Raw genomic sequence first — 144,179 nt, 5'->3', positions numbered from 1 at the left:
GCCGCAAACCACGCAGTACGGGCGTCTGTTGCGTCGGTTACATGCTGTGCAGTCAGCGCTCTGTGTCAGTGTCACAGTTTCCGCAACACCATCCCAGAATTCATCGCCCTCCTTGCCATTGACTCCAAACACTACATCTTCCTCGGAGACCCTCAGTTTTAACCTTGACAACTTTAACAACATCAACACCACCAGCTCCCTCAAATGTATGAACACCAAAGGCCAAATAGTCATCAACCCCACACACTCAGCAGTACACATGCTTGACCTGCGACAGAGTCAAGTACAGTCATGTCACAAAACTCCCCTGGAGAGGCTACGCCATCTTCCACTTCACCATCACAGGATCCCCCTGCGCTACCACCAAGCTGCCCAACACCTTGCATCCAGCTGAAATGAAGTATCAAAAAGCTAGTTGACTGACACCCTCAACACCTCCTACTTTGATGCCACAACCAACTAAGAACAGGTTGTCAAGAACTTCTGCACCTGGATCACTATCTGCGCTGACAGTCATCCCCTGTCAAGCCCACCAAATCCATGAAACCCACCAAGCAGGTCAGTAGGTACATCTCAGAACTGAGAACCACGAAATGCAACTGCAAGCGACAGGACAAGAAAGGACGTGCCAGCAAAGAGCCCACAGACTGAGCCACCTTCATGTCATCCCTCAACTAATACCACCAACTACTAAAAGTGAGAAAAAGGAGATCCCTAGGTGACTGCATCTAAGCAAGCTTTAACCACAGCAATTAACTCTTCAAAGTTGTCGGAGGGTTCTCCAGCCCCTCAGCCACTGAAAACATCATCACCCCTTTTCAGGAACTCTGCAATACCCTGGTGGGTTTCTTCCATGACAAGATCTCCACCAGCTACAAAAACCTCAAACCCCAACCCATTGCCGCTGACACCCTCAGTCTCCTTGTTCCAACTGGTGCAAACCCCTATGCAAACTCCGACCACACCTGATCACCACCTGGGACCAGCTCACCAGACAAAGAACCACAACCATAATGAACACCACCCACTCGGAGGCACCCACCGACCCCTGTACCCACCACATTTTTTACCTCGGAGGAAGATGACCAGCATTGAGCTCACTGCCATTTGCTATTCATCCATAACCACTGCCACCTTCCCTGAAGAATGAAAACATGCAAAAGTCAAACCTCTCCTCAAGAAACCATTTGCTGTCCCAAGTGAACTCAAAAACTCCCAACCCATCTCTCTGATCCCCTTTTCAGCCAAAGTCCTCGAAAAGGCTAGTAACCACCAACTCATGGAACACCTGAAGAACAACAGTCTTCCGGACTCCTCCCAATCCGGATTCCGCACCAACCATGGCACCGCCACCGAAGACATCAGAACCCTCGTTCATCAGGGAGAAACAGTGTCCTTGATCCTTCTCGACCAATCAGCAGCATTCAACACTTTATCCCACCACACCTTTATCAAGAGGCTTCAAAACATTGGAATCAAAGGAGATGCCATAGAATGGATCAATTCCTTCTTCACTGGAAGAACCCAGAGACTCCACCTAGCACCTTTAACCTTGTAACCCAAGAACATCATGAGCGGCTTGTCTTAAGACTCGTCCCCCAGCCCAACATTGTTTAACATCTACATCACCCCCGTGCCAACATCGTCAGAACCCACAGAATGAACATCATATCCTACACAGTCGACATCCAGTTCATCCTCTCATTATCAGAAGACCTTTCCACCACGAGGGCCAATTTCTGCAGGTGCATGAGGGACATCGCCAACTGGATGAGAAACAACTGCCTAAAACTCAACACAGACAAAACAGAAGTGCCTATTTTTGGGAACACCACCACCCCGTGGAGCAACTCCAGGTGGCCTTCCAAACTAAGAGCCACACTCACTCCGACAGGCCATTTTTGTAACCTTGGCATTATCCTGGACAGCAAGCTCACCATGAAAAAACAGATCAATGCAGTCTCTTACATCTGCTTCCTCACTCTTCACATGCTCCGTAAGATCATCAAATGGCTCCACCATCAACAACAGATGAACCGTCACTCAAGCTCTAATCACCAGCCAATTGGACTATGACAACACACTCTACGTAGGAATCACCATGCACCTCCTTAAGAGACTACAGACCATACAGAATTCAGCAGCAAGATTCATCCCTGATATCCCCAAAAGGATCCACACTGCCCCCTACTCCAAGACGCTCCACTGGCTCCCCATTCAGAGCAGATGTAATTTTAAGGTGCTGATCCACACCTACAAAGCTTTTTACAATCAAGGATGAGGATACATTAACTACTGTCTGACCTTCCACCACTGCTCCACTTCCCTCTCCCTCGTGTGAACCCCCCCATCTGATGTAGCAACAGTGGAGGACATTCCTTCTCCTACCTCACAGAAAAATCCAGGAATGACTCGCTCTTCACCTACACACCTCATCCTTTCTTCTGAAATTCAAGAAAGGACTCAAGACCTGTCTGTTCAGCTGAGTCCCAGAGCAGCAATTTGTCAATGCCTGGATACCCTTACCAATGATTAGCCATGCTCTATAAAACCAGACTGATGACTGCTGATGAGGAAGAAAAGCAGGACACCAGAGGGCCTTTTTGAGCAACACCTAGTGGTCAGATGGTGAAATCCTAACAATAATATTCTAGTCCTCTAATTCCTGCAATTGTTAATTGATAAAAAAAAAAAAAAATACGAGTAAAACAATGACAATCAAACTGCCCTAAATCTAGATTTGGGCCTGGTAAGTGTTTAATAATGTACCAAACCTTGAAAGAAGAAGGTCTGTTGAAAGACAACAAAGTTGATACCTGGCGGTCTCTCTCCTAACAAGGAAGACACACAGCCATATCTAGAATGCATTGGAATTATGTTGTTTGTCTGCCTGTTGGACAGTTGGTTATCATTGGTTGATGGTGATCACTGCCATCCTACACCTTCTTATGACTTTACTTCAGGGCCCATAAATATTGTTGTGGGTGCATGTTGTTTATAGATGTAACATGGAATCACATTGCACAGAAAAAGACACATTCTAAATTATAAGAAAGAAATCTCTGCAATTTACTTTACACAGCGTCTTGCACCTGGGGGTTCAGTGAAGAGAGTTGAAGCAGCGGATGGAACTGTGTTTTGATGAACTGGAGCGAGTCCACCAAAGATAATATCCCCTTCTTGGGTGTAAGCCTGAATGCTGGGTGATGAAAGGTGGCAGCCTGGTGATGGGCTGATGTCAGCAATAGCAGACGAGAAAAGCCACAGGTGAAGCAACAAACCAAGGTGTAAATTCATTTTCCCCCACTGCAGAGCAGTCAATACAGTACCTGCTGAAAGAACAAAGCAAGAGGAGTGTTTCATTGGGTCGAAGCATTAGATTAATGGATGGGTGGATCAATAAGTCTGTGCTTCAAAGGAGAAAATAGTCTCATAAAGCTGAACAGAGAGATAATGTAAAAGCAATGAGTAAAATTGTTCCTTGTATGTTCACTATATAAATTGCTAATAGTTTAATAGGTGTTATATGGCTGTAAGGCCAGCCCACAGGAGAAGAATTAAGCTTTGTTTTCTGAGACACGAAGAACATTCTTTCTAACACTACCAAGAGTGAACATTCATGCTGAGCATGTATTTCTTCTCAACACAATTAATCATAAAAATGAGTTGCTTCTGACCCCACTCACATTTGAGTACATCTTCATAAGTTCTCACTATTTTGTCATTTTCACAAAGTGCATTATAAAATCAAACATTTACACATAAATGTGCATATCTGCATAATTATTTACTCATTTCTTTTACCCAAAAAGACATACCTTGATTAGTCACAAGCGCCACTTCTACTTCAGACCTTCCCATACACACCATAATCTCATGCACACTTCTCACAAAACACCCATATGCCCCCATATTTTCATATTGGCCTAACATAGAGAACATTCTCTTTTTCTTCCACAATAGTTGTATCATGACTGGGGAACCCCAAAGACAGTCAACGCATGTTTTGGTGAAACTATTGCCATCTAACTGCCTTCTTTTAGAACTAGACCAGATTAAGGGCCTAATTATGAACACGGCGGGAAAGACTGGTGGTCTAAACACAAACTGCCAGCCCGTTGAGGACCCCGTTGGACCAATAAACAACATTCCGCTGGGCCGGCCAGTGGAAACAGGGTTTCCACCAGCTGGCCCAGCGGAATGATGGGCCTGGACATTGCTGACGCCTCCACATGGAGCCGTCGTCAATGTAGCAGTGCGGCGGGTGCAGCAGCACCCGTCGCGCATATAACTGCCCATAAATCGGGCAGTGACATGCGCAATGGGGCTGTGCACGGGGACCCCGGGGCCCCCATTCCACCAGCCTTTTCCTGGCAGGGGAAACCACCAGGGAAAGGCTGGTAGACACAGCTTCTTTATTTGGCGGGCAGCGCTGCCCTGTCGGATAAAGAACTCCAGTTACCACAAGAAGGTATGGGGTTCACCGATGATGTAGAGCTCAGTTCACAAGAGATTGTCTGTGGGCTCCTGGACCTCGCTGGGTTTAGAAAATGTGCTGTGTGGGTGCTATGTCGGGTGGGGGAGGGGGAAGGGGGGATTTCCTTTTACGTACTAGGTGGTCTCACACACTATATAGTGTCATGCTTCATCATTTGACCACCTAGCCCCATCCAGGTAGGATAGTACCACCTGGGCGGACTCAACCTCGCAGTTAAAAGAACGGGAGGGAGTGCGTAAATATATTTTATCTGGAGATAATGGGATCCAGCTAAGCTACGGGGATATAAAAGCACCTAGGCAGTTACCTGTGTGTAGTCTACACTTTTAATAGTGGTAATTGCTGGTGCGACTAAAAATGGGGTGGGACACCACGGAGAGAACAAGGACTCACTGGGTCTCACTGGGTCACCTCACTAAAAGAACTCCACCATCGTCAGGCTGCCTGGTGGCAGTACCCTGGCGGAGTTCCGCCTGTGGTGGTCACGCCATGAACATAATATGGCGGTCCAGACTAATATGCCGGTGGAAGTAATTTCCGCCACCGACGGCATGGCGGTCCATACCGCCTATGTTTTATAATGACCGCCTATGTCCTGTTTTCCAACAAAGGAGTGGAGTTTTGAATAGATAATTCAAACATTCCCAAAGTAGGGATCAGAAAAATCAAAACTCACATTTAGATTTCAATTTCCTACCCTTAATACTTGACCACACTACAGATCCTCCAGACGTATCATAGTGTCCCATTATATCACTTATTACCAAATGTATGTGCCTTTAAAAGTCCATCACCACTACATTCCAGTGTTGTGTGCCAGTCCAAAGATTGCAGTGTAAAATCATCACTCTATAATTCACCACAGCTTGTCAGTCTCACCAGTCATAACCTCTACCCAACTGCTTACAACTGTACAAACATGTATGATAAACATTCACCTGTTCAGCATACCTCTTGTAGCTCATTACTGTCTCATCATCAGACTGCAGAGCTCACACAAAAAAAGTTGAAGTTATTGCATTACAAATAAAAGATTCAAGGTTCTAATCTAATAACTAAGCTATTAAGATTCAATGACCAATTATTCAAATATGTATCTCAAACCTAGTACCATAAGAGGTGCTATAATTACCAATAAAAATATTTATCTACACAAAGTAGTCTTCACTCATCTCAGTTTACAGATCCCAATGTATTCTCCCTTGGTATATGAGGGTACGCAATGACAATATTCAGTTTATCCCTTGTGCTAGAACTTTCTTTTGCCTGGCTGTGTCCGTTACTAGAAATGAGTACAACAAATTGAAAAACGTCATACCTTAAAGTGAAAAATCCTTCCACTCACCTTTCAGCATGTGACCCCTCAAATTAAGTCTTATGTCTTACAAGTGGCTAGGAAGACAACTATACCACTTGAGATGCTTTCGTATCTGTATTTTCAAAATGTTATACATTCTAACACACCTGGGTGTACAAAGACATACAAAGCTGCCAGGAACTCAATCGCTTTCAAAGTCACGTGACATTGACATTACACTGACCACCATTTAAAAAATCTACCTGACACTTTCCTATCAATATCTTAAAATTGTTCTGCAGTCTGCTACATCTGGGTGTACAAAGACATACTGAGCTGCACATAACTCGATCACTTTCAGGTGACATTAATCCTAACCTTCAAACATTAAATCGCCATAGAAAGATTGTAATTATAAAAATGAATTGGCAAACTCTGTGGTTACCTTACACAGGAATTAAGATTAATGTAAAATGACCTTCCCAACGTCTTTAAAAACCGCTAACGATCAAATGCGCTCATACTCTGATTCCTTGTATTTATAGTTCTCAATACTGCCTCATAAGCCCTTCACTTGCCTCCATCTTAGTATCATTATGAGCATGAGTTGGTCCACAAAATATGTAATCTTGGTGGGCAAACCCTCCTACTATGTACGAACATATTTAAATGTTTTCCACAATCCCGAATTACAAAACAGGTAGCATTGTTTGGTGTGAGTGCAGCAGAGTCTACGACTGCAAGGTGTGAGGTTCAAGGAGAGGAGGAGGAGGAGGAAGTAAGGAGATGTGAGGTGAGCAAGGAGAGGGAAAATGTGTGAAGTAACAGAGACAAAGAGGCGAGGAGGCTGAGGACCGCGGCTGCAGCCTACCAAGGTTTCATGAAGATAACGGGGGTGAACGCAGCACTGAATGCAGGCGTAATAGAGCAGTAGGAGAGAACTGTGACATCTAGTCTTGCCCCCCTGCCTGTCTGCCCACTGGTCCAGCTTCCTCCCCGCAGGCACCTTTTTGCCTTTGTTCACCCTTCGTAGGTGCTTCAAACTCACTGCCTCACGGGCCTCTCGGTCATACTGAGACATGACCACTCAGTCACTACTCAATCACGGCTCACTTGCTTGACGGCCTGCCCCAAGGTTTTGCGGTCTCATGCTGCCTCTGCCGCACAGGCCCATGTGTTGTTCTTCTTAATCACCATTCATACCCATTGGCCAAGTCCATAGAGGAAGGCCTGGATAGCAGCGAATGCTGAGCGGTCATACAGCAGCAGCAGCAGAGAGGCCACAGTTACCCAGGAGCAGAAACAGCTGCACATCAACAGAGATGTGAGTGGGGGTGTGAGTAGGGGTTCAGAGGAGATAGAGCTTAGGCAAAGGATGGACTCCCATGGCCACGGAGGAAGCCCATCTAGGATTGGGTGTGGCCTGTGGCCTCAAGAAGTCCTGCGACCAATGACATCAGACAGAAATGCAACCCACTAAACTGTCACATAATGGCTGAAGTTTAGGAAGGTTCAATGCAGTCAAAGTATTAGCAGTAATAAACAGCAAAGCAGTAAGGCAGCAATGTAGCAGTAAAGCAGCAAAACTGCAAAAGGGCCCCCACAGACTGGTGTCCTAGGGGGATAGGTGTTTGGTGCTTTGTGCGCAATTAAATGAACCAATGACCAGGACAGAGGACCACACCTGGAAAGTTCAAAAGAAAGCACTGAAGGCTTTAGAAAATAAGTTAAAACCTGTTTTGTGGCAGAATAGATGGAGAGGGCGGGGGGCTGGGCTGGTTGGTGCAGCCCAGCGGCTGCCAGGTTTTTCAGCAAGTTGGAAAGTTGCCCAGAGAATCTTTCTACAAAGAAGAGCAGTAGCCATGGCAAGAGGGGGAGAAGGAAACAGCAGCCAAAATCGCTGGTAAAACACTAAGGCCCACTAGCGCAGTTGTGCGTCATTTTGTTTTAACGCAAGCTAACGCCATTCCTTAAACCTATCTGTGCGCCATCTTTAAAAAAAGACGCACCATGGTGCTGAAGACTGGCTAGCATCTGAACAAAAGATGGTAACCCGTGCAGAATGACGTTAGGGAAAAAAGAGCTAGTGGGCCAAAAATTATGGTAGACTGATTTGCGGCAAAATATCTGCTGCTAGTCAGCCTAGCGTCATTTTTTGAAACACAAGCAGCCAAAAAATGACTCCTGTCTAAGTATAGACAGGAGTCATTACCACAGTCCCATAGCCCACCACAGGGGAACAGTGTCCCCAGGACAACACACATACACTTACCTGGGATGGGCTCGCTCCTCCAGTAGTGCCCCTGTAGTGTGGGTGGTGGTGATGCTGGGCGTTGATGTGGGCATCTATGTGTCCATTCCATGGTGTTTCCCCATGGAAACGGGACTACCAGCACTTTAACGGCTGGTCTGACCAGGCATAACATTTTGACGCTAATCGGCCTTAGCGTCATTGTTTAGGTCCGCCTCCTAGGTGCATGGCATTTTAGCCTCGGGCAGTGAATATGTCACTAGAGGACTAACAACATTTTTAGGAATGGAATGCCTACCTTACATGTCATTGTCGCAATGGGAAGAAAGGTGGGTTGACACACCTAAAAATGATGCTAACTCATATATTTTGACGCTAGACGGGTCTAGCATCAAAATATATATATGGAGTTAAGTTAGCGCCGCTTTAGAGTTCAAAAAAATGAAGCTCAGGTGGTGCTGACTTTTTATAAATATGCGCCTAAGTAAGTTCGACAATCCTGAAAAACATACTCATGCCACCCCAGGGATTCAAGAAGAAGAAAAATCACCTGCCAGGGGAAATGCCCAGAAAGATAGGAACTTAAAGCTGGAAGCTGTGGATGACACCCTATATGGAGAAGAGTTAGTCACACACCTCTGTAAAATAAACCTTACAACGCATAAGACGGCTGCCTCGAGCAAAGCTAGACAGAGCAGCACCAGAATATAGTGTGTCCACCTTAGAAATCAAGGAAGCCAGGAGCTCAGACTTGTGATGGGGGATGTACCCAATGTGATAGAGGTGTCTTCAACCTCATTTGCAATGCTCCATCTGGATGACTTTGAAAAAATCAGGCCACTGGCTCAATATCCGGAGCCTAAGCTGACACAACAACAAACAGGCAAGGGATAACCATAGATGAGAAGTGTACAGGGGGAAGAAGGAGAGGTGTTTGACACACCAATAGCCTATAGGGATAGTGCAGGACCATGGATTGAAGCAAGTCAGGACTGTAAAAGTTGCATAAGCCCAGTTAGCAGGCCATATGCAAGTGCCACTGAGAACAAGGAGATCAACTTAGCCCACTACATCCGGGAGATTAACCTCAAATGAAGCCCAAACTGCCATAAAACATATAAAACCCAAGACACTTTAAAACAATTAACGCCACCCTCGTAGCATTCACTAATGCCCTCACATGGCAGTCACACAAGCTGGAGGTACAAATGGACACAATTCAAACCTGTGCACTTGCAATAGGAAATATAGCTGCTGAAGTGGAAGCAATGGAAGAAAGACTCAGTGTAAATGAATGCCATTGTAAGAACATAATGGACAAGTTATTAATGCTACTGGAGGTCCTTACGACAATGATCAGGGACTTGTGAAGATTAAAGGTCATGGGAGGTTCAAATAACTCCACAGATAAAGAGATAATGACCATGCAGAATAGAGCAGTAGCACTATCAGTTGAAGACATAGAACAGGGGGAAGAGGATCTTGCAGATGTAAAGGCCTAACCTCTTCCTATGAGGTCAACATGACCCAGCCTTATTTGATAAGTGTGCCGGATAAGAAAAGCTTGAAAGACATACAATGGGCTTCTGTAATTCAACTTCCTATCAAAGAGTTGAATCCAGGATGGAAAGATTTACAACAAAGTATCAAATGCCAGCTGTGCGACTTCAGCAAGGAAACCCTGGTTCATCTGCTCTGCTGCTGCCTGGTCTAGCTTTCACAACATAGGCTTCTTTTAAGATCAATGTTCCTGAAGCATGGGATAAGGACATGTGCTGAGGCAGTCTCATGGCTTTTTGCTTACACGGAGCCTTTATGGCTGGCTAGGTTCAGAAGGTACATGAGAGCGGCTCGGGTGGAACTGAATAAAGCATTTGGCTGCACAAATGAAGTGCAGAACATGAAGAAACCAATGGTGCTAATATATTGACTAAAAACCAAGGACATACACCGGTAGTATAGAACGAATACCAGGGATCCTGTCTGGTATGTGAGGAGTAGGATATTTCACTTTAAAAACTGCAAGAGCACTTTAAATGCCATCCCTACATGATGAACGGTGAGAGACCTGTGGGATACAACTGCCCTACTATTCACACATGCACCTCATGTAATCAGAGAGGAGGGGTGGTCCACGGAGACAAAATGGTTGCCTTTTCTCCCTGGCATGTATGTTTCTGGAGGAAAAGCAGGCCGGCAAAACCTGAATCTGTGGGACATAATTGGCAAAAAATTTTTTATAGCATTTTCAGTAAGTGCACTAGTAAGTATGTTTTAGGTGTGCAAGCACTTTAAGTGAAGGGGTTAACTTGTGGGACATAATGAAGCCCAACTTTGCATAAGCACTTTTTTAGGCACAAGTTATGGCTGAGCAATGACTGTAATGATCTTAATCAATATGAGGAAGGGTGTGTGGGTGCAACTTGAAATCTCACAAACATCCTTATGAATGGGGTGAATTAGTGATACTTTATGACCTTCAATTGCAAATAAGCACCTTTTAAGGTAAAGAACTCACCTCGCGTAATGCGTGTAATGATTTAAATTAACTCCACCCTATCTTTGTGCAAGTCTATCTGAAGAAAGATAAATCAGCAGCTTGTGCGGGTCCTGAACAAATTCATACATTTGCAAGTACCCCTCTTAGTTCCGCTAGGAGGAAGGGGGCAGCCCCTTTGGTTTATGATGATTTTTAGATATTAACTGCCCTTATACAATCATTTTTATTTTGACCTGTTAGGGTGGTACTCCTGGGACTCAACTGATTTTTAGGTATTGTATGGACTCTTTTTATCTTTGATAGCAGTGGTTTTATGAATTGTTCGGGTCTCTGCAACGATTGTAATGATGTTATAAAATATTGCAATACATTTTTTTTAAAAGTATTCCTGGGATCATCACGTTTCTCATAATTGCTAATAGTGCCTGCACCATTGTTACATTTTTAAAACAAAATAAAAATGGTATCACCAAGCCAAAATGACTTAATTCTCATATATTTGTCACTAAAATAAGCTATTCAAACCTGCAATAATGAACCAAACAAATTGCACCTCCTACTACAACACTGTATATTCCTCACTTCCTCTGTCAGGAGTTCGAGTCTCTCCTCCACCCACAGGCTTCTGCCTGCACCTTATCCTTGGTGTCTAGTTGGAGAGTTCTGCTTTCCTGCTAGGCTGCCCTCTCCCTATCTCCTCCTTTTTCCTGCTTTGCTCTCTATGTGGATTCTCTTCCGTGTCTGTCCCTTTTGTGCTCCTTTTGTGTGCTTTCTCTTCCGTGTCTGTCCCTTTTGTGCTCCTTTTGCCTTTCACTTCTGTGTTACACTCTTTCCTCGTTTTTCTCTCCCCTCACTCCACTCTCTCTATCTCACTCTCACTCTCCTCCCTCTCTCGCCCCTGTTGCTGCTGCCCCTCCGGCCCTGCCCTCTCCTCTCTCTCACGTTGCACTCTTTTTGCTGTTGCCCAGGTGGCCCGCCTCCTTTTTTTGTACCGTTTTCTGCCCCCGCTTCCGCCTCCCAGATGTTCTCTCCTCCTCCCATCTACTTAATGGCGGCTGCTGCACGGTAGGACGAGCAATACCACTGACCTGGTCAGTGAAATGCTCTGCCTCCCATAGCTCCAACAGTAAGTAGAGCCCTCAATCCTCTGAACTCCTGACCTCTGTCAGGAGTTCGAGGCCATCCTCCACTAGCAGGCTTCTGCCTGTGCCTTATCCCTGGTGTCTAGTGGGAGAGCTCTGCTTTCTTGCTAGGCTGCCCTCTCTCCTCCTTTTTCCTGCTTTGCTCTCTGTGTGCGTTCTCTTCTGTGTCTGTCCCTTTTGTGTTCCTTTTGCATGCCTTCTCTTCCATGTCTGTCTCTTTTGTGCTCCTTTTGCCTTTCGCTTCTGCATTACACTCTTTCCTGGTTTTTCTCTCCCCTCACTCCGCTCTCTCTCTCACTCTCGCTCTCCCCCTCTATGTCTCCCCCGCCACTGCTGCCCCTGCAGCCCCGCCCCCTCCTCTCTTTCACGCTGCACTCCCGCTGCTGCTGCCCCGCAGCCCACCCTCTTTTTTCAAGCTGTTTTCCACCCCGCCTCCCAGCTGTCCTCTCCTCCCCCTCCCCATTTAATGGTGGCCGCTGTGTGCCTAAGGCAAGCCCATCTGCACCCGTCCACACCTGGACCACGCCCAGCGACAGAACCCCTGGTTCTCGTCCCCCCACAGCGACACTCAACTCTGCTACAACGCAACCACCCTTCATGCGCTCAACGCTGGCTGCCCATCCACCTGCCATCAAGCCGCCCTGTAGCTCACCCGCGGACCCTTCTTCTGCCGGAACTGCACCTTCACTAGCCTCCACGCTAGCGACCTACCCGCCAAGGCAGGACGCAACCATCTCAGATGCATCCTACTCAGCACCCGCTCCATCCACAAACACGCCATCGAACTCTGGAACCTACTCGATTTAGCCTTCCCAGACGTCACCTTCCTGACCGAGACCTGGTTTAACCCCTCCTCAGTGCCCGACATTTCCATAGCCATCCCAGCCGGCTACAAGATCACCCGTAGGGACAGCATTAACAGACCAGAAGGAGGCATTGTCCACAGGAATACCCTCACTATCACGACCAGCACTGAAGACACCTTCAGCGCTGCTGAACACCTGCACTTTCTGATCCACACCGATCCAAAACCCACCCTCAGATGGATCCTCATTTACAGACCCCCGGGACCCCAACAGCAGTTCAGCGACTCCATCTTCGACGTCATCAGAATGCACACCCTTGCATCCACAGACTACATACTCTTCGGGTCCTGAACTTCCACCTCGAGAACACCAACGACAACAACTCCACCACCCTGCTCGACAACCTCTCCAACCTCAGCCTCAAGCAGCTCATCACAACACTCTGCAGGTCACACACTTGACCCCATTTTTTCCACCAGCAAACACATCTCCTTCAGCCACACCACCGAACTCCACTGGACCGACCACCGTTGCATCCTCTTCTCCTTCGCGGAACCCACAACACATCATCAACAGCAGCGGATTCCCCACTGCAGATGGAACAAGGTCACTGAAGACCAGCTGATCTTCACTCTCTCCCGGAACCCACTGAACAACACCACCGACACCGACACAGCAGCCCACAAGCCCGGGCAATGGATGGAAGACTGTGCCAACACTCTCGCCCCAATCAAGAAACCTTCTAACAGACTCACAGACAGAAAGGCCTTCTGGTTCACCTCCGACCTACAAGAATCCAAACAAACATGCTGAAGACTTGAGAAAAAGTGGCACCAAGAACAGACACCGGACAACCACACATCCTTCAAGAAGACATCTGCAGACACCACTAACTCATCCGAACTGCCAAAAGAACCACCTTCAAAGAACGCATCAACAACAATGCACACAGAAGGAGCTCTTCAACATAGTGAAGGAACTCTCCAACCCCGGCGCCAACATCAATGACATCCCGCCATCACAAGACATCTGCGACTCCCTATCCAACTTCTTCTACAGCAAGATCGCAGACATCTATTACAGCTTCAATACCCAGACCCCCCCATCAACCACCGTCACCACAGACTCACCGTCCCCCAGCAACACCAGCCTCCTGCTCTCCTGGACCCACGTCAACGACCACAACACCTCAAAATCATGAACACCATCCACTCCGGCTCACCATCCGACCCCTGCCCTCACCGCATCTTCAACAAAGTGAGCTCTGTCATCGCACCCCAACTACAGCAGATCATCAACAGTTCCTTCAAGACCGCTACCTGCCCAGAGAGCTGGAAACACGCAAAGATCAACGCCCTCCAGAAACTCAAGGCGGAATCAAAGGACCTCAAGAACTTCCAGGCCATCTCCCTGCTCCCTTTCCCGGCAAAAGTCAATAAACAACTGACCCGCTTCCTTGAGGAGAACAACACTCTGGACCCATCCCAATTCGCATTCTACAGCAACCACAGCACTGAAACTGCCCTCATCGTCGCCACCGACAATATTAGGACCATACTTGACAACGGCGCGGCCCTCATCCTCCTGGACCTCTCGGTGCCACCACACCCTATGCACACACCTCAATGACGAAGGGATCTGGTACAGTTTGCTGGACTGGATCACCTCCATCCTCACCGGCAGAACCTAGAGAGTCTGCCTCCCCTCATTCTGCTCTGAAGCCACCAAAATCATCTGTGGCGTACCCCAGGGATCGTCCCTCAGCCCGACCCTCTTTAATGTCTACATGGCTCCTCTCGCAAACATTGTCCGATCTCGCAACCTCAACATCGTCTCATAAGCCGATGACACCCAGCTGATCCTCTCCCTCACCAAGGACCCCGCCACCGACAAAACCAACCTCCACGAAGGAATGAAGGCCATCGCTGAATGGATGAAGAACAGCTGACTGAAACTGAATTCTGACAAAACTGAAGTCCTCATTCTCGGCTCCGCCCCCTCTGCCTGGGACGACTCCTGGTGGCCTGCCACACTGGGAACCACACCGACACCCCGTGACCATGCACGCAACCTCTGATCCTTTCTGGACTCATCGCTATCAATGACCCAGCAGGTTAACACCGTCTTCTCCTCTTGCTTCAACACTCTCCGTATGCTTCGGAAGATCTGGAAATGGATCCCCACTGGAATCAGAAGGACGGTCACCCAAGCCCTCAGCAGCAGACTGGACTAGGGCAATACCCTCTTTGCAGGAACCACGGCCAAGCTCCAGAAAAAACTACAACACATACAGAACGCCTCCATATACCTCATCCTGGACATCCCCCGCCACAGCCACATTACAGCCCACCTGAGAAACATGCAATGGCTCCTCGTCAACAAGAGAATCACGTTCAAACTCCTCAATCATGCTCACAAGGCACTGCAGAACACCATACCAGAATACCTCAACAGACGGTTCCCCTTCTACACCCCAACCCGACAGCTTTGCTCCGCTGACCTTGCCCTCGCCACCATCCCATGCATCCACAGAATGACTGCCGGTGGCAGATCTTTCTCCCACCTCACTGACAAGACATGGAACACTCTTCCCACCCCCGTGCCACAGACACAGGACCTACTTACCTTCAGGAGACACCTCAAGACTTTGCTGTTTGAACAGTAGCAGCCCCGCCAGCGCCTTGAGACCCTCACAGGTGAGTAGTGTGCTTTACAAATGCTTTGATTGATTGATTCATTGATTGACTTCCTTCCAATGCAAAGTAAGTTAGTATGGAATTCTGTACTATAGTTAACCATTATTCCACTCTGAAACACCTGTATAATCAAGTCTCCTGATAGTGGTACAGATCAAAATGACTGAATACACCAGAGATCATACACTTCCTATTAAAGCACAGCCATTACCATGTCACATAGTATTCTTATACTGTAAACGTCATCTTGAAATTGTGCATAACCTGAATATATACTAACGTTAATACTTTTAACAACATGCATTTGTCTAACCAAACCTCAGATCAACCAATTTAAATGAGGAAGATGATGGAAGAAATAATAGAAGTTTACCAAATGTCCAGAAATGACCTTCTTATATAAAGGCTGATAAGAAGACAAAGCTTCAACATAATCACATCACCGGATACCTGTACAGAGACATTGAAGATAGTCACATCCAATTTAAACTCATCAACTGTGCTATATTTTGATCAAATGACCATCTATTACTTTATCAAATAGTTTAATTGCGAAACCGCTCCTACTAAAACTTCTAAACATCATATAGGTACAGGGATAAATGTCCTCGTTGCAGGACTGACCAACATGTTTCTTTATTAAATCAATGGTGAATAACGTCAAGTATAAACCTAATCTTCCTTACTTTGTTTATGTCCATTAGCCATAAATATGCCCCTCTGATAATATTCCTCCCACACAACTCATATTGAAATGCATAGGGCAACAGAAACATATCAAGACATATTGGGACAAGAGTGGATGTCCTTCCAGCCCACCAATCATGCTACACAGATTCTCAAATGATTTCTTTGTTAACTCATTTTTCATAGGTATTAAAGAAGCAATCCAAAATGTTTCTCTCTTTGCCTCTTGATGTCCCAGATTTACTTTCCTGGAAACTTGTGAGCTGTGAGACTATGACCCATATTTATACTTTTTGCTGCAAACCTTTGCTAATGCAGTTTTGCGGCAAAAAGATTGGCACCAGCTTGCGCCATTCCACAGCGCCAGCCGGGAGCCATATTTTAAGAATGGTGCAAGCCGGAGCTGGCTTGGGCTAGCGTCAAAGAAAATTACGCTAGCCGAGTTGGGGTGGCGGTATGGGAATAGGAGGTTGTGCGTCTGGAAATTATGCAAGGCTGGTATGCGGCAAAAAAATGCAGCTAACCAGATGTGTGTCATTTCCAGATGCACAACCACCCAAAACATGACTCCTGTCTTAGAAAAGACGTAAGTCATGCCCACCACACCAATGGCCAGCACAGGGCACAAATGTCCCCTGGGCATGGTCATTGTACCCAGTGCCATGCAGGGGACCCCATGTTAGGGCCCCCAATGGCATAAAAAAATAATACTTACCTGGGATGGGATCCCCCATCCTCTGGTGTTCCTCTGGTGTGGGTGGTGGTGTTCCCGGGGCTTGGAGTGGGCACCTGTGGGCACATTCCATGGTGTTTGACCATGGAAATAGGTCCACAGGTCCCCTAACACTTGGTCTGACCCAGACGTTAAGTAATGCAACTAAGCAAGCATGGCGCCATTATTTAGGACTGCATCCTTTTTGCACGCGGGATAAATATTGTGCTATGGGGATAACGCCATTTTCTGGATGGGAACGCCTACCTTGCATCTCATTGACGCAAGGTAGTTTCACGCATCCAAAAAATGGGTCAAACTCCAATATTTTCATGCTAGACATGTTAATTTAAGTTTGCGTCACTTTTGCATAAAGAAATATGATGCAAATGCGGCACAGAGTATAAATATGTCCTTATGTTGTTTCTATTTCACATTTGATAGTAGAGTGGGATAGTAGTAAATAATGACAAGACTGGTTGGGAATAGTGACAAATAAATGAGCATCACAATATCCTTTTCATTTATTTTTATTTTACTGCTTCTGCTTTACCTAGTTGGTACCACTCAAGAAGAAAGCCCAGAAGGTGCCTACTGTGTGCTTGTTATTTAAAATCTCATTACCAGTTAATCAAAAATGGAGTTGTTAAAGACATTTGGATTTGAGGATGAACAATTTAGTATATTAATAGGTAAGTCCTTCTTTTCAGAGAAAACAGTGGTTCTAACTAATGCAAATCCCAGTGATTGGTTGAAATTACTGAATGCCTAGAAAAAGCAAAAAGAACACATACACAATTTATGTTGGAATATTTAAGAGCAGACATGATACCATCAGGCCAGAGTGTGAGACATTTTCTGGCCTTGTTTGTAAAAATAAGAAACGTTTTTGAAAAATGGTCCCAGATGTCCAGTCTCTGTTCATGAGACTGGATGGTGATGCTATTTTAGAATGCACTGTTCCCCACAGCACAGGACATGCCTGGGCATGTGCCTGGGCAAAGACCGGAGCAAGAGCTGGACCACCTGAACACATCTTTCTGTGGCCCTTCAAAGGCAGGCTGGGCTCTCCCTCTTGTCTCCGGACTGTGCAACATTACAAGTTCTACGGTCAAGGTAGGACTATAAGTCATTTAGGGCCATATTTATACTTTTTGACGCACAACTGCGCCAACGCAGTTGTGCGTCAAAAATTTTAACGCCATTCCAAAGTGCCATGGGGCGCCTTATTTATTGAATGACGTTAGCCGGCGCAGCTGACTGGTGTGCATCAAAAAAAATGACTCACACCAGGCAGCGCCGGCGTAGGGGAAAATGGAGCTTGGGCGTCAAAAAATGGGGCAAGTCAGGCTGAGGCAAAATTTTGGCCTCAACCCGATTTGGCCATTCTTTTTTACGCCCAACCCCCATTGAAATGACTCCTGTCTTAGCAAAGACAGGAGTCATGCCCCCTTGCCCAATGGCCATGCCCAGGGGACTTATGTCCCCTGGGCATGGTCATTGGGCATAGTGGCATGTAGGGGGGCACAAATCAGGCCCCCCTATGCCACAAAAAAATTACGAAAAAAATACTTACCTGAACTTACCTTAAGTTCCCTGGGATGGGTCCCTCCATCCTTGGGCGTCCTCCTGGGGTGGGCAAGGGTGGCAGGGGGTGTCCCTGGGGGCATGGGAGGGCACCTCTGGGCTCCTTCCGAGCCCACAGGTCCCTTAACGCCTGCCCTGACCAGGCGTTAAAAAATGACGCAAAAGCGTCTGGACGTCATTTTTTAAGGCCCGCCCACTCCCACTCATTTTTGCACAGGAGTTTAAATAAGGCGCACATGCCTTAGAGTCTTTTTTTAGAAGGGAACGCCTACCTTGCATATAATTAACGCAAGGTAGGTGTCCACGCTAAAAAATTACGCAAACTCCAAGATCTTTGGCGCTAGACGGGTCTAACGCCAAAGTATAAATATGGAGTTAGCTTTGTGTCGGATTTGCATTAAAAAAAACGACTCAAATCCGGCGCAAACACAGTATAAATATGCCCCTTAATTTTCTTTTTGGCCCCTCCACTCTACATATTCAAAAGATGAGGAAAAATAATATCTTCTAATAGAAGAAAGGCGGTGATAAGGAGAGCCTCTCAACATCCCTGGTAACACCCTATTTGTCATCATTCATGAGTACCATCAAACCTGAGTCAAAGCTAGTCGAGGACCATTTAGATACCATTCAAAAAACTGATTAAAGATCCTATTATTCAATCCAGAGAGTTGACTCCTGAAATCTGCAGTAAGCTATAAGCTGGAGAAATTGCTACTGGCTCAAAGGTCTCTCTAATATCTAATAATAAATCATATCCAAAAGCCCCAGCAAAATTAAGTATTCCTTGTATTGAGCATGATCCGCTGGCTGACATCTCTATCACAAGCTCTAACACCCCCATGCCTAGCATGCCGAAACCTCCGCCCTCCAAACAGAAGTGGGGGAAGGAAGATCCAAGAGGGATGTATATGTAGGAAGGAGGCCTAATCCTGATGTTCCTTTGAAAAACTCTGCCTTCTGGGATGGGTTTACTCTCACAAAGGATTTATCTGACATATGTAAACCCTTCTTCAATAATATGGATGCCCTACAGAGGGATTTTTTGATTCAACATTTATGAACAAATTAAAGCACAGGGCGCTGAACTTCAATTTTCATCAGAGATTCAGAATACATTTCTTCACTCCCATTTCCAAGATCAGCACATATTCCTCATGATGCAAATTTCTCCTCAACCTCAGAACTTAGGACCCATCCTCTCACATCCCAGTCTGCTCTTAACTATATCCACTTTAAAAAGATATCATAATAATCCTACGATAGAGCACCTGGTATGTTCGACCTCGTCATTTCCTCAGCACTAAGATTTACAAACCCATGAATGCTAAATGTGAGGAACATCTTCAACTCCCACCCTATGGCACTCCATGTGCTATAGTTCTAGAAGGAGTTCTCCCTGTGTGCAAAGATGCCTGTGACCCTTTCTAGTTTGGTATGGATGGCACTGTGCTAATCCTATGCTTAAAAACGTTGCGAGAAAAGCAGACATTTGAGTTGTAGAGTGTTCCATGCTGAAGCTGCTCCCCACCTAAACTTGAGAACTACCCAGAGTTCTCTCTTCTCTTTTGCATAATTTATGCATCACTTTATCTCTGAAATTGTATTATTTTTACTAATACAGGGTGCTCCCTTGTGTCTAGACAAAGCTAAACCGCTCTTAAGAGCTATTATAATTGCAAAACATGTTGCAGGGTTTGTTTTTGTGCATTCCATGTTGCCTTGGATGGCATTTTACTAATTCAAAGCTTTAACACTGCTCCTAGAGCAGTGAAAGATGTTGTTAAGGACAGTACTGTACTAATCCAATGCTTAAAGACTTTGCTGTATAAAGGGCAAATTACTTTGTGCCTTTCTCACTTGGTGTGGGTGACAATGTGCTAATCCTATGCTTGAAAACTTTGCTAGAAAAGCAGACATTTGAGGTGAGCAAATTTAGAGGGTCGCTGGTGTTGTAGAGTGCTCTGTACTCAAGCTGCTCTCCACCTAAACTTGGGAACTACCCAGAGTTCTCTCTTCTCGTTTGCATAATGAATGCATCACTCTATGCCTGAAAGGGTATTTGTTCTGAAATTTTAAGTATTATATGTTTGTATTTTGCTTTGTTTTATTATTAATATGATGATCTTTTTATGGCAACTGCTGAATAAACGTTTATGACTGACTACCTGACAATCTACCATGTATGACAAAGGCAGATCATGTTTACTGCAGCCCTGCATTCTGCCCAGTTTCATGGGCGATAAGTGATTTACCATAAGCAAAACAGTCCCTTTCTCAGAGACGCAGAGGTGATTCTGTGCTTAGAATGTCACACTCAAGCATCTGTACTAATGATAATGACATAGGGCCTGATTCTAACTTTGGAGGACGGTGTTAAACCGTCCCAAAAGTGGCGGATATACCACCTACCGTATTACGAGTTCCATAGGATATAATGGACTCGTAATACGGTAGGTGGTATATCCGCCACTTTTGGGACGGTTTAACACCGTCCTCCAAAGTTAGAATCAGGCCCATAATGTATGCGACAAAACATGAATTACTGTTACCTGTTACTTATACATGCATTGTGATCTCATGCATATACAGCATATTTATATTATTAGATTTGCCAGGAATGTATGTACAAATATTTCTACAATGTTTCACAGGAATATGTTTCCTAACTCCTACACCATATTTTTAGCAATGCTGCGAGAACATAAAGTGAACTAACTGTGCCTAATAAGAGTATTTGGATCATCCCCCTACTGACCTGCGACACAGCATACCCCTGAGTTAACATACTCACAGCTGGATGAGCAGGATGAGGAGGAGGGAGCTGTCTCTCAGTGGAAATCAGCTGATCTCAGCTTTTATGTGGGTATCCAATCTTAGTCAAAAAAGGGTGCTGCAATAACTAGTCTGCAATCTGACTTCTTTCTGGACACCTCGGGTGCAAAGGCCTCTCTCATCTCAATAGGGAAATCTCAGTGTTTCAATAACAAACTGACCACTGCTTAATCTAGCTGCTTGTGAGTGAAAAACAAGGCAGAAACACCATGCCTGAGTTATGTCTCCTATTCTGGTCATGATCAAACAAGAAGTTGTTATTCAAACTGAAGGTGCCTGCGTGTTGTGAAGTGTGCAGCTTGTTTGAGTCTGGCAATGAAAAATAACCCAGTCAAGCTAATGCTAAGTGTATTTAAAAATGGAGGGGACATCGTACCCACCTTCTCACCTGTGGTGAAGTCATACTGGAAACATGTTAAAGAATATTCTACCAAACCATTTGAAGAAGGTTGAATTTTGTGTAAAAAACGATCATACCATATAAGAACACATAAAAAAAGTTTATCAATAAGCATAATAAAACTATACATATCTTTTACAGCATGGATATATTTCATCATTACTAAAAAGCCTTGATTGTGCACTTCAAAAACAATTGCATTGCATTTGAATTAAATAAACATATTTACTTGAAAAGCCTGGCATGTCTAAAGCTGTTGCATCAAATAAATATTAAATTTTTGATAAAAGTGGTCATATCGGGGCTTAATAAAAGATACATTTTGTTAATCTACGCCAACTAGGAATGGTATTTTAATAAGCCAATTGAAAAAAGTGTCTTGAAAACAACCAAAAATAGGACAAAAATAAAAGATGAAGGAAGAAAAAAATTGAATGTCCCAATGTAATCTCCAAACACATGGATGTCAGGACACCAAAAAACAGTTCCTTTATCTTCAGTCACTGCAACCCTGTAACAGTCAACCAATCAATCAGATATTTGTATAGCGCAACTTATCACACGGGGGTCTCAAGGCACTTGTAGGGGGATGCGGAAGAGCCAGGTCTTGAGGTCCTTCCTGAATGGAGCCAGCGAGGGGGACTGCCTGAGGTAAAGCAGCAGCGTGTTTCAGGTCTGCACAGTGAGGTAGGAGAAGGATCTTCCTCCAGCCATGCTATTCTGGATCCTAGGGGTGGTGGTTAGGGCCACTTGGGCAGAGTGGAGTTGCCTGGGGAGTGCTTAGAAGGAGACGCAGTGGTTGAGGTAGGCAGGTACGATGTTGTGCAGGGCCTTGTTAGCGTGTATTAGGAGTTTGTAAATGATGTGTTTGTTGATGGGGAGCCAGTGCAGGTCTCTCAGGTGGGCGGATATGTGGCTGTGGTGGGGGATGTCCACGGTGAGTCTGGCCATGGTGTTCTGTGTTCTGTGTTCGATGGAGTCTTGTTTGGAGTTTCTTCTTAATGAGAGTGTGTTGCCATAGTCGAGTTTGCTGCTGACGAGTGCATGGGTGAAAGCGTTGACGGAGATCCACTTGAAAATCTTGTGGAGCAGGCGAAGTGTGTGGAAGCACAAGGATGAGATGGCTTTGACTTGGCGGGCCATAGACCACGAGGAGCTGAGAATTATGGCGTGATTGCGTGCGTGGTCAGTCAAAGATGGGGCAGTTTCAAGGGCAGTGGGCCACCAGAAGTCATCTCAGACGGTAGGGATATCACTGACCTATTTAAAGTTTCAAATCATCTGAAGTTGTTTCATAAGGGTTGCTGTATGCTGGGGACTGGCATGCAATGCTCAGATTGCATGTAAAATGGCTCTTATGGCTGCTTAGTTTGGGTGACATATTCACTTGGTGTTTCAGCACATGGCTGAAGTTGTTCATTGGAAGAACCGCCACATGCCTCTTCTTCTCTCTCCATGTATAGAGGACACACCAGTGATGGTGACCGTGCTGCCATGAATGCTAAGTTGTGTTCTAGCCAATAGTCTTGATATAACTCAAAAGGTGATGGTGGTTAATCATATTAGGCATCTTATAGGCTGGTTATCATGACTTCATGGCAAAACCTCTGATAGGACCTCAATAGTCACACCAGATGTTATACATCTATGCAGTCCCTAAGTGGTTGTTCCAGATGCAGTTTGATGCACATTTAGAAGCAAAAGTTAATGCACCAAAGCATTTATCTCACTCATGAAAGGTCACTTTTTAAAATGACAACAGCCATTTTTCACTGATTTCAGCAAGGTGTTTGTCTTCAAGTAGCTTACCGGTCTGTCTCTGCAAAGCTGTTAATGCAGGTACCTCATTTCTATTTCGCTCACTGACATAGCATCCATTGTGAATGAAGAAAATGTTAGCAGCCCCCAGGCCAATGATCAGCAAAATTATTGAAAAACCTAAAAAAATGCTTGAGAACAGTGAACAAAAAATGTGGGTATTAGTCCCAACACAGTGTTAGACCAGAAGATTAGAACTGATGCTCTTCAAAAAATGGACAATGTGAGTTGTAGTGGGGGTGTTACGAATTTGGCACACCAGATTAGCAAAGTGTGTTTGATATTGTATCCTGAGCAATCTCTGTATCTCTTAAGAGGGGCAAACAGTTTGTAAACTAAAAGTCTCTGACACTGAGGTTAAAACCACATCTTGCAGGAGGAGGATTTCAACAAGCTTGCTAGTCTTGACAAAATGCATGCTTTGGGTTCAAACTCTGGGCCAAGGGACACCTTCAGCGATATGTCTAGTTGGGAGATAGAAAGTTATTCCATAGCATTTTATCACTTTTGATACAGTCAACAAATATAGGTGGTCATTCTGACCTCGGCGGTAAAAGGCGCCTACCGCCGGTCAGAAATCCTCCATAATCCCGCCGCGGTCGCGGAAACCCGCCACCGTCATTCTGACCCGCAGAAGGCAAACCTCTGAAAATCCGACCGCCACAACAGACCGCCAGACCAGCGGTCGGCGGAAAGGTGGAGGTGACCAAACCTCCACCGTCACGCCAACAGAAATACGCCCATGCCATTACGACCAACGAATCCACGCGGCGGTCATTCAAACGCGGTATTCCATTGGCGGGACACACCGGCGCGGTCAGAATACACACAAACGAACAAAACTCAGCCACATTGGACGATTTGAATCCCACACACCTGATACACATACACACACCACTCCCACACACACAATACAATATAAAACACACACCCACATCACCCACAAACCCCTACGCTTAAAAATTCGTAAAGAAGACAAGAGCGAGACACCAGCATCCAAAACATAACAGCCACAGCCACTCAACACCATCACCCACACACTATCCACACACAAAACAACACACACCACCACACTCAACTCACTTAAATACACATACTCCACCCCACACATCATACACACCACCCCATGGCACCCCAAAGACAACCCCGCTTCACAGACGAAGAACTCAGGGTCATGGTGGAGGAAATCGTTCGGGTAGAGCCCCAGCTGTTCGGCACACAGATACAATACACCAGCATTGCCCGGAGGACGGAGCTATGGCAGAGGATTGTCGACAGGGTGAACGCAGTGGGACAGCACCCCAGAAATCGGGAAGACATCAGGAAGCGATGGAACGACCTACGGGGGAAGGTGCGTTCCATGGTATCCAGGCACAACATCGCCGTGCAGAAGACTGGCGGAGGACCCCCACCTCAACCCCCACAATTCACATCATGGGAGGAGGAAGTCTTGAACATCCTGCATCCTGACGGCCTCGCAGGAGTCGGCGGAGGAATGGATACTGGTAAGTTGAAGCTTCAATACTGCTTCCCCCCCACCTGCATGCCAAATCAGACCCCAACCCTCACCCCCATCCTCGAACCCCACCCTCACCCCCACCCCCATCCTCACCCCCACCCTCACCCCCACCCCCATCCTCACCCCCACCACCATCCTCACCCCCACCACCATCCTCACCCCCACCCCCAGCACACCTATTCCCCGCCAATGTCTCACCATCACAACCCACACATCCCAAAACCTAGGCCTGCATGCGTCCACTAAGCATGGACACCCATCACCAAAGCATGCCCAATGCATATACACATCCCCCCCACAAGCCACCCTCACCAAAGCCCCCACACACGAATGCCAGCACTTGGGGACACGAGAACCCACAGATACACCCATATGCCACACATTGAAACTATAACCATACCTCTATACCCCTGCAGGACCCGACCGTCAACACACCGCGGCGGAGGGGCCAGAATTATCCACACCCCCCACCCAAGAGGCCGTCAGCGATGACAGCAGCTCTGTCGATCTGGACACCGATGACCAGCCCGGACCATCGGGGACCTCTGGACAGTCGGTTCCCCTCACACAGGCACAGGCCACTACAGACCCTAACCCCTCTGGGAACACCAGCACAGCTCCCACCCAGCGGGCCCATGCCTCTGTCTCCAGGGCGCGTCAATCTGCGGTGTGTCTACCACTACAGGGCACCCAGGATAACCCACCACCCCAACAACAACAGGGACCTGGGGGCAGTGGTAGTGGGCACACCGGCCAGGGGGCAGAGGCCCAGGGAAACAGGGCAACTCGGCGGGCAGCTGTGCGACAGGGGGGGGAGGAGAGGCCCAGGGAACCCACTCTCCACGAGGTCCTCACCACCATCATGGGAGCATACAACCGCTCCCAGGAGACGATGGCGACGGTACTGGCCCGGTTCCAGGAGATCCAGGTGCTGCAGGAGGAACACTATCGGGGGTACAGGGAGGACATCAGAGCCATCAACACCACCCTGGTTACCATGGTAGGGCTGCTGCAGGACCTCGTAAACAGCAGGGCGGACACTGAACAACACCCAAGGGCCCCTGCCACTAGCCTGGACCAAGAACAGCCATCCACCTCCGCCGGCGCTAGTGGACAGGAGGCCCCCGCACAGCAGCAGCCCACCAGACCCCCACCTCCTGCAGGAGAAGAACCACCCCGCAAGAGGGCCCTGAGATCTCGCAAGAAGACAGAGTAGGATGTCAAGACCCCCGCCAGCAAAGGATACCACCTGATGTCATCCCACTGTCCCACATTGTCACCCTGTCCATCCTTGAACTGCCCATGCTCCATCTCTCCACAGGCCTCTGGACAATGCACCTGTGTGACTGTTACTCTGGACTCTGCCATGGACATTCCTTCACCATAGCCCCCACCCACTTGATACCACCCATCCCATTTTGAGCACTTCAATAAACACCTATTTTGCACCAAAATATCAGGAGTCTGGCTGTGATTTCAATAGATTGTAATTGACATGACAGTGCAAATATGTCCTTGTACATGGTGAAGTCAACAAACAGCTGCCACAAAGCTGTAGTCCATGGGGAAACGAAGCACAGGACTCGTAGTGGGGACCCCAGATCTGAAATAGGGAGGGAAAAGCCAAAACTCAGTCATCATACACTGGGGCAAATAGACAGGCAGCAGAGATGCTGCAGAGTAGTTAACATTTACTAAATTATCTTTGAAATGTTACCTGTGTCCTATTGGAAGTACTGTTCAATGATTCTGTCCCTGTTGTCTGTTTCAGCCCCGTCGTCTTCCTCCTCGTCACTCTCCTCAGGTTCCACCGCTGCCACAACACCACCGTCTGGACCATCCTCCTGCAGGAAAGGCACCTGGCGGCGCAAAGCCAGGTTGTGAAGCATGCAGCAGGCCACGATGATGTGACACACCTTCTTAGGTGAGTACATTAGGGATCCACCTGTCATATGCAGGCACCTAAACCTGGCCTTTAGGAGGCCAAAGGTGCGTTCGATCACCCTCCTAGTACGCCCATGGGCCTCATTGTACCGTTCCTCTGCCCTGGTCCGGGGATTCCTTACTGGGGTCAGTAGCCACGACAGGTTGGGGTACCCAGAGTCCCCCACTAGCCATACACGGTGTCTCTGTAGCTGTTCCATCACGTAAGGGATGCTGCTATTCCTGAGGATGTAGGCGTCATGCACTGACCCTGGGAATTTGGCATTTACATGCGAGATGTACTGGTCAGCCAAACACACCACCTGGATGTTCATTGAATGGTAACTTTTTCTGTTCCTGTACACCTGCTCCCTGTCTCTTGGGGGAACCAAAGCCACATGGGTCCCATCAATGGCACCAATTACGTTGGGAATATGTCCAAGGGCGTAGAAATCACCCTTCACTGTAGCCAATTCGCCCACCTCAGGGAAAAGGATGTAGTTCCTCACGGATTTCATCAGGGCAGACAACACTCTGGATAACACCTTCGAAAACATGGGCTGAGACATCCCGGAAGCAATTCCCACGGTTGTCTGAAATGACCCACTTGCCAAGAAATGTAGTACTGACATGACCTGCACCAGAGGGGGAATCCCTGTGGGTTGGCGGATGGGGGACATCAGGTCGGGCTCCAGCTGGGCACACAGTTCATGGATAGTGGCACGGTTAAGACGGTAGGTCAGGATAATGTGGCGTTCTTCCATTGTCGACAGGTCCACCAGCGGTCGGTACACGGGAGGATTCATCCGTCTCCTCGCCCAACCCAGCGGACGGTGCCTAGGAAGGACAACATGGAGCACACAGTCAGGCAACCCACAGGTACGTACTCACAGCTAGCACAGTATACGATTCTCTATGCAGTGAATGGCGTGTCTGAGTGGCTATGCAAGGCCTAGGCCTGTGTGACGCAGTTGAAATTGAGCCATGTGGGCCCTGGAAATGGCGGCTGCCTGACCTGTGAAGTGTGACAATGGGATGTGAGGTCAATGCGCTGGCGTGGCACACCGCGGCGGGCGGCGGGCGAAGACCGCGGCGCGAAGCCGCATTGGTTAACATTGAAGCCTATGGGTTTCAGGAGCCAATGGCGAAGGGCGCCGGTGGTGGCGGGACGCACCGCCGCGGTACGCACCGCCGCGGACGTGACCGCCATTTTCTATCTACTTATCCACTTGCGACTTGAACTTTCACAGGAGAGGACCTATACTGCAAGTGTTGCTGTGACCTCGGTCTGGAAGGGACAATGGCTGCTGCGACTGGGGAAAGGGCCCCTGCCTTCACTGGAGAGGAGTTGGAGAAACTTGTGGATGGGGTCCTCCCCCAGTATGCGCTACTCTACGGTCCTCCAGACCAACAAGTGAGTTTAATTCAATATGGATTTGGGGCCACTGGCTGGCTTGGGGGCCTGGCGGGGATGGGGGGCATGTTGGGGCTGGCGGGGGGCATGGCGGGGGTCCTGGCGGGGATGGGGGGCATGTTGGGCATGGCGGGGATGGGGTGCATGTTGGGCATGGCGGGGGGCATGGCGGGGATGGAGGGCATGTTGGGCATGGCGGGGGGCATGGCGGGGGGCCTGGCGGGGATGGGGGGCATGTTGGGCATGGCGGGGGGCATGGCGGGGGGCCTGGCGGGGATGGGGTGCATGTTGGGCATGGCGGGGGGCCTGGCGGGGATGGGGGGCATGTTGGGCATGGCGGGGGCATGGCAGGGGGCCTGGCGGGGATGGGGGGCATGTTGGGCATGGCGGGGTCCTGGCGGGGATGGGGTGCATGTTGGGCATGGCGGGGGGCCTGGCGGGGATGGGGGGCATGTTGGGCATGGCGGGGGGCATGGCGGGGGGCCTGGCGGGGATGGGGGGCATGTTGGGCATGGCGGGGGGCATGGCGGGGGGCCTGGCGGGGATGGGGGGCATGTTGGGCATGGCGGGGGGCCTGGCGGGGATGGGGGGCATGTTGGGCATGGCGGGGGGCATGGCGGGGGGCCTGGCGGGGATGGGGGGCATGTTGGGCATGGCGGGGGGCATGGCGGGGGGCCTGGCGGGGATGGGGGGCATGTTGGGCATGGCGGGGGGCATGGCGGGGGGCCTGGCGGGGATGGGGGGCATGTTGGGCATGGCGGGGGGCCTGGCGGGGATGGGGGGCGTTGGGCCACTGGAAAGGAAAATGCTGAGAAACTTGAACGTGGTATTTCTCCCTCCCTGTACGTGTCACATAGGTCCGCGCCCATGAGAAGATCGGGATTTGGCGTGCCATCGCCAAGGAAGTCCGGGCCCTGGGGGTCCACCATCGACGGGGCACCCACTGCCGCAAGAGGTGGGAGGACATCCGCCGCGGGACCAAGAAGACCGCCGAGTCTCTGCTGGGGATGGCCTCCCAACGTAGGCGGGGTGCCTGCCGTCAACTGAGCCCCCTGATGTTCCGGATCCTGGCGGTGGCCTACCCTGAATTGGATGGGCGCGTGAGGGCAGCACAGCAGACACAAGGGGGTGAGTACAAGCATTATCTACTCTGTTGTCGCGCAGTGGAGGTGTCTGGGTGGGGAGGAGGGCTGGGGGTCCCCCTAGGCCAGGGCGATATCTGTAGGCTGGGCACCCCCGTAAGCCCCTGTGTCCCCAGCCACCACCCTCAGTAGTTTGTCAGTACAGCCATCCCTGGGCCGTGTCATCCATGGGTGCAGTTGTCAACTCTAGGCGTGTAGGGCATGTTCCACGGAATGCGTAGCGGACCCCAAGTGCGCAACTTAGTGCAGGGGGCATCTGTGTCTGTCATGTCCGCTAACTGTACCGGAGATCCATGTACTCAATATCCCTTTATTTCTCTCTCCCCCCCCCTTTTTGTTTGTCTTTCTGTGCTTGTGTGCATCAGCATCATCAGGCGGAGGAGAAGTGGCATCGGGGCAGGAGGGAGCTGCATCTCACATGGCCCAGGAGGGCCATGCCACAGAGTCAGACTGGACCAGTGAGACGGAGGGCGAGGGGAGCTCCACGACGGGGACGACTGGAGCCTGCAGCGACACGGACACGTCCTCGGAAGGGGGCTCCCTTGCGGGGGTGGCACCATCCGTGCCCCCCGCCATTACAGGTACAGCCGCCACCCAGCGCACCATCTCCGCCCTCCCAGCAGCCCCTCAGCGTTCGCCCCGTGCCCGCTCTGCCAGGAAGCCGGGCATCTCCTTCGCCCCAGGCACCTCAGGCCCTGCCCCTGTTACCCCCGCTGCCCTCAGTGAGGAGGTCATTGACCTCCTCCGAACGCTCATTGTTGGGCAGACTACCCTTTTGAATGCCATCCAGGGGGTGGAGAGGGAGGTTCATCGCAGCAATGCGTACCTGGAGGGCATTCATTCGGGTCAGGCTGCCCATCAGCGATCGTTCCAGGCTCTGGCCTCAGCACTGACGGCAGCCATTGTCCCTGTCTCCTGCCTGCCTCTACTAACTCCCTCCTCCCAGTCTCCTGTTCCTCTGCCTGTCCCACCCACACCATCAGACCAGCCTGCACACACCTCAACACCCAAGAGAAGCTCATCCAAACATAAGCACCACAGATCACGCAGACATTCACACACGCAACATTCCGATGCAGACATGCCAACAGTCACTACCACCTCTGTGACCCCCACCTCCTCGTCTCCCTCCTCCCTCCCTGTGACGTCTACACTCACACCTCCATTCACCTCACCATCAGCCAGTGTTTCCATCACCAGCACACCCTCCACTCCAGTCCGCACACGTGCAGTCACCACCTCCACTGCCATTTACACGTCCCCTGTGTCCTCTCCCACTGTGTCTGTCACCCCCTCTTCCACACCACACAAACGCAGCCACCCACCCACCCAACAGCCATCCACCTCACGACAGCCTATCCCTCCTGCACCTGCACCCAAAGACAGCAAACGTGACTCACCTACAACCACATCCTCTCCCTCCACTCCCATTCCCACTGTACCTACCACTCTCCATTGTCCCAAGAAGCTCTTCCTCGCCACTACTAACTTCTTTCCTGACCCTGAGCCCCCCCCTCCTTCTCGTCGGGGTAAGAAGAGCACCTCAGCCACCACCAGCCCTGCAGCCCCCTTGACAAGGGTGCAGGAGTATTGGAGCCCGCCAGCCCGCATGTCTGGATCTTCGCCCAGCAGCAAGGGGACAGCCAGCCCACCCCCTGGGAAGAGGAGCAGAAGGCGGAAGGGGCGCCGCAGGATCCCGCCTTCTACATCCCCCCCGGACACCACCCAGAGACAGTCACCAGCCACAGCTCCAAAGGGAGGAAAGGGACACAGGCCCACGACTAAGGAGGGCAAGGGCAGCAAGTCGGAGAGGTCAGGCAGCAGGCCTGCTGCCCAGGAGGAGCCCACAACCCCCATAGCCGCTGCCCCGGGAGGAACCGGCACAGCTGCCCCGGGAGAGCCCACCACCCCCATAGCCGCTGCCCAGGGAGGACCCAGCCCAGCTGGCCAGGAGGGCCCCACCACCCACAGCCCAGGTGGGCAGTGAAGGAGCACCATCCCCGCTGCCCAGGAGGGCACCACCAGGCAATTAGCAGTTGGCCATAGACCGTCCGCCGTCTCAAGAACCGCTGAACTGGGCCCCGCCGTCTCAAGAACCGCTGAACTGGGCCCCGCCGTCTCAAGAACCGCTGAACTGGGCTCCGCCGTCTCAAGAACCGCTGAACTGGGCCCTTCAAGGCAAGAACCGCTGAACTGGGCCCCGCCGTCTCAAGAACCGCTGAACTGGGCCCCGCCGTCTCAAGAACCGCTGAACTGGGCCCCGCCGTCTCAAGAACCGCTGAACTGGGCCCCGCCGTCTCAAGAACCGCTGAACTGGGCCCCGCCGTCTCAAGAACCGCTGAACTGGGCCCCGCCGTCTCAAGAACCGCTGAACTGGGCCCTTCAAGGCAAGAACCGCTGAACTGGGCCCCGCCGTCTCAAGAACCGCTGAACTGGGCCCCGCCGTCTCAAGAACCGCTGAACTGGGCCCCGCCGTCTCAAGAACCGCTGAACTGGGCCCCGCCGTCTCAAGAACCGCTGAACTGGGCCCCGCCGTCTCAAGAACCGCTGAACTGGGCCCTTCAAGGCAAGAACCGCTGAACTGGGCCCCGCCGTCTCAAGAACCGCTGAACTGGGCCCCGCCGTCTCAAGAACCGCTGAACTGGGCCCTTCAGGGCAAGGACCGCTGAACTGGGCCCCGCCGTCTCAAGAACCGCTGAACTGGGCCCCGCCGTCTCAAGAACCGCTGAACTGGGCCCTTCAAGGCAAGTAGCGCTGACCTGGGCCCCGCCGTCTCAAGAACCGCTGAACTGGGCCCCGCCGTTTCAAGAACTGCTGAACTGGGCCCTTCAGGGCAAGAACCGCTGGCCCTTTGGCAGACGTGGCAGGGCAGGATCTATCTCGGGCAGGGCTGCAGGATGTCCTCTGGCCAACTTGCCTCCTCCAGTGGCAGTGGGGTCTGTTATGGACTGTATGGACTGTGGCTTTGCTCTCCCAGGATGGCCCAGTGGGCAGGCCACCCACTGTATGGACTGTATGGACTGTGGCTTTGCTCTCCCCAGGATGGGCCAGTGGGCAGGCCACCCACTGTATGGACTGTATGGACTGTGGCTTTGCTCTCCCCAGGATGGCCCAGTGGGCAGGCCACCCACTGTATGGACTGTATGGACTGTGGCTTTGCTCTCCCCAGGATGGCCCAGTGGGCAGGCCACCCACTGTATGGACTGTATGGACTGTGGCTTTGCTCTCCCCAGGATGGCCCAGTGGGCAGGCCACCCACTGTATGGACTGTATGGACTGTGGCTTTGCTCTCCCCAGGATGGCCCAGTGGGCAGGCCACCCACTGTATGGACTGTATGGACTGTGGCTTTGCTCTCCCCAGGATGGCCCAGTGGGCAGGCCACCCACTGTATGGACTGTTTGGACTGTGGCTTTGCTCTCCCCAGGATGGGCCAGTGGTCATGGAGTCCCCTCGTGGATCTGGCGTCGTGTACTCAAGTGGCTGAGGTGCCCCCCCTTCCCTTCCCCCTGAGGTGCCTGTCCTATTTTCTTTCTGATGCCCCTGCAGTGTTCTCTCCGTGGAGTTCTTGTCGTGGGACTGGGCCTTGCCCCTTTGCACAGGACCCCTGTGATCCACGGACAGTGGTTGGACTACATTTAGTAGCTGTATATATTTTGTACATAGTTTATTTATTTATTGGGATTAATGGTGTACATATTTCAATATATCTGCCCGTTTATGATCTCTTCTTTTGGTCTTTGCATTATTTCGGAGGGGGGTGGTTTGTGGGTTGTGACAGTGATCTGTGGGAATGCATTGATGTGTGTGTTGTAGTGGGTGTGGGTGGGTGGGTGTGTGCCGGTAATCTTTTCCCTCCCCTGTGTCGTAGGTGCCGTACTCACCGATGTCTTCCGCGCCGCCGGGCGTGCTCCTGGTATATGAGCAGGAATAGGAGTGCGGGGATGACCTGCAACTCTGGCTCCATACTGCCGGAATCTCGTGTGGAGTGCGTAGAGGTGAGCGTTTTCCCGTTCGTAGTCTGTTTCCGCCGTGTTCTTATCGGCGGTGCTCCCGCCCCGGAAAAGGTGGCAGATTGGTGGGTCGTAATAGGGTGGGCGGTACTTTGTCTGCCGCCGGGCTGTTTGCGGGAACCGCCGCGCTGTTTGTTTGTACCGCTGTGGCGGTCGGAGTGTTAAGTTGGCGGGCTGTGTTGGCGGTTCCCGCCAGGGTCAGAATTGCATATTTTAGACCGCCGGCCTGTTGGCGGCTTGGCCGCCGCTTTATCACCGACCGCCAGGGTCAGAATGAGGGCCATAGTATTCCTTCACTCATCCCACAACATGTAAAATTTGCCAAAGGCCGATATATAACCTATTTAGCAACAAAGTGTCCCACATTCGAATATTCGATGTGGGCATTCCTGAAAGAAAACACAAATCTTGATAGTGATCCAATACAGAGACCATTGAGAAATATCAAATCACACATCAGCAAATGCCCAAGGAGGTTCTTACAGCTGTCCACAATGACAAAAACATCTTTGTTTCCATTCAGACACTTTTACTCAAATGGGAGTGTCGACCTCTATTGTAGAAATTGATGATGATTTTTTTCACCTAGCTTCTCTAGCCTTGAAAGAAAATTTCTTCCAGTTCGAGGACCTCCTTTTTCATCAGACACGCGGAACATCGATGGGTAGCACCTTCGCCCCCAGCTTGGCATGTTTATATATGTTTGACTTTGAATCTAGGTTTATACTTCCTGACATCAACCCCTTTCATACCAATATTAAACTCTGGCGCAGGTATATTGATGACATCTTGATCATATGGCAAGGCGCCCAGTCGGAGGTACAAGCTTTTACTACCTGGATTAATACACTGAATCCATTTCTGAAATTTACATCATCTGTCTCCGAAACAGAGATACCTTTTCTGGACCTCATGATCTGCATCGAGGGTGGGAAATTATATACTCATACTTACCATAAAACTACAGACCGTAACAGTCTCCTTATGTATGAGAGTCACCATCCCAAGACATTGAGAGACAATCTTCCCTACGGTCAGTTCCTCCGACTACGACGGAACTGCAGTACCATACGTATGTTCAATTCCCAAGCTGATGACCTGACCAACAAACTTTGTAACCGCCATTATCCAGATAAGGTGGTTAGGACAGCCTTCAAACGGGCCAAGTTCTGCAATAGAGACACTTTACTATCTACTACCTCACAGGATACAGACCCAAAACGTACGTGTGTATCTACTTTCACTCCTCTTTCTAACGCCATCAAAAGAGCTGTGAATAAGAGATGGTCCATTTTATGTAGTGGTGGTGCACAGATTCCAAAACCTTTATTTGCCTTTAAACGCACCACTAATGTAAAAGATTTACTCGTCCATACTAGACCCAGCCCCATCCAATCACCCCCCTATTCTCAAACATTATGGGGTATTCCACCTGTGGCCGGACATTTTCCTTGTGGTACATGTAATATATGCAGTCTTACCAAACGTTTAAAATCCATCGAATTTGATTCTATAGGTCTCTGGCTTTTAGCCTCACATACGAATTGCAACACAAAGAATTGTGTTTATATGATCACCTGCCCATGTAAACTACAATATATAGGTATGACCACAAGAGCAGTAAAACTGAGAATTAATGAACATCGCAGTAACGTCAGATGTGGCCGTGCCACGACCAAACTGGCTCTACACTTCCTTGATAAGAGACATAGCCCTGACGACATGTGGTGGGTAGTATTACAAATTGACTCACGCAATACATCTAACTCTCTGTTTGAGTTAGAACAACGATGGGTGTTCAAGTTACGCACCCATGTGTATGGCTTGAATGATGACATTCCTTGGAACTGTCTATCCAAATAATTCTTCTTTATACTTTTTTGACTAGAAAAGTCATTACTGCTGATTTCCACTAGCCTGCCATCTTCGACTTTGAACTCACAGTACCCCATGTCCCAACTATCTTTGACTGATAATTGACTTGGAGTTACCCTTGTATTATTATTGACTTTTTAATACTATTAGCCCTGTGACTTCTGATCCAGTGTTGTGATCTGTGCTCTGAGCTATTCTTAGACATTACATGCATTTCCCCCTTTCTGCTTCCCGGGCCGCTTCGTAGTCTTTCTTCACTTTCTAGCTTGTTCAGACCAACGCTCCCGCGTTGCCTGACTGCCTGACCTTGCCTCTTGCCGGAAATACTATTCTCCGGCTTCCGGTGTAAGGCTCATTTCAACGCCCCAGCCCGGTCCCCTCCTATCTTCGGGAACCACGGACCGGGGTAGGTTACGTCCTGGTTACAGCAGCAGACAAAAGTAAGTGCACCGCCGATCTCCTTTTTTACATTTCCGAGGCTAGTTTGCTTTCTCGGGACTCGGCCGGTCACACGTACATTGCGCTCTTTATAAAGAGGCAAGATTCTGCTTATACTCTCCGGCTTTTCTCACCGTTAGACCTATTACCTGGTGGCCTATTTTTATGAACCGGTGCATCGATTAAGGTGATACCTCCACATTTATTGTGATCCACCCCATAGTTGACACTCGTTATTCTACCGGGACATTGACAAATATTTTGTACCATCCCATATACTGTTTGTTGTTTAAACTCTTCTACCAATACGGAACTAATGTTTGTATTGTTGTGTTTTGTTCTGCTTTCCAGAGACACCGTGTCTTTTATTACTGATCATCAGTTATTTGATTAGAATACAGTACTTATGACTTTTACCAGTCACGTTTGAGCTACCATGTTTCCTGTGATGTTTCTAATTTAGAACCTACCATTATTACACATTAGACCTCTATGTTATTGGACATTTGAGACATTTGAGTGGGTAATCTACTTGTCATTTAAACTTTTTGTTCCACATCTTCTCTGTAGACGTCATTTAGCGCTGGACCATTGGTCTGTGTATTCCTAGGATGCGCGTCTTCAAGTTTAGGACGGTAAGCTCGTATTCACAAGCATTTGCATGTTTGCTGTTCACGAGTTAACACTTTCACTGTACTGCACGGTCGCTTTCCTTTCCCATGATACACATAAGTCATATCTCGTGCTTACTGTGGTATAACTTTTGTACTTCTCTCTCTAGGGCACGAGTTAGGAACGACTGGTTCCACGTTCATGTAAGTGATTGTTACTCCCCCCAGCTAATTGCGGGCTGATAGTAACTTGTATACCTTGTTCGGAAATATATGTGGCCCTTAGTACTTAGGAGATACACATAGTCATATAAGGTCCTGATGAAGCATCACTGGATCCGTTTGGACCACCAGGATGCGAAACATGTTGACCCATGAGAGGGTAGATTTTGGAAAATTCCCAGACCCCTCCTTTTGATACATTTTTTCACTATAAGAGTGATTGATCTTAATTTCTCTATTCACTCTTCTGACTATATATTTTTAACCTTGGCCCTGACCGTCCATCTGGTCTAATAAAATCCATTGTCTCAGTGGCGGTTTTGGTAGTCAATTTTAAATCACATTCTTTTTTGATCTCCGTTGACACTTCAATTACCTTTGGGGTCACGGCACCACCACATAAAAAGATCTCCGGCAAAGAGCCCCCCCTCACGGGGTGGTGCCCGTCAGACATTGCAGCGCCGGTCTGACGAGGAGCAGTGCCTATGATGAAGCATGACACCCTATGGGTGTGTGAGGCCTCTTGCTCCTAGAATTTAGGACCCCGGTCACTACTTTCTGTTTTACATGGTTGGAACAGTGTATTACTTATTTTTGATGATTTTTTTCATACCGCCCCAAGGACTGATACTTTTGGAAGTCATGGAAACGCAACCTTGTAATAGTAAGTGAAATTATTCTGTACAAAAGACATGTTATAGGTGGTGTGTCAGAAACTGAGAAAGGTATTTGCTCTAATTACTCAATTTTGAATGAGGTTTATGTGGACTCTTTCTTTGCCACTGTTCTCTTTGTAGGAGTTAAATTGTATGGATCAAAGCTTTCTGAAATATTCAGAAACTGCCAATGAATAGACCCAGTATGCATTGTTTGTAGTGCCCAATTTAACCCAATTATCGCTCTTAATTGATACTGGCCAAGTTGCAACATGCTTATTCATTGTGTAACAGGTCAAGTGCTAAGGACACTATTTTATTAAGTGAATACACACTTCTTAATAATGTATTCATACCATTGTCTACTACTTGGATAGCCTTTTCTTTGTCAATTTGTCTAATCTTTCAGCTGCTTCTTTCTGTGAAATGTTCCACAACTCATTATACATGGCACATATCATGCATTGTGTCTAGAAGCATTTAGTTAAAAAAATAAAGACACTTTTTCCCTTAGTTGTGACAAATGTTGTTTTACAGGGTGCAGATCAAGGTGCTGTAACCAATGTTGACATAATTTGCCAACACTGTAAGTGGTAACTACCTGTAAATCACCTCAATCATAGTGAGGATAAGACAGGTAGGGTTGAAACCAAAAGTACTGGAAAGGAAATTATTTCATGTATGCATTTGTGTTTCAGGCCATCAGGCCCAACCTTCAGGATGGAACAAAATCTTCCTCGTTTAGACTCAATCATAATATACCACAAAATCAGGTTCAATCGGATATTCAAAACCCTCCCTATATAGAGGACGTTATAAGGCTTTGGTCCTATCATATCACAATTTCAGGTTCTATCTGTTGGGATTGTGTAAATGTTAAGGTTCCAAAACTCACGCCCCACTCAATAGAGAATGGGGATTCCTTGGGCAACGAGATAATACTTTGGATAAGAGAGGTTCACCACTGTTACAGTGTGATCCAAACGGATATTGTGAAAACATCTAGACAATCTAGTATCTCAGATGATTAAGATTAAATCTGACTGGTGGTAGAGACAGAATTGTTAGACAATGGGCTTGTGTTCCTGAATGCTCGTTCTCTTCCCCATCACATTCCCAAATCCTGTTTAAATTTAGCTCACCATGTAAAGGAACATCCTACTCTAAGGTAGGGTACCCAACTGCTAGAGGCATTTCTAAGGGATCCGGACTAGGTAGACTTGGTGGAAGTGGCCTGACAGCAGTTGAAGGATGAATTCTATAAAATGGACAGAAGAACAATTTTGAACTTGGATTACACTAAACCACAGTGTCAAACACCTCAGACCGGTGATGGACACCTAACAAAATTCAGTATAGATCCACCACTTCAATTAAGTAGAAACCGTGATAGAATGTAATACAGATTTCCCGCTCCAAGTGGATTCTAATCCATATAATAGGCTGTCATTTTTTAAATAGATTACCTCTGGTATAAAGGCTAAGCTGGCTGGCAAGGACCAGGATTAGTTTATGAACAGCTATGAGTTTTTAATTCTACAAGAAACATGGGCTTTACATATGTCACACAGAGTGGGGCATAAAACCTACCATATCCTGCATTGAACACTTCTTCAGGATGGGCCTCTGGTGGTGATGGTTAAAATTAATCTGAGCTGCTCCATTGAGCAGATCCACACACAGACATCCAAAATAATGGCTTTAACGACTGTATCTAGTCCAAACTTGGAATTTCTTCTAATTGATTCATGCAATAGAAGTAGTATCACTTGCACAGAGTCATGAACACCTCAAATATAAGGATTTGCACATTATTATGTGGGTGACTTCAACACAAAATTTGAACAGTCACTGTTACTTAGGTGTTTGGCTAGGGATAAGGATGCTTACTGTGGTGTTCCAGCTGCACCTAGAAAAGTATGTTACATGAAGTGCTTTGCAACTAGTAGATATTATGTTCTTGAATGGCATACAGTTATGTAATGGTTGTTCCCCTTCATGTATAAAGAGCACGCTCACGTTTAAAAGGAGTTACAGAAATAATATTGACTACATTATTATAGATTTATGGTTGAGGGATATATTGATAGACATGGTTGTGATCCCAAGGAATGAGAGTGACAATGATTCTTTGGCACTAATTCTGAATGGCAGTATTATTAAGGATTTATTAAACCCAGAAATACAAAGGGAACATGACATATCTATATCCAACAATAGAAGGAATGTAAGGTGGAAAAATGTCATTCAGTGTCCATTAACTGCGGAATCAATATATTAAATTACAATCCCAATACTCATCAGTTTTAAATGCAAAGTCCCATTGCTACTCCCTTTCAGCCTGAACTTGGAGAATAAACAGTTTTACTAGAGGTCCATTCCAATTTCTTTGAGGAGTTAAAACAATTATTTCCTCGAGCTCAAACAAGAAAAGTAAGAGGGTCCTGGGGGCAACACATGGTTTAATAACAAGATCAGAGTAGCCAAAAAACAGCTCATCAGAACCATTAAACAAGAATACAAAGTTTAAATACAGAAACTCAGCTCTGACCATTAATCTCTAATGAAGTGGCCACAATGAAATGGGAAACAGGGCCCTGGAAAGACCTGCTGAAAGCAGCCAGATTTGAAAAATTCAAATTATGTTGCCATATAGAAGCACACAGAGGGCAAGATAACAGCATGAAGCCAGAGACCCATATTCCATCACACAATTGGATAACCTATTTCCTGGAACTCCATAAAGCCCCTTTGGAAGGGATTGTTACTAATAACATGATCTCAACAATAGCAAAGACATGCCTTATCAATATACTGCAGATCCTATTGGGCCCCATGCACATATTTCTTTTTTTTCCGGAAGGATACCCATTCTACAATAGGTGCACAGAAATAGGGAGAGGCTTCTGGCTTAAATATTATCCTGGCTGACTAATTTTGTTTAGAGCCTGCTCATTTAGGACTCCTCACATCTATCAATGCCCTATCAAATGCCACAACTGCTGGAGCCCAAGTTCCCTTGTCAAGGAATGTGGCTGAAGTAATCCCTATTTATAAAAAGGCTACCACAGTGTCCCTGCCAACTACTATCCAATCACCCTTTTTTTAAAAACATTTTCTCAGCATTTTATAACCATTAACAGTTGTGGGTACGGAGAAAAGTATGATATCTTTCAATCATAGGAGTTAAAGATATGTCCTCAGCAGTACAAACAACGAGAAGCAGAAACTCCCCCATATCCCTCCCTCTCCCTTTCCCGGGTGTGTCCTGAGCTCTAATAAGTATCGTACATATATGTAAGGGTGGCTCCAATCCTAAATGTCTTGTGGTTTTCCTATGTAGTTGGTTGTGGGCCTTCATTAAGTTCCACAGTTATATACATCTCTACTATCTTTGTGCAATGTGGCATCTACCGAGAAGAATACAAGTGAATCTAGGGGGTGTCAGGTGCTTCCTCTGGTGTTCAGGGGTCAGGATGCATGAACTCATCAGTTAAAGTCTCCCAAGCCCTTGCCATGTCCAGAGAACCTTGTTCCAATCTGGCCTCTTGGAGTAGGAGTATGCTCTCATTTCTGGCCTGTCTCTCAAGTTTCTGTCGCCAAGTCTCTACTACTGGGGTCTTCCAATGTCTAGTTATTTCCCGCCTCACTAGAACAAATGTACAGTCCTGAAATTTGCTTGTAGTTTTAGTTTTGGCTGCATGTGGGAACAAATTTAGTAGGCAATGCCCAGGGCTACAAGAAATCTCCCTATTATTGTCTCAATTAGTACTCTAGCACTGTTTCCCCAAAGGCATCTACTCCCTGCGCAGCTCCAGAACATGTGCAGGAACTCTATTCCAACCTCCACACATCTAGGACGACAGTGAGCCTCCTCTATTGAAAAGTGGTTGTTTATTCTGCCAGGAGTGGCATACACCCTATTCAAGTTGTAGAAATTGATGAGATCACATCCCTCGAGGCCCTGGGGATCCTGTCTACTATATGTATTTACTCTTCCTCTGATATGGGGGTTCCCAAGTCCTTCTCCCAGCAGCTTTGAGGTCACCCATAGGCAGCATAACCTCTCCCCTAATTCACCTGTATAAACAGGTGACCATCTTAAAGTTCCCCAAAGAGGAGACAAGGTATTGGCAACATTTAGAGCTGGGTGGTTCAGAGAGACCTGTCCTCCAGTGGCATTGTTATGCAGAAGTCACTGCTCCATGAAGAAGAGAATGAGTCTGGGGTAGGTCATATGACCCACAGAACTCCTTAAAACAGAGGAGCACCTCAGACTCGTAAATAACCCCCTTTTTGTTGCACCCACTGTTATCCAGTTCGACAGCTCTCTCCAATCCTCTCAATGTGGCAATACCTCTACGAGTGAAAGGGGTATATCAGGAAAGTAGGGTACTGATTTTCGCATCCTCCGCAGGCATCTAGCTCAACACCTGTTCAGTACATGAAATTCCATGGTGTCATTAATGGTAGGGCTCTTGAGCCTGAGAAGGACTCTAGCCAATTGATATAGGTCTGGGACCCAGGGTCCATTCCTTGTCCAGGCATTACTCTGCCCACTGCTCATTGGTCAGCCATTGAAGCTGCACAGCCAGGTAGTAGGCATCAAAGTTAGCGGCTGCCAGTCCACCGGTCTCTATAGAGTGGATATGGCAACCCACTTGATAAAATTAGTGCTAATAGTATTTAGTTCACTAAACCTCTCACAGTGTATCCAAGGCAGTAGCACCCCAAAAAAATATAGCAGGAAAGGGAGAACTATCATTTTCAGCAGAGCTTAATGTCCCACCATGGACAATAGGAGGGCTTTCTAGAAATCTATGCTAGATTTGAGCTTGCGGGTGGCCTTTCCCACATTGCCTTCCAGCAAATCATTAGTATCATGGTAAATCTGCACCCCAAGGTACTGCAGGCATCAGGGTTCCCATTGCAGCTCCATTAGTCCCTTCGTAGGGCTTGGGTCTCTGTTGTAGGGAATATCTGAGATTTTTGCCAGTTACCTCCAAGCCCACAGAGGGAGCCACACCATGCCAGGAGGTCCTGGGCACCCCAAAGTGCTAATGTATCATCATGCAAAAATAGTTGTAGGTCATACGCATACAATGCGATTTCATAGGTTTGAATGCCCACTGCAGTGCCCCTATATAGGGTTCAGGCTGTGGTGTGGCAGGTCAAGGGTTTCATCACCAGCACAAAAAGCAAGGGTGACAGGGGGCATCCCTGTCTGGTCTCTCGACCAAAATTGTAGCAGTCTGAGATGATGCATCCTGTGCGAACGCTGGCTGTACGGTCTGTATATAATAGCTTGGTCCAGGCCACAAAGCCATTTCCCAGTCCGAAGAGGGGAGGACCAGGGTCAGGTTGTCATCCCTGACCTGGTGGAAGAGAGAGTGGTCAAAGGGTGCCAGGCACCTCGGGCTACCGGCCTCCGCTCTCCACAGTCACAGTGGTTGGAGAGGACAGTTGTCAGGGGTCACTGTGGCTTGCTGTCCTGGTGGACAGAGTTGCCCCTGGGGGGGGACGAGAGTCACCCACAGGGGGTGGAGTTGGCAACACCACTGTGTTGGCCCTGGTGGTACTATCTGCCCATTGGGATACATCTGTGAGCAAAGTAAAGTTAGGTGTTGCACAGATGGTGTCTGCAGATGTAGAGAAGGGTTTCCCATGGGTTAGCTCAGTGGGCCCTGAGAGTATGGACAGATGGATCCAACTGGAGTCAGGAAGGCATAGAACTGGAACATGCCCCTACTGTTGTGGGCCTGGGTCCTTGTTCTATCACCCCAATCAGGGAAGCAAATCAAGGTATTGATTGTTCTCCCTGGCTTTAGGCTGGGAGGGGGTTGTGTTAGACTTTTGAGTTTTTTCAGGGTCATCCCCAATCGTTTTGCCTCCTGCCTCCTATTTTTTCTGACCTGTTGCTGTTGGCTTTTGAACTATGAACACTTTACCACTGCTAACCAGTGCTAAAGTGCATATGCTCTCTGTGTAAATTGTATGGTTGATTTGTTTATCCATGATTGGCATATTTGATTTACTAAGTAAGTCCCTAGTACAGTGCACTAGAGGTGCCCAGGGCCTGTAAATCAAATGCTACTAGTGGGCCTGCCGCACTGGTTGTGCCACCGACATAAGTAGCTCGCTCTATAATCATGTTTCAAACCTGCAACTGTAGTGTCTGTGTGTGTAGTTTTAACTGTAAGTTAGACTTGGCAAGTGTACCCACTTGCCAGGCCTAAACCTTCACTTTTCTTACATATAAGACACCCCTAAGGTAGGCCCTAGGTAGCCCCAAGGGCAAGGTGAAGTGTATGGTTAAGGTAGGACATATTGGCCCTCATTACAACCCTGGCGGTCGGTGTTAAAGCAGCAGTAACACCGACTTCAGGCCGGCGGCAAAAAAAATGGGATCATGACCATGGCAGGAACTGCCAACACAGACAGCCACTTTAACGCTCCAACCCCCACGGCGGTAGAAACAGACATCGTGGCGGTAACGGACAATAGCCAGGCGAAGACAATGTACCACCCACTGTATTACATGGCACCAATCCGCCAGCTTTTCCGGGGCCTTACCAATGCCATCAAAAGCACAGTGGAAACAGTACACAAAAGGAAAACCACTCACCTCTGGACACCCATCGAGAAACCAGGACACCATGTAGCCTGAGTTACAGGTGTTACCAATGTTGGTTTACATCCTCTTCTACCAGGAACATCAAAGACAGCGGCGACGACCACGGTAAGTACTGCACCAAGCACACAGGGGAGGGGGGAGGAAAAAGAGAATGACACACACAAGCAACACGCAACACTCCCACCCCCACCCTCACTGACAACACCATACACACAAACACATGCAGCAACATTACATTTACACCCCGTCACCGCCTGGAAGAACGCAAGGACAAAATGAAATGATTGTAACAAGTGTAATCATCGAAAATCCAGATAAGGAAACAGGTCTGTAAAAGATCAAAATACACAAATATGTACTGCAACTACACAAGTTCAGATAGTGTTCAATTCATTGTCCGTGGACCAGTGGTCCCAAAATGCATGGGTGAAGCCTACACATGATTCCTGCCTCAAAACGGAGAGAACACTGCAGGGGCATCAGGTCGAAAATACACAGGCACCTCAGGGGGAAGTGGAGGGGGGCACCTCAGCTGGATGAAGGGACGACGCCACTGCACCACAAGGGGTTTCCATGCCCACAGATTGGTCCTAGGGAGTGCACAGCCACAGTCTCACAAGTCTCTCAAGTGGGTGGATTGCCCACGGATTGGTCCTGGGGAGTGCAAAGCAACAGTCTCACAAGTCTCTCAAATGGGTGGTTTGCCCACTGATTGGTCCTGGGGAGTGCAAGGCCACAGTCTCTATAATGGATGGTTTTCTCCACTGGTTCTAGAGGGGGCTTTGTGCCCAGAGTGCTTCATCCTGCCAAGGACTGGGGTAGTGGATGCTTTTCTCCACTGGTTCTGGAGGGGGCAGATGCCCAGAGTGCTTCATCCTGCCAAGGACTGGGGTAGTAGATGCTTTTCTCCACTGGTTCAGGAGGGGGCATGGTGCCCAGAGTGCTGCACATGGTGTGAGGCAGTTCCTATTCCCTCACCCAGGTGTGTGTGCCACAAGATTTTCTGGGAACAGGTAGCATGATACTCCATGGAGGCAGAGAGACACACTCCACCCTGCGGCGACTTTGCCTGCCAACTGCTGTTACTAACAGTGCTGGTTGTGGTGCCTCATGTAGTCATTGCAGGGTCCAGGACGTCTCCTGCAGCCTGGGACAGCTGCCCACTGGGAATGTTTTTCATATCGGCTGTGGTGGCACTGTCTGTGCACATCGCAGGGCAGGTGGCAGTGGTTGCAGCGGTGTCTGTGGCGGAAATGCTGCCGGTGGTGCATGTGTCAGCACCTGTGGAGGGAGACAGTAGGACGTCTCCTGCAGCCTCAGACGGCTGCCCACTGGGGATGATGCTGGGAACTGTTGCAGAGGCAGCAGACGTGCAGGTGGCAGTGAAGGTGGCGGTGTAGGTGACGATTGTAGAGGCGTTGGCCACCGCTGTACAGGTTGCTGCTCTGTTTGGCAGAAGGGGTGACACCAGTCCCTCACCCAGAGGCTCCGTGCCCTGAGCTGGCTTCCCTTTAGCATTGTGTCCCTTCCCCACCTTGGAAGTCGCTGCTGGGACCTTGGCACTGTCCTCTTTTGTCTTGGATGAGGCCTTGCTGGGTGGTTGGTGCGGCTTTTCCTTACGGCATGAGGCCCCTTCTTCACCTTGGCAGGTGGCGAAATAGGGTAATCCTTGGCCTCACTAGGTGGCACAATGGCAGCCCTGATGGGTGCTGCCCGCGATGGTACTGGACTTGCAGGGACCACAGTGCTAGAGGATTTTTTGGCTGAGGTGCTGGGCTGGGATCTGGGCATCCTGGCCCTAGGGGAAGGACAGGGGGGGAAGGTGTAGGGAAGAGGTCAGTATTATCCAGGAAAAGTTCTTTCGACACACTGGGACGAGAAGATGGAGGGGATTTGAGAGTGGAGAAAGAGGTAGTGGTTGTAGGAGGTGTACGTCTGCTGAGTTTGAGCAAGGGTGCATGGGCTGAAGGCTGTTGTGAGGTGGATGGCTGTTGAGTGGGTGTGTGCCTGTGTTTGTGTAGTTTGGGATGAGGGCTCACAGACACACTGGGAGAGGACACAGGGGACGTGTGAATGGTAGTGGGGTGATGATTGCAGGTGAGCAGTGTGTGGTGATAGGTGTGCTGGTGATGGAGGTAGTGGCTGAGGATGTAGTGCATGCAGGTGAGAGTGGAGACGGGACTGGGAGAGAGGAGGGAGACATGGAGGAGGGGGACACAGTGGAGGCATTGGATGTTGGCGTGTCTGCATGGGGATGGTGCTTGTGTGAGTGCCTGTGGGATGTGTGGTGCTTATGTTTGCCATGTCCACTCTTGTGTGTTGATGAGTGTGCATGCTGGTTTGATGGTGTGCTTGGGATAGGCTGAGGTAGAGGGTATTGGCTCTGGGTAGTGGAAGTTGGAGGGGGGAGGCTGGACACAGGGACAATGGCTGCCATCAGTGCTGAGGCCAGAGCCTGAAATACTCTCTGTGGGCTGCCACACCAGAATGAATGCCCTCCAGGTATGCATTTGTTTGCTGCAAATGCCTCTCAACACCCTGGATGGCATTCAAAATGGTTGATTGCCCAACAGTGAGGGATCTCAGGAGGTCAATAGCCTCCTCACTGAGGGCAGCAGGGCTGACTGGGGCAGGGCCTGAGGAGCCTGGGGCGAAGGAGATGCCCACCCTCCTTGGTGAGCGGGCACGGGAACCACGCTGAGGGGCTGCTGGGAGGGCGGTGCTGGTAGGGGGGGTGGTGGCTGTACCTGTTGATGCGGTGGGCACAGAGGTGCCCACCACTGCAAGGGAGCTCCCATCAGAGGAGGAGTCACTGGTGTCTCCTCCTGTCCCCGTCGTGGAGCACCCCTTCGACCTCCATCTCACTGGTGCCTTCAGACTCCGTACATTCACCCTCCTGGGCCATGTGGGTTGCAGCTCCCTCCTGCTCCGGTGCCAATGCTCCTCCGCCAGATGATGCTAATGCACACAAGGACAGGGTGACAAAACAAAAAGGGGAGGAAAGACAGAAGAGAATCATGATCAATGCCTGCAACAACACCACCGTTGGAGGACATAACACACAGGGAGCAGCCCTATGCACTAGGCCATGCACTAACAGTTCAGGGGAAAATCACATGTCCTAGGGGGACTATGCCTAGACCCATTTGATGCACCTGGAACCCACAGGAGCCTGACTAGGTGTAGAGGGCAACTAACACTTTTGGGCTTGGAGTGCCACTGAGCCTGCCTAACAATGGATCTACCCTGGCACATTTGCACTGGCCTAAGGGAACCTACAGCCCTCTTCCCCCACCCAGAAACCTCATAAAGCGCACAGAGTCAGCTGAATGAGACTGTACTCACCCCCTTGTGGCTGCTGTGATGTCCTCAAGTGCCCATCCAACTCAGGATATGCCACCAGCAAGATCCGGTACATCAGGGGGGTCATGGTGCGACGGGCACCCCTTCCACGTTGAGAGGCCACCCCCAGCTGAGCTTCTGTTGTCTTCTTGCTCCAGCGGTGCAGGTCCTCCCATCTTTTGCCGCAGGGGGTGCTCCGCCTATGATAGACCCCCAGGGTCCACACTTCCTTGGCGATGGCACGCCAAATACCCTTCTTCTGGTGGGCGCTGACCTAGAGGAAAAATGAAGCAAGAATGGATTTTACTCCCCCGTCCGGTTCTTCTTACATTGGCCACAAACCTCCCACCTTGGCCAAAAAACACATACACTGACCATCCTCACATGCTGGCCTTGGCCCCCTACACCTGTATCTTCCATCCACGCTACTCCATACATTCATGTCCCATCCATCATGCTCACAGTGTACTCACCTGTTTGTCTGGAGGACTGTAGAGTAGCGTGTTCTGGGGGAGGACCCCAGCCACCAGGTTGTCCAACTCCTCCGCGGTGAAGGCAGGGGCCCTTTCCCCAGACACTGTAGCCAATTTCGCTTCCAGACTCAGGTCACAGCAGCACTTGCAGTGTAGGTCCTCTCCTGTTGAAGGTCAGGTATCAAGTGAGTAAACAGATAGAAAATGGTGGTCACATCCGTGGCGGTGCGTACTGACACTGCCGTCAAACTTCGTCATTGGCTCCTGGAACCCATAGGGCCCAATGATAACCAATGCTGATTTGCGCTGTGGTCTTCAACCGCCTACCGTGACGCAGCACAACGCCAACACAGTTACCTCATTTCCCCTTGTCCATCCTTACAGGTCAGGCAGCCGTCATTTCAGGGGGGCCCATGGCAGGGCAACTAAATGTGTCACAATGCTTTTGGCCAGGAATACGGACAGACAGCGCAACACACCAATTACATCACAATTGTTCTAAACACCCTTGTGAAACCTATGTGGTGTATGACCCTTTGCTCACCCTTCTCCTCCGTAGGGCACGTCCGCTGGGGCAGATGATGAGATGGTGTCATCCTCCGGTATACAGACCCCTGGTGGACCTGTCGACAATGGAAGACAGACACATCATTATCACCTACAGACTTGATCGTGCCACAATCCATGAACTGTGTTCCCAGTTGGAGCCAGACCTGATGTCAGCTATCCGCCATCCCACAGGAATCCCCCCTCTAGTGCAGGTCCTGTCAGTACTCCATTTCCTGGCCAGTGGGTCTTTTCAAACAACAGTGGCCATGGCATCAGGGATGTAACAGCCAATGTTCTCTAACGTGTTGTCCCGAGTCTTGTCTGCCCTGCTGAAACACATGTGCAGCTACATCGTTTTCCCTCAGGTGGAGGATTTGCCCACAGTGAAAGGTGAATTCTATGCCCTGGGACATATCCCCATGGTACACATGTGGCATTTGTCCCACCCCTGAAGGAATGAACAGGTGTACAGAAACCGCAAAAGCTACCATTCCATGAATGTGCAGATGGTGTGTTTGGCAGACCAGTACATCTCCCATGTGAATGCCAAGTTGCCTGGCTCAGTGCATGACGCTTACATTTTAAGGAATAGCAGCATACCTTATGTGATGGGGCAACTCCAGAGGCGCCTTGTGTGGTTAATAGGTGAGCCCAAGGTCCCAACACAGATGACATAGGTGTCTGGGTATGGGAGAGTCCCTAAAGGTTGGTGTACATCTAACAGTTGTCCCTCGATTTTTGCAGGTAACTCTGGTTACCCCAACCTGTCATGGCTACTGACCCCAGTGAGGAATCCCAGGATAAGGGCAGAGGAACGCTACAATGAGGTACATGGGTGAACTAGGAGGATAATTGAGCGGACATTCAGCCCCCTGAAGGCCAGGTTCCGGTGCCTCCATCTGGCAGGTGGCTCCCTATGCTACTCACCCAAGAAGGTGTGCCAGATCATTGTGGCATGCTCTATGTTGCACAACCTAGCTTTGCGACGCCAGGTGCCTTTTCTGCAGCAGGATGGGCCTGATGATGGTCTTGTGGCAGCTGTGGAGCCTGTGGACAGTGAAAAAGAGGAGGCAGAAGAAGAAGATATAGACAACTGAAACAACTTCATCATTCAATACTTCCAGTGAGACACAGGTAAGAGACTGGCACTGCTCCTCTCATATCATACTACTGTTGGACATTGCATGAATCTGCCTTTTTACCTCTTTGTATGGTCCCTGACAGTTCACTTTGGCTTTCCATTTCACAGATCTGGTTCCCACTTTCTGCCTTCTGCTATGTTTACTGATGCCCAGCAACTGTCGAACATTGGTATGTGAACATGAACATTGACATTGCTATTTTTCTGAGAGGTTGCAATTACACATTTGTGAAAGTACAGACTGAATCCAGATTGATTTGTGATTCAAGGGTGTTTATTTCTGTGCTAATAAGTGGAGGGGGCTGTGCAATGGGCTGGGGTGATCATGGAGGAATGTCCATGATAGAGTCCAGTCTCTTGGTATCACAGGTGCATTGTCCAAGGGGGCATAGGAAGTGGAGTAATGGCAGTTCACAGTTGTCAGGGTGACATAGTGGGACAAAAGGGTGACAATCAGGAGAGTGTTATTTCCTGGCGGGGGTCTTGGCAATGTTCTCTGTCTTGTTCCTGGATCACAGGGACCGTTTGCGGGGTGGTTCTCCTTCTGCGGGGGGTGGGGTGCTGGTGGCCTGTTGGTCCTGTTGCGGGACCTCCTGTCCCCTAGCGCCGGCGGAGGTGGAGGGCTGTTCATCGTTCAGGCTAGTGGCAGGGGCCCGTTGGTGTGCCACTGTGTCCCACATGGTGTTGGCCATGTCTGCCAGCACCCCTGCAATGGTGACCAGGGTGGTGTTAATGGACTTCAAGTCCTCCGTGATCCCCAGGTACAGTTCCTCCTGCAGCCTCTGGGTCTCCTGAAACTTAGCCAGTACCGTCTCCTGGGAATGATGGCATGCTCCCAGGATGTTGGAGAGTGACTCATGGAGAGTGGGTTCCCTGGGCCTTTCCTCCCCCTGTCGCACAGCAGTCCTCCCAGTTTCCCTGTTATCCTGTGCCTCCGTCCCCTGAACGATGTGCCCACTGCCACCGAGCCCAGTTCCCTTATTGTCTTGGGTTGGTGGGTTTGCCTGGGGTCCCTGTAGTGGTGGACACACTGCTGATTGACGTGTCCTGGAGACAGAGGGATGGGCCTGCTGGGTGGGTGCTGTGGTTGTGTTTCCTGAGGGGGGAGGTTCAGTGGTGGTTTGTGACTGTGGCAAGGGAACCAACTCTCCAGAGGTCCCTGATGGGCCGGGCTGGTCATCTTGATCCAGGCGTGAAGAGCTGCTGTCTCACTGTGGTCCTCTTCTGTGGGGGGTCTGGATATGTCTGGCACCGCCTGTCCGGTGACGTTGGGTATGGGTCCTGTTGGGGTGTAAATGCATAGTTATTGTATCTGTGTGTGTCATCTTGTGCAATGGGTGAGTTACCCTCTACTCTTGTGCTTGCATTATTGTCTTTGCCCTTGTGTGATTAGTGATTTTGGGGCCTGGGTGAGTATCTGTACTGGACATGCTTTGGTGATGGGTGTCCATGCATTGATGTGACATGCAGGCCTTGGTTTTAGGCTGTGTGGATTGTGATAGTGGGTATCTTTGGGGTGTTGGGGTGATGGGTGTGAGAGTTGGACTAGGAGTTCGTGATAGCATGCAGGTAGTGTGAGGCGGATATAGTAGTAAAGATATGACTTACCAGAGTCCAGTCCTCCTGCTACTCCTGTGAGGCCCTCAGGATGCATGATTGCCAAGACTTGCGCCTCCCGTGTTGTTAGTTGTGGGGGAGGAGGTGGGGGTCCACTGCCAGTCCTCTGTACTGCTACCTGGTGTCTGGATACCAAGGAACACACCTTCCCCTGAAGGTCGTTCCACCTCTTCCTGATGTCATCCTGTGTTCTGGGGTGCTCTCCCACTGCGTTGACCCTGTTGACAATGCTCCGCTATAGCTCCATCTTCCTTGAATGGAAGTCTGCTGCACCTGTGATCCGAAAAGCTGTGGCTCCACCCAGATGATTTCCTCCACCATGACCATGAGCTCATCCTCAGAAAACCTGGGGAGTCTTTGAGGTGCCATAATGTGGTGTGGGTAATGTGTGAGGTGCTGTTTTTTTGTGCTGTGTGATGTGTTGTGTTGGTGTGTGTTCCTTGAGGTGCGTGGATGTTGTATGAGTGATGGTGCTGTGTGCCTGTGGATGCTAGTGTTGTGTTTGCTATTCTTTCTCTCTGTGCGTCTTCAAATAAATTCATTGTAAGGGGTTATGGGTAATGTGGGTGTGTGTTTTATAGTGGTGTGAGTGTGTGGGTGTGGTGTGTGTATGTGTATCAGGTGTGTGTATTTTGAAATGTCCAATGTAGTTGTGTTTTGTAAATGTGTGTGTATTTTGAGCGCAGGTGTGTACCGCCAATGCATTACCGTGGTTGAAAGACCGCTGTGTTGATTCGTGGGTCATGGTAGTGTGGGCGTCTTCCTGTTGGCGTGACGGTGTAGGCTTTGGTATTGCCAGTTTATCACTGACCTTTGGTATGGCAGACTTGTGTGGGTGTCTGAGAATGTGGCGGATTGTGAAATATGGGTCGGAATACGTGTAGTGGATTTCCGCCGCAGCCACGGTATCTTGACAGCCGCCAACACAGCGGTAAGCGGGATTTACCGCCAGGGTTGTAATGAGGCCCATAGTAATGTGTTTTATATGTCCTGACAGTGAAATATTGCTAAATGTGTTTTTCACTGTTGCAAGGCCTGTCCCTCTCATAGGTTAGCATTGGGGCTACCTTTAAATCTGATTAAAGTGTAGATTTCCTTTGGGAGAGGATGGACATGTGAAGTTTGGGGTTTCAGAGCTCACAATTTAAAAATACATCTTTTAGTAAAGTTGATTCTAAGATTGTGTGTTTGAAAATGCCACCAGGGGGTTGGAGACTGCTTTGTGTGAGGGCAGGCACAGCCTTTTCACGTGTGAGTGACCACTCCTCCCCTCCCTCCTAGCACAGATGGCTCATCAGGAAATGCAGACTACACCCCAGCTCCCTTTGCGTCACTTTCTAGTGTGAGGTGCAACCAGCCCAACTGTCAAACTGACCCAGACAGGAATCCACAAACAGGCAGAGTCACAGAAATGGTATAAGCAAGAAAATGCTCACTTTCTAAAAGTGGCGTTTTCAAACACACAATCTTAAATCAACTTTACTAAAAGATGTATTTTACAATTGTGAGCTCAGAGACCGCAAACTCCACATGTCCATCCGCTCCCAAAGGGAATCTATACTTTACTCAGATTTAAAGGTAGCCCCCATGTTAACCTGTGAGAGGGATAGGCCTTGAAACAGTGAAAAAATAATTTAGCAATGGTTCACTGTCAGGACATATAAAATACATTACTATGGGGGTCATTCTAACTTTGGCGGGCGGCAGAGCAGACAGTGAAAATCCTAATGGGGCCCTGTTAGGGGGCCCCTGCACTGCCCATGCCGGTGGCATGGGCAGTGCAGGGGCCCCCAGGGGCCCCACGACACCCGTTCCCGCCAGCCTGGTTCTGGCGGTGTAAACCACGAGAAACAGGCTGGCGGAAAGGGGGTCGGAATCCCCATGGCGGCGCTGCAAGCAGCGCCGCCATGGAGGATTCTCCGGGCCAGGGGAAATCCGGCGGGAAACCGTTGGATCCCCTTTTCTGACTGCGGCTTTACCGCCGCGGTCAGAATGGCCCTGGAAGCACCGCCAGCCTGTTGGCGGTGCTTCCGTTGCCCTCCACCCTGGCGGTCATAGACGGCCAGGGTTGGAATGAGGGCCTATATGTCCTTCCTTAACCATACACTGCACCCTGCCCTTGGGGCCACATAGGGCCTACGGTAGGGGTGCCTTACATGTAAGAAAAAGGAAGGTTTAGGCCTGGCAAGTGGGTGCACCTGCCAAGTCGAATTTACAGTTAAAACTGCACACGCAGACACTGCAGTGGCAGGTCTGAGACATGATTACAGAGCTACTTATGTGGGTGGCACAACCAGTGTTGCAAGCCCACTAGAAGCATTTGATTTACAGGCCCTGGGCACGTCTAGTGCACTGTACTAGGGACTTACTAATAAATCAAATATGCCAATCATGGATAAGCCAATTACATACACATTTTGTAAAGGAGCACTTGCACTTTAGCACTGGTTAGCAGTGGTAAAGTACCCAGAGTAACAAAAACAGTCCAGCACACATCAACAACCTTGGAAACAGAGGCAAAAAGTTAAGGGAGACCACAACAAGGATGAAAAGTCTAACAACTACTAATAGGACGAGGAGTCTCCGGATGTTAAATGCTGTAGTGCGGCTAGAGATGAAACCTGCTTGATCCGGATGGATAAGTGTGGGCATATGATTGAGTAGGCAGGAGGCCAATATCTTACTGAGAATTTTAAAGGCTGTATTCAGCTTTGACAGAGGCCTGTGAGCCTTAACATCTCAAGCTGATTTTTCAGGATTCAGGAGGGGCACGACCAAAGCATCCTGCATAGTGGGGGCTAAAATACCCACATCCCTTGATCCCTTATAGAGGTCAACTAGTCTAGAGGCCAAATCTTCCACATATGCAGAGTAAAATCCTACTGGAAGTCCATCTGTTCTCAGCATCTTATTGCCAGCCATAGATTTTATAGCCACTTGACTCTCAGGAAGTGTAATGTTACCCCCGAGAGTTTTGCCCACATCAGCAGAGATTGTTGGAAGAGAAACGGGTGCTGGAACGGCATAAATATGAGCATAAAAGGCCTAAAATTCTCGAATAAAATCCACCTGATGGCACACAATAGAGCCTTGGGGGAATTAAAGCGCCATTGCCACAAAGCCCCATTTTGGCAGGTTTGGGTGCCATGCTGGTAACGAGCCGTTTGGTCCCTCTCCGTGTGCAACCACACCATATCATTTTTATAATCAAAGCAGGGCAGCCTTTCCACTTGTACAGCAACCATTTCCTTAGCTTCCAAGAGGTCAGGCTACAACTCCTGGTGATGAGTGCAAGCCTTCCAATTGTTCTCAAAAATTCTTGAGAAGACTGGACTTCCACCAGCAAGGTCCAGTTGACTCCTGTTGATGTAGCAATGCATTTGCCCAATATGACAACCTTAAAGGCATCCCATTCCAGCTATAGAGAGAACACCATTCCAGTATTGTCCTCTATATGTTGTTTTATGGCTGTCCCTCAGTATCTCAGAAGAGGGGGTCCTCCAAGGACTCTGATTTCAATCACCACAATGGAATAGTGGCACGTGTCTCTCCACAGCCAAGCTGCGGTAGCAGCGGTTATTGTCTGATATAGTTCAAGCAAGGTATTCCGTGTTGCACACTGCCCCATGCACATCAGGCATGCTAAGGAACGCATCCAGGCATACATGCAGGTCGTGTAGAGCTGAAAAAAGGTATAATCCCTTTCCCCTGATGTTACAATTGCCAGGAATCTACAAGACTCCATTTACTCTGTCAATCAGTGAACCCACAGACTATTCTAATGGTCAGGAATCCCTCAGTCTGGGATGCAAGAAATCCAACAAGAGGTCTGCTACAAAACTGAAATCTCCCCCTACTAGAACAGAACTCATCAGATGAGGAGCAAGAGTCCTTGGCAGGTCCACAAGGAAAGACGTTTGGTCTATATTGGGGCCATAGATACTGCCTAAAGCAACATCTCAGCCATTTAACTGGCCATTGGCTATGAAAAACCTGTACCCTGGGTCTACTTATTGGCTGGTGTGTTGGAAGGGGACACCCAGACATATCCAATTCATAGTCCCCCTTGCCTAGGCTAAGTAAGTCGTGTAGAAGTCCTCCCCTCCCCCTCTGTGCTGAAAGCTGCACCCTTTGTAGCAGTAAGATATGTTTCCTGCAGAAACACAATTTCAACCCCTCTTTTGTTAAGAAGAGAAAACGGCTTGCACCTTTTAGTCAAGGTATGCATCCACCTGTCATTCCAAGTTAGAACTTGATATATCACGGAGGACACCATTATGTGAAGAGGAGACAAGACAGTGTACCCTGTCCAGCTACCACATCCCTAGCAACAAGAGCCATCCAGCTCATAGTAAGGGCAGAGCTGCTTAATGGACATCACCCAAAGTTTCCCTCAACACAGACAACCAATCAACACCCCTACTCCCACTCCTCATGACAAGCTGGTGAAAGCCTCCCATTCAAATGAGCATTGAGCCAACATAGAGTTGTGGGTGTACCCACTGTAACTGTAAATATAATAATGAAGAAGTTAGTGACATATGGGAACCTCCCACACCCGGTCACCCCACCCAAAAGAAAGAAAGCAAAAGTGTAGTCTCAAGGCCCCTAAGCAAATTAAGAAATCAACAAATTGTAGTAATCAAAGTTCCCCTTCTGATATCACCCAAGAAACATATTTCTCACTTGTTAAGTGATAGAATCTCATCAGCAGTCCTGGATTTATTCTAGGAAGCTTGTCATCAGTGCACTCATGAGAGCTAGTGTCTAAGTCAGGCTGCGATCCCACTGCTTCATTGTCATCCAGTGAGGTGAGTGGGCTCATCCCACCTTCGCTCATGGCTACCACCTCCGTCACTGCTTGTTGTTGCTTTTGGTGGGCCTCCAACCCCAAAGGAACCGCCCCCACTGTGTCCCCACTCCTCCGCCTCTGTCGCCTGGACTTGTGGGTATGCCACGGGGACCTCCGATTGGGACCAGAATGTGGGTGGGATTCAATCCATTTCCAAACTTGGTGTAGGGTGCAGAAAAACTGCACACCCCCCAGTGTCACAACCCATAGTCTAGCGGGAAAGAGCACTGCATATTTTAACCCCAGTTGGCGGAGCCTGCATTTCGACTCCAAAAATGAAAGGTGCTACTGTAGGAGGCTGGCCTGGCTTGTAGTGGGTACCCAGGGGTACTTACACTCGGTACCAGGTCCAGTTATCCTTTATTAGTGTAGAAGAGGTGTTTCTAGCAGTTTAGGCTGATAGAAGGTAGCTATAGCAGAGCAGCTTAGGCTGAACTAGGAGACATGCAAAGCTCCTACTATACCACTGGTGTCATATGCACAATATCATAAGAAAACACAATACACATATATATTAAAAATAAAGGTACTTTATTTTTATGACAATATACCAAAAGTATCTCAGTGAGTACCCTCAGTATGAGGATGCCAAATATACACAAGATATATGTACACAATACCAAAAATATGCAGTAATAGCAAAAGGAAGTAATGCAAGCAATGTAGAATTACAGTAGATTGCAATAGGAGCACATAGGTAAAGGGGCAACACAAACCATATACTCCAAAAGTGGAATGCGAACCACGAATGGACCCCAAACCTATGTGAGCTTTTAGAGGGTCGCTGGGACTGTAAGAAAACAGTGAGGGTTAGAAAAATAGCCCACCCCAAGACCCTGAAAAGTAGGTGTAAAGTGCACCTATATTCCCCAGAGAGCACAGAAGTCGTGAACGGGGAATTCTGCAAGGAAGACCAACACCAGCAATGCAACCAAAGTGGATTTCCGGATGAGAGTACCTGGGAAACAAGAGGACCAAGTCCAAGAGTAGCGACAAAGTCGAGAGTGGGCAGATGCCCAGGAAATGCAAGCTGAGGGTCCAAGGAAGCTGCCACCGGATGGTAGAAGCAGTGGATTCTGCAAGAACGAAGAGGGCTAGAAACTTCCCCTTTGGAGGATGGATGTCCCACGTCGTGAAGAAGCTTGCAGAGGTGTTCATATGCAGAAAGACCGCAAACAAGCCTTGCTAGCTGCAAGGGTCGTGGTTAGGGTTTTTGGATGTTGCTGTGGCCCAGGAGGGACCAGGATGTTGCCACTTGGATGAGGAGACAGAGGGCGCACCCAGCAAGTCAGGGAGCCCTCACAGAAGCAGGCAGCACCTGCAGAAGTACCGGAACAGGCACTTGGAAGTGGAGCGAACCGAAGACACAAAAGGGAGTCCTACGACGCCGGAGGATAACTCAGGAGGTTGTGCACTGCAGGTTAGAGTGTAAGGCTTGGCTGTGCACGAAGGAAATCACGGAAGAGTGCACAGGAGCCGGAGCAGCTGCAAATCACGCGGTACCTAGCAATGCAGTCTAGCGTGGGGAGGCAAGGAGTTACCTCCATCAAACTTGGACTGAAGAGTCACTGGACTGTGGGAGTCACTTGGACAGAGTTGCTGAGTTCCACGGACCACGCTAGTCATGCTGAGAGGGGACCCAGAGGACCGGTGAAGTAGTCTTTTGTTGCCTGCGGTTGCAGGGGGAAGATTCCGTCGACCCACAGGAGATTTCTTCAGAGCTTCTGGTACAAGAAGGAGGCAGGCTACCCCCAGAGCATGCACCACCAGGAAACAGGCGAGAAAGCGGCAGGATCAGCGATACAAGGTTGCAGTAGTCGTCTTTGCTACTTTGTTGCGGTTTTGCAGGCATCCTGAGCAGTCAGCGGTCGATCCTTTGGTAGAAGGTGAAGAGAGAGATGCAGAGGAACTCTGATGAGCTCTTGCATTCGTTATCTAAAGAATTCCCCAAAGCAGAGACCCTAAATAGCCAGAAAAGGAGGTTTGGCTACCTAGGAAGGAGGATAGGCTAGCAACACAGGTAAGAGCCTATTAGAAGGAGTCTCTGACGTCACCTGCTGGCACTGGCCATTCAGAGCAGTCCAGTGTGCCAGCAGCACCTCTGTTTCCAAGATGGCAGAGGTCTGGAGCACACTGGAGGAGCTCTGGGCACCTCCCCTGGGAGGTGCAGGTCAGGGGAGTGGTCACTCCCCTTTCCTTTGTCCAGTTTCGCACCAGAGCAGGGCTGGGGGATCCCTGAACCGGTGTAGACTGGCTTATGCAGAGATGGGCACCATCTGTGCCCATCAAAGCATTTCCAGAGGCTACTCCTCCCCAGCCCTGACACCTTTTTCCAAAGGGAGAGGGTGTAACACCCTCTCTCTGAGGAAGTCCTTTGTTCTGCCTTCCTGGGCCAAGCCTGGCTGGACCCCAGGAGGGCAGAAACCTGTCTGAGGGGTTGGCAGCAGCAGCAGCTGCAGTGAAACCCCGGGAAAGGTAGTTTGGCAGTACCCAGGTCTGTGCTAGAGACTCGGGGGATCATGGAATTGTCTCCCCAATTCCAGAATGGCATTGGGGTGACAATTCCATGATCTTAGACATGTTACATGGCCATGTTCGCAGTTACCATTGTGACGCTATACATAGGTAGTGACCTATGTATAGTGCACGCGTGAAATGGTGTCCCCGCACTCACAAAGTCCGGGGAATTTGCCCTGAACTATGTGGGGGCACCTTGGCTAGTGCCAGGGTGCCCACACACTAAGTAACTTAGCACCCAACCTTTACTAGGTAAAGGTTAGACATATAGGTGACTTATAAGTTACTTAAGTGCAGTGGTAAATGGCTGTGAAATAACGTGGACGTTATTTCACTCAGGCTGCAGTGGCAGGCCTGTGTAAGAATTGTCAGAGCTCCCTATGGGTGGCAAAAAAAATGCTGCAGCCCATAGGGATCTCCTGGAACCCCAATACCCTGGGTACCTCAGTACCATATACTAGGGAATTATAAGGGTGTCCCAGTATGCCAATGTGAATTGGTGGAATTGGTCACTAGCCTGTTAGTGACAATTTGGAAAGTAAAGAGAGAGCATAACTACTGAGGTTCTGGTTGGCAGAGCCTCAGTGAGACAGTCATCACACAGGGAACACATACAGGGCACACTTATGAGCACTGGGGCCCTTGCTGGCAGGGTCCCAGTGACACATCCACTTAAACAACATATATACAGTGAAATATGGGGGTAACATGCCAGGCAAGATGGTACTTTCCTACAGCTACTTTTCAACATCTTTTGTAAAATCTGGAAAGATCATTATTTTGCACTTGTTCACTCTGAGTTCCCCTTTTGTCTGAGCCTGTGCCAATAGGTGGTTGCGGTCTTCGTAGTAGAGGAGCCTAATCAACAGCGGCCACCAGAGCACACCCAGCAAGGGAGGATGTGCCAGCACCCTGTGCACCCTCTCTAGGGCATGGAACAATGAAAGGCCCTCTAGGGCCACCTCCTTTCATAGCTATTGTTTCAGGTATAGCAACATGTTTGAATCTTCTATGCATTCCGAGACACCAATCACCCAAATGTTGTTCCTTCATGATCAGTTTTCAGTGTCCTCTGTCCTAATCCCAAATGTACCTTACTCTTCATGAGTGTAAGCCGTCACCCCATCGCCGACACATCTGAGCGGCTATCCATCATCATCAGCTGTGTTCCCACATCCAGGTCTCTTTTTATGGCTTTGCCCATAATGCAAACAGGTAATGGACTACTTTGGAAAACATAGAGTGGGGGGGCCTTTCCCTCCTGAACACAGGTCAGATAAACTCACAGAGAAGATGCATATGAGGCAAAGTCTGCCCCCCCCAAATCACTCACTAGGAAAAGAGGAACAGAAGAAATCTGACTCCATCAGTGCTACTCAATTGTAAGTCCAGGCCACTGCTCATGACCCACAGTATGAAGCCATCAAGCAGGACCCAGTAAGAAAGTCTCAAATCAATGTCTCAGATTGCATGAATGTATTGTCATTGCCGTGATTCTGGGCCTTCCAGGCAATGCCCCTCATACAATGACACTCTCCCCCTCAAGTTCCCATTGAATGCAGGTGCCCCCCATCGCAGTTCTCAAGTTGCAGCCCCCACTCCATAGAGACCACTGGTTCCATTGAGGCACCACTCCATTCTGGGGGCCAAAATCATGTGCATCTTCACTCCCAAGTCCCTTTGAGTTAATAGTATGCCAAGTCAGGTGGGTCGTACATGTTGGTGGGAGAGGTCTGACCGCCAACAGGCTGGCAGAGCGGACTACCATATTATGAGCTTGGCAGTGGAGGCAACAGAAGACCACCAGCCTTACTCCGCCACCACCAGGCAGCACAGACCACGGCGGTCTGCTGAGCCTCATATAGGCATGCGGATACCATGTTTCTGCCAGACCTATTAGGAGGTTGCACACCGCCAATGTGACTGCAGCGGTCCAACCACCACGTGTCAGGAGGCAGAAACAAACAGCATAAATGGAGACACTCACCTGCAGACAGCCATACATGTCCGGAGCCGCCATGGAGCCCTTCCTCAATGTCATGTCATTGCTCCTGCTCCCCCCCCCAAAATTAAATCAAAGCCAACGTGGACAACACCAGCCGTAAGTACACACACCTACCTGTAACAATATACTTTTAAAAACAGCACGCTGCGCCAGCAAACACACCATGGGGGGGAGGCAGCAGCTACACCTATCATTTTAGACACACACACTCACATACTGCAACAAGGACACCCACACATTCACATTATGCACAATTCAGCAGCACACACACACATCACACAAAAAATACTAAACATATACATACGACTACACGGCACAGGCTCAGAGACACTGAAGGCCACAAAACATACACACACACAGAGCAACCACAACACAACTACTGCACACATACAAATACATTCCACACACTCACACCCAACACTGGCCAGGGACTACCAACACATACAATACACATATACAGCAGTGTGCCATGGTACACAAAACGCCACCATCAAACAACCCTGCAATCAACACACACATCACATACACACATCGCATAATGGAAGCACAATAACACATGACACATAGACAAATGACACAAAGCACACCAACCACAATAAGATGTGCACAGCTGTGATGGGAGTTGCAGTGACATACATGGAAGGAGGCTGCACTGAGATGCATATCATGTTGAACAAGGCCTCACAAAACGTGTGCACAGGAATTGTCCACAGTTGGATCCCAGGGACAAGCAATACCAACATATTGTCATGCACAGTCACACAATGGGCAAGGCAACAAAGCACATACAACTCACACTCCATGGGGAATACCCCTACACCAACCGGCTCAGAGGGACAAACACCTAAATAGACACAGGCACACACAAATGCAAAGAAAACTACCACAACTCAACACACTCTATGTCTGCACTGACAACACTCAAGAACACACACCACATGTAGACAATAGCAATATCAGGAGACACCATACATGCCCACATCGCACATCACAAAAAGAAACACATGCCACTACAAACATAACACAATGCCATGCCACCAACATTTCAGCTACATTAACATACCCATGACACAACACACCCTATCCTTGGGGGACAAAAGTATTGCACACAAACTCACAAATGGCAAAAACAACAACATGGAGTAACAAACACACACAACTACAGGCATACAACCAATGTAAGCCTGGATTAACAGAAACCTAGGGAAGGAAATGTAGGACAAAGGTGTAACCATAAAACCAACAACTGGTTGGCTTTAATAATAAATACGTCAATTAAAAGAGTTTTTGTCCAAGGCCATAGGCCAGTTCAAAGTCTTTAGCCCAAAAGGAGCAATATTAGGCCCAACTCAACTCCAGACAGGCAGACTCCACAGGTAGGGGCATCAAGGGAGAAGGCAGGCACCTCAGGGATTATCTGGGGGAGCTGGGCAGGGGGGGGTTACTTTTAACTTGGGATGGGTGGGTTTGGGTTTTGGCTCGGGGGAACCTTCTTGGGAGGGGTAGCTTTCTTCTTGGTGGGGAGGGGAATGGGTGCTTGCAAAGGGGGCAGGGGGTGCCAAGGAGGTGGAAGGGATGGCCTTTTGGAGGGTAACGGTCCTTCTGGAGGTGTCATGGGGTGGGGTGAACAGGGGTAAGGTCAAGCTCACAAAGGAATTTTTTTTAGACACACAGGGACAGGAATATATAGGGTGTGGGGATTTGGAGGTTGACGGAGTATTTGTCTGACGTGCAGGTGTGTATGTCTTGGGCACATGCTTGTGGGAGGTGTGCTTGTGTGTGGTGGTATATGTCTTGGGCTGAGGGGGTGTGAGGGGGTGTTGGTGGTTGCCGTGGTTGTCTGTTGGGGTGGTAACTGCACTTATGGTAGATGTACTGCATCTAGGTGTGTCTGTGGTTATGGTGTCTGGGGTGTGGTGCCTGGGGTGGATGTCTGAGGATCTGCTGGAGTGGTGTCTGTGGGTGTGGTGGCTGCATCAGTGGTGCTGGATGTGGTGTCTCTAGGTGAGCCAGATGTTGTGTGTGTGATGCTGGGGTGGAGGGGTGTCAGACGTAACTGTTGCTGTGTCTGCAGGTGGATGTTGGTTATGTGCGTGCCCGTGGTGTGTCTTGTGCTGCTTTTGTTTATCTGCATTTCCCTTGTCTGCTTGGGTAGATGCATGCGAGCCTGCCTGTGTGCTTTGGCTGGGTCAGTGAAGGGGAGATTTGGACTGTGAAGAGGAAAGTGGAGGGGGAATGGTAGACAAGGGGTAACTGGCTGCCATCAGTATGGAGGCCAGAGGCTGAAAAGATCTCTGTAGGCCAACCATTGTACTGTGAGTGCCCTCCAGGAATGCGTTTATCTGCTGGAGTTGTGTCGCCAGTCCCTGGATGGCTTTCACAATGGCAGACTGACCCACAAGGTTGGTTCTCAAGAGGTCAATAGACATCTCACTGAGGGCAACAGGGCTAACAGGTGTTGGGACAGAGGTGATTGCAACAAAGGAGATGCCAACCCTCTTGGGTGAGCGGGCACAGCCAACTGGGTAGAGAGCAACAGGGAGAGCAGTGATAGAATGGGGGTGGCAGACAGAGATGGTACTGGGGTAGACCCTGCTGCTTCTGCTACCACTAGGGTGTGGCCACTGGAGGAGGAATCTGAGGATGTAGAGACTGATCCGGTCTCCCCCCATGGCACTCCCCTCACCCTCCAAGCCACTGGGTCCTCCTGTTTTGGTGGTGTCCCCTGGCCAGATGCTTCCCCACTTGGCTCAGCCCCAGTCTCCTTTGCCTGCTAGTGCTAATGCTGCCAAAAGAAAGTGAAGTAAGGTCATAATATGTACATGATAACACATCAATCACAACTCTGAGACAAAACATTCCATCATGTCAAGTGACTCCCCATATAAATTGACAGCAAAGTGGCACCATCATGTTCCAACACAAAAACATGCATGCCACCTTGAATTACAAAGGTAACACATGAGCAATTCTTGGTCACAGATGACTACATTAGCAGGGAAGAAGTCTAACTACCACACTAACCATACCACAACTAGGTGACCACTCTACCCCAAACCTGTGCCACATGCAGCACAACACAGTGAACCAGTAGCCAGCAATTGCATACCATTGTAAGGTACTGTGCCGGGCCAACCATCGGAGATCCCGCCCAGCAATGCCCCGGGGGCATCATCGGGCCCGGAGTGGGTGACCCGGATGGAAACCTCCTACCAGCCAATGAGGTGACAACTGCATCCCAAGAAGGGGTTTTTAAACACACGTTGTTCTTCACCAGGGAGTCAACGGATCCCGGCAGTGACGGCACCGGTGGGCGGACCCCACAAAGGAGCGGAGCAGAGAAGGTAGTGGATGTTTCTGTGCATTGTTAGTTGTGTGTGCCCCTTAAACCCCCCAGATAAGGCCTTGCACTTACCAGGTAGGAATACAGTGTCTATTGTGGGAAATCAGCTAAGCACATGACAATGACCTGGAACAATTCACAGAAAGTGGCAAGTGACAGGTACACCACACAACTAACAAGGCACAGAAACATCCACTACCTCTTATTGTCACCCATCTCCATACAGTCCTTACAGGTCACAGCCAGCTTACAGACAGACCCATTGTGCTTGGACCACATTGAAGGGAGTGGCATGTAGAGCACACAAATAGGCAAGCCTGTCCATGTGTAGATATGTGCAGATACAGATGCAGGGACCTGCTACTTCAGGTGGTGGGGTCTGAGTGACACATCAGCATTGATATACATACTTCCACACATGTGTACACAAAACCCATAGCACTGTAAGAGAAACATGCATGAATTGTACATGTTCCACTTCATGGCCAAACCACAAAGTCCAATATCATGGCACTTCAGTGAACAACACACAGTTTGCCGTTCTGCCCTGTCCAAAATGCAAGGAACCTGCACAGGACCCATCAGAGCTGGATAAAAGAGACAACAGGATATGTGGCATACATTGTCAGAGTTGATATGAGCAGATCTGTCACAGATCAACACCATGCCCCCAGTGGAACTTCCATATTAATCAGTGGACATAGGCTAAAGAAGCTGCATATTGGCATGATTTGGCAACATCACATGCTGCCCAGTAAGACAGGGTGTGGGCACAGTGTCACACTTGCAGTGCAAAAGGAAATCTATATCAGCCCAGGTTTAAAGTTTTGCAATAAGTAACAATTGACAACGCCCGTTCTCTGCAGGCTGAGCAGACAGACCCTCACAATACACCATGTCCAATAAATCACATGCATCACAGAACATCATATAGCCCACCGCCAATTACCAATGGGTGACTATGTGCAGATCTGAGGGGAATAGTGAGTCATTGCCTGGCTTCAGAACAACAGTCCGTCAGGGCCAGCTGTGGCCAGAAATCAATGTGCAAACAGAGTGAGGATTCAAATAGCGAGCAATCAACCAATACAACATGTATTCACCCCTCCTGCCGTCATGCAACCACATGTGACCACACATTTTTTACATTGTCTGGCAAGATTAGCCGGGGGATAGCTGTCCTAATACCTCACAATTGTTTTTTCTGTATTATGTGGTATATGTAATAGGGACAGTTCGTCTTATTGTTGATTCTCTTTGTGCTATATAAGTAACAAATTCATTTTCATAGGGAAATAATTGAGCCAAGAGAATATTGAGTATTTTTCTTGTTGAAAATTAGTTGAATCTATCCCAGCCATATGACCAATGTTGAATGTACACTTTTACTTACCCAGGTCAGGTAGGGTTTTTGGGTAAATCTCTTTTTTGTTTGTGCTTTCGGTACACCTGTTGAGGTGTGAGGTGTTGGTTATTTAGTAATAGGACAGGTCTGTTTTCCAATACTTGATTGGAAAGACTCAATCAAATATAGTTCTGTTTTGGGACAAAGAGAGACCATAGTTTTAGTGATAAAATTGGCACAATATTTTATTTTTTTTGTCCAAATTTTTGTCTTATCTATAGAAGTAGAAGGTCTGCTCAACCACGTTGTAAAATTTGTGGTAGATCTAAAAGGATGTCAGAGCCTCACACAGTGTGTTACACGGAAGACCAGTTCACGAAATTGCTAGAACTCCACTCTTTACTAAGTGGGAAGCATCTTCCTAGTGAAACGCCAAGACTTGATAAAATAGAAATACTAAAACAACTAAAAAATAAAAATATACAGACTCAATTACATGCTCAGGTCTTACTAGAACATCTAAAAAACAATATAATTCCGGTTGGTTTACAGGTAAAAATTATACCAGTTATCTTTATAGGCGATATCTTACCCAATTCAGTGGGGTAGGGACTAAGTGCTCAAGAGATTGGCTAGCACTCTCTGTTGAAACAGCCCTCAGGATAAGTGAATCAGAATTAAAGGAAATAGCTGATCTAGAACCTGAGATTTCTACAGACAATACGATTCAGAATGCTAAACAGCTTCTAGATAATGTGAACAAAATAATAGCAGAATTTAAAACTAACACCTTTAACCAGAAAACTTCAAATCTGGCAAGAGACATACAAATTTCAACATTTTGACAACATATCCATATTTGAGAGAAGACTTTTATAAGAGTAACAATCTCAATTCTTTAAATTTGCAATATCAGACAAGATCCCGTAAGAAATGTATCACCTTCTCTGACACATCTTCAGATTCGGATCCAGAAACACAGGGATCATATCCTCCGACCCAACCTTTTTTAAGCAGAGGTGGACAGAGAGGAGGAAGAGGGGGCGGGACATCGAGAGGTCAGTTCCACGACCAAGGAGTCTTTCGCACTCGGAGAAGAGCATACAGGAGATAGGAAACATAAAAGATCCAATCCCCATATATAATCTATCAACACACACATTGAATTCGGTAGAAAAACACATTTTGAGTAAAGGTCCATCGTTTGTGCCTCTGAGGAATCAAGACCCTTTAGACAGCAAAATAGAACTCTTAAGGTTTCTGCGTAAGGTAAGATTGAAAGCATGTTTTAACGAGTCATTCACACAAGAATAAATTAATAATAGTGGATTCAGACCCAAATCAAATTTCCTCCCAGATAGGAATGAGATGCCCTTGGAGATCAAGGTCTTCAAGGACATAGTACTCAGAGATTTGGATCTGCTTAATTCTAAGTCAATTAAGTTCAAAGATAATTGTACCCAAAAGGAGAAGACAGCTATTTTGAACTTGGCTAACAGGAAAGACATAATTATAAAACCAGCAAACAAAGGCGGGGCATAGTTTTATGGGATTGTGACCAAAAGGATCAATAAGTGTTAAGGCAACTTAATAATACACTACACTATTGCGAGATAAAATCAGACGTCGTGAAACAAATTGACTCACATATCAAACAGATTACATGTGAAGAAATAGATAATAGTTGGATATGTAAGAAAGAATTTGAGTTTTTGAACCAGAATGATGGAAGAATCCCACGTTTCTACATTTTGCCTAAAATTCATAAAAATTCAGAGAAACCCCCAGGGAGACCCTTTGTATAAGCTTGTGGGTCAATTCTTGAACCCCTGGCTCAGTTTGTAGATGTCTTTTTGAAACCATATGTGACTCTGACTCAATCCTATATTCGTGGCTCCATGGACATCATCAATAAAATCGAGGCTTTCCCATTTAATGAAAACACACAATTGTTGGTCACATTTGAGTTTGAATCCCTTTATACAAACATTCCTCAGGATGAAGCCTTAGAAGTGATCAGGCAGGTAATGAACAATAGAAGCGAGCCGAAGAAAACTCCTACAGAATTTCTAGTGTCTCTAGCTTCACTATGTCTATAAAAAATTTTTTTAAATACAAAGACAAATGGTATAGACAAATTAAAGGTGTAGCGATGGGGTGCAGCTTTGCACCGGAAATAGCCAATTTAGTTATGGATTGTTTCGAACAGAAATGGATTTACTCAGACTTGAACCCCTTTGTGAAAAATATCATTCAATGGTATAGATTCATAGATGATGTGCTTATGATCTGGGGAGGCTGTGAAGATACATTAAATTCATTTCATGGTTGGTTAAACCAGCGTACATTAGATTTCAAATTTACTCTGAACAAAGACAACAAAAGAATCATTTTTTTAGATGTATGGATTCAAACTAGGAATGATCAGTTAGAAGTAAGCTTGTACAAGAAACTCACAGATCGCAACACACTTCTTCATTTTTCAAGTGGACATCCAAGGACACTTAGAGAGAATTTACCATATGGGCAGTTCCTTCGTGTCAGACGCAACTGTAGCGATAAATAAGATTTCTTTAATAATGCTACAGAGCTAACAGAAAAATTGATTAAAAGGGGGTACCCCAAAAAACTAGTGAAAGCAGCAGCAAAAAGAGCTTGGTACACCCCAAGGGAGACATTACTAGTTCCGAAAGAAAAATCTAAAGAAACTCCTCTTACGTGTGTCATCACATTCAGTCCGAAAGCCAACAAGATTAGATCTATTATAGAAAGGAATCGGAAGTTAGTGAAGGAGTTAGGCATAGCGAAACCGTTGTTCACATTTAAGAGAGCGCGTAGCCTCCAAGATCAATGGGTTAAAGCTGACAATACACAAACACAGGAGAGAGGTCTTAGGACCTTTGCTACAGTTACCAGCCATACAAGGACACTAAATGTAGTAAATGGCCGGCATGCAGGTTCACACGTGACTCGAAAGAAGTGACAATAAATGGGAAAGTACATCTACAAAGAGATTTTTCAAATTGTAACACAAAGAATGTTATCTACTGTATTACATGGCCATGTGAAAAGGTATACATTGGCCAAACCTCGCAGGTGGTAAAGACACAGATACTGCAGCACAGATCAAGAATAAAGTGTTCAAGAAAGGAGCACCACTGGTGGAATATTTTATGGAAATGAAACAAACAGCAGAAGATATCCATTGGACAGTGTTGGCCGTAGTCCAAACCATGATAGATGGACAGTCTATAACAAAAAAACTGCTCAGGTTGGAAGCACGGCTGATAAAAAAATATCAAACTGCCCGACAAGGGTTAAATAACATTGATGAAATGTGGACATTGATTTAAAATCATGTTGTAATTGGTTTTTTTTTTTTCTACAATCCTGTTCAAATACATTTATACAACTTTCTAAAGGCTGCTCCAAAACATAGGCTCACGTACATACCACACTAGTGGTGCTCATGACATTTGGAAATAATATGTATGGGATATGAATAGTGAACCTAAGGAGCATATTTTTGAGTAAGCATTTCAGCTTTGTATCAGCTTTAAGTATTTATTCACACACATTAGCAGAGTGCAGTAGTTTATACGTGTTCAACAAGTAAAGAACATCCAAAATTAGGGAAACTTTTTATGGAATATGGCTTCTTACTTAGAACAGATACATAGTGATTGCCATAAGCTTGCTCTCTCTTTTTTAATGATTTAATAATAAGGTATAGAGAACATATCTTCCCTTTTTCCTGAGATGATTACAAATATCAGCGATTCTATTGAAGCAAAAACAATGTTGAAGACTAGGGTTTCTAACCACTTTAAGATGGCCGCCACCAAACCCATTAACCACGCACTGCCGACTCCGTTCCCTTTTCTATTTTTCGGCGAGTAATGGCTTTGCGGGTCTTCATGCGGAAGCAACAAATTGTGAATGCGGATGTAATTGCCGCATGCAAGTTAAAACAGCTGATGCTCCATAAAGGCAGGAGCACGCTAGGACACGTAAAAGCGATTTACACAGAATGTGGAGTGAGCACATACAGACTGCTGGTCTATTTTAAGAAAGGACTCGAACAAGAATAAAGAGGTAAGCAAGGTGGTCTTGGTTGTCCAAGGCAATCAACATAACTAGTCGGGAGATAAGTACCAACAAATGCATTTCCCCTTTTCTCCAGTTAGGATTGGCAGGACTTAGAACTGCACCAATAATGTTACAAGGTAAAATCAGTATTTATCCTTATCAGTTGGCAGTGAAGTTTTCAAGAAAAACACACTTTTTTTAGATCAAATAAGAGCGTAACACTCGAGTTTGCTTCACTTTCACAATGATTTACCAGTCATAAGAATACTGGCTAGATAACAAGAGTGGTTGAGCATGGCTTAACACATGGAAATAGAGGTTTCTGGATATCCGCACCACAGAATGAGCCCTGGGTGATTGGATTACTGGTTCTAACATAAGAATTAGATATGCTTTTTAGAGTATTTATTGTGTCTTTTTCAATTTATTTAGATGTTGTTGTCCCAGTGTAGTCCTGATGAGGCCTCAAATGAAAGGGGCCGAAACGCGTCAACACCATGTGGATTTCAGCAATGTTGGGTAGAAACAATATATTTAATTTCATTGGAGTACACCGGAGAGTGCAAGGAATTCAAGGAAATAACTGGTCTGGACTTAGCACTTGTTCATTGATTTTACCACAACCACTGCTAAGAAGTGGATAACATCTTTATGTTTGTTGTGTACCACTACCTCTGAAGGAGGAGAGTGATTTGGGACAATTTTCAGAATGTACTGGTGATTTTTTTCAGTGTTAATTTGTGTAGTCGATGTAGCCTAATGTGACACAATTGTTTTTTCTTTATTATGTGGTATTTGTAATAGGGACAGTTTGTCCCACTGTTGATTCTCTTTGTCATAAATAAGTAACAAATTCATTTTCATAAAGAAATAATTGAGCCAAGAGAATATTGAGTATTGTTCTTGTTGAAAATTAGTTGAATCTATCCCAGCCATATGACCAATGTTGAATGTACACTTTTACTTACCCAGGTCAGGTAGGGTTTTTGGCTAAACCACTTTTTTGTTTGTGCTAATACCTCACCTAGCCATGTGCATCAAATGCAAGTTAAATCAGGGGACAATCAATGCACACTTATCACATTGCTTGAGGACTCCAAACCTCTAACTTGATATAGTTACATGCCCATTGACTCTACCATTGATGCACACTGACAGCACCTACAGGGCATTTAGGACACAATTTGACAAACGGGGCCTGAGCCTAGCCTAGCTAAAGCTAAGATAAGTAGAGGTACAGAGAAAGGTGTGCACCTGGGGCACTTATCTGCTCCTCTGGAGCTGTTCATACAGGGGAAGGACCTCATCCACCGGATGGCAGTCACTTCTGCCACACACTCGACTGTCAATGCAGAGAGACACTGCCATTGGTCCAAGACTGACACAGGCATCAATGTTATCCAATTGCAGTGTCCACAGTGGTAGTATAGGCCTACCGCAACAATGACTTCCTCCGGCAGTTGCAGGCAGTTCCTAACGTCCAGTGGAGTAGGTTAGCCATTTTAGAGGCATACATTGCTATTAGACGCTAATTTTGGATGCATCATGATTGTGAAAATATTGTCCGGCTGCATCTTGGGTGCTGGCCTTTTTCTTTTCCTGTCATGTAGGTCAATCGTTTCAGTGATCATTTTGAGTTGGAGGTTAGTTGCACATAATGTTGCAGTCAAGATACATGATTTGTACAGTTGTTTTGAAAGGCAGGGGGATGATGTCATACAGATGTGCTATTGTTAGCGTTGGTATGTACTGTGTAGCATGTTTTCACTGACTCATATGACAAGTCAAAATTTGTATATGACATGTATCATGTAAATTGAAAGGGAATGTGTGATGGCCATATCTTCCTTTTGTCCCACACAGTTATCCTGGGAGGGGGAGGATCAGACAACCTTCTGTGTACCGTCCACTAGCAGACTTGCAGTCCATGGAGAACAGACATGTGAATCAGATCTACCGCCTTGGTGGGAAAACAATCATGGATCTCCGTTGTCAGTTGGAGCCAGATCTGATGCCAGCCATCAATCATCCAAATAGTATACCACCCATTGAACAAGTCATGTCAGTATTGAGCTTCCTGGCCACAGGATCCTTCCAAAATGCAGTGGTCTTAACTGCTGGGATGTTCTAGCCTATGTCCGGTCTGGTCTTGAAGGATGTTATCTCTGAAATGCTGAAACACCTAGACAGCTATATCCCCTTTCCTCAAGGTGAGGATTTTGCCCATGTGAAGAAGGAGTTACATGGGTTGGCACACATCCCACATGTTGTGGGAGCCATTGATGGTACCCATCTAGCCTTGGTTCCACCTCATTACAATGAGCAGGTCTATCAAGGTCCAAGTAGTTTGTTTGGCAGATCTCTACATTTCCCAAGCATGTGCTTGGTACCTGGGTACAGTTCATGATTCCTTCATCATGCGAAACAGCGCTATTCCCAAGCTGATGACACAACTGTATCCAGAGAGGGCTTGGCTGGTTGGTAAATAACATATGTCATGTGTGTTTGTATGCTGCCAGCGAGAAGGTGCTCTGGACTCAAGGCTGCACACATGTTGCATTTCCTTACAGGGGACTCTGCACACCAAAACCAACCCTGGTTGTTGATACCAGTGAGAAACCCAACCACGCCAGGGAAAATCCACTTCAACGAGGCACATGGAAGGACACAGCATAATGTGGAGCAGGCTATTGGGCTCCTGAAGGCAAGATTCTGGAGCACAGACAAGACTGGTGGAGCCCTCCTCTACTCACCTGAAAAAGCGTGCAAGATCATTGTGGCCTGCTGCATGCTCCACAACATTGCCCTGAAAAGAAACATCCCATACACCCCTGATGAGGTGAAGCTGACAGTGACACCAGGTCAGAATCCTGAACTGCCAAGTGAGGATGACACTGATGAAGATGAAGATGGAGACATACGGGCTGATCTCATCAATCAGTACTTCACTTGAGGGTAAGTATGTGATGTGCTGAGATTTCTGAGAATGCATTGGATACTGTAGGGGTCAGGATTTGTGGAGAAGGGTATCTCTGTCACCATGAGACAGGACACCTGATGGTATGCATCTTACGGCCAAAGTTTGCTGGCTACATCAGACTTGAAGAAGTGACTCTCTTGAGGTTCTCCTTCATTTGGGGCAGTCATATTACATTATCAGAGAAAGTATAGTACCTTGAGGGAGTTTACTGTCTCAAGTTTGCTGTTATGGCCTGAAGTCCTTGCTTACCACTTTTTCCTTGCAGGTCTCTTCACCATGCCATTTTCATGTGGGTATTTCAGAGTTGTCATTTGCAGGTGGTTCTTTGTGGTCTGTCATGTGAAGTGGACATGGATTGATCCAGGTACTGTTGTTTGCAGATTTGGGGTGTATGAGTCCCATGCCCAAGCTGCCTGGACAGTGGGAGGGCAGATATCTGAGCTACACAATAGACCTGTTTACCCTAGTATGTTGGTCCAATGGTCTCATGTGTGCAATTATGTATCATTGTCACATGTCATCCTGTGCAGACCATTTCCTCTACCTTCACATTGTGTTGACAAGGATCCTCTATGGCCTCTATGTAGCTGTCAATATGTTACCTCATTGCAGGCCACAGTGCCTATGCTACAACGCTGACATAAGTGTGTAACATGTCAACAGATGGCTGGCCATTACAAGAGCATGGACCTTTAAGTAGGGAATGTTGTACTGTCCTCTGTCTGTGTCATAGGGCATGTTAAGCTGGTAGACATGGTTTTGGTATGTGATAAGGATCAAGCTGGTGACAAAATCCACCAGTCTGTTTTGTCATTCTTGACTATGACAGTCCAGACCTTTTGGAAGCCTATATGCAGCACACTGTAAATAAAAGGTTTAGTGTGAGTGTCACTTATGTCATTGTGTTGGTAGTGATACTCAGCATGACACTACCTGCAACATATCCCTCCTTACATTACCATCAAAAATGACTAGTATACAGTGAATGTACATTAGTTGTGTTTATTTACATGTGCACAGGACAGGAGGGAGAAAATGTGAAAAAGAAATTTCAAACAGAGAAAGGGGTAAGTCATGGTGGATGTAATCATTAGAGTAGCTGTCACAACAATTGAAGTCCAAAGTCCAGTGTCCTACTATCATGGAAAATGGAAAGTAGTTGAAGAACAGTCAACAGAGTGAATCTGTGGCACACAAAGGGGTTCCATCAGTAAGAGCTCACTTCCTGGCAGTGGGTGTGGTCCTGCCATCTGTACAAACTGGCTGTTTGGGTGGACGGGGGGGGTCAGCTACAGAGGCAGGGGTGTCTGGGGCAGGTCCTTCCCCTGGCAGATGTAGAAGTAGCTGGTGTTAGTTGGCCAATGGAAGGGGTCTGGTGATGTTGACGATCCCTGCTCAGGGTGGTGCTGATGTTTCTAAGTACTCCTGTTAGGGAGGCCATGTGGGCCTCCCACTGTTGCATAATTTCCTGGTGGTTGTTCATCTGCAGCTTCTGGATCTCCCCAAGTATGGGAGGTAAGTGGCCCATCAACCTTGCAATTGCTGGTAAACTCCTAAGACTTGGGTGATGGTGTCCTAGCCAGAACTATCCCCAGTAGCCTCATGCCACTGGCCCGTAGCATCCCTCCCACACACCCTACCCCGATGTTCCTGTGCCCTTGGCACAGCTTGCCTCCTACCACTGTGTCCTGGTCTTTCATTGTCAGAGGTGCCTTGTTGTGACTCCGGTACCTGGACTGTAGGGCACAAGATGGTTGTAACTGTCCTCAGGATGCAGGTTTGTGGGCAACAGGTTGCAAGCGATGTTGATGCAGATGGGAAGAGTTGATATGGGCAGGGTGAGGCTGACAGGTGTCGTCTGACCAGGTTCCCCAGATAGACCAGAGCCGTCCTCAACAGAGTGATCTCAATGGTCCCAGGGGCAGGTGGACCTCTTGAAGTGACAAACAGAATGCTACAGGTTATATTGTGACATAGCTCCAACAATTTGCAGTGACATTTGTATAGGGCCATGTATACATTGGCTTTGCAGTTTTCCCTAATTTGACAGGCACACCTTTATCAACAGTTTAGAGCTGACATTTGGTGAACAGACAATTTCCATTTAAAGCCAGCTTGCTACAGGATGTCTGTGTATCTTGGCACTTTGAGGTCTGTCCATAGACTCATATCCTTCTAGCAGTGCAGACAAAACAGTGGCTGGGCATGATGCGGCTTAAGTCATCTTAAAACCTAGTTGACTGTTATGCAGGCAGACCAGTAACCTTGTTGTTGTATCTGTTAGTTGTGATCATGTGGTCAGTGCATGGTGGATATGTGTTCTGCCTGAAGCCTTTAGATGATGCATCTTGTGACATCTGATTTGTATTGCATTGAATTGGCACACTGGTTTGGCTGTCCTTTCTGTCCATATTATTTCCCTCTTGGCTTAGCTACTCAGGATGGATCTAGTTGATTAGGCACATCCCAGGATGTATTATCTGTTTCTGGGTACCTCCCAGGTATGTAAACTTAATCTGTGCATTCACAGGCAGCTGTACACTGTTATGCGGACACTGTTCTGGTCATTGGAGTAAGAGGGACTGGTCCTCCTGGGATTTACAGTCATGTTACAGCAACTACTACACACAGCAGACATAAGTCATCCTCTCAGGTGACTACAGTTCCATTGCGAGTTAACTTACAAGGATGTTAGGAAAGATGCACAGTGGGCTGGTTTTGCATTGGGTATACAGTGCCTGCTGGCTTTAGCATTCATGCCATTGCCTGTCCTATACCCACACACTATACGGTTGAGACCCTGTCAGGTGAGTACAGTTCAATAGCTGAGTAGTGGGAGAAGGGTCATAGTAGCAGAGGACATTGTTGTTGCTGAGTAGAGTGTATGTACCAGTGTCTTCTGGTTTTAGCATTCTTAGCATTGCCTCTCCTACCCACAAACAATACAGATTGGACCCTGTCAGGTGAGTCAGTTCACAAGTGATTTGCACAACAGGGTGATTTTGGGTGTGGTACACTGTTGTGGTTTTTGTAATGGTAGAACTATGCCTGCTGGGAGTTGTAGTGCTGTCAGTTCCTGTACTACACACACCATATGCGGATGTTGTGCCCACAGGTGAGTGTACTTCTCATGTGAGATGCCAGACAGGGGTATTTGTTCAGTTGGACACAGGGGTAGTGAGTGGAGTGACAGTTACAGTGAACAAAGGTGATCAATGAGCATGTATGCCAATACATTTTATTGCCATTTACATTGTTGTGACTTACCAGACTCCACTCCCCCAGGTATTCCTGTCAAGCCCTTAGGATGCAGGATGGCCAAGACCTTCTCCTGCCATGATGTGAGCTGTAGGGGAGAAAATGGGGTACCACTGCCAGTCTTGTGGATCGCCAGCTGGTGGCTGGATGCCATGCAACTGACCTTCCACCTGAGGTTGTTCCACCGCTTTCTTATTTTGTCCCTTGTGTGCAGGTAGCTGCCTACAGAATTCACTCTTTTGACTATTCTTTGGCACATTCCCATTTTCCTTGCAATTGTAGTCTGCGGGACTTGAGCTCCAAATAAATGTGGCTCTACTCTAATGATATCATACACCATGACTATTAACTCATCATCTATGAAAAAGGGATGTTTCTGTGATGACATGGTGGTGGGAAACAAGGAACAATATAAGTAATAAAATGTAGGTGCTGTGTAATGAGGGGGTAATGGGGAGCAAATATGGTGTAAAGGTGCTATTATGTGTGGTGGGGATGTTGTGAGGGTGTGGTATGTGTGCTCAGTGAAAGATGGAGTGGTGCTTATTCTATGGTTCTGTATTTTTAAATGTCACTTTGTCTTCTGTGTGGGATGTTGTAGATGCAAAGGATTGTGGTATGTAAAGGGGTGTGTTTATAGTGTAATTTGTAGGTGTGTCAAGTGTGTGAATGTGTGTCAGCTGTGTGGTTTTCAAAGCTCACTAATGTGGTGTGGTGCATTACTGTGCGGACCTCAGACTGCTACAGTTCACACCACCTTTGGAAGACAGCCATGGCATGATTGCCATGCCGATTTTCGACTTGTAATAGGTTTGGTGGTAGGTTGAAGGGCTAGCGGTTCAAGTGATGGGACCGCCTATTTGTCCCCCCTCCCAAATTCAGGCAGTGTCGGTTTTTGGCTGTCTTTTAGCTGGCCTGGCTGTGTGACTCGTAATATGGCAGCATGTGAGACCGGCAACATTGCAGTATTTTGGTGGTCCCCACTATGGCGATTTGGCGGTCTGACCATCAAACTCATAATGAGGCCCTTATTCTTATGAAGTACAAGCATCAGTTCACTTATCTCTGTGATCTGACTAGTGCTGTCACGTAAAGACTGAGGGGGTCATTATGACCCCAGCAGTGAGTGGAAATGTGGCAGTACTACCGCCAACAGGCTGGCGGTACATACTGGCACATTATGAGAATGGCAGGTTGGCTGCAGCCAAGCCGCCACTTCTCCACTCATGCCGCCATGAAGGTATGAGCCGCTGGGCCGGAGATGTCTATCTCCAGCCCGGTGACCGCTATACTACCGCCGGAGGCATTATGAGCCTGCCTACCACCATGGTTTTTGTGGTGTTAGCAACACCACGAAAACCACAGTGGTAGGCCCTACCGGTGACCAGGAATTCCTTCCTGGTCACCAGTAGGTGGCTCCCCCACACCCCAACACCCACCAGATGCCCCCCACCTCCCTCCATCCAAACTCTCCCCACCCCCTCAGATCCTCACTCTCCCCCCACCCCCGTACATGCACACACCCGCAGACACGCACCATGCATACACCTAATCACTCACACTGACATACGCGCATTCATACATGCATACTTCCAGACATGCTCTCACACATTCTTACACACAATCACACTGACATGCAGACTCGCACTCACTTCACCATTCTTACACGCATTCACTCACATGCATACAACACATCACACAGATGCATTCCACATGCACTCATGCACACAACCAGACACACACACACACAACACCCCCCATTCCCCTCCCCTGTCGGAAGCCAGATTTACCTTTGTGGAGCAGGTCTTCCGGCAGAGAACAGAAAGGGGCGTTGCTACTGCCAGCAGTGCCCCTCCAGCAGAACACCGCCAGGCCGAATGACAGGTCATGATACAGTTAGCAGCTTTCTACTGGCGTGGCGGTGCTGGTGGCAGCAGCGCCAGCTTACCACCGTCCGCCAGTTCAAACACTGTCAGATTTCCGCACTTCTTGTGGAGGAAGTCCGGCAGTGTGTCAACATCAGGGCACTGCGTGCTCTATGGACAACTAGAATGCAAAAAACTAATAATTTCAAGCTAACATAATTTATGCATTGTGCTGATATGATGTTGTTTAACCTTTTGCATTGCAGAGTTTAATCCTGAGGACTTATGTTCAGCATGCACATAAATACTGTTCTCATCTAATGTACTGCTGCAGGCTTTCAGACTGTGTCAGGGTGTGGTCCCTTTCCAGGGCCTTCTAGAAGCTTTCCCTGCAGCATGCCTGGGTGTGGTTGGTGGGCTGGGCTAAGACTCTATAAAAGGGAGCCAGCCCAGCTCCACGTGCTCACTTTTCAGAGGTCCCTGTGCAGAGCAGCAGCAACTTCCTGAGCTCCTGTTCCGGCGGCCTACTTTGATCCTCCAGGCCTTGCCCTTTTTTCACTTTCATTGGTAATCCCAGATCAGGGCGGTAAAACGGAGGTCAGGATGGGCCCCTGACCCCTTTATCAAAAATTCTTGAGTTCTTGGGCCTACCATTTTAAGGCATTTACTTGATGGCTTTTGAGTTGGCAAGTCGCGTGATTTATTTCTCGAGTCTAATTTGTGTTATTCATGGTGCACAATCAACCTATGGTATTTTTACTACCTATGTAAAGATCTGCAATGTGCGCAAGTCATGTTCCAGCAGTTTGAGAGAACAAAGAACCAGGTTTCTAGATGTAATGTTGTGTGTTCCTAATATGTTTCTCAAACACGATTCATATGATGGTTTAGAAATCATTCAGATTCTTTCCTGATCCTCATGTAAATGATAATTCTTGAATTTGAAAATTGCATTTAACCTTTCTTGATTCCCTCACAGGTATCCAGTCATCTTGAAGCCTATTCATTTTAAAGCTATGCTTAAGTTGTCCATGTTTTCAGAATGACAATGCTTAGAGTCATAGCCCAGTATTGATATTCATATGATGTAATTTTGATATTGTTTGTTTTAACCTTTTTGCTTCCTACAGGTCTCCTTCCCAGCTGTTCCCTTCCTAATCCCCTTTTCCCCACTTGGACTCTCTTAGACTCTGTGACAATTCTAATCAGAGTATTGGAGCTGTCTTGTGGTGGAAGTGTTGGGAACGTGCACAGACCCTGAGGATCTGGTGACTCTGACACAGTGATCATAATATGGTGGATGGATGGTAGCCTCGGTGATGGTATGTTGGTGTCCATCAATGCGGTCGTAGGTGGTTTTTACTGCCATTGTTATAATGAGGGCCTGAGTATATGTGTCTAGCACTTTCAGGTCGCTAGCTTCAAAAGTTCCAGGCAGTGCAACACAAGCCAGCGGGATGTGCACAGCAATTTGAATGGAAAAGCTCTGTTGTACTTGTGTAAGTAAAACGTTTAGTAGTTGATTATAATGTTAAGGCATTGCTATAAATATTGCTTGCACTATACGAAATAAGCTATGCACTTTTGTATCGAACAGCTTGGAAAGAAGAAACTTTCTGCACTGCAGAATTCTTTGTGGGGGAGTGAAGCTTGTTTCAGGTGTGAAAACGACTCATTGTAAAATATGTGCATGTATCCTACAGGTGCTGAGAGAAAACCATTGCTAAGTTTGATTTGTCTCTGACATGTTTGTTTCCATTCTATTTGAGATAATTGTGCACATTGAGGCCAATGTATTTCGGAAAACGTAAGGAGAGGTCTCAATTAAAAGAAAATGGGCCCTCAAAAAGTGAAGCTGCCTGGAAGAATATAAGAATAAGAATACTTTCTTTCTATATTTGATCTTAAGCTTGCAGAGGGTGGGGAAGCAAGGAAACTGAGGTCATTAAATAAGTCTCAACTGTTGCAGGCACTTACCCTGGCTCAATGCCATATTTTCTAGTGAGATTAAACAAGTTGGTTTTGTTTTAGATAAAGTAGCAACGATGATTTTGAAAGCATGTTTTTTTCCCACGTAGTCAAAAAGCTGGCTCTAAGGTAGGGTCTGAACTATCAGCTCAAGGTTTGAGACTAGTCCTGCAGTGGCGGGGGGAGTTGATGAAGTAAAAGAAGGCACTGTAATGAAAAATTTCCTAGCTATCGTAACGGAAAGTTTCAATTCTCTTAAGGACTTGGAGGCGAGGATTATGCCTTGCTTTCTCCACTTTATTGAATCAGCAGCCAAGAAACAAAACCACAACTACAAGTTCCATGAACACTTGGGAAAAAGGAGTACAGCCCCAACAAATGAACAATAGGCATTTTATCCAATCAACAAAAGGCAGTCCATAACATAGTCCTTCCTTTGTATCTCCTCCTCCTCTTTCAAAGCGCGAGCCCGTCAAGAACGATCATGAAGTATCTTGTTTTGCTGTATCAGATCTTAGAAAGAATTAAACAGATTAAAAGAGAGAGCTATTATGAGAATCTCAGGTTGCTCTTCTTTTTTTTTTTTAAATGCAGTATATTAATAAAACATGACAAGCGTGAAAACATGAGTCAAATTTTATTTACTAAATATTAGGTGGGCTCACTTAAAATTGTAGTATTATAAAGGTGAGCAGGGTGGGATAATCATCGCCTCCAAGTCCTTAATAGAATTGAAACTTTACGTTATGATAGCTAGGACATTTTTCATTCTATGTCACGACAGGAGGCAAGGATTATGCTAGTTTAAAGCTCGTTTACAACCAACTGCGCAATATTCAAGACTGGTTTGAAATAGAACTTCTTAAACGTAGAATCCGATGACCATTCTGCTGCATTCATGATATCCTCTAAACAAGCACTTAAGTGGAATGCTTTAGAGGCCATTGCTACACAAGCAGAATGCGCACTAAAAAGGGAAAGATTAATGCCTGCTTCTTGCATGACCCAACGAACCCAGCAAGCAATGGTAGGAGAAGAAACAGCTCTATGAGGTTTACATAATGAAATAAGGAGTTGATTTTCACCAGGAGGACGCAGTTCAGAGGACATGTCCTCGTATGTCTTAAGGCATCGTACCACCCATAGTTTTGGGGTGTCTGGGAAAGACGGATAAGAGATAATTCTAGTATTTTTCTTTGTACGTCTACCAACTGTTAACAAGACTCCTGAAGGATAAAAGGATTTGTGGGAAATATCTAGAGCACGGACATCTGAAACTCTTCTACAAGACACCAAACAAAGCAGCATGGCTAGCTTAGCTGAAAGTTCCTTTCTGGAAAGATAGTGGTATGTTGCCAAGATAGGAAGAGGTTAAAAAGTTGATTAACATCCCAAAGGGAAGAGTACCAGGGTTCAGGAGGTAAAGAGAGTCTTCTACCCCGGAGAAGACGACACACCAGTTTATGTTCTCCCACAGGAAAACCATCCACCAAAACGTGTCCAGCTGAAATAGCAGATCGGTAAGAATTAATAGAACGATATGCGAGACCTTTGGAAGCAAGGTCAGCAAGGAAATTAAGGACATGAACTATATCTGTTTCCACTGGATTAAAACTCCTTCGCAAACCCCAACGGGTCCATCTTCCCCATGCAGATCTGTAATGCTTACAGGTGCTGGGGGCCCATGCCTTGGATAATAGCTCCTCAGCTTGTTGGGAAAGTCCCGGGACCGACCAACTTCCCCGGAAATCCGCCAGGCCATCAACGACAAGGAACCCTCTAGAACCATTTGATGAGACGTATCCTTCGGATTGAGAAGAAGCGAGGGAAACAGGGGGAGTTGGATTGGAGAATCCCAAGAAAGTTCCAGAAGAACTGGAAACCATACTTGAGACCTCCAGATTGGAGTTATGAGCACAATGGATGCCAGCTGGCGACGCACTTGGGCAGATGTTTGAGTAATCATCGCAAAGGGAGAGAAGGCGTATGCCTTCTCTTGACTCCAGTCCTGTAGAAATGCATCCGTAGCTGTCGACAACGGATCTGGTGTCCAACTGAAGAACCTGGGGATCTGATGGTCCAATCTGGAAGAAAAAAGATCGACTGAAAATGGACCCCAAAGTTGGGACAGAGACGAAAACACTTCTGGATGAAGTTTCCATAGACTGGAGTCTTTCAGATGCCAAGAGTGAAAATCCGCAACTTGATTCTGACTTCCCGGGAGGTATTGTGCTGTTACAGAAACCAGGTGGTCCAGGCAATACTGTCAAAAACTGGATGCCACATTGGAAAGTGTTTTGGACCGAGTGCCACCTAGGTGATTGATATACCGGACTGCAGAAATATTGTCCATCTTCAAAAGGACGCTCGATTGGATAGAATCCTTGGTCCAGCATTTGACTGCAAATGAACCAGCTAGTATTTGGAGACAATTTATATGTAAGCTCTGGTCCTGTGTGGACCATGTTCCCCCGGTAGAGAACCCAGCCTATTCTGCTGGCGTCTGACTCTATAACCAAATCTGGAGCTGAACCGAAAATAGCTCTGCTGTTCCAGGCTTCCATATGTGAAAGCCAACAATGAATTTCCTCTAACACCTCTTGTGAAAGAGTCACTTTTTGAGAGTAAGTTAGGCGTTTGCGTAGGTGAGCTGCTTTGAGACGTTGAAGAGCTCGGTAATGCAGCGGACCCGGGACAAATTGCCTGAATAGAGGAAGAAAGAAGTCCTATGAGGCGGGCTATTTGATGCAGGGAGACTTTTTATTTGACCAGGGTGCGACGTAATTTGTGACATATTTTCAGCATCTTGCGGGAAGGAAGACATAGAGTCGCGGACACCGAATTGATAGTGAAGCCAAAAATGACCAGTTTTTGAGAAGGGGTTAAGAGGGACTTGGCCTCGTTTATGATAAACCCTAGGCCTTGCAACAAGTTGACAGTTACCTGTAGATGGGCAGAAAGTTGTTTGGGACATTGGGCTAGCAGTAAAATATCGTCAAGATAAACAATTAACCGAATTCCCTGAGCTCTGAGATGTTCCACCACCGGTTTGAGAACCTTGGTGAAGCACCACGGAGCTGAGGAAAGTCTGAACGGAAGGGTAGTGAACTCGAATGTTTGATTGCCCCAGAGAAATGGAAGAAAACGTCTGTGGGGTGGAAAGATAGGGATGGTGAGATAGGCGTCTTTTAAATCGAGATGAGCCATCCAATCTAGAGGGCGCAACACATCTCGAAGAAGGTGGATTCCTTCCATTTTAAAGTGGCGATACACAACCCACTCGTTTAACTCTTTTAGATTGATGACTGGTCGACGACGGGCATCTGTTTTGTCCACTAGGAAGATATTGCTTATGAAACCCCGAGGATGTGGAATTGTCGGACAGATAGCTTGTTTGTGCAACAAGGCTGAAATTTCAGTGTCCACCAAAATGGCGTCCTGCGAGGAGAACACTAGGGGTTTTGTAAGGGTAGACTGTTTGGGAGTTCCTACAAATTCTATATGGAAACCTTGACTTGTTTGTAAGACCCATGCATCCTGTGTAATTTGATTCCATTTGTGGATAAAATTTGCCAAACGAACCCCTACTTTTAGAAGGGAAGAAGGGATAACACTTACCGTAAGAGGATGTTGATGAAGATCCTCTGCCACCACGATGTCTGAAGCGTCTGGCCCTTATTGGGTAGAAGTTGGCAAAGCGGATGTGATCTTGTAACTGTGTCTATCTGGAGCCTTGTCCTCTGAAGGAGTTGGTTGATTGTAGATGGCCCGGCCCAAGACATCAAGAAGTTTGTCTTGACATGCTCTCCAAGACCTGTCAATTCCTTTCTTAGGATCCTTTATGAATTTTTGATGAAAGGTAGACATCCTGGGGTCATCCTGGAGTCTAACTTCGGAGTGATGGCCACCTTGAGGTCGAGGACATTCTGCCTGAAGACAATTATGAGAGTCTTTCTCCAGAGGCTTCCTTATGCGTCCCGCTACGTAAGATGCCACCTTGTCAGACGGTGCCCTTGCAGACGACCTAGGAGGGATAATGTCATCTGGATCTAACATGTCTGAGACTTGAGGAGAAGACTGGCATCCGTTTCCTGGTCCCCAGAAGAATCACTGTTAGGGAAGCTTGGTGACAGGGGCCTTGAGGAGTCTAAAGGAAATGGGGGATGAGAAGGGGAAACTAGGGAATTCCTAACTTTATCAAAAAGATCTATGTCAATACCCAATTCATGAGGACACGTAGCTGGAAGTGCGTCTGTGAAAGCATTGATGGAGGCAGGAGGGACGGAAGGAGTAACTGGAGAGGCTGAGAGCTTTGTGCATTCGCGCGCTATCTGTTGAGATAGTCTGTCCTCGAGGGGACCAATTGCTTCAGAGATGGCCCTATAACTGGATGCATCCACTGCATCAAAAAAGTCCTCCTCCTCATTAGGATCCATATTAGAAATATGGAAAAAAGTATAGAATAATTTAAATAATAAAAGATTTAGAGAAGTATTATAAAAAATATATATTATATATATAGTTGGGTGTCAGCTTATAGACTGAAGAGTGTTATAGACTCAAATAAGAGAGGCTGAAGCCAGGGCCAACAAACCCCAGTGCACAGAAAAAAAATATCTAGAGAGGTAAATAGCAATATCTATTGCTTGCCTGGGAGTATGTCCTAAAAAAAAGGCAATATTATAACCAAAGGGTTAGGTATTGTCACTTCAAATACAGAAATACAGACCCCGAAGAAGCAAAAAGGGACGTCAGAGCCTTTTTTTAAGTGTTAAATTATATAAATACAGACCCTGGCAGGGCGTCTCTCTCCAGGCAGGGGAACTTTCGGACTACAAACAAAAAACCGAACGAACGCGCTGAAGAAAAATATTTGCTCCGTTTTGAGGAGAAAAGAGGGAAGAGTGTGTTTACTTCAGCGCGTCTCCCTCAGCGCGTCTGTTGCTAGGGGAAACCTTCCCGATGTGCGCCCTCTGACGGTCGTCGGGAAATTCCTCACAGTGCACCAAGAAAAACACTTGGGAAGAGGCGAAAACGCTCCTGCGGGTCAACAAAGCACTATAAACACCATGAAAACTTATTAGCAGTATAAAATATTACACACATTAAAAAATTATCAAGAGGAAGAATAAAAGATGACTTAACTCGGCTGCGAGAAGTGAAGAAAGAGGAGGAGGAGATACAAAGGAAGGACTATGTTATGGACTGCCTTTTGTTGATTGGATAAAATGCCTGTTGTTCATTTGTTGGGACTGTATTCCTTTTTCCCAACTGTTCATGGGACTTGTAGTAGTTTTGTATCTTGGCTGCTGATTCAATAAAGTGGAGAAAGCAAGGCATAATCCTCGCCTCCGGTCCTGACATAGAATTCTATTTTTAAAGAATCATGCGGACCTGAGTACTAACCAAACAGCTTGACCCTGAGTAACAGTACTTGGAAAGTACAAAAGTGTTCAATTGGTTTCAGTAAGGGGAACATTAAAGTAACATTTCCAAATAAGAGGGACCCTAGGTATAACATTACTCGGCTGTCGGAAAATTGATATGTACGTTTGAGCCATAAAAGTAGAAGAACAGACAGAAGTACTCAATTGTGTGCGGTTCTAGAAGAAATTTGAGTTAATTTCCTTTGTCAGTTTTATAAGGTCACTGGGGAGAAGAGTAAGAAAGACTCAAATGTGGTTGTCAGAACTTCTTGAATACTTGTCTGCAAGCTCCCTGAATAGGATAACGTCAACAATTATTTTAACTTGTGCTGCAGGACCTAATGATCTGACGGCAATATTTATTACAACAACATGGAGTGGTGGACAAGGATATTTGAGATTGCCTTTAAATGGTTTAAAAAACAGGATACTTTCCAGATAGTTCGAAAGGTGCTATCATTTAGCAAATTCTGAAGAAAGATAATGCCACGGACCCAAAAAACTACCAGTTGATTAGTCCTATATACTGTATGTATGATCAAAAATCTATGTGAAAGCATTGCTCTAATATACAAACGATTGGACCTATTTTAACAATTTAATCCCAATAGAGCAGAGGTATTCTAAGAAGACCACTCAGCAACTGGTCATCTGTTTTAGTCTCTGTTCTATGGCACAAAAGGTATTGAAAACAGTGGAAATGTTTATTGTTGCTTCGAGGAGTTTTTTTCTGTGTTTGAACAAGTAAATTACTCAATACTGTGGCAGAAGTTAGAAAGTATGAAGCTATTAAGGGTGTTGCTAATTGTTCTAAATGAGTTACATAGGCACACTGGGCTGGGGTGTAATTAAACAAAGATGGCTCTCTGTCATCTAAAATCCTAAAAGGTAATTGAATCTGACAAGGATGCATTTTAGTACCAATGCTTTTTAACTTTTACCTTGAGGATCTTCCAGTAACACTGTGGAAGGTTCAATTTGAAATATTAGTCCTCCAGCATGGTCAGCTGCAAATGTCATGTGGGGACTGGTGGACGTGGTGCACCCCATTCAAGATGCAATTGGAGCGGGTTGTGATCTGAGAATGTTTTCTCTAAGTAATTAGCATTTATGCCCTGCAGTTGTGTGGCCAGGTGACAGGGGATTTGGTCCAGGTGTACCTGAAGATCATGTGGGGGTGAGTACTAGGAGTATTCTCTGGCATCTGGATTGAGGGTGTGCCAGCTACCTTGCAGCGACCAATGTGTGACCCATTGAGAGAGGCAGGTCGGGACTGGCCACCACTACAGGAGAGGTCGGCAAAGGAGGATTTGAGCGACCCAGTTAAGATTTAAAACACAAATAAAATCTCCCCTAACAATTCAAGGGCTACACACCCATCTGGTATGGATGACAGTAAGGCGGGCCAAAAAGGCTTCCTGTGCTACATTTGTGCATAAATACAAGTAGATAGAAAGGGCCAGCAATCTATTTGTCCCTCCACCAGGACACATTGCTCTGTAGCTTCTATTTCCATGTCTATGGATCAAAAGGGAACCACTGGTCTAACCCATATAAGAGCTCTCCAGACAAAACCTTAATATGTAGTGCCATAGCATTCACCACACCAGTGTTTCTTCTGGCGCCTGTCTTCTTACCTGGCTATGTGGGTTTCTTGGAGGAATACTATCTGGGTATCTAACCTTCTGATGTATTGTTGTATGCTTGTGCGCTGTTCCCATGCCTCGGATATTCTATGTTAAGGTATGCAACCTAGCCATAGTGCCTTGTACAAGGAAGGGGGGAGCAGGGAAGCTAGCTTGGCTGATGAGGTGCAATACCCCAAAACGGGTTCCAGAATGCTTGTTTCTGGTCTCGGGGGAAGTGGATTGGCAGTTCGGGCTAAACTGCTCTCATGGGGAGCACATTCAAGACTGATTTGCAAATGACCGGGTCCACACTGGGGTGATGTGGCAAGCAAAACAGCATTGGATTAAACCAAGATCTGTGACTGGAGGTGAGTGTTTGAAAAGTTTCCATAATTTTTGTTTTGAGGTGTTGCTATGTGCATTCTACGTGGCTAGGGAATGCCCAGACGTGGGTCCCTTGCTGGCTGCACCACTGGATTCAAGCTGGCCTGGCTGATTAGGAGTGATACCCCAAAATCAGTGCCAGGATGCTTGTTTCCGGTCCCGGGAAGACTTGGCTTGGCAGTTTGGGCTTGAATGCTCCTATGGGGAGCAAGGGACAAGACTGATTTGCATATGGTTGGTCCAAACTGGGGTGACGTCGCAAGTAAATAACGATGGATTAAACCCAGATTTGTAACAGGGGGTGAGTATTTGAAAAGTTTCAACACTCCGTCCATCATTTTATTTTGTTCAAAAGTAACGAACTTGTCTCAAGCATTTCTTCACTCCCAGGAAGGAGACTCTGCAGTGTCGCACAGCCAGAGTGTAGTCTTGGAATAAGAATGTATATGTGTTGTCATATTGTATTAGCTCTGCAGCTTCAGCCACGCATAGGATGGGTCCTTATCCCTGTAGTTTATTAGTCTGGCTACCACTGGCCTGGGAGAACCTCCTGGTGGTGGACATCACATTGGCATGCAGTGGACACATTCCACAAGATAATGAGCTGATAATTTCATGGGTGCTACTGCTTGCACCAACCAGGACTCGAAGAATAGCACCAGGTCGGAGCACTCTGCCCCCTTGGGTAAGTCCATGATTCTTAGATTGATGAGGCAGAACTGCTCCTCAGATCCTCCAATGTGTTCTCCAGGTAATGGATCTTGGCCATGAGTGGGCCGAATGTCATCTAGCATGCCCTCTGTGTGACACTGGGAGTACGTTTTCTTTCATCATCACGCCGCAGTAGTCCTACTTCCATCTCCACTGCGTCATTGTTATTCAGTAGATCCTGCTTCGTATCAGCTATTGCAGCAAGAATTCTGTCTAGCTTTGCGTTGTCTAGGGTTCAGGGTGGTTCCTCCAGTGGCATCACCTGCTCAGTCAGTTCAGTGGGACCAGTCTCTCGGGTCCCTAACGGCTTGGAGCCACTTCTTCCCCGCCATCCCCTTGCTGGAGGTGAATTGCCGACTAGCACTCAAGTGGTAACAGTGATGTCTGGCTAACAAACTCCTGGAGGGGGAACCATTTTCTGTTCAATGTATGTCTGCTACTTTGGACCTGCCTGTTCCCTGGCCTCCACCACAAGGCCCAGTGCTGAGAAGCCACATGCAGTCCCAGCGAAGAAAGATCTGCTTCACCAGTGCTCCCCAATGAATGTACTTGGTATGATGTAATAATGTCCTGCATGACCTGTGGCTCACGGGACACCAAATGTTGCACAGAGGAAGTCAGCAGGCCGGTCACAGCTGGCCACTGTTAGTGGCTACCACAGTGGCCTTGAGTCGACTGCAGCTTGTCCGTAACATTGGCACCTGCCTCACCCTGCAAGCCGGACCAAGGCATGGCAAGGAGGGCATGCACAGTCTAGGGTCCGCCGGCCCTTGCAGAGGAACCCAGCAGGACAAGAGCAAAGGCAGAAGATAGGTGCTGGGCGACGATGTCAGACTTTAGCAAGGAGGAATGAATGTATGGTTGCTAGAGGGGATCAAAGTGATTTGTGCTGCACTCTTTCCAATTCACTTGGTAAGAGGCACACTGGTACTCACTGCAACAGTTTTCAGATGGGCTAGCTCTCCCAACAAACCATATATTGAGACCTTCCCAGGTCAATGGTTACATCAGATAGCACAATATTCCAAACAGAGGGTATTTAGTCACTGCTTGTGGGGATCTCTTTTGGAAGCCCAAGGGCACATGGTCGCTCTTTCGGCTCCCTTCAATGCTGGCCACCCCCTCAAGGGGTCTGGGCATCAATGGGCTCATACATTGCCTGGTGTGCATCTGTCCACCTGAGTGCAGTGTATTCTGTGTGCATTAGCTATTGCTCTAGCTCCCCAGGTTCAGGGGTGTGACTGGTGGCATCAGGCACTGAGACAAGCTCCTTAGTCAAGAGTCAATCTCTCAGTTCCCTCGGAGAGCCATGTGTGCAGCATGGGGTTCAGAAGAGTCCTGCCCCACCCCAGCTCACTGGGACCTATGGGAAAATCTGCTTTTGGCTTCACAGGAGCTCAGGGAGGCTCCCTCCAGGGCCTCCTCGGACCACAGAAAAGGCAGAGGACCTTCATTAGGGGTCAACAAAACAGTCACAGAACCCTCCAAACCCCCTTCAGTGGTATTCGGGGCCCCCCACAGGTCATGCAGGTTCCTCTCACACTGCCTGAAGACTTGTGCCCAGACTGCACAGTCAAATCAGGAAAGCCAAATCAATGCAGCCCACCACACGCACTGTGGGCCCCTCCTCGTAGCAGGCTGAGGATGTCAGAGTGAGGGGGCTGGGACGTCCCAATCCACAGAGGAATCCACAAATGCAGTATGAAGGCTGCACAGCCACACAGCATAAGGCGCTGCTGCTGCTCTTCGGAGCCTCTGGTTGTGAAGAAACTTGTAGTTGTATACCACCACGGAAGTCATGCATGCAGTATGAAGGTCACAGTAGCTTTGTGACATAGGGTTCTGCCACAATAAGTCGGGGACCACCAAGGGGGAAGAAACTCATGGTTTTATTGAGGCTCAGGGGTCCATCTCCAAGGCCTCTGAGGCCTTAGGGGGACGGATCACAATACTAATGTTGGTGGGCAGAACCAGTGTCACACTGGTGCCCAGCAAAGTCTTTATGGCCAGCCTGGGTCTTGCAGGCTCAGCCTGCACCACTTAGGGACTTCCAGCCATGCTACATGGGTCAGCTGAGCCTAAGTAATAAGGTTGGCCTCCTAACAGTTTCTATAATCTCAAAAGTAGTACAACTCATGCTGCCAGCTCCCTGGAGCTCAAGCATCCCATTTTAAGCATGTTGGCGACTGATGTACTTTGGATACTGCTGGATCATTGGGGCACTGGCTAGAGCAGTCTCAGAACATGACCCCCATTTTGCCACAGCCAAACCAGATCCTGACACCTTGCTCATTAATCATCCGAAAGTTCTGGCCCTCAATGAATATCCCACCAATCCCTGAGCCGCTGGAACCTCACTTCACACTGGTCCTGCAAAACCCTGTAGAAGTGAGTTATAGCCTTCCTATCATGAATGTGTGACAGTAAAACCTGAAGCGGGGGGACTGATATATTGTGTTTAAGTGTAGGAGTAACTGGCTTATTAGCACCATATACAGAAGAAATTGACTAGCTCCCAAATAGTACATCTTCATCAGATTGTCAAATGATCCTAATACTCCATTTTAAAATAGATTGCCCCACCTTGTGATACTTGCCTCAGACCAGAGGAGCTCATTGTATGACGTCTTCAATTTGAAGACATCAGGCAGCGATAACAAGAGGTGGTCAGGGGCACATGGTGTTTTTATTTTTTACTTTGCACATATTTCCAGCACCATGTAGCCATGTCATGAGCATATTCCACTTTTCACTTTCGACACCTTCCTGCCCATCAGCCATTGGAAACAATCTGACCCTACATCCTCCATTTCTGGTTGGTGCCTTCTCAACAACCACTTAATCTGCAACTGTAGCTCTACAATAGTATAGTACATCTCATAGTAGGGGGCACCCAGTCCGCCATCCTCTAAAGCAGCATACAGCTTTGTTATTACTACTCTGTGCCTACCTGTGGCCCACATCAAGGAAGTGTCTATTATTGCAATTACCTCAAGAAGCTCTTGTTGATTATCACATAAATGGCTGGATAAAAGCACAGAAATATATGCAGCATCAGGGACAATGGAAATGTGTACCAAAACCAAATTGATTGTCATATGGATGGAATTGCTCATCCCATGTTCCCCTCAATCAAATTGTTCTCTGCATCATAAACATTTAACCCCTGGTATCGTATTGTGTGACTTTTCCACTGCAGGGATGGAATAAGGAGCATAACAAGGAACTAGGAAGTCTAGTTGGTCCATGGCCATCACAAAAATAGTAGGTGATAAGAAGCTACCCTGTTTAATGTCTCTCTCAGTCTGGAAAGGTTCCAATACCATTTTAGCAGTCCGAACCCAACCATCACATGAACTCCTGCCCAACTCTAACTTTATTAAGTACCAACATCCGATAGGACCAATTAAAAGTATCAAAAGCAGTTTCTATGCCAAGGGAGGCCACCCGATAGCAACATCCCACTCCTTTGATCCAATGTATAACCCTGAATATTCTATAAGGATTCAGGAAGGTATTGTGACCTGCACAAAAGAACTATTTGTGTCTGGATCAATAATCATCTGTACTATGTGGATCAGTCTGTTTGCTAACACCTTAAAATCCAAGTTTGACCTTGATAAAGGTCTATAAGAGCCAAACTTTAAAGGTTCTCTATGATGTTCCTTGTCAGATCTGCGGCAAGAATCACGCATTGGCTATGTATACATTAGATGCATCAACAAAATGATGCATGAGCTAAAGACGTGACACATCCACCCAGGAAATGATGCAATGGCTGAGACATGCTGCAAACAAGGATGTGAGGAGTTACTTTCACTTTGTCTCTGCTTGGTGGAGGTTGTGTTGGTGCTGATCCTGAGAGTGTGTTGGTGTTTTATCTAAATTGTCATAGTGTGTGCTGTCCCTATACTGTCCCTGTAGTGTCATTTTGTGTACTGTATGTGACTGATAGTTTTGTCTTTTGTATTGTTGGGTGTCTGTCAAGGGTTTAGGTGTAGCTATGGGTAGTTGGGGAATTTGTTGGGGTAGGTAGTTATTTTAGGGTTCAGATTATTGTTGGGAAGGGCAATGTCTGACAAGGGAAGGGGCAGGAACATGGATGTGAAGGAATTTGGAGGTTTCCTGTGGCTACTCACCCATTGCCTTCCAAATATGCTAGCAAGTGGTGATACAGTCATTCAGGGATACCCTACATAGGAGAAGAAGACGTGGAGAGACAAGGTCCAGAAGCACATGTAGTAGATGTTCCAGAGTGAGCAGTCGTTACAACTACAACAAAACTTAGATCCTCATCATGGGACCTTCCTCCTCAGCCTGGGACAGCTCCTGGTGGTCCTCAACTCTCAGTGTGCCCCCCACCCCCACATACCACACACATAACCTCAGCATCATTCTCAACTCATTGCTCACCATGACCAGACAGGTCAACTCTGTTGCCTCCACCTGCTTCCACACCCTCCGACTCCTACAAAAGATCTTCAGATAGATACCAATGGCTGCCGAAAAACCATGACACATGCACTAATCATGAGCCTTGACTACAACTAAACCCTCTTACCTGGAACCGCCAAGAAGAACATGAGCAAGCTGCAACAAATTGAGAACACCACCGCCAAACTCATCGTTAACATTACCTGTCGAGAGCACATCACAGAACACCTGGAAAACCTCCACTGGCTCACTTTTGAGAAGAGGATCAATTTCAAACTACTTGTGCACGCCTACAGAGCCCTCCATGACAGCGTACACAGCTACCTTAACCACGCATCACCTGGTACTCCCCTTCCAGACATCACCATTCATCTCAGCAATTACTTGCCAACATATACCACATAAAGAAGCAATCGGCTGGAGGAAGATCTTTCACATACTTGGCAGCCAAAGGTTAGAACACATTACCCCTTCATCTCAGACAGTCACCATTGCTGTCTCAGTTCAGGAAGGAACTCAAGACTTGTCTCTTCAACTGATCTCTGAGGACACACCCCTCTGCTTCTTGAGACCGTAAGGGTGAGGAGTGATTTATTGATTGAATTAACTTAAGCATAGCTGAGCCAATGTAGTGAGCTATGAATGTGACCTCCTGCACTACCTCGCTATTGAAGTTGGTGGAGAACTGGGTAAGTACACATATTTGGTGCTTACTTTGTTGTGAATTATTTCAAAATAAATGCATTGGGTACATACACAAATTTTTCATGCTGGACAGTGATGCACGCATTCTTGCAGTGCTGCCCTGCATCGAAACAAAAGGGCAGGAATGTGCAGTATTAACGAGATACAGCACATTCCTTTTCTTTTCCCCTTTGCAGGCACACAAATTGCCACCATCAGCCAATGCAGACACCCTTACACCATGGTGCAAGGGTGCTTGCGTTGCGGGGATGATTGTATTTTTACAGGAAGGGACATCTTCCTGCACAAAAACAATTCCAAGAGGAGCTTTCCTCTTCCTATCTGTGGTGCACAATGCAGCACACATAGGAAGAGGAAAAAAGCAGGGCTGTCCTATGAAAGCTGTAGGAAGTTGGCTCTGTTTGTACTATTTCAAAGTAAGAAATAGCATGCACTGAGTCCAAGGGTTCCCCTTATAGGTAAGATAGTGGCAAAAAGAGATGATTCTAATGCTCTATTTTGTGGTAGTGTGGTCGAGCAGTAGGCTTATCAAAGGGTAGTGTTAAGCATTTATTGTACACACACAGGCAATAAATGAGGAACACACACTCAAAGACAATTCCAGGCCAATAGGTTTTTACATCGAAAAATATATTTTCTAAGTTTATTTTAAGAACCACAGGTTCAAGATTTACAACCAATACTTTAAATGAAAGGTAATTCACTGAGGTATCTTAAGAACTTTGAATCATCACAACAACATGTACAGTTTTGGCAAAAATGTCAATAAGCTATTTTAAAACTAGACACACTGCAATTTTCAACAGTTCCTGGGGAGGTAAGTTTTGGTTAGTTTTGCAGGTAAGTAAAACACCTACAGGGTTCAAGGTTGGGTCCAAGGTAGCCCACCGTTAGGAGTTCAGGGCAACCCCAAAGTAACCACACCAGCAGCTCAGCTCATAGAAACTGCAGAGGTCAAAGTGGTGCACAAAACGCATAGGCATCAATGGAGAAGGGGGTGCCCCAGTTCCAGTCTGCCAGCAGGTAAGTACCAGCGACTTCGGAGGTCAGACCAGGGGGGTTTTGTAGGGCATCGGTGGGGACACAAGTCAGCACAGAAAGTACACCTTCAGCAGCACGGGGCGGCCGGGTGCAGTGTGCAAACAGGAGTCAGGTTCGTAATAGGTTTCAATAAGAGACCCCGGGGTCACTTCAGCGATGCACGCAGGCAAGGGGGGGGCTCCTCAGGGTAGCCACCACCTGGACAAGGGAGAAGGCCACCTGGGGGTCGCTCCTGCACTGGAGGTCGGATCCTTCAGGGCCTGCGGGCTGCGGGTGCAGTGTCTTTACCAGGCATCGGGTTCTTGGAAGCAGGCAGTCGCGGTCAGGGGGAGCCTCTGGATTCCCTCTGCAGGCGTCGCTGTGGGGGCTCAGGGGGGTCAATTCTGGCTACTCACGGGCTCGCAGTCGCCGGGGAGTCCTCCCTATAGTGTTGTTTCTCGACAGGTCGAGCCAGGGGCGTCGGGTGCAGAGTGGAAAGTCTCACGCTTCCGGCGGGAAACATGGGGTCCTTTAAAAGTAGTTTCTTTGTTGCAAGTTGTAGTTTCTTTGGAGCAGGGCCGCTGTCCTCGGGAGTTCATGGTCTTTTTAGATGCAGGGTAGTCCTCTGAGGCTTCAGAGGTCACAGGACCCTGGGGGACGCGTCGCTGTTGCAGTTTTTCTCGAAGTGGGGAGACAGGCCGGTAGGGCTGGGGCCAAAGCAGTTGGTGTCTCGGTCTTCTCTGCAGGGCTTCAGGTCAGCAGTCCTTCTTCGTCTTAGGTTGCAGGAATCTAGTTTCCTAGGTTCTGGGGAGCCCCTAAATACTGAATTTAGGGGTGTGTTTAGGTCTGGGAAGGCAGTACTGTCCTAGAGGGTGGCTACACCCTCTTTGTGCCTCCTCCCTGAGGGGAGGGGGGCACATCCCTATCCCTATTGGGGAATCCTCCAAGATCAAGATGGAGGATTTCTAAAGGCAGGGGTCACCTCGGCTCAGGACACCTTAGGGGCTGTCCTGACTGGTGGGTGACTCCTTGTTTTTCTCATTATCTCCCCTGGACTTGCCGCCAAAAGTGGGGGCTGTGTCCAGGGGGCGGGCATCTCCACTAGCTGGAGTGTCCTGGGGCATTGTAACACGAAGCCTGAGCCTTTGAGGCTCACTTCTAGGTGTTACAGTTCCTGCAGGGGGAGGTGTGAAGCACCTCGACCCAGAGCAGGCTTTTGTTTCTGTCCTCAGAGAGCACAAAGGCCCTCACCACATGGGGTCAGAAACTCGTCTTTCAGCAGCAGGCTGGCACAGACCAGTCAGTCCTGCACTGAACAATTGGGTAAAATACAGGGGGCATCTCTAAGATGCCCTCTGTGTGCATTTTTTAATAAATCCAACACTGGCATCAGTGTGGGTTTATTATTCTGAGAAGTTTGATACCAAACTTCCCAGTACTCAGTGTAGCCATTATGGAGCTGTGGAGTTCGTTTTTGACAAACTCCCAGACCATATTCTTAATATGGCCACAACGATACTTACAATGGCTAAGAATAGACTTAGACACTGTAGGGGCATATTGCTCATGCAGCTATGCCCTCACCTGTGGTATAGTGCACCCTGCCTTAGGGCTGTAAGGCCTGCTAGAGGGGTGACTTACCTATGCCACAGGCAGTATTTTGTTTGCATGGCATCCTGAGGGGGATGCCATGCCGACTTTGCCTTTTTCTCCCCACCAACACACACAATCTGCAATGGCAGTGTGTATGGGTTAGGTGAGTGGTCCTTAGGGGTGGCACAACACATGCTACAGCCCTTAGAGACCTTCTCTGGTCACAGGGCCCTTGGTACCACTTGTACCTTTTACAAGGGACTTATCTGTGTGCTGGGGTGTGCCAATTGTGGAAACAATGTTACATTTTAAGTGAAAGAACACTGGTGCTGGGGCCTGGTTAGCAGGGTCCCAGCATACTTCTCAGTCAAGTCAGAATCAGTATCAGGCAAAAAATGGGGGTAACTGCAACAGGGAGCCATCTCCTTACACAATCCCCCACAGCCCACAGGCAAGGAGACTCAGCCAAAGCTGGGAGAGTCTTCCTAGTTTGTCAGGCGAGGAAGAGTAGAGGGAATAGGCTGGTTTTGTTGCAGGGCCTACTCTGCCTTACATCCTCCTGTTCAGGTCATTCCCTCGGGGAACTGACTCACTTCCACAGTGATAGGACCTAGTCTGAATTGCCTCTTGTCTGTGCATTTAATGTCTTCACCCATTCTCTCTATTTTGGGGTTAGAGGTATCCACCTCTGCTAATCTTATCTTAGCCAGGGTCACCCCTAGCTTACCCAAAGAGGTTACCCAGAGCTGGAGTAACCCCACCATGACCAACAGGGTCAGGGGGCCTAACTTGCTATTTGGCATGGGGTCAGGCCACCATGCCAAGGATAGTGCAGCCATAAAGGCTAACACCCAGCAGAGACCACTGACAGCTGTCAGTGCCCAGAACCACACCTTTAGCTCTTCACCTGCAAGGGAAGGAGCTAAGTTACAGGCTTCTTTGGGTTCAGGGTGCCTGTCTGCTGTGTAAGAGTGGGGGGTTACTACGTCCTGTAGTAAACACCCTTCTTCCACTCTTTCTTCTGTTAACTGAGGAGCCACCTACTCAGATTTAACAGTTGCCTGACTAGCCAGGACTTCTTGTGGGTCAGGTTGGAATTTACAAGTGCCACTTTTGGGGTTCTCCCCTACTGGAGCAGAATCTCCTTGGCTTGCTGGAACCTTGGCTAAAGGTTGTCCACCTTTCCTACTCTGTTTTCCTTTCTTTTTCTTTTGGGGCCTACTTGCAGTTACTCTAGGGGTAGCACCTCCAGAATCCTTGGGAGAGTACTGGCACTGGACCAGTTCCTCTCTTGGGCTCTGACTAAACTCTGGGTAGTCATTTCCAAGGAGACAATCAAGGGGGAGGTCTGTTCTGACTACCACCCTTCTCCAGCTAAAAGTCCTACCCACTTCTATGGGCACAAAAGCCACAGGCCTATCAGTGACCCTGTCTGGGCTAACTCTTACTCTGGCAGTCTCACCTGGGATGTACTGGTTTGAGAACACCAGCCTGTCATGCGCAATAGTGTGACTGACACAAGCGTCTCTCAGGGCAGTGGCTGGGATTCCATTCACCAGTAGGTGGTGGAAGTGTCTACTTCCCTCTGGAATCTCCAACTCACCTGTGGGACCCTTTTTCCAGTTGAAGGCTATGAAGACCTCCTCATCCGAGGAGTCATCCCCAATGGCTACACTGGTCACCCCTGGGATTTTGATAGGGGGTTTGTTTTTGGGACAATAAGTGTCCTGGGTGTGGTGCCCTGTCTGTCTACAATTTTGGCACCATGCCTTAGTGGCATCCCAGTTCTTACCCTGGTACCCACCTTTGTTTTGGGTTGTGTCTTGGGGCCCACCCACCTGGTCTGGTTTTTGGGAGCCTACAGAGGACTCTTTTTCTTTGTGTCTAGTGTCACCCACTTTCTCCTGGGGAGGTTTTGTAACCCCTTTCTTTTGGTCACCCCCAGTGGAATTTTTGTTACCCTAGTCTTGACCCAGTTGTCTGCCTTCTTTCCCAATTCTTGGGGAGAAATTGGACCTAAGTCTACCAGATACTGATGCAACTTTTCATTGAAGCAGTCACTTAAAATGTGTTCTTTTATAAACAAATTATAAAGCCCAACATAGTCATGCACTTCATTTCCAGTTACCCAACCATCCAGTGTTTTCACTGAGTAGTCTGCAAAATCAACCCAGGTCTGGCTCGAGGACTTTTGAGCCCCCCTGAACCTAATCCTGTACTCCTCAGTGGAGAATCCAAAGCCCTCAATCAGGGTAGCCTTCGTGAGGTCATAAGATTCTACATCTTTACCAGAGAGTGTGAGGAGTCTATCCCTACACTTTCCAGTGAACATTTCCCAAAGGAGAGCTCCCCAGGGAGATCTGTTTACTTTTCTGGTTGCACAAGCCCTCTCAAAAGCTGTGAACCACTTGGTGATGTCATCACCATCTTCATATTTGGTTACAATCCCTTTGGGGATTTTTAGGATGTCAGTATTCTCTCTGACCCTATTTAAGTTGCTGCCACCATTGATGGGGGCTAAACCCGTCTCTTTTCTTTCCCTTTCTATGGCTAGGAGCTGCTTCTCCAAAGCCAATCTTTTGGCCATCCTGGCTAACAGGAGGTCATCTTCATTGAGGCTGCCCTCAATGCTTCCAGAGCTGTTGGACTCCCCTGTGGGAGAAGCAACATCTCTGACTATCACTTGTGGAGTCAGCGTTGGAGGAACCCTGGTCTCCCTAACTAGGAGTGGAGGGGGACATTTTCCTCCACTTCACTAACTTCATCCTCTGTAAGGGTATCTTCATAGGGGCTGTCTCTAGCAAACTCTGCCAAGAGCTCCTGGAGCTGTTCTTTGGTAAGGTTTGATCCAGTTTTTATTTTTTTGATTCTGCAGAGAGTCCTTAACTCTGGCATACTAAGATGCAGGTAAGATGTGAGGTTGAGCTCCACCACTGTCTATTCTGCAGTAGTCATTATTTCTCTAAAAGTTGGGATACTTTTTAAGAATCTAAAACTATCTCTAGAACTTAAATCCAAACTTTTACAAATTTTTTAACTCTAAAAGAAATGCTATCAGGGACTTACACAAGGCCCTAGCAGGACTTGTAAAAATTTAGAAAAATAGCTAAAATTTCAAAAATCAGTTTCTAATGACAATTTTTGGAATTTAGTCGTGTGATCAGGTATTGGCTGAGTAGACCAGAAAATGCAAAGTATTGTACCCCACCGCTGATCCACCAATGTAGGAAGTTGGCTCTGTATCTACTATTTCAAAGTAGGAAATAGCATGCACAGAGTCCAAGGGTTCCCCTTAGAGGTAAGATAGTGGCAAAAAGAGATAATTCTAATGCTCTATTTTGTGGTAGTGTGGTAGAGCAGTAGGCTTATCAGAGGGTGGTGTTAAGCATTTGTTGTACACACACAGGCAATAAATGAGGAACACACACTCAAAGACAATTCCAGGCCAATAGGTTTTTATATAGAAAAATATATTTTCTTAGTTTATTTTAAGAACCACAGGTTCAAGATTTACAACCAATACTTTAAATGAAAGGTATTTCACTCAGGTATCTTAGGAACTTTGAATCATCACAACAATATGTACAGTTTTGGCAAAAATGGCAATAAGCTATTTTAAAACTAGACACACTGCAATTTTCAACAGTTCCTGGGGGAGGTCAGTTTAGGTTAGTTTTGCAGGCAAGTAAAACACCTCCTGGGTTTAAAGTTGGGTCCAAGGTAGCCCACCATTGGGGGTTCAGGGCAACCCCAAAGTTACCACACCAGCAGCTCAGGGCCGGTCAGGTGCAGAGGTCAAAGTGGTGCCCAAAACGCATAGGCTTCAATGGAGAAGGGGGTGCCCCGGTTCCAGTCTGCCAGCAGGTAAGTACCCTCGACTTCGGAGGGCAGACCAGGGGGGTTTTGTAGGGCACCGGGGGGGACACAAGTCAGCACAGGAAGTACACCCTCATTGGCACGGGGGCGGCCGGGTGCAGTGTGCAAACAGGCGTTGGGTTCGCAATAGGTTTCAATGGGAGACCCAGGGGTCTCTCCAGCGATGCAGGCAGGCAATGGGGGGCTCCTCGGGGTAGCCACCAACTGGGCAAGGGAGAGGGCCACCTGGGGGTCGCTCCTGCATTGGAGGTCGGATCCTTCAGGTCCTGGGGGCTGCGGGTGCAGTGTCTTTACCAGGCGTCGGGTTCTTGGAAGCAGGCAGTCGTGGTCAGGGGGATCCTCTGGATTCCCTCTGCAGGCGTCGCTGTGGGGGCTCAGGGGGGTCAACTCTGGCTACTCACGGGCTCGCAGTCGCCGGGGAGTCCTCCCTGTAGTGTTGTTTCTCCGCAGGTCGAGCCGGGGGCGTCGGGTGCAGAGTGGAAAGTCTCACGCTTCCGTCGGGAAACGTGGGGTCCTTTAAAAGTTCTTTGTTGCAAGTTGTAGTTTCTTTGGAACAGGGCCGCTGTCCTCAGGAGTTCTTGGTCCTTTTAGATGCAGGGTAGTCCTCTGAGGCTCCAGAGGTCGCTGGGCCCTGGGGGACGCGTCGCTGTTGCAGTTTTTCTCGAAGTGGGGAGACAGGCTGGTAGGGTTGGGGCCAAAGCATTTGGTGTCTCCGTCTTCTCTGTAGGGCTTCAGGTCAGCAGTCCTTCTTCGTCTTAGGTTGCAGGAATCTAGTTTCCTAGGTTCTGGGGAGCCCCTAAATACTGAATTTAGGGGTGTGTTTAGGTCTGGGAAGGCAGTAGCCAATGGCTACTGCCCTTGAGGGTGGCTACTCCCTCTTTGTGCCTCATCCCTGAGGGGAGGGGGGCACATCCCTATTCCTATTGGGGAATCCTCCAAAATCAAGATGGAGGATTTCTAAAGGCAGGGGTCACCTCAGCTCAGGACACCTTAGGGGCTGTCCTGACTGGTGGGTGGCTCCTCCTTGTTTTTCTCATTATCTCCCCTGGACGTGCCGCCAAACGTGGGGGCTGTGTCCAGGGGGCGGGCATCTCTACTAGCTGGAGTGCCCTGGGGCATTGTAACACGAACCCTGAGCCTTTGAGGCTCACTGCTAGGTGTTACAGTTCCTCCAGGGGGGAGGTGTGAAGCACCTCCACCCAGAGCAGGCTTTTGTTTCTGTCCTCAGAGAGCACAAAGGCCCTCATCACATGGGGTCAGAAACTCGTCTCTCAGCAGCAGGCTGGCACAGACCAGTCAGTCCTGCACTGAACAATTGGGTAAAATACAGGGGGCATCTCTAAGATGCCCTCTGTGTGCATTTTTTAATAAATCCAACACTGGCATCAGTGTGGGTTTATTATTTTGAGAAGTTTGATACCAAACTTCCCAGTACTCAGTGTAGCCATTATGGAGCTGTGGGGTTCATTTTTGACAAACTCCCAGACCATATACTTAATATGGCCACAACTGTACTTACAATGGCTAAGAATAGACTTAGACACTGTAGGGGCATATTGCTCATGCAGCTATACCCTCACCTGTGGTATAGTGCACCCTGCCTTAGGGCTGTAAGGCCTGCTTCAGGGGTGACTTACCTATGCCACAGGCAGTATTTTGTGTGCATGGCATCCTGAGGGGGATGCCATGTCGACTTTGCCTTTTTCTCCCCACCAACACACACAATCTGCAATGGCAGTGTGTATGGGTTAGGTGAGGGGCCCTTAAGGGTGGCACAACACATGCTGCAGCCCTTAGAGACCTTCCCTGGTCACAGGGCCCTTGGTACCACTGGTACCTTTTACAAGGGACTTATCTGTGTGCTAGGGGTGTGCCAATTGTGGAAACAATGTTACATTTTAGGTGAAAGAACACTGGTGCTGGGGCCTGGTTAGCAGGGTCCCAGCACACTTCTCAGTCAAGTCAGCATCAGTATCAGGCAAAATGTGGGGGGTAACTGCAACAGGGAGCCATTTCCTTACAAAAGCTCTCATGTGCCACACGCAGCTGTGCTGGTCTCACAGGGTACTCTCACTTGTATTGCAACTCAGCGCCTGCTTTTATACCAGTGGAAGCACGTCAGTGTGGCATGCAGGGCACATAACCTACTTTGGAGTATGTACACTCAGAGATTGTGGAAGAAATTAAGCAAACATGGGAGCATCACCATTTTAGACAGTGATAGGCTACCTTGAACAGTGAGTGGGACCGTGCTCCAGAAGGCCATTTGGGGATAGAGGGAGGTGATGGCCCTAGTGAGCTTGCCATCTATGAGCTCTTGTGTGCTGTGATAAATATGAATTCCCAAATACTGGAAGGTACGCACCTCGCAGAGGAGAAGGTGCAAGTCCACCAACAAGTGTTCTGGCAGGCAGTTAGGGCAAATCATGAGCAGGCAAGGTTTAGCCTAGTCCACTCCCAAACTTGAAGTGATTTGGAAATCCAATAAGATGTCCCTGATCTCTGCTATACCGTTTTGGATGTGGCAAACATAGGTCAGTATATCATCTATGTTTAGCATGGTGGCATGTGTCTCTTCTCTTGAGTATGCCCCACGCCTAGCCTTGTTGTTTGAGCCACTTTGCCAGTGGCTCCATTGTTAAGGCAAAGAAGAGGAGGGATGAAGGGCATCGTTGTTACGTTCCTCTTCTCACCAAGATTGTGACAGAAATACATAGCCCAATCTTCACCCGGTCAGTGGGCTCTGTATAAAAGTTTGATGAGTCATTGAAATCTACCCATGATGCTCTTGGATTTCAGTGTTGCAAACATAAACCAGGTTCCAATACCATTTTAGCAGTCTGAACCCACCCATCACATGAAGTCCTGCCCAACTCTAACTTTATTCAAGTACCAACATCAGATAGGACCAATTCAAAGCTGTTTCTATGCAAAGGGAGGCCATCCAATGGCAACACCCCACTCAGTTGATCCCATTTATAACCCTGAATATTCTATGAAGATTCAGAAAGGTATTGTGACCTGCAAAAAAACTATTTGTGTCTGGATCAATAATCATCTGTACTATGTGGATCAGTCTGTTTGCTTATATCTTAAAATCCAAGTTTGACAATGATAAAGGTCTATAGGAGCCAAACTTTAAATGGTCTCTATCATGCTTCAGAAATACCACTATCAATACCTTCCTCATGAATGATGGGAAAACCTTCGCGCTAGAGGCAATATATGGTTGCAAGAGCCAAGGGGACAACTATCAGCTAAAAATGGAATAAAATTTGAAAGGCAAAATATCTATGTCTGGAGTCTTGCCTCTACCTTTTTGTGTAATTGCCAGATGCATTTCATTGAGCATGAGCAGGGATTCCAATTCTGAACATTGGGGAGGGTTGATATTTGGCATTTGCATCCCTTCCAGATAATTACTGATGCACTGCCTGATGTCCCCGAAGTAGTATATTAAAAGGAAGCATAACAGTCTGCAAACATCTGTTTTATGTCAATTTGTCTTTTAACAGTGACACCTTAGAGAGTTTTAATACCACCTATTATGATTCTTGGATTTACTACCTTTAGGAGCTAGGCCAACATCTTCCCTGCCTTAGGTGCTTTTCCAAATTTGTGGCATATTTCTGCTTCACTTTTGCCAGTCTTTGTGCTTTCATGCTGTGCTGCTTTATGCAGTGAAAATTAAATACTAACTTTAAGGCATCCCATTTCACTACTCTGTCAGATGCTGATCCTACATTCTCAGTGAAGTAGTGATGTATGTTGGTACGTATTGCTCACCGGACTGTCTGGTCCTTAAGCTCCTTAATAGGGGGTGCCATGATGGTATCCTTCTCCTGACCCCCCCCAGTCTAATGTCATTTTGAGTGGGCAGTGTTAGATAATGTGTGTCCCAAATATTCTGCAATGATTGATTTCATGTATGCCTAAACATTTAATTCTACTGTGTAAATCATGTAGCCCTGAGTGAAATGAATAAATACTCCCCTGTGGATAAAGCAATCACCATGTGTCAAGCACATATGATTATTAAGTACCATTATTGTAGATGTCTTGTGGCTAGAGTGGATTGAGCTCCTTATAATGGTTGAGAAGATCTATCCATGTCTGTTGGATCTGGCCCTTTTTGCAGGGTCATCCCCCAAAGTTTTGCCTTCCTCCTCTGATTTATTCTGACCTCTTGCTGTTGTTCTACAGCTCTGAACACTTTATCACTGCTGATCAGTGCTAACGTGCAGATGCTCTCCCTTCTACAGTTGGTGTGATTGGCGTACGCCTAATTGGTACATTTAATTTACCTGTAAGTCTATTGTACAGTGATATCTCTATACTCAGGGCCTGTAAATTAATTAAATGCTACTAGAGGGCCTGCAGCACTGCTTGCTCCACCAACAGAAGTAGCCTTTAAACCCTGTCTCAGGCCTGCTAGCGCAGGGCCTGCACACACTGTTTATTGCCACAGGGACCTGGCATTTAAATTTACTTCCCAGAGCTCCCCTTTTATTACTTGTAAGTCACCTCTAAGGTAGGCCCGAGCTAGCCCTATGGGCAGGGTGCTATGAACATAGAAGGCAGGAATTGTGCAAGTTTGTGTGGTCTGTCCTGGTAGTGACAAACAGCCTCTTTGGTTTCTTACCGTTGAGGGGCTGCCTTGCTCATAGGATTGGATTTAAAAAGTCCCTGCCTTATGTCTAGGGGGTATTGTCTGATCTATTAGGGGTCGTGTATGGTTGTAATGGTAGTAAGAAATGCCACTCACTGGTGTAAGTGGATTTTTCTATTGCCATTATAGAAATGCCACTTCTAGAAAGGGAGCACTTATCCATGCTTATGACAGGTGTTTTGCAGCTTGACTCCAATCCTCGTCTGGGGCAGAGTGACAGCTGGGCTTTGTGCATACTTTTCAGACAGCCTGAACACAGGGAGGGTTGAGGAGTCACAGAGGTGCATCTGCATATTGAAAGGCGTTCCTGGGCTGAGAGAAAGGCAGACGGGCACACCGGCATTTATAAAGGCTGTGCCCTGGCCTCACACAAAGGGCTTGTTTACCCCCCACCGATGTCTGGGGCCTGTGCTGGAGGAGAGAGGGGACACATCTAGAACCAGTTGGAACTGGTTGGGACCTATTCTTCCCCTTTTGTGAAAACTCATGCAAAACTGAGTATAAGTACAGGGGGTTTTCCCTATGAAAAAGAAACACTGACCTGGACACACAATGCTGCTGGAGGGACTCACCAGAAAGTGCCTTGGACTGCTGCTGTTGTGCTGATCTGTGACCTGCTTGGTCAGTAGAGGAACTGCCACTAAATGCAACCCCTTGTGCTTGCCTGCTTGGTTGGGCCCTACTGCCCTGTGCTCCCACTTTGCTTTCTCCAGGGGGTAGGTGGTGTTCACCCTGTCTCCTACAGCCCTTCTTACCGTCCAGCACTAAAGTGCTGCATCTAGTTAGCCTTGTGGCGCGGGAAAAGTGCTTTTGTTTTTCTAAGCAAAAGGACAGCGCTATATTTGAATACTCATGTAATGGAGCATAGCCCGTGAGGAGCACTTAACTTTATTTGTTTTTGCGCATTGGAGCTCTCTCAATGTCTCCCCAAGGGAGAAATCACCTCCACAATCCGGCAGGCTGCCAGGATCGAGCGCATCCAAAACGCGTTTCTCAGAGTGCCCCCGGGGTGCATGAAGATTAAGTCAGGAGCAATTGCGCTCCGCTGAGTGCCCCCTTGGTGAAGGGTACTGTGGAGTGTGCCCCTGGGGCACAGACGGGAAGGTGGAAAGGGAGGCTTGTGCACCACGTTGGGTCTGGCAGTGGAGCGCTGCCTAGGGGAGAAGACACCCCGCCGGAGGTCCCTCACTTCTGCCGGGCCCCCCTCACTGTCTGGGAAAATTGCAGGCAGAGTGGTAACCTCGACAGAGGTCTCCCGTCCTTGCTGGGCCTCCTGTTGTTTGGTGGAGGATTGCGGGTGGGGTGGTAACCTCAACGGAGGTCCCCAATTACCGCTGGGCCCTCTCTCTCACTTGCATTTTGTGGCACATAAAAGGCCTGAGTGGCGACCCTCAACTGAGGTCCCTGGCCTTGAGAGTACTTCACGGGCATCGGAGCGGAAGAACTCCACGGTTGGGACACGGACGTCCCCTTTTGCACCCCATCACTCCTGTTGTGGCTCCCGAGGTAGCGTGGCCGATTAGACTCACCAGTTTGGGTGAGAAAAGTGTACAATGGTATTCCCATGTGCAGAATGGTGTAGTATGTTGGTGATCTATGTTGTTGATATGTTACTCATGACTTGTTCTTGTGTCCTCTGATGTATGGGCATTTAGGATGGCTTGTGTACTAGGGCATGTGCATTTTTGGTAACATGTTTTCTGTGACCTGGTGCATTCATGGTGATGAATGTTATAATAATGTGCATTCTTTTAGTAATGGGTACCTGACTACTCCTTATGTTGCAGGGCTACCCATAACCTATGTGTTTTATGTGACTACTGCTAGCTTTTGCAGAGTAATAGTACTGTGTAATGTTCGGACAACTGCTTGGGTAGAAGGGCATTACTGACATGTTGTGTTTGGTCTAATGATGTTGTGTACAATTCAGTTCATTCTTATATAACTTGGTGTTGTGTTTCCTTTGTGGTGGGGATAGTGTTTCATGTGTGTTGTGCAATCGCTTTATACATTGCCTCTGGGATAGGCCTGACTGCTCGTGCCAGGCTAACAAGTGGGTGAGCAGGGGATATCTTGGGTGTGTAACTCCCTTGCCCTTATTAGAGCGGGTGGGTTCTGCCTGCCTTAGGTGTATGTCTGGAACACAATTAAAGTTGCTCAACCACACACAGGGCATTTGTGGGTTTATGAGGAGGGCCGGTGTGAGTGTGGCAAGAAATGTAGTATGTCGTACAGTTGGCAGTGTATGTCACAGTTATCGATAATGGTTCTCTACCAAGTGCTCCGTCTAACACTACATATCTCCCTGCTGAGTCAATATTAGAACACTGAATTGAAAAAGGCCCTCCGTGTACAATCCAAATTAGCACCCTTCTTGCAAACCCAGATTACGATCTTCCCACCACAGCCCTTCTCCATTATTTGCAAAGTTTTCCCAACTCAGTTGTTGTGATAGTTGTCTCCTGCAGGTATGAAGAGTGTCTGTGATGGTGTTTCAGGTAGAGGTGCATCCTACAACACTTTGGGCCTCATTACGTGTGTGGCGGTTTATAGACTGCCACACTCGCGGTGGCCGTTTGGACTGCCACAAATGCTGGTGGTGGCAGAGGTTCTATTCCACGAGGGCAGTTCTGCAAGCAGGGCTGCTGTGGGGATTGCAACCTCATTTCATGGCAGTAGTACCACCATGAAAAAGCTAGCAGACAACAGGTGCAGGGGGCCACATGGGGGTCCTCCACTGCCCATGCACTTGACATGGGGAAGTGCAGGGGCCTCCCTGGCCAGCACATCACAGTGTTCACTGTCTGCTTTGTAGGCAGTGAACATTGCAAGGGTACTGGTGCACCCTGCAGGTGACAGCATTTCCAACGGCTCGATTACAAGCCAAGACAATGCTGTAGTCTGTATATTGCTAGGTCAGCTGGTGTAAACTTAGGTTTCCACTCGCCGACCAAGCAGGAAGCTCATTATAGTTCCGGTGAGAAGGACATCGCGTCAGGGGAAGGCAGACAGAATTTTCCGTCCTCCAAACTCGTAATCAACCCCTTTGTATGTGTTGCCATGCCTCTCATGTTCCAAATAAAAATGTTATACTGTTATAGGTTTTTGCCACTGTCAAGCATGTTTAATGCACCGCAATCTCCTCCTGCGGACATACATTCTGTATGCTTCCTTTTCTATCCCTATCAAGGCCTGAGGATTTGTACTATTTCTGAACTGCTTTAGCTCAAACAAAAAAAATAACCTATTTCCCAGTCCATGGCCAGGTTACCAATGGGTACCCAGACAGCAACACCCCATTAAATGTGTGTATAACCAACCTTAAACATTCACATCTAAGGCTGTTGCAATGTGTACCAGCGGCTGGGAGCGGGTCTACCTAGGTAAATACACAAGGTGATGAATGTGTGACTACAAAGGACACCGTCCCCTTCCCAGGCCAGGAGCCAGTACCCCCTAAAATCTAGGGTTAATGTCCTAGCATCATCATTCAGGTAGGACTCACCTGGAAAAATAATTGATAGGATAATTTGGCATTAGTATGCCAAATCAGATAGGGATCCCCAGCCCTGAAAAATGCCCCCGATCTGTTTAGTCTACCTGAGAGGATAGACACATGGTGGCTAATTAATATGGGCTGAGCCATTGACCTCAACAGTACTGTCAAAGGTTTGTTTTTTGATATACCTGCGAACACCACTATTAAAGGTGACATATCATGAGTCACCAAAGTATTTTCGGGTAATTTGGGTCCTCCTTCTGTCCAGTAGTTTTTATCCAAGAACTCCCTCCTGTCCAGGTCCATCAGGAGGTTGAGTCCAACCTGGTGGCTCTGTCCTACCAGGATAGGGAGAACTTGCTGATAGTGAAGCATCACACAAATAAGTATGTAATGCTTCCTCTTCCATAAGATAGACCTTCCCTCGAGTGTTGCTAGGACATCCCTATTTGGGACACAGACTTGTTAACCCACCTTGGGCAACAGACTATGAAGCTTACGAGTTAACATACACGATGTGATTTAGTGCTGTGATGTGTGACAATCACATGCTCCAAAAGTATTGTTTCCATGCCCTCACCATATCGCCTTTTATGTTCTTCTCTCCCCTCCTGGGCCATACCTCAATCTACCATTAATGTCGCCATCATTCTACTTTAAGGGGCATAACCCTCCTCCCTAAGAGGGAGCAGGGAAATAAATGTGTCATTACACTAGAAGGTTTGCACACATTGGGCTCAAATCTGGTTGTTCACTGAGTTCTGTCTCTACTTCTATGTCAGCATCTGTTGGAGCCCCTTATGCTACATTTCACAGGACTCAAGCCTGAATCACCTTGTTGTTCCAGTTCCGATACTACCATTGCAGACTCCCAGGCCACCTGTTCTTAGAAGAGATTGTTCTGTAATCCTATGACTGACCGTCTATTGTCTTGTTCTGTTTTCCATCCATCTGCTCCACTGGTCTATTGCTCCAATGATGTGTGTTTTGAAATTGAGGGGCATATTTATACTTGTTTTGCACCGAATTTGCGTCTTTTTTTATGCAAATTCGGTGCACAACTAACTCCATATTTATACTTTGGCGCTAGACCTGTCTAGCACCAAATTTATGGAGTTAAAGTCATTTTTTGGACGTGGAAACCTACTTTGTGTCAATGAAATGCAAAGTAGGCGTTCCTGGGCAGAAAATGACTCTAAGGCCCCAGTGCCTTATTTATCCTCCTGTGACAAAATCACTCACGGAGGGAAGGAGGGGTCAAAAAATGGTGCAAAGCTTGGTTTGCATGTCTTTTAACACCTGGGTCAGGCAGGCGTAAGGGGACCTTTGGGCCTATTTCCATGGTGGAACACCATGGAATAAGCCCACAGGTGCCCTCCCCATGCCCCAGAGACACCCCCACCCACACGAGAGGGACAGTGGAGGATGGGGGACTCCATCCCAGGTAAGTATAGGTAAGTACAGGTAAGTATTTGTTTTCAAAGTGGTGTTGGGGGCCCTGAAATGTGCCACCCTACATGGCACTGGGTGCAATGGCCATGCCCAGGGGACTCTGGTCCCTTGTGCTGGCCATTGGGGTGGTGGGATTGACTCCTGTCTTTTCTAAAACAGGAGTCATGTGGTATGGATGGTTTTGCGTCAGAAAATGACTCTAGGCAGGTTAGAGCCATTCTGTTTTACTCTTACCCGCCTAAAATCATTTTTTGGTGCAAAACCCCATTCTTCCATGTGAAGTGGTTTGCACTGTAGTCTCACACGAAGTTGTACCAGGCACCATCGGGCTGCACTATTTTTCCCCACCTGAACCTATCTGTGCCTCCAGGTCCTCCTTCAGAACATTTCAGTCTATATGTCAGTGAGTCAGCTCTCTCTCTTTCAGGTGGGTGTGACAATCTCCTGTGGTCCAGGGGCAGCCACCTTGACCCTCTCCTTACAAGGCACTCAATAAATGCATGTTCTCTAATAGGCCTCAGAGCCTTTCCCTCCTATTGGCCAATTAGACCCAACTGCATATGGCTCTGCTCTCCCTCATGTCCCAGGAATCAGATCACTTCAGTCAAACTGTGGTTTGTGGCACTGATCATCCCAACACCACTCGGCACATGCTGGACAGAAGTGCTCACCAGTGGCAACACTGTTTACTCCTTTGCATTGTGTCACCATAGTTAGGTATACCTCTGCATCAGCTCGGAGGTCCACTGCTCATGCTAAGCCACTGCTTCTACTGCTTCACTAGGCTTTGGCATTGCTAAAGGCACAGGAGGCTGCCTTGATCGCATCCCAGGTTGTGCTGCCACCCACACGGCAATGGGGTGTAAGGTGACACTCCACTTATACCCCATGAAGGAGCAAACAATCAACACAATGCTATTACCATGATGTTTTGGTGGAGCTCGCTTGAATTCAGCTCACTCAATCGCCTTCTTGGCCATGTCTCACCGGATAATTATTTTATAGAAACAAATAAGTTTATGTAATTTATGCTTTTCTTGATTCTGCAGAATTTAGGGCCTTATTACAACTTTGGAGGAGGGTGTTGATCTGTCCCAAATGTGACGGATATACCACCCATCGTATTACGAGTCCATTATATCCTATGGAACTCGTAATACGGTGGACAGGATATCCGTCACATTTAGAATGGATTAACACCCTCCTCCAAAGTTTTAATCAGGCCCTTAGGGCCTGATTCTGACCCTGGCGGTCAAGGCCGGGGGTAGCACCGCCAACAGGCTGGCGGTGCTACATGGGCAATTCTGACCGCGGCGGGAAAGCCGCGGTCAGAAAAGGCAACCAGCGGTTTCCCGCCGGTTTACCCCTGCCCAAAAGAATCCTCCATGGTGGCGCTGCAAGCAGCGCCGCCATGGGGATTCAGACCCCCTTCCCGCCAGCCTGGTTCTGGCGGTTTTAACCGCCAGAACCTGGCTGGTGGGAATGGGTGTCTTGGGGCCCCTGGGGGCCCCTGCAGTGCCCATGCCACAGGCATGGGCACTGCAGGGGCCCCCTAACAGGGCCCCACAAAGATTTTCAGTGTCTGCATAGCAGACACTGAAAATCGCGACGGGTGCAACTGCACCCGTCGCACCCCAGCAAATCCGCCGGCTCCATTCGGAGCCGGCTTCATCTTTGCTGGGGCTTTCCCGCTGGGCCGGCGGGCGATCTTTTGAAAATCGCCCGCCGGCCCAGCGGGAAAGTTAAAATGGTCCCCGCGGTCATTTGACCGCGGGGCGGTGTTTGGGCGGTTTCCGCTCGGCGGGCGGCGCCCACCGCCCGCCGGGGTCGGAATGACCCCCTTAGTCTTTATTTATATTTCACAGACCACACTAATTAATGGAATAAATTGAACAGATGTTTCGTGGATGATGCCATCAATGATTTCTTCAATTATGTTATTTGAAATGCTGTCTGTCATGTTATCAGTGTGTCACTAAACATGTCAAGAGTGCTGTAACATGTGAGATAATTAGCGGTGCACGGCGGGGTAAAACGTTACAGTTAGCTCTGTATAACTGGTGCATTTCAGTTTTTTTCAAATTTAAATTGGTATTTGTACCTGATATTTTCACCTATTACATCACTTTAACTTTTGATTTTTAAGTATATTTTAAAGTTTTTTTTAGCACAAAGTAAGATCCTGTATCAATTCCTTTTATTGATTATGCAATCAGAAAAATATTTTATGTATAACACATTTTACATACATCTATCAAGTAACAGTTACCATATATCAGCAATAGTTATTGAATGAATCAGTGAAATACCAACATATGATAGACAACCTGAGGAAGCATTAGACACAAAAATATTGATGTGTGATGGGAACAAGGAAATTAGAAGCAATTTTTCAACCTAACTATCCCCTGCAATTCAACAATCAACATTCAGCACACATTACAATCTTACTACCATCCCTAAATGTAACATCACTGACCTGCTTTAGGACAAGCCCTGCACCCAACCCTACGAGGACCAGCCAACCTGCCCCCCACACAGGCAGCCAATGAGAATGTTCATCACAATATGAAGGTCCACTGACCTTTTCAAGGGGTTACCACATTAATGTATAAAAGGTAGGCCTATTGGATTTTAGCTGTCCGCTTTGTCAAGAGATGTCAACATCATTAAAAGCAAGCCTATTGGCTTCATCAATAGGTCAAAACATCATTATTTGAAGGCAAGCCTATTTGCTTTGTCAAGGGGTCATCATCATCAACACAAGCTTTATTCTGTCACATTTAACCATCAAAGCAAAATAACATCGCAACAGGTAAAATAGTAGTGTACATAATAAATATGCAGGTAAAAGATATTAAAAAAAAGGAAGACAACAATCATAAAGAGATAAAAAAAAATGTGTTAAAAGGACGAAGATCCATGTATTCCTTGACATGCTGCCAATAAGTACTGTCTAACCGCCTTAATAAAAGAGGGGGACTGTCTCTCATCAGCATCCTGGGAACAGCTTACAATATCTCGTATTGCTTTTTACCATCAGCCGGGGGAAAATCACGACAGTCATAAGATTTATATATATAATAAATGAATAAATAAATTAAAAGTAATAATCAATTGGGAGCTAATCATTTTTTTTTTTTTTTTAAACGGGTACGTATGTACCATGCGGCCGCAAAGAACTTGCTGACTGCACATATTAAAAAAGGAGAGCCGTCTCTCATCAGCTTCCTTAAAGCAACTTTACAGTGTCTCAGGCCCATGTTCCTGCAAACTGGACGAATCAATTTCCGTCGTGCAATCCCATAGGCTGGGCAAATAAACATAAAATGTACTATAGTTTCCAGAGTACAGTTGCAGGTGGGGCATAAATCTGTTGTCAAAGCAGGTCGCCAGGTACTAGTAAAAGACATCAGAGGTAAACACCCATAAGCCATAAGAGGTAAACACCCATAAGACATGAGAGGTAAACACCCATAAGGGGTCATCACATCATTATATGAAGATATGTCCATTGACTTTGCGAAGCGGTGACCACAACATTATAAAAGAAAAGCCATTGGCTCTGTCGAGGGGTCACCACATACACATATAAGGCAGGCCTATTGACTTTATCAAAGGGCACCACATTATAAGAACAACCATTGCAAGGTAAAAATTACCATCTTATCAAAAGAATCAATAACAATGTTTAAATGCAATCAGTACTGTTATTAAAGAATTGTAATGCTTCTCAATAATCATTGTCAATAAAGTATTCTAAACAAAACATGACAAACCAAAAAAACATGTCAGTGTCCTTCTTTAAACTCATCAGTACACATAAAATGCAACTGTATAATAAACCACTAGGGGACCTTGCCCTCCCAAGTTTCAGAGCAAAAGCCCAAGTCTCAAGAGTGCTTTGAATAAAGAACAAGGATCACCCTGCCAGGGGGGAGGAGGGTTATGATGCAACGACACTTAGGGCAAGTTAGAAAATGTTATTGAAGGTGCTGGTGTAGTCCTGCAAACCCTCACAAAACATCTGCATTCTGCTGAGCAGTGAATTGTAATGTTCAGGAGCACACACTCTTGCAGCCTTGTACAGTGGATATTTTTCCTTTTTTTGTATTTGTATTTAGGTTGTTTCCCCAGACACCCACATGCTGTAGGACTTATTGGTGCCCATGGAGGGGAACCTCTAGCCCCCCACACCGGCACCAGCTCCCTGCATTCTGCAGGAGCCAAAACAGCATGTGTGCTGATCCCTCCAGCACTGTCCTCGGCGGGGAAGGCAAGAGAGTATTTCTCTCATCATGTGAAGTATGGACTAGAAGCCTTTCTGTGGGCTGCTCCCACCACCAATTCCATCCTCTAATGTTCCCCTGGGATGGAGTCTGTATGCTAACCTTCTGGAAGGGGGGTGCATCCAGACACAGAGAGCAAAATAGGGAGTGGGCTACCCCAGACATTAAAAAACTAAATATGCCCCAATTTTAATTTTTTACGTTTTCAGCTGGTCGCATAAGACTCCAGTGGGAATGTGTGATAATTAAAAGAAGAAAATAAACTTTCACTGCGGTTCCCTCTGGGACCTCAAGGGATAAGGGTCCAAAGTATCTATACCCTACCTCGTTATGTCCTGCTTTTTAAAGACATTTTCAGGACAAGGTATTAAGGGTCTCATTTGGAGTTTGGCGGTCCCACCCCGAGCATTTTACAATGTTCCCGCCAGGCTGACAGATGGGAACATTGTAATTTATGTGTATTCCCACCGGCCTGTCCAGCGAGAACCCTGTACGATATAGTACAGGGGCCATCCAGCATCCTCGAAATGCCCACTATCTGCAAAGTAGACAGTGCACATTTCGACAGTGCTAGGCAGGGTGGCCCCATGGGCATGGGCAGTGCAGGGACCTGTGGACACCGGTACTGGGAAACCTATGCTTACTGGGTAAATAGCTAGCTTTCTGCCAAATATGGTGCAACTGTGTTAAGCCATTTTGGCTGTATTATGGTCTAATGTTTCCAATGGAAATTACATGTGGAAAAAATGTTTTGAGACCCGTCCTTTTTCTCAGCCCACGCTTGACTGATCACCCTGAAGTTTCCAGGTAGGAGCTGAGGTGGATGAACTTTTAAGTTCTGTTAAAATTCGTCATATGGTTCCAAATATAATAGCAAAACAAAAACACTCTTCCTAGGAAATGTCTGACATAAGTATTACTAAATATTGTACAAAATTGGATTATTGGTTGGGGGGTTGGTGGTCCCACTCAGGCAACAACCCAATTCTTGTCAGGGGGAACCACAAAAGTCACTAAATTAATGTGGGCTTAACCTTCTGGTAGTCTGGCACAAAGCAGTCAGGTTTATTTAGAGCAGGGGCCTTCCGACTATGGGCGGGCCTGTGGGAGGCTGGCTGGCTTATTGTGGGTACCTTGTGGTACTTACACCTTGTGCCAGGTCGAGTTATCCCTTTTTAGTAGATTAGAAGTGCTCTAGCAGCTTAGGCTGATGGAGGTAGCTACAGCAGAGCAGCTTAGGCTAAACTAGGAGACATTCAAAGCTCCTACTACACCACTTATATCATATAGCACTATATCATAAGAAAACACAATACTCAGAGTTACTAAAAATAAAGGTACTTTATTTTAGTGACAATATGCCAAAAGTATCTCAGAGGATATACTCCCTTAGGAGGTAAATAATGCACACAAAATATAAACACAAACCAAAAACAGGTAAGTAAACAGTTAGAAAAGTAGTGCAAACACTGTAGAACACAATAGAATGCAATAGGAGACAATAGGCCTAGGGGCAACATAAACCATATACTCCAAAAGTGGAATGCGAACCACGAACGGACCCCAGGCCTAGTGTAGTGTGTCGTGGGTCGCTGGGAGTGTAAGAAAACACTAAGGGTTTCCAAGATACCCCACCCCAAGACCCTGAAAAGTAGGAGTAAAGTTACCCTACTACTCCAGAAAGACAGTAAAATCGAGATAGGGGATTCTGCAAAGGCAACAACTGACTGCAAAGCACTGAAGATGTATTCCTGGACCTGAGGACCTGCAAAGGAAGGGGACTAAGTCCAAGAGTCCCGCAAGTGTCCAGGGGGGGGGGGGGGCAGGAGCCCAATAAATTCCGGATGAAGGTGCAAAAGGTCTGCCTCTGTGTGGAAGAAGCCAAAGATTCTGCAACAACGGAAGGTGCCAGGAACTTTTCCTTTGGGCAAAAGATGTCCTACAGCGTGCTGGAGGATGCAGAGAGGTTTTCATGCAGAAAGACCGCAAACAAGCCTTGCTAGCTGCAAGAGTCATTGTTAAAGGTTTTGGGTGCTGCCAGGGCCCAGGAAGGACCAGGAGGTCACACTTTAGAGGGGGCACTCCACAAAACAAAGAGCCCATGCAGAAGCAGGCAGAACCCGCAGAAGCACCTGAACAGGTGTTCAGAAGATCTGAGCATGGCGGTCATCTCAGCACAACAAAAGAGGGTCCCACAGAGTCGGAGTCCAACCCATCGAGTTGGGCAATGCAGGATGGAGTGCTGGGGACCTGGGCGGTGCTGTGCATGAAGGAAGTCTTGTAAAAGTGCACAGAAGCTCCAGCAGCTGCAGTTCACACAGTACATAAGATTACTGTCTGGCGTGGGGAGGCAAGGACTTTCCTCCACCAAATTTGGACAGAAGGGCCACTGTACTAGTGGGGACACTTGGATCCAGCTCCTTTGTTCCAGGGACCACGCTCGTCAAGATGAGAGGGGACCCAGAGGACCGGTGATGTAGAAGTTTGGTGCCTGCGTTGGCAGGGGGAAGATTCCGTTGACCCACTGGAAATTTCTTCTTGGCTTCCAGTGTAGGGTGAAGGCAGACAGCCCTCAGAGCGTGCACCACCAGGAAACAGTTGAGAAAGCCGGCAGGATGAGGCGCTACAATGTTGCTGGTAGTCTTCTTGCTACTTTATTGCGGTTTTGCAGGCGTCCTGGAGCAGTCAGCGGTCAATCCTTGGCAGAAGTCAAAGAGAGAAGTGCAGAGGAACTCTGGTGAGCTCTTGCATTCATTATCTGACGAGAAAACCACAGACGAGACCCTAAATAGCCCTCAGAGGAGGATTGGCTACCTAACCAGGTAAGAACCTATCAGGAGGGGTCTCTGACATCACCTGCTGCCACTGGCCACTCAGAGGTCTCCATTGTGCCCTCACACCTCTTCATTCAAGATGGCAGAGGTCTGGGACACACTGGAGGAGCTCTGGACACCTCCCTTGGGGAGGTGCTGGTCAGGGGAGTGGTCACTCCCCTTTCCTTTGTCCAGTTTCATGCCAGAGCAGGGCTGGGGGTATCCCTGAACCGGTGTAGACTGGCTTATGCAAGAAGGGCACCACCTGTGCCCTTCAAAGCATTTCCAGAGGCCAGGAGAGGCTCCTCCTCTCAGGCCCTTAACACCTATTTCCAAAGGGAGAGGGTGTAACACCCTCTCTCAGAGGAGGAAATCCTTTGTTCTGCCTTCCTGGGACTTGGCTGCCCAGGTCCCAGGGGGCAGAAAACTGTCTGAGGGTTGGCAGCAGCGGTAGCTGGAGAGAAAACCCCAGAGAGCTAGTTTGGCAGTACCCGGGCTCTATGCTGGAGCCCCGGGGATGCATGGAATTGTCCCCCCAATATCAGAATGGTATTGGGGTGACAATTCCATGATCCTAGACATGTTAAATGGCCATGTTCGGAGTTACCATTGTGAAGCTACACATAGGTATTGACCTATATGTAGTTCACGTTTGTAATGGTGTCCCCGCACTCACAAACTCCGGGGAATTTTCCCTGAACAATGTGGGGGCACCTTGGCTAGTGCCAGGGTGTCCTCACACTAAGTAACTTTGCACCTAACCTTCACTAAGTGAGGGTTAGACATATAGGTGACTTGTACGTTACTTAAGTGCAGTGTAAAATGGCTGTGAAATAACGTGGACATTATTTCACTCAGGCTGCAGTGGCAGTCCTGTGTAAGAATTGTCTGAGCTCAATATAGGTGGCAAAAGAAATGCTGCAGCCCATAGGGATCTCCTGGAACCCCAACACCCTGGGTACCTAGGTACCATATACCAGGGAATTATAAGGGTGTTCCAGTGTGCCAATAAGAATTGGTAAAATTGTTCATTAGCCTGCAGTGACAATCTTAAAAGCAGAGAGAGCATAAACACTGAGGTTCTGGTTAGCAGAGCCTCAGTGATACAGTTAGGCACCACACAGGGAACACATATAGGCCACAAACTTATGAGCACTGGGGTCCTGGCTAGCACGATCCCAGTGACACATATCGAACACACTGACAACATATGGTTTCCACTATGAGCACTGGGGCCCAGGTTAGCAGGATCCCAGTGAGACAGTAAAAACACCCTGACATATACTCACAAACAGGCCAAAAGTGGGGGTAACAAGGCTAGAAAGAGGCTACTTTCCTACAGGGCCTCCCTAGGGGGGGGCTCAAATTATCTTGGGGGCACCAGGCTCTTGCCAAATGAAGCATTATGCTAATTACAGGGCTTTATTTTAAGCTGAAAAAAATGAACAGCAGGAAACCGCTCTGTAATGGGCCATCGCCGACTTGTTTTGTCATTTTTATCAAAGCTGGTAGTATGTGTCAAAATTAAAGGAACTCCAAATACTCTTCAAAACCACCACCTCCACTTCTAATAATCACACTGTGGATACATTACCACGTTAGTAATGCCAGCCTGACCAGAATAGTATGTTTGGCATCATGTACTTGATTGCATTTTTAAAACAGTAACAGAACTTAACTGTGATGTTTAAATAAATGTAAACATTTAAACATTGGCAATTTAATAAAATAGTTTTGAAAACTTTGGAGTGGGGCCCAAGAATTATCTTTTTTACTGGGGGGGCACGGCACACAATAAAGTTTGAAGGCCACTGCATTATAGGCACTGTGTAAGTATTTATTCAGCACTCAAACACTAATAAAGTAAATACAAAACACAAGAAAAATCCCAAACTGATTTAGAAAAGTAGAGTGCATTCTAATAAACAAAATGATACCAGAATAACAGAAATCCAGTTATCAGAACTGGAAAACTGCAATTTCAAAGATTTAGGTAACTATAATGCCTGAAAATACAAAGCATCGCTCCTCGTCATCTATTCAAGCTAGACCTGGGAAAAGGCACAAGTTCAGGCTGACCATGATGTAGCATGGGTCTAACACAGGAACCAGGTTAGGCCTACTGAAAAAGTTACTTTTTCACAATCCAGTGCAAAAAGTTAAGGTCACTGTGGAGGAGCTCGTCAGGAGGAGGGAGAGTGTTGTGAAAGGTTCTCGCTGTAGCAGGAAGAGTAGTAATGGCATTGCTGATGGTCATTGCTGTTCTGCAAGATCTGGTCAGGTCTCATGGTCACCATGGGCTGTTGTTCCTGTAGCATGATGTGCAGAACTTGCATTGCTGGTCATCACTGGCGGTTGCTGTTGTATGACCAGTCAGGTTCACCAAAGCTTTGTATTGGCAGTCATCGCAGGCAGCAGAGTCTCAAAACAAACTGGCCCGTTCATGGTCTTGAAGAGATCAAAACTTCAGGAGTTTTCCTTTCTTTGCAAAGGAGTGCACTTTGATGCCAGACACAGACCTTGGACCTGTTAAAGTACCTCTTGGGGATCAGAGACTCATTCTAGCAGAGGCCAGCAGTGCTCAGGCAGGCCTGGTTGCATTAGATCAGCTCTGCGGGTGCAGGGGAGCCTCTGGAAGTTGTTGGGTCCATGCAGCTCAGAACAGGATGTCAGCCAATTGACCCTTGGGGTTAGCAGGGGATGAAGGGAGCGGGTGCGATCATCCTTTTCAAGGAGCAGGGCAGGCCTCAAGCAGCAGAGCATTTCTTTGAAAAACAAGGCAGGCCTGTATCAGCAGGACAGTACTCTGGTAGCAGCAGGACAGACCTCTGAGGAACCAGGCAGGCCTCAAGGAGCAATACATCCCTCTGGGAAACAAAGAAGGCCTCTGCAATGTCCACAGGTCTAGGAGTGAACTGAAGGGGTGGTTAAGGAAGTCTAATATTTATACCTGGTGCCAGACTTTGAAGTGATAGTGACATCCTGGCTATCCTCACATCTGGTTCTGCAAGGATCTTCCTTTCCCCTGCCAAGGCTCTAAGAAGTGTGAGGTGACAAACGACTAGTGCTGGGTTCCTTTGTGAGTGTGATAAGGCAGTCATTTGAAATGTTAAGTGGGGCAGGGAAAAGCTCTTGCCCCTCCATCCTGCTAACATCTAGGGCCTCATTACGATTCTGCCGGTCACTAGACCACCAGACTCACATATGGCAGTCAGACCGCCTCCAATGCCTCCAGGGAACCGCCAGCTCCATCAGGATCAGAGATCCCAGCAGTCTGGAGGTTGGTGGCAGTGCTAATCAGCAGCACTACCCTGGGATTAAAACCTCGTTCTCTGTCAGCCTTTTCATGGCAGTGGCACCGCCAAAAAAAAGGCTGGTGGAGAACGGGTGCAGGGAGCCCCAAGGGGGGGCTTGCGCTACCCAAAAACTTGCCATGGGCAGCACAGGGGCCACCCTCCCAGCACCATCACAATGTTCACTGTCTGCATCCTGCAGGGTACAGCATTGTCACTGTAGCCCGGTTCCCACTAGGCCAGTGGGCACAAACTCAGGTTTCCGCCTGTTGACATGGCAGGAAACACTTAATGACACCGGCGGGCTTTCCTGTCTGTCAAACTCAAAATAGGGCCCCTAGTCTCCTTTTGTCTCGCTGTCTGGGAGGAATACATAAAACCTAAGCTAAGCTATTCAGTGGTGTGAACAAGGACACAGACCTCAGGCACCATTTGGCTAGGACAAGAAAATGCCAACTTTCTAAAAGTGGCATTTTCAGAATTGTGACTTAAAGTTTGGCTTTATCATTAAAGGGGATTTTAATTTACAATTCATTTGAGTCCAAACTTGACATTGCTATCTGTTCCCAATTAAACTTTAGCACTTATTAAATGTAATAAGGTAACTCAATGCTATCCACTGGGAAAGATAGGCTTTATAAAAGTGAAAAACTAATTTAGGAGTTTTTCAATACCATGGCATGTAAACTTAAAAACACATGTCCTACTTTTAAAATACACTGCAACCTGCCCTATAGGTTGTGTTGTGTAGGGCCTACATTTGGAGTGACACATACATATCTAAATATATATATATATATATATGTATATATATATATACATACATATTTATATGTATGTGTAAATATACACATATATGTATATTCATATATATAATTATACATATATATATATATATATATATATATATATATATATATATATATATATATATATATATATATATATATATATATATATAATTATATATATATATATATATAGAGAGAGAGAGAGAGAGATATGCATATATATATATATTTATTTTTTTGAAGGAAAGTTTAAGCCTGCCAAAAGGTTCATTTTGCTAAGTCCAAATGGCAGTTTAAAACTTTAATACAGGTTGCAGTCACAGGCCTCTGATATATTTTAAAAGGCTACTTTAATGGGTGGCACAAGGAGTGCTGCAGGCTCACTAGTAACATACAACATCTCAGCAGGTATTATTTGATTTTTCAAAAATATGATTAATTAATGTAGTTATATTTCAAGCTGATATGAAACATGAGGTAGCAATAGGAAGTTTTTACAGAATCATGTCATAAGTCAGAGGCCATGAGTCCACTGAGGCATTTCAACTTTCATTACATCAGGTCATCATCAGGACAAAAGGGTGACAAAATATTGAAACCCTAAATATTGTTATACAGAAATATTGGCCTTCATTATGACTGCAGCGGTCTTTTCCCACGACTGCTGCAACCGCGACTGCCGGAAGACCACCAGTGCTGGTGGTCTTCCGACTGCTGTATTATGACCACCACCGGATATCCGCACCGTCGGCTGTTGGATATCTGGCAGCATTCACTTCGGTGGTTGGCCGTCAGCGGCACTTAGGTGGTTCCATTGCCGACACCACCACACCAGAAAAAGACCCCCCATAGAATTACAACCAGTAATTCTGTCTGGCTGTCTTATTCTGGCGTGGGGGTGCCAGCGATGGGAACGCTGGGTCCCATCTCCTCACAGAGGTGCACCTCATCAGACGAGGTAAGTGCCATACGCAGGAGGAGGGGGTGTGTGAATGGGTGTGCGTGAGTGTGTGAGTGTGTGTCTGCATGTTATGAATGTGGAGGGAGGGAGTGGGAGTAACTGTTCATGCCTAGGGGTGTGTCTGTGCTGTGTGTAAATGTGGAGATGTGTGTGTGTGTGCATGTGGACAAGGGGTGGGCTAGTGTGCATTTGTGAATGTGTAAGGGGTAAGGGGGTGTGAGTGAGTGCGTGCAGGTGCGTGTATGTTTCTATGTGTATATCATGTGTGTGTGGGTGCGTGCGGTGAGGTAAAATTGGTGGCTAGTGGGGTGGTTGTGTGAAGATGAGTGAGGGGGTGAGGGGATGGTGAGTGCATGGGTGCGTGTGATGTGTATGGGTATGTATGTGTGTCTATGGGGTGAATGTTTTGAGTGCATGTGTGAGTGGGGGTGTGTCTGTATGTGGTTGTGTGTGTTTGGGTGCATGACTGCCTGTGTGCAGAGGTGTTTGAAGGGTAACCCGGTGACAAAGTTCCTGTCATTGGGATACCTTTCTGCCATCATTTTGTGGCAGTGAGACCACTAGGAAAATGCTGGTGGTGTCCCTAGTTGGAATAACCTCAGCGGTTATCTGAATCCCAACAGGCTGCAGGTGGAAACCTCCAGACTGGCGGGCTGCGGTAAAGTGCTGGGATGGGTGGTGACATGGCAGTTTGGCAGAGGCCAAACCTCTGCATTCATAATATGGCATCCATGGACCACCAAGGTCATAAAGAGGGCCATTGTGTCAAAAATATTGAGCACAAAAGTATTGTTTTCCTATACTTATAACTAAAAATACAAAAATATAGAAAAAAATATCGTTTTACACTAATACCAAAAATATAGACAAAATATATTTTTTAAATATATATTGTTAAAAATAGTAAGCATTAAAAACATTAACATGTACCAGCAATATTATATAATTTGAATATATTCAAACAATACAAAAATATATATAAATATATACATATTTAACCCCTTCGCTGCCAGGCCTTTATCCCCTCAGGTGTCAAGCCTTTTTTTGCCTATTTGGGGCAGTTCGCACTTAGGCCCTCATAACGTTTTGTCGACATAAGCTACCCACACCAAATTTGCGTCCTTTTTTTCCAACATCCTAGGGATTCTAGAGGTACCTAGGCTTTGTGGGTTCCCCTGAAGGAGACCAAGAAATTAGCCAAAATACAGTGAAAATGCAGTTTTTGTCAAAATAATTGGAAAAAAGGGCTGCAGAAGAAGGCTTGTGGTTTTTTCCCTGACAATGGCATCAACAAAGGGTTTGCGGTGCTAAAATCACCAACTTCTCAGCTTTCAGGAACAGGCAGACTTAAATCAGAAAACCCAATTTTTTAACACAATTTTGATATTTTACTGGGACATACCCCATTTTTACGATTTTTTGTGCTTTCAGCCTCTTTCCAGTCAGTGACAGAAATGGGTATGAAACCAATGCTGGATCCCAGAGAACTAAACATTTCTGGAAAGTAGACAAAATTCCGAATTCAGCAATGGGTAAATTGTGTAGATTCTACAAGGGTTTCCTACAGAAAATAACAACTGAAATAAATAAATATTGAAATTTAGGTAAAAAAAACAGCCCTTTTTCTCTACGTTTTACTCTGTAACTTTTTCCTGCAATGTCAGATTTTGTAAAATCTGCTGGACTCTTCTGGTTGCAGGGATATATAGGGCTTGTAGGTTCATCAAGAAGTCTAGGTACCCAGAGCCAATAAATTAGTTGCACCTTGCAATGGGTTTTCATTCTATACCGGGTATACAGCAATTCATTTGCTGAAATATGAAGAATGAAAAATAAGTATCAAGAAAACCTTTGTATTTCCAAAATGGGCACAAGATAAGGTGTTGAGAAGCAGTGGCTATTTGCACATCTCTGAATTCCGTGGTGCCCATACCAGCATGTGAATTACAGGGCATTTCTCAATTACACATCTTTTTTACACACTGTCTTACATTTGGAAGGAAAAAATTAAGAGAAAGACAAGGGGCAATAACACTTGTTTTGTTATTCTGTGTTCCCCCAAGTCTTCGATACAAATGGTGCCTCAGGCGTGATGCTTGCGACAGGAAACGCAACATGGACAACATCACATTTTTACATTGAAATCTGATTTTGCAAAGTGCCTAGATGTAGATTTTGGCCTCTAGCTCAGCTGGCACCTAGGGAAACCTAGCAAACCTGCGCATTTTTGAAAACTAGAAACCTAGGGGAATCCAAGATGGAGTGACTTGTGGGACTCTGACCAAGTTCTGTTACCCATAATCCTTTGCAAACCTCAAAATTTGGCTAAAAAACACTTTTTCCTCTCATTTCGGTGACAGAAAGTTCTGGAATCTGAGAGAAGCCACAAATTTCCTTCCACCCAGCAATCCCCCAAGTCTCCCGATAAACCTGTGCATTTTTAAAAACTAGACACCTAGGGGAATCGAAGATGGGGTGACTTGTGGGACTCTGGCCAGGTTCTGTTACCCAGAATCTTTTGCAAACCTCAAAACATTTGGCTAAAAAAACACTTTCTCCTCACATTTCGGTGACAGAAAGTTCTGGAATCTGAGAGGAGCCACAAATTTCCTTCCACCCAGGGTTCCCCCAAGTCTCCCGATAAAAATTGTACCTCAGTTGTGTGGGTAGGCCTAGTGCCCGCAGCAGGAAATGACCCAAAAGACAACGTGGACACATCACATTTTTCCAAAGAAAACAGAGGTGTTTTTTGCAAAGTGCCTACCTGTGGATTTTGGCCTCTAGCTCAGCCGCCACCTAGGGAAACCTACCAAACCTGTGCATTTCTAAAAACTAGACACCTAGGGGAATCGAAGATGGGATGACTTGTGGGAGTCTGGTAAGGTTCTGTTACCCAGAACACTTTGAAAACCTCAAAATTTGGCTAAAAAACACTTTTTCCTCACATTTCAGTGACAGAAAGTTCTGGAATCTGAGAGGAGCCACAAATTTCCTTCCACCCAGGGTTCCCCCAAGTCTCCCAATAAAAATGGTACCTTAGTTGTGTGGGTAGGCCTAGTGCCCGCAACAGGAAATGCCCCAAAACACAACGTGGACACATCAAATGTTTCCAAAGAAAACAGAGGTGTTTTTTGCAAAGTGCCTACCTGTGGATTTTGGCCTCTAGCTCAGCCGCCACCTAGGGAAACCTACCAAACCTGTGCATTTCTAAAAACTAGACACCTAGGGGAATCGAAGATGGGGTGACTTGTGGGACTCTGGTCAGGTTCTGTTACCCAGAATCCTCTGCAAACCTCAAAATGTGGCTAAAAAAACACTTTCTCCTCACATTTCGGTGACATAAAGTTCTGGAATCTGAGAGGAGCCACAAATTTCCTTCCACCCAGGGTTCCCCCAAGTCTCCCGATAAAAATGGTACCTCAGTTGTGTGGGTAGGCCTAGTACCCGCAAAAGGAAATGCCCCAAAACACTATCTGGACACATCAAACTTATCAAATTCAAAACTTCCTGTTTTTGAGGGCAGCAGGACACCTGCGTTTTTGGTCCTGGGCTCAGCAGCCATCTAGGGAAACCTACCAAACCCAGACATTTCTGAAAACCAGATACCCGAGGAAGTCTATGGAGGTGTGACTTGGTGGATCCCCCAATGTTTTTTTACCAAGAATCCTCAGCAAACCTCAAATTTAGCTAAAAAAAAAAAATCCCACATTTCTGTGTGGGATCATGGCACCAGGATGAATTTCCTACCACCCAATGTTCCCCTCAGTCTCCCAGTAAAAATTATACCTCACTTGTGTAGGTGGGCCAAGTGCCTGTGACAGGGAAGAGTGAAAAACATGTCGAAATTTAGGGGGAACCAAAGCGGGTCCAAAAGGGCAGTTTGAAAAAAAAAGAAATTTAGGCTAGATGGGACAATGTTGGGTTGTAGGAATTTTGTGGATTCCTGCAGATTCCGGAAGGTTCCATCACAAAAATGTGGGGAACATTTGTGATTTTCAGCAAAATTGGAGGTTTGCAGGGCATTGTGGGTAAGAAAATGGTGCGGGTGCATGTAAAGCACACCTTCCTGGAATCAACCAGATGTTTAGTTTTCAGATATGTCTGGGTCTTGTGGATTTTTCTACATGGCAGCGTCCCAAAGTCAAAAAAGTGCAGCCCTCACATTCCAAGTTGGACGATTTTGAGAGTTACCAAGCTCTCATGCCCCAAATGTAAAACCAAAACCCCAAATAATCAAATGTCTTCTTGTTTGCCGTGGGATAAAATGTTTTATTGTGCGGGGAGATCTGAAAGACTGTTACCCCTTCAGTTGGGGTGGGGGCATAACCAGGCCTATACTGGTTGGTAGCCACCACCCCACTATTTTTTTTTTTTAATTCCATGCCATCTAGTAGACTTTCTTCTCCCCCGGGGTGTGGATCGGGGGTAATTGCCCCATCTGCCAACTGGTGGGCAGAACAACTTTGGTTCCATTTATTTGGAGTGGGGGTATGGCCATACCCCACACTCTTATTTTGAAAAAACATCTTACCTGGTCTTTGGTGGGTTTTCTGCCCCCCTTGGGGGCAGATGGGCCTTCCAAAAATAGGCCAAGATATGGCCAATAGTAATGTGCCCCCCCAAACAAAATACACACATACACACAGACCAATCCCTGGTGTCTAGTGGTTTCTGACCCCCCCCCCGGGGCAGAAATGGCCTAAAAACTATTTGCCCCCCCCCCCCAGGGAGCAACCCTTGCTGAAGGGGTCGCTCCCTAAACATAAAAGAAAAAAAAATCCCTGGTGTCTAGGGGGTTTTCTGCCCCCGGGGGCAGAAATGGCCTAAAAATTATTTGCCCCCCTGGGGAGCGGCCATTGCCCAAGGGGCCACTCCCCCTATGTTCATTTCCACCCCAAAAAGTCCCTGGTGTCTAGTGGTTTCTGCCCCGGGGGGCAGAAATAGCCTAGAAGCAATTTGGCCCCCCAGGGAGCGACCCTTTCTGAAGGGGTCGCTCCCTAAACATAAAAGAAAAAAAAATCTCTGGTGTCTAGGGAGTTTTCTGCCCCCCCCCCGGGGGCAGATCGGCCTAATTATATTAGGCCTATCTGCCACCAGAGGGGCAGAGATGGCCTAAAAATATTTGCCCCCCTGTGGAGCGGCCCTTGCCCAAGGGGCCGCTCCCCTTATGTTGATTTCCCCCCAACAAAAGAATTCCCTGGTGTCTAGTGGTTTCTGCCCCCCCGGTGGCAGATCGGCCTAATTATACTAGGCCGATCTGCCGCCGGGGGAGCAGAAATGGCCGACAATGTATTTGCCCCCCTGGGGAGCAGCCCTTGCCCAAGGGGCCACTCCCCTCATGTTTATTTCACACAAAAAAAATCCCTGGTGTCTTGTGGGCATTTCTGCTGCAGAAATGCTTGCAGAGACATGAAAGATAAGGAAAGGCCTTTCCTTTCCTTTCATGTCTCTGCCTGCCCCTCCTCCCGAGCAGAAGAGAAATGCTCAGCATTTCTCTTCCGCAATCGCGCTGGAAGCATGCTTCCAGGGCGATGGGAAGTGACCTCTGATTAGGTCAGCACGCTTTTGCATGCTTATGTCATCAGATGTCGCGGAGGGGTCGGGGTGGAAAGGGAAGTGATTCCCCTACCAGCCCTGACTTGGGGGGGCTGGTGGGTAGGCCCTCTAGGAGCGCTAGCGCTTCCCCCGAGGGCCGGTATATGGATGTAATGGTTATGTCCATGGCTCCACACGGGGGCAGCCATGGACGTAACCATTACGTCCATGGCGTCGAACCAGTTAAACAAACACACACATACATATGTATATGCGTATGCTTATTTACACATATTTAATGTAAAACTATTATTAAAATAATAATTTTTAATTGGAATATAGTTTTTAAATCTTTAATAATATATATATTATATATATACATATGTATGTATATATATATGTGTGTGTATATATATATATATATATAGAATACATTAAAAAACAGTAACAAACTGGAAACATTTCTAAAAAATATAAAAATATACCAATTTAACTACACATAAAATAGTAAGCAATATAAAAAAAATACTTTTTGCTGAAATTATATTATACATTATAAACATTACTAATTAAAAACAATTACAATACACAGAAACATAACAATAATATCTGTGCAACAGTAGGAAAAGCGTTGGACCCAGGAGGAGTAAAAATAAAAAATTCCAACTCCAGTCTGTGTAAAAGTAGGGAAAGCGTTAAACTCAGGAGGGGTAAAATTTACTATTCTCACTCCAGTCGGTGCAAGAGTAAAGAAAATGTTATACTCTGGAAGGGCAAAATTAATTATTCCCACTACAGTCACTTCAACAGTAGGGAAAGTACTGGACTCAAGAGGGGTAAAATTTACTATTCCGACACCAGTCTGAGCAAACGTAGGGAAGGTTTTAGACTCAGGAGTGGTAAAATTTACTATTCCCACTCCAGTCAGTACAACAGTAAGGTAAGTTTTGGACTCATGAAGGGTAAAATGTACTATTCCCACTCCAGTCAGTGCAACAGTAGAGAAAATGCTGAACTCGGGAGGGGTAAAATTTACTGTTCCCACTCCAGTCTGTGCAAACAATAGAGAAAGTACATCACTTGAAACACATACCTTATTTTAATGCAAGTAATAATTACATAAAGTTATAAAACTATTGACGAAAAATTAAATATACATATTAAAAACACAAATAACAAATTAAAATATCTCTAAATTGTTTTAATAATTAATATAAGAAGAATTTGCTATTTAATAATTATTTCATTAAATTCCTACACTATAGACGCACATTAAACATATATCTAAATCAAACAAATGTAGTAGTTTCATAATTGACACAATTAAATAATGAGTGAGAAATAAGGGCCGGATGTAGGAAAGCTTTAGCGACTCGCAAACAGCGAAAAACGCCGTTTGCGAGTCGCTAAAGCCCATCTGGTATGTAGAAATGCATTTTGCGAGTCGGAACCGACTCGCAAAATGCATTTCCGAGTCGCAAATAGGAAGGGGTGTTCCCTTCCTATTTGCGAGTCGCACTGGTATGCAATTCTATTTGGACTCGCAGTTACCATCCACTTGAAGTGTATGGTAACTCAGACGCAAACGGGAAGGGGTCCCCATGGGACCCCTTCCCCTTTGTGTCTGGCCTAAAAAATAATTTTTCAGAGCAGGCAGTGGTCCAATGGACCACTACCTGCCCTGAAAAATACTGAAACAAAAGGTTTCGGTTTATTTTTTCAAAGTGCAGCTTGTTTTCCTTTAAGGAAAAGGGGTTGCACTTTGAAAAAAAAAACTGCTTTATTTAAAAGCAGTCACGGACATGGAGGTCTGCTGTTCCCAGCAGGCCTCCATCTCCGTGAGTGCCCTGAATCGCTATGGGGTCGCAAATTGCGGCCCACCTCATTAATATTAATGAGGTGGGTCTTTGCGACCCCATAGCGACTTACAGAAGGTGTCTGAGACACCTTTCTGCATCCCAAATTGTGACTTGTAATTTGCGAGTCGCAGGGACTCGCAAATTGTAAGTCGCAATTTGGGACTTTGCTACATCTGGCCCTAAATCATTTATAATGAATCAATTATTATTTAATTAACTTCCCACGCTATACCCCTACAAATCCAACAACCAACACTTAAAATGACAATTAAAAAACTTATAATTGCACAATTTACATATTTACTTAACAATTAACTGAATAATAATGTACGAGTAATTATTAATTACTAATGTATTATTTAATTAACTTCCCACACTATAAACCCAAAAACCACACCTAAAATATAAATTACAAAATTATGATAACTACACAGTTTACATAATCAATTAACAGCTAATTAATAATCTATCAATAATTAATGATTGATCAAGTATTATTTGATTAACTTCCCACCTTCTACCCCTACAAACACAATACCCACATCTAAAATATAACTTAAAAGATATTATTTACACACTTTACATACCTAGTAATAAATTAAATAATTAATATTAGTTTTTACAAAATATATTAATTAATTATAGATAATGAACTTCCCATCCTGTTCCCCTACAAACCTCAAAACCTACTACAACACTAGAAATTACTATTCTACAATTAAATTAAAAATATTAGTAACCTAAAATTACAAACTATATTAAAAAACATTAACAACAATTACACAAACAATGTAAAACATAGACAAAATATTATTAAACACATAAAGAAACTTAAAAAATGATATTTCTTCCCTTAAAATATCGATATTTCTGTCAACAATATTTTTGCACATGATATTTTAGTGCTACGGTACTAAAAACTCAATATTTCTGTAACTCAATATTTTTGAATCAATATTTTGTCCGAACACCGGAAAAAAGTGCACATAAATGATAGATTGATGTCTAAAGAGTAGAGCGAGGGAGGAAGATTTAAAATTGGGCCCAGTAAAAATGTGTGCCATAATGAATAAAGCCCTATGGTCAATACTTAATGGATGTCCTAGAACCTAAGAAAAGGAAAAGGGACAAAAGGGGGGGCCAGTGAACAGCGAGGAGTGAAGTATATCAAAAAAGCCTCAAAAATCCAAGGAAGAATGATTCACTTACATATGCAAACTGTTGGGAACGCCTTGTCAGAGCCCGGTGGGGGGTAGGAACTCCACAAATAAATTTGATACATGGAGTACTTCAGGGAGGAATTAATCCTATGGCCAATGTAAATGGCGGAGTATGCCAATCATTCAACTATAGGGCAACAAGTTTCTGAAACAAAAGGGGGAAACACCGGTTGGGATGTAGAATTAAATTAAAAATGAATTGTCTAGTTGTGAGGAATCAAAGTTATGAGTACTCACCAAGTAAATTATCATTATTCGTAGGGCACAGTTCCATGGTTGGACAGAATGTCCACAAGTGCATGGGGCCCAGCCAGGCTTGAAGGAATAAGAATAGTGCTCAGGTGATGCACTGAACATAAGGACAGTCCAGCTCTGTGTGCCAGGCAGTTGCAGGGAGCAGAACAACCCAGCGTGAATTTGTGGGTCAAAGATGGGCACTACACAAAAAAGAGGGGGATTCAGATTGCTTCTTGTTTTGTTTGTTTTAAGAAATAATCATATCAGAGGAGCAAGCACATAAGAAATCCTACGAGAGGAGTGAAGTTTCCTCCTGGCAGACACCCACATGAATGCAGATGCGTGGAGAAAAGTAGTCAGAGGCAACCAATGTAAGCAAGACGGGGGTCTAGCCTTAGAAAACTAGAATGCAACCCGTTGGGAGCATCTAAGAGGCTCCGGGGGAACATGTAAGAAAGCAGGATGGGGCATGGCGTATAGAGGGTGTAAATCAAGAGACAGGCCCAACGTGTGTAGAAAAAAAGAAAGTAAGAGAGGCACATAGATAACTGTCCCTATGAGGAGGGCATACAGTCTCTCAACATACATTTAGAGCTGTGAAATGTGGCAGTAGCAGTAAAATTATGTACAGCATAACATTATTATTGAATGACTATACAATAGCAACAATAAGCAAGGATATATTTAACACAAAAAAATATTGTTACTGACAATCAATAAGTGATTCAAGCTGGTTGTATATAGAGAGTGGTGTCAGTAGGAATGATCAGTCATGTCCATGTGGAAGAATTAAGCAGTGACCATATTGTTCCATTCTTCGAGCATGTTAAGTCCATTGTAAACAAATTACAGTGTGTGATCCAGGGTCATTTGCAGCGCTGTAGAAGCAATCACCTGCCAAGTGAGGTCACTGTCTGTATGTTTCAAAGAGGTAAAGTGAGAGCTCAATGGGGCATTTTTTATATTATACATAATTGGGTTATAATCATTTTTGTTGTTTGTCTGATTTCGATTAGGTCCCGGGCAGAGAATTGCATTATAACATTAGAGGTATGGCAGTTGCTGAGTTAATGGATAGACTTGAGTGCCTACTAAGGTCTTTTGGACTGGTAGTCCCAAACTGCCATGAGACAAGTGTTGAAAGAGGGTGGTGACTTACCAAGGTGTAGACAGCCAAGTTCATTAGACCATGTTATTCAATGTTTTTCTTGATGGCATTACAGTAAATTCTGATTTGTATTAAATATTGCCACAAATGAGGATGAGATGAGACAACGTATGACAGAGCTCCTAAGAGGGAAGCAAACTGTAGGCAATGTATCCGTGAAAAAGCACAAAAAAGAGCAATCTAAAATGTGCTAGAAACACAGAATCACATTAGTCTAGTTTTTGTTGTTAACTGTAGCCAAGAGTTGGACACAGGCATGCACACACTAAAAGCGGGAAACTGTACTTTCGACCATAGAAGAAGGTAAAATGAATAGTCTAAAATAAAACTTTTGATAAAATGTTTGTTGGAGAATGGTTTATAGTCACTATGTTGGTCACTGGCAAATATCCACAGGGAAATGTGAACAGTAAGATTTGCATATAGCCTTGTAATGTAATAAAGTTAGGATTTTTATGGAAGATGGGCATGTCATGCAGTTGAAACTTGACAAAACTTGACTAAATTGTAATCAATAAATTGCTGAAGTTGCACTTTCTAAGCATTTATGTGCCAAAAGAGAAAAACAAGTCTGTAAGAGAGAAAACAATATTCTTTGAATTTGGAAAAAGGTTCATTAAGCAGAATTGAAAAAAAACATTCAAAATAGTTGTGCTAGAGTGTGTGCATTTAAAGTCAGAGAAAGGAGGAGTCCCTTACAAATACAAAAGAGCGTTTTTTAGAACTCTGTGATCAAGAAAGGGAATTATTTGTCTTTTTGCTTTAGGTCATTTTAAGTTCTCAGCTAAGGACAACTTTAGTTGTGAGTTGGTAGGCCTATTGAATCCAATACATGTCATTAACATAACGTGGGCTATGGGTAACCCTTTGTTCATGACTGGATAGCCTGGATGCCACTTCCCTGTTCTTAATTTGATTAATTTCATGCCCATTCTTGTGTTTGTCCTGGCCAGGAGCATTTCAGCCTCACAATGTTCTATTTGAATGATATGTATGCTTCCACAGTTGATGTCAGGGAGCTATCTGTAAAATGTGACTTTTAGCACACTGGAGTGCATGGGTCTTCTTTTTCTATGGGTGTGTCTTCCTCTCAGTGCTTCCCCCCACCCATCGCACTTTCCTCTGTGTGCAGATTTATTGCTGCCCCAGTCTGCCCCTCCCTCTTTCCCCAGTATCCAAGTCAAATGTGTTCAGTTGAACTCACATACTTGTGCTGCTTTCTGTGTATATGTTGAAAGCAGGGGCCAATACTTTTGGGAGCCATACATAACATAAAATTATAGAAGTGAATTACGGGGATGTTTTTCACCTTGTGGTTCTGCGTGACACCATAAATAATTCGAGCTTCACTCTTTCTTTATTTGATGTCACTCACAACCCCTTGGTGAAAAACATCCCTATAATTCACAATAGCCAGGGTATGCTGCAGGCCACTCTTGCTCCCTCATCCCAATCCACAGCAAGCCCTGTCCCTCATACAGTATTTGCTGCCTCCAGCAGGGCATTTAAAAAAGATCTGACTCTTGGCATGAAAACTGCATGCTCCTATGTTCCAAGCACCATCTTGACTGTACTTACCTCATCCCCAAGCAAGAAGCAGAGCATTATTCAGCCTACCAGGAATCCATCTGCTGAGCCACAGCATCACCTGTGCTGCATGTGACTCATGCTATACACTCGCTGAAGGTTGGTGTATGTTTTTTAGGTCTGGAGTAATCCAAGATCTTTTGATTTTTATACACAATATACAAAAAAACATACTTTTAGGGGCTTTCAGCCATCCTTCTTTATCTATTAGTCTGTTGTTGTGTCATGCAACTTTTTCTTCCTCCCACTATAGTATACAGTATAGAACAGTAGGACAGGCCACTTCAGCCCACTTTGTAACTTCAATTTGTCCTTTCACACTCAGCACATCCACCCACAAAGTATTTATTTTTTTGGTACTAGGAGCTACTAAGCAGTGTGTGCTTTTGGAGACCATGTTTGGTTTTATAAAGTGTCTGCAATCATGCTTTATTTTCATGTTTGTCTTTCCAATTTCCTTTTTTGTGCCAGAGCTTCATGTGAGACAGCCTAAACAATAGGAACTCATGATACTCTGAGAGTGACAGACCATTGAAATGTGCTCTGCTTGACCTGGAGCATGCTGACTCAATAGTGTGTTTCTCTGTCACTACAGTTAGCAATTTGGAATATAGCAGGGCTGTATAAAAAGATGGAAAAAAGGACTTGCTAGCTTACATGAGGCAATAAGATATCTGCTGTCTTCAGGAAACATGGGAACTGGAAGCCTTTCATCTGGAGTGTTGCCTATCTTTTAATACACCTGCCATAAGCCAGCCAAAAGGCAGAGGAAAGGGTGGTCCCCTTATCTGGATAAGAGTTTATTTAATGATAAGGAGAAATTAACGTTTACTACTATAACAATTAACATCCAACATCTAAAGCTGGAAAAAGGTCAAGGAGAGGTTAACATCATCAATGTATATTTACCTCCTTGCAAGGACAAATAAACTTTAATGATATAACTTTCACTACTTGCCACCTGAAGCAGGATGGAGGATTCAACATTTCACAGCCAGAGCCATAGGTGGATAACCATCTTGGTTAGAATTATATTGCTATGTGAGGATTTCAATACAAGACTTCACCACATATTGCAGGAACGAGCAGTCATTGAGGAGGACCATGCATGGTGGCTCCCTTACCACCACTGATGCAGTATAAACTAAGTAAAAAAGAAGAGCAACTATGTATAATAATTGTGGATGGAGGCTTAAGACCTCGGCACAATTTTTGATAATCCCCCTAAGCCCACTTTTTGCGCAGGGAAAAGGGTTAGCATCATTGATTACATGATAATAAGCATGGAAGTATGGCACCTGATTGTTGATATGAGAATATGAGGGTGGAAGAGTGAACAGAACTTTATCACAACCCTAATAATCTTGTGCTTTATTTTACTAAGGATCCTGTTGTTTGGCAAATGTTTCAGACCTTATATTGCTGTAAATTGACTCTGATTGCAAATGAAAAAAACATATATCCAGAATGTTGGACCTGGCCCTTTTTACAGGGTCATCCTCAAACATTTTGCCTCCTTCCTCCTATTTTTTCTGACCTGTTATTGTTGGCTTTTGAACTCTGGACACTTTACCACTGCTAACCAGTGCTACAGTGCATATGCTCTCTGTGTAAATTGCACTGTTGATTGGTTTATCCATGACTGGCTATTTGATTTACTTGTAAGACCCTAGTAGAGTGCACTATATGTGCCCAGGGCCTGTAAATTAAATGCTACTAGAGGTCCTGCAGCACTGGTGTGCCACCCACTTTAGTAGCCCCTTTACCTTGTCTCAGGCCTGCCATTGCAAGGCCCGTGTGTGCAGTTTCACTGCCACTTCGACTTGGCATTTAAAAGTACTTGCCAAGCCTAAAACTCCCCTTTTTTTTCTACATATAAGTCACCTCTAATGTGTGCCCTAGGTAACCCCTAGAGCAGGGTGCTGTGTGGGTAAAAGGCAGGACATGTACCTGTGTAGTTTACATGTCCTGGTAGTGTAAAACTCCCAAATTCGTTTTTACACTACTGTGAGGCCTGCTCCCTTCATAGGCTAACATTGGGGCTGCCCTCATACATTGTTGAAGTGGTGTCTGCTGATCTGAAAGGAGTAGGAAGGTCATATTTGGTATGGCTAGAATGGTAATACAAAATCCTGCTGACTGGTGAAGTTGGATTTAATATTACTATTTTAGAAATGCCACTTTTAGAAAGTGAGCATTTCTCTGCACATAAATCTTTCTGTGCTTTACAATCCACGTCTGGCTGTGTTTAGTTGACAGCTCCTTGTGCATTCACTCAGACACACTCCAGACACAGGGTACTCAGCCTCACTTGCATACATCTGCATTTTGAATGGGTCTTCCTGGGCTGGGAGGGTGGAGGGCCTGCTCTCACACAAAGGACTGCCACACCGCCTACTGGGACCCTGGCAGACAGGATTGAACTGAAAGGGGACCTGGTGCACTTCTAAGCCACTCTTTGAAGTCTCCCCCACTTCAAAGGCACATTTGAGTAAAAAACAGGGCCTCTGCCCTACCACCTCAGACACTTCCTGGAGAAGAAACCTGAACCAGAACCTGCACACTGTCAAGAAGAACTGCCTGGCTGCCTAAAGGACTCATCTGACTGCTTTGCTGTAAAGGACTGCTGCCTTGCTGTTGCTCTGCTGCCTTGCTGGCCTCTGGCTCTGCTGAGAAGTGCTCTCCAAGGGCTTGGATAGAGCTTGCCGCCTGTTCCCTGAAGTCTCATGACAAAAAGACTTCTCTCTTGCAGCTGGACTCCTTGTGTGGCAAAACATTTGACGCACAGCTTGCTCCGCGGTGAAACATTCACCGCACGCCGAACCTGAAAGACGCCGCTCGACTTCGTGAGGAACAGATTGATGCGGCACCTGTGGTGTGACCGGAACTTCGACGCACGGCCCGCCTGGACAACGCCACCCGACTTCCAGAGAGGAAATCGACGCAGCACCTGTCGTGAGGGAGGAAATTCCACGCACAGCCCACCGGAACGACGCGCAGCCGGACTACAAGCCCAGGATTCCACGCACAGACCCCGGGGCGTCTGAAAACCCTGCGACCCACAGAGGAGACCTGTCCGCATGCCGGAAACCTATGCAACGTCTTCCCCGCGTGAAAAATAATGACGCAAGTCTGTGTGTGAAGGGGCAAAACCGACGCACACACCATTTTCCACGTATCTCCTCCTCTGCGTCCCTCTGCGGAGATTTTTCACTCCAAAGCAGGTACTTTGTGCTTGAAAGAGACTTTGTTTGCTTTTTAAAGACTTAAGACACTTTATATCACTTTCCAGTGATATCTTTACAATCTCTTATTGCATCTTTTATCGTTTTGACCTACAAATATCCAGATAAATATTATATATTTTTCTAAACACTGTGTGGTGTATTTTTGTGGTGCTATATTGTGTTATTGTATGATTTATTGCACAAATACTTTACACATTGCCTTCTAAGTTAAGCCTGACTGCTCAGTGCCAAGCTACCAGAGTGTGGGCACAGGATAATTTGGATTGTGTGTGACTTACCCTGACTAGAGTGAGGGTCCTTGTTTGGACAGGGGGTAACCTGAGTGCCAACAAAAGACCCCATTTCTAACACAGAACTATCCCTAAATCGTAAATAGTTGACTACTACTTGAATCCAAATTGGAATGCTCTTTATGTTGCTTTTACAAAGGATCATTGGGTCCCTGGTCCTGTGGCATTAGAATCCTTTGAATACTTTCTCAAATCACTAGCCAATTGCTGACACCGTATAGAGGTAGCTGTAGAACAATACCACATGCACTCATATCATGAATGGTATGACAAGGAAAGCCTCAAGCTGAAGAAAGGTCTTATGGTAACTGTTAAAAACAAAAAGAGCAGTAAGGTTGGTGAATTACATCTGCAGGAAGAAAGAATGGTCTATAAACATCTCATTAGATATAAGAAAATAGATCAGCATAATAAGGTTAAGAAGTCTAGAAGTTCTGTGAATTCATATGCTGCAGTTGTGAAGGCCCCATAAAGTTAGCATAGGTCCTTTTAGATGCATTGAGCATGGTGTTTTGTTATACTAGAAGCCCATTGAAGCTGATAACATGGGGAAGGGCCTGTAAGAAAAGTCAAAGAGGCAAGTTGTACCTAAACGTCAGCTGTCACAGTGCCTACATGATGAAGATGCCTTTAAACAGATGGGAGTAGCCAAGACCATCCAATGGCAAAAATATGGTAAAGCTCTAGGCCCTGATAAAGTTCCAGTCGATGTGCTAAAGAATAACCAGGATATATGGACCGGACCTTTAACATCACTATTCAATGCTATTATGGCCAAAGGCATGGTCCAAGATTAATGGAAGACTTCCATATTGTTGCCGATCTACAGGAAAGAGAAAAAAGACATCCCTTCTTATAATCAGACCGTCGCAGTGGCTACCTGCCGTCCACCATATTATGACCGTAGCCAAAATTCCGCCATAAGGATGGTGGAATTCCAACTACAGTTATGGCGGCGGATGGGGGTAAGGTGGTGCTGCTGCCAGCAGCAGCGCCATGCCATTAAACTACCGCTGACCCTATCTTGATCCATTTTTCGGCCTGGCGGTCTTCTGCTGACGGGCGCTGCTGATGGCCGCAGTGCCGCGTCCCGTCTCCTGCCAGAGGACCCCCTGCACGCAGATAAGTTGGGTGCTCCGACAGGGGTGGGGCTGGGTGTGTGTGCGTGCGGGTGTGTGTATGTTTCTGTGTGCGTGCATGGGGGTGTGGTGCGTTTGGAATGCGTATGTGCATCAATGGGTGTGAGTGTGCGTGTATGTTGTGATGTGTGAATGCGTGTGTGCTTGTATGTATGTCAGTGTGTGTGGATGTGTGTGTGCATGGATGTATGCATGCGTGGGTGAATGTAGGTATGTTTGTGTGTATGCGTGTGTATGTCTGTGCGTGTAGGTGAGTCTATGTCAGGGATGTCGGAAGGGGGAGGGGGAGGATGGGGGAGGACTCTGGGGAAGGGGGTGGGGGAGACCCCTATCAATTCCCTGGCACTGATAGTGCCTACCACCATGGTTTTCGTGGCTGTAAAAAAGCCACGGAAACCATGGCGGTGGGCGGGGTCATATTACTGTGGGCAGCCCAGTGACGGCTGTGAGAAAGTAGCCTCTTTCTAGCCTTGTTACCCCCACTTTTGGCCTGTTTGTGAGTGTATGTCAGGGTGTTTTCACTGTCTCACTGGGATCCTGCCAGCCAGGGCCCAGTGCTCATAGTGAAAACCCTATGTTTTCAGTATGTTTATTATGTGTCACTGGGACCCTGCTAGTCAGGACCCCAGTGCTCATAAGTTTGTGGCCTATATGTATGTGTTCCCTGTGTGGTGCCTAACTGTCTCACTGAGGCTCTGCTAACCAGAACCTCAGTGGTTATGCTCTCTCATTTATTTCGAATTGTCACTAACAGGCTAGTGACCATTTTTACCAATTTACATTGGCTTACTGGAACACCCTTATAATTCCCTAGTATATGGTACTGAGGTACCCAGGGTATTGGGGTTCCAGGAGATCCCTATGGGCTGCAGCATTTCTTTTGCCACCCATAGGGAGCTCTGACAATCCTTACACAGGCCTGCCACTGCAGCCTGAGTGAAATAACGTCCACGTTATTTCACAGCCATTTTACACTGCACTTAAGTAACTTATAAGTCACCTATATGTCTAACCTTTACCTGGTAAAAGTTAGGTGCAAAGTTACTTAGTGTGTGGGCACCCTGGCACTAGCCAAGGTGCCCCCACATGGTTCAGAGCCAATTCCCTGAACTTTGTTAGTGCGGGGACACCATTACACGCGTGCACTACATATAGGTCACTACCTATATGTAGCTTCACAATGGTAACTCCGAATATGGCCATGTAACATGTCTATGATCATGGAATTGCCCCCTCTATACCATCCTGGCATAGTTGGCACAATCCCATGATCCCAGTGGTCTGTAGCACAGACCCTGGTACTGCCAAACTGCCCTTCCTGGGGTTTCACTGCAGCTGCTGCTGCCAGCCCCTCAGACAGGCAGCTGCCCTCCTGGGGTCCAGCCAGGCCTGGCCCAGGATGGCAGAACAAAGAACTTCCTCAGAGAGAGGGTGTGACACCCTCTCCCTTTGGAAAATGGTGTGAAGGCAGGGGAGGAGTAGCCTCCCCCAGCCTCTGGAAATGCTTTGTTGGGCACAGAGGTGCCCAATTCTGCATAAGCCAGTCTACACCGGTTCAGGGGACCCCTTAGCCCTGCTCTGGCGCGAAACTGGACAAAGGAAAGGGGAGTGTCCACTCCCCTGACCTGCACCTCCCCTGGGAGGTGTCCAGAGCTCCTCCAGTGTGCTCCAGACCTCTGCCATCTTGGAAACAGAGGTGCTGCTGGCACACTGGACTGCTCTGAGTGGCCAGTGCCACCAGGTGACGTCAGAGACTCCTTCTGATAGGCTCCTTCAGGTGTTAGTAGCCTATCCTCTCTCCTAAGTAGCCAAACCCTCTTTTCTGGCTATTTAGGGTCTCTGTCTCTGGGGAAACTTTAGATAACGAATGCAAGAGCTCATCCAAGTTCCTCTGCATCTCTCTCTTCACCTTCTGATAAGGAATCGACTGCTGACCGCGCTGGAAGCCTGCAAACCTGCAACATAGTAGCAAAGACGACTACTGCAACTCTGTAACGCTGATCCTGCCGCCTTCTCGACTGTTTTCCTGCTTGTGCATGCTGTGGGGGTAGTCTGCCTCCTCTCTGCACCAGAAGCTCCGAAGAAATCTCCTGTGGGTCGACGGAATCTTCCCCCTGCAACCGCAGGCACCAAAAAGCTGCATTACCGGTCCCTCGGGTCTCCTCTCAGCACAACGAGCGAGGTCCCTCGAATCCAGCGACTCTGTCCAAGTGACCCCCAGAGTCCAGTGACTCTTCAGTCCAAGTTTGGTGGAGGTAAGTCCTCGCCTCACCTCGCTGGGCTGCATTGCTGGGAACCGCGACTTTTGAAGCTACTCCGGCCCCTGTGCACTTCCGGCGGAAATGCTTTGTGCACAGCCAAGCCTGGGTCCACGGCACTCTAACCTGCATTGCACGACTTTCTAAGTTGGTCTCCGGCGACGTGGGACTCCTTTGTGCAACTTCGGCGAGCACCGTTTCACGCATCCTCGTAGTGCCTGTTTCTGGCACTTCTCCGGGTGCTACCGGCTTCAAAGAGGGCTCCTTGTCTTGCTCGATGTCCCCTCTCTCGGCTGGTCCAATTTGCGACCTCCTGGTCCCTCCTGGGCCTCAGCAGCGTCCAAAAACGCTAACCGCACGATTTGCAGCTAGCAAGGCTTGTTGGCATTCTTTTGGCAAGAAAACACTTCTGCACGACTCTCCACGGCAAGAGGGATCCGTCCACCAAAGGGGAAGTCTCTAGCCCTTTTTGTTCATGCAAAAACCTCAGCTTCTTCTGTCCAGTAGAAGCTTCTTTGCACCCGCAGCTGGCATTTCCTGGGCATTTGCCCATCTCCGACTTGCTTGTGACTTTTGGACTTGGTCCCCTTGTTCCACAGGTACCCTAGATTGGAAATCCACAGTTGTTGCATTGCTGGTTTGTGTCTTTCCTGCATTATTCCTCTAACACGACTTCTTTGTCCTTAGGGGAACTTTAGTGCACTTTGCACTCACTTTTCAGGGTCTTGGGGAGGGTTATTTTTCTAACTCTCACTATTTTCTAATAGTCCCAGCGACCCTCTACAAGGTCACATAGGTTTGGGGTCCATTCGTGGTTCGCATTCCACTTTTGGAGTATATGGTTTGTGTTGCCCCTATCCCTATGTTTCCCCATTGCATCCTATTGTAACTATACATTGTTTGTACTGTTTTCTAAGACTATACTGCATATTTTTGCTATTGTGTATATATATCTTGTGTATATTTCCTATCCTCTCACTGAGGGTACACTCTAAGATACTTTGGCATATTGTCATAAAAATAAAGTACCTTTATTTTTAGTATAACTGTGTATTGTGTTTTCTTATGATATTGTGCATATGACACTAGGTGGTACTGTAGTAGCTTCACACGTCTCCTAGTTCAGCCTAAGCTGCTCTGCTAAGCTACCATTATCTATCAGCCTAAGCTGCTAGACACCCTATACACTAATAAGGGATAACTGGGCCTGGTGCAAGGTGCAAGTACCCCTTGGTACTCACTACAAGCCAGTCCAGCCTCCTACAACGGCCACCGGGCTGAAGACTGTAGTCGCCAGCCCGGCGGTCATTACCGCCATGGCGGTCTGAGTGGTACATTGGTGGTGTGGCTTTTGCCAAACTGCCAATGTCATAATCTGGCGGTATGTACTGCCAGCCTGTTGATGGTACTACCGCCACTATAACACCGACCACCGGGGTCATAATGACCCCCTATATCTCATCTTTAGGTAGGTTTGGTCAATGGCAAAGTACTATAGATCAAGTTTTGCGGCTGTACGTGATCTGCATGAAGAAAATGGCCCTGCAAAATGAACCCCCTTTTCTTGGTCTCCATAGATCTAAAGAGGGCATTTGATTGTGTTGACCCACAGCCCACTGGCGCATTTTGGAAGAGCAAGGTTTTCCCAACAAAGTCTTGAGACTTTTTAATGGCTCTACACCACAGCAACAATTATAAAGTAAAATATCGTAACAAGTTAAAACGCAGAAACAAGCATAAAACAGATACACAAGTCAGGCAGGGCTGTGTACCAGGCAGGGTATTATTTAAAATCTATATTAATCAAGTAGAGATATACGTTAGAAATCTTGGCCTTAAAGTTCCCACACAGGAAGACAAACATATCCTTACCCTGTTACATGACTGACGTGGTAATACTTGCAGGTACAAAACTAATGTATTGGCTTCTGGAAGAAAAGGAAACCAGCAATCAAAATGTAGAATAATAAATGTATGCTAAATAAAGTCAAATCCAAGTTAAGGTCGACATTTAGGAAGTTCAGGTTCGAATTTGGACATATGAATTGAAGATCGGCTCCATTGGCTTCATGCGGGTATTTATGCACGTGTTAGGTGGGAAGACAAGGGGCAACTAACTGAGAGAATTCAGGTGTTTAGAGGAGTACGCCAAGGGTGTGTCCTTGCTCCCACCTTGTTCTCTTCAAATATTAATGATGTTGTTTCCTCTTTACTTAGAGTGGAGGCTGATCCACCATCATTAGGCACACACAAAATTCCAGTCCTGCTCTTTGCAGATGATACATTCCTGAAATCTAAAACCCCAAGTGGATTCCGAAAACTCCTCATTTGTTTTGAGGAATTCTGTTCTACACTCTTGGGTGTTGGTTGTTTATCATGTATGAAGCCAAGTACATATTTGAGTCATAGTGGCTGTGTAGACTTCAAAAATAGGCACACTTTTGCTGTGGTCTATACAAGGGTAATCATATCTATACAGGTAAATTTGTATGTTGGAGCCTTTTAGCTGTCTGATGTTTACCTACTGTCCACTGTTTCATTTTATCAAGGGGAGTCTGTACAAACGTTTCTCCTTAGAAGTGGAACTTATTCTTATTCACTTGGATGTATGCACTCGGTGATTGATTTTTGGTTCTTGGTTTTGGATTAGGTGTCCTTTTAACAGACTCTTGTCCTGATGAGACCCCACATTGTCGAGAGGGTCGAAACGTCATCGCCTAGGCCTTAACAAATTCATATGAAATTGCCACAGTGGATAATGGCATCTGAATGGACATTACTTAATCTGAGTCGCTCATAGCTGTTGTTTGGAAACTTATCTTAATGTAGAGATTGTATATGGTTTATTATACCCTGTAGGTTCCATTTGGTTGGGACATGACATACTTGCCTATGGGTGCCTCACATGAGCAGACACTCCTTTGGGGTATTGTATAACTTATTAATGTGCACTTTGCACAAATAGATTTGTTCACAACATGACTAGTTTGTCCAATTATTTTTGATATTTGTATGTGTGGTTGTCCTGACCGCACATTCTGCTGCACAATTAATGTAGGCCATTGTGCTGAGCTATATCAAACATATACATGTATTACAGAAAAAACGACTATTTTTATTCAATGTGTCATTATAGCCCAGGTTCTTACGTGGTAGAACTGTCTTTGTTTAAGAGTGCCTGACAATTAATGGGGCAGATTTACAATCCCTTGCACCACTTTAGCATCGCCATAGTGTCATTTTTTTACACTAAGACAGTGCTAAGGTGGCCTTTTCCTCACGCCAGATTTACAAACTGGTGCAATGCTTGCACTGTGCCACTTTGTAGCTCCATGTGCCACATTATGCCTGCATCAGACATAATGCATGCAAGGGTAGCATTTCCACCTATGGAGGCCCGAAAAATGGCACAGTGAAATTTACAACATTTCACTGTGCCATTTTTTCCGTCAAGTTTAATGCCTGCTCAAGGAAGGCATTAAAATGACGCCCCCGTATCAATCTATGGGCCTCCCTGTGCTTTTATAAATACAGTGACTGGTGCACCACTTTCTTGTAAATCTGCCCCTTAGTGTCTCATGTACATGGAACATACACATAGTTTTCATTTTATCTTTTATTTAGCCCTATAAACAAGGGAGACATCAACACATCTTATCATGAAAAACTTACAGTTTCAATACAAAACATAAACAAAAGATATTGCTGCATGACATTGTAGTGAGTAACTATAATATATGTTTCAACACCCAGTTACAAAGTGCTCAAATGGCCATCAAGTCAGGACATTTTTACTGCACACAAAACAGATTTGTTGTTAAAGCGTATGCCACGCTTATTTTCAAATGATATGTTGCGACTGTGCATTTCATCATTTATTGTAAATGTAACATATGCATTTGATTCTTACACTACTTTATGCCCTTGAGGAGGCTGACACGACTCATCTTAAGACAAATTTAGAATAATAACCTTGCTGATTGAGTTTCATTGCGGCACATAAGTACAAGTGAAATTCCATGCTAGCTGTGCATGGTTACCTAAATTCATACTTTTCACGTACTAAAACAAGCATTTGCAATGCAATGGGTCTCGCATTTGTCCGACTTAGAACTATTAGTGCTGTAAACTCCTAACCGAAATTTTCTTGCCACATAAACTGAAAATGGAAAGTAAAACAGTTTCACGTATGCGAGCCGACAGCCACCATGAGCGTGAAGGAGGCACACAAAAGGAAACAGAAGTTTGTTCGCAGTCAAACGTATGGGCAAAAGTGCAGTTATCCATGCAACCAGCAAAAGTGCAATTATCCATGTAACAGAGTCGATGTCAAGCAAAGCGCTCGACTACTGCCCAGCAAGATCGCGCTGCTTAGGAAATAAAAATAAAAAGTAGTCCAGAAGCCATTCAGAAAACACAGAGCCTCACATGTGTTCAGTAGTTGGGCGGTAGTTGGGCGGTGCGCTTGAGGCAGGGTAAACACCGGAAAAGGCATTACGTATGCATGCCTTTCACTAATTAAATCAGGCAAATTTTAAAATTTAAAAGGCAAGCCCACGGACAAAAAACTGATGGATGTGGCATGGCCGTGGTTAAAAGCCCACAGAGGGATTACAACAGGAGCCAGAGCGCTTGTGCGCTCGAGCCTAAAAAAGGGATGGACTTCTATCCCCTTTTTATATTGCATGAATATGCACTGTTTTTTTTCTGATCTGCAGGGTAAAATTGCAGGCCACCACAGATTACCCCTATCAGGAAATTCTATTTTATTCAGATCGTCAATGGAAGCAGCGTATTTCCTATGCTGTCTTCAGCCTGAATAAATGCCTTTTGAAATTTAGTGGGAGGGTTTCTTTCACAATTTGCAGGTAAAGTGTATCCTATTTTGTAGCACCTAGATACCTGGGATGTTTCTGGTATAATTATAAAGTAGCTTAGATATTTACTCAATCAAAATTATTTTGAAATACAAATCCTGATTTTGTTCTGTGTACCTGACCTACAAGCCACTGGACAACATTGTATTCTACAAGGCTACTTTGTACAACGAAAACCTATCGCGCCAGTATTTTCATT

The sequence above is a fragment of the Pleurodeles waltl genome, chromosome 7, assembly GCF_031143425.1.
Source record: "Pleurodeles waltl isolate 20211129_DDA chromosome 7, aPleWal1.hap1.20221129, whole genome shotgun sequence".
In the NCBI taxonomy this organism is placed as follows: domain Eukaryota; kingdom Metazoa; phylum Chordata; class Amphibia; order Caudata; family Salamandridae; genus Pleurodeles; species Pleurodeles waltl.
This window is presented reverse-complemented; position numbering follows the sequence as displayed.